The 116,938-nt window shown below is 42.0% G+C and overlaps 2 protein-coding genes across 10 annotated transcripts; one reads left to right on the forward strand and one right to left on the reverse strand.

Moving 5' to 3' along the window:
* Nucleotides 1-889: 889 nt before the first annotated feature.
* On the reverse strand, nt 890-76,625 carry LOC124111882 (rho-associated protein kinase 2-like). 9 transcript variants are annotated; one of them, XR_007222238.1, is made up of 38 exons: nt 75,995-76,625; nt 63,176-63,257; nt 62,124-62,224; nt 61,619-61,678; nt 45,950-46,027; nt 42,696-42,871; nt 40,558-40,642; nt 39,887-40,031; nt 38,274-38,412; nt 37,666-37,757; nt 34,345-34,504; nt 33,837-33,864; nt 33,601-33,612; nt 30,072-30,187; nt 29,770-29,878; nt 29,084-29,242; nt 28,687-28,767; nt 28,085-28,250; nt 26,319-26,425; nt 26,055-26,205; nt 25,556-25,716; nt 24,902-25,024; nt 24,363-24,424; nt 24,161-24,230; nt 23,738-23,841; nt 23,340-23,526; nt 20,545-20,638; nt 19,992-20,197; nt 19,677-19,902; nt 19,400-19,559; nt 18,759-18,837; nt 18,200-18,259; nt 17,960-18,092; nt 17,782-17,847; nt 17,139-17,271; nt 4,139-8,063; nt 3,813-3,842; nt 890-3,728 (listed from the first exon to the last, which is right to left on the reverse strand). XR_007222238.1 is itself a non-coding variant. In XM_046471756.2 (36 exons), exons 1-36 carry the CDS (start codon nt 76,088-76,090, stop codon nt 7,961-7,963), a joined length of 4,110 nt encoding a protein of 1,369 aa, XP_046327712.2. In that variant the 5' UTR covers nt 76,091-76,625; the 3' UTR covers nt 890-7,960. The 9 variants fall into 9 exon arrangements, 2 of the variants coding, with proteins under 2 accessions (XP_046327712.2, XP_046327713.2); XR_007222236.1 differs by having other exon boundaries at nt 890-3,842; XR_007222234.1 differs by having other exon boundaries at nt 890-3,842; nt 3,899-8,063.
* A 4,221-nt stretch (nt 76,626-80,846) lies between these two features.
* LOC124111883 (replication protein A 32 kDa subunit-like) lies at nt 80,847-103,418 on the forward strand. The gene is made up of 8 exons (XM_046471760.2): nt 80,847-80,979; nt 83,120-83,214; nt 86,772-86,876; nt 96,923-97,036; nt 100,494-100,688; nt 101,160-101,273; nt 102,153-102,247; nt 103,132-103,418. The coding sequence occupies exons 1-8, from the start codon at nt 80,958-80,960 to the stop codon at nt 103,211-103,213; spliced, it is 822 nt and encodes a 273-aa protein (XP_046327716.2). The 5' UTR covers nt 80,847-80,957; the 3' UTR covers nt 103,214-103,418.
* The last annotated feature ends 13,520 nt before the right edge of the window (nt 103,419-116,938 follow it).

Genomic DNA, 116,938 nt, shown 5'->3' on the forward strand with positions numbered 1-116,938 from the left:
TAATTGGAGCCATAACCCTGGTGAAGAGCCAAGGGGCTATTGCAGTCCTAATGGCAGGACACGGAACGTCTCACGTTGACAGTGATGAGGGTCTGGAATACCACCCTAACTATCATCATCAATATTGTAATCATTTCATATTTAATGTTTCTTTTTAATGATACATAACTTTATCGTTTGAGAGATACAGAGATAACTTTAAAATAATTTTGAAAATAAACGTTTTAGGCGTCACAAACATGTATCTGGTATTAATTTTGTGTCATTTTGAATGTTATTTAAGAGTTTTCTATATGACAATGATGTGAAAACATTTATATAGACAAGGATGCCGGAGACAAAATACATCTTTTAATTTAAAGGGACCAGTTGGGCAGTAAGAAACAGATCGCGATCGCCGTTACGTTGTGAGGAATGATGAAAGGTCCCCGATGAAGCAAACGTAAAATATTGCTTTCCCTGCATGTTGTGCAGCGTCTATGTGCTCACTTTATGCTGCCTTAATGAAAGTGCGCCCGACAGTGTCACTGTGGTACATTTATGATATCTCAAAACAATTTTAATTTCAAAGGACAGATTTCATAATTGTTACAGTCCATACGTAACAATTAAGTCTTGTTTCAGTCATAAAACTTTCGCTGATTCCTCCAAAACGGTGATCGACCATGTGGTCCTATTACCGGTAGCCTTCCCCAAAGAGAGATACTGCTTGTATGGTGTTTTGGGACAGAAACTGTCAATAACTGTATGTTTGTTTTACAAGTGTTTTAATTCAGTTGGGTTGAAGTATATTATTGTTCTGCTTCAGTGTGGATGTGTGTCCTTACACAGCTCTGGCATCAACACAAGTTTTCAAACACCACATGAAATGAAAAGAATGAAGACACAGTTATCTTTGATAATTTTATTATTACCATTGTGGGAGTTTGACATGCAACAGGAGGTGTCATCATGTTACACAAGGCTTTCCTGAACACATACATGAATTTAAAGTTTATGAAAAATAGCAAATGGAGCTAGTAGTTGAATACAGCCAACTAGGTTAGGATTAATGAAGCAGTGGGTTCCCCCTCCTGCTGCTAGCACAGAGTGATGAGGAGTCTGTACATCCTACATGTGTATACACAGCAGTCACACAGGCTGCTTCCCCCTGCTACAACATGCACACACACACAGACAGCCGCTGTGGCACCCAATGGTCAGCCCAAATCTGACTATAATACCATGATTCAATAATTCTAGCTTAGTGGTTCCTGGTTGGTATTGAAGATAGGGGCATACTCCACCCAGAGATGCAAGCTCAGGCAGTTATAGACTGCTCTACTATGCAGACAGCAGACAGCAGCAGCAGACTAACATACACAATACTAAACAAAATCACATGGTGAGATCCTGGCACTGTCACATTATGAGAGTTGCAAGTTGCGCTCTTGCTCCACTGATACATGAAGCTACACAACATATCCTGCAGCACTGAAGCAGCCATGGCTATAGAACTTGTTCATAAACATTGTATAACAAATAACAAACTGTCCATGCTACTATCACGGTGTTGTTCCACTTACCAGATTTCAGGGACTAAGGGTACTAAATCAATATTCAACAACAAATAAATGATTTTGATCATTAGTTTGCTCTAATACATGGAAGACCTTAACCAGTTCTAAAAATTCCTGGAAGTGAGTTCAGTAGGATTCAGTGTAGACGTATCTCCCAGACGTGTGGTAGAAGCACACAGCTGACAACAGTGCATGAGCCAGCCTGCCACACAGCTTGTATCTGAACACATTATTGCATATACACAAACTTCAATATTTACAATCAGTAATGCATGCAGATACACAACGAAGCAAAGTATTTACAATATATACCAATGTTGAAAATAAAATTTGTCAAATCTTTAAACACAGATTTACATATGATGTCTGTCCTTATGGAACGAATATAGAAGTGAGATTATTTGATATAATTTCAGAAATATACAGATCATATTGAAGGTAGAACCTGTTACATACTTATATTTGCCGGGTCAATAATATTCTGTTACTAGGGCTACTCACAACCACAGGTACCACTTATATATATATATATATATGTATGTATGTATGTATATGTATATGTATATGTTGGCTACAATGATTGGGCTATGTCTGATCTCACCAATAGCTAACAGCAGAAATTCTGAGTATTTCTGGATGCAGACTAATACTTATCTGGGCAGCTCAACGACAAAGGAGACTCCCATGTTACCAATCCAGTGAAGGCACGATGGCTACTATGTGTCATCTAGGAAGTGTACAAGCTCACAGCCTGTCACAGTGCTGGACCATTTCTATAGTTGACTAACAGGAGCACACCTGACATCCTCTATCAATGGAGCCTGCATGACTTGCTCTTTTGATTTATATAAGATGTTATAAAAACTCAGAATTGAACTAGTTAATAAACATGGCTGCAGTGCCTTCTGTGTGTAAGAGTGGACAGGCCACAGCACTCGACATGCCTGGAATGTCTCGCTAAACCACAGCTTACATAGCAATATTACCTTGTGTCACTGTGAACCCAGTAATATTACCTGTGTCACTGTGAACCCAGTAATATTACCATGTGTCACTGTGAACCCAGTAATATTACCCTGTGTCACTGTGAACCCAGTAATATTACCATGTGTCACTGTGAACCCAGTAATATGACCCTGTGTCACTGTGAACATGTAATATTACCTTGTGTCACTGTGAACATGTAATATTACCTTGTGTCACTGTGAACCCAGTAATATTACCTTGTGTCACTGTGAACCCAGTAATATTACCTTGTGTCACTGTGAACCAAGTAATATTACCTTGTGTCACTGTGAACCCAGTAATATTACCATGTGTCACTGTGAACCCAGTAATATTACCCTGTGTCACCGTGAACATGTAATATTACCTTGTGTCACTGTGAACATGTAATTTTGGCATGTGTCACTGTGAACCAAGTTATATTACCTTGTGTCACTGTGAACCCAGTAATATTACCATGTGTCACTGTGAACCCAGTAATATTACCATGTGTCACTGTGAACCCAGTAATATTACCTTGTGTCACTGTGAACCCAGTAATATTACCTTCTGTCACTGTGAACCCAGTCATATTACCGTGTCACTGTGAACCGCGTAATATTACCATGTGTCACTGTGAACCCAGTAATATTACCATGTGTCATTGTGAACATGTAATATTACCTTGTGTCTCTGTGAACATGTAATATTACCTTGTGTCACTGTGAACCAAGTAATATTACCATGTGTCACTATGAACATGTAATATTACTGTCACTGTGAACCCAGCAATATTACCATGTGTCACTGTGAACCCAGTAATATTACCTTGTGTCATTGTGAACCCAGTAATATTACCATGTGTCACTGTGAACCCAGTAATATTACCATTTGTCACTGTGAACACAATAATATTACCATGGGTCACTGTGAACATGTAATATTACCTTGTGTCACTGTGAACCCAGTAATATTACCATGTGTCACTGTGAACCCAGTAATATTACCTTGTATCACTGTGAACATGTAATATTACCATGTGTCACTGTGAACATGTAATATTACCATGTGTCACTGTGAACCCAGTAATATTACCTTGTGTCACTGTGAACCCAATAATATTGCCTTGTGTCACTGTGAACCTAGTAATATTACCTTTTGTCACTGTGAACCCAGTAATATTACCTTGTGTCACTGTGAACCCAGAAATATTACCATGTGTCACTGTGAACATGTAATATTACCATGTCACTAACCCAGTAATATTACCATGTGTCACTGTGAACCCAGTAATATTACCTTGTGTCACTGTGAACATGTAATATTACCATGTGTCACTAACCCAGTAATATTACCATGTGTCACTGTGAACCCAGTAATATTACCTTGTGTCACTGTGAACCCAATAATATTACCATGTGTCACTGTGAACCCAGTAATATTACCATGTGTCACTGTGAACCCAGTAATATTACCTTGTGTCACTGTGAACCCAGTAATATTACCATGTGTCACTGTGAACCCAGTAATATTACCTTGTGTCACTGTGAACCCAGTTATATTACCATGTGTCACTGTGAACCCAGTAATATTACCATGTGTCACTGTGAACATGTAATATTACCTTGTAAGTAAGGATAACATGTATGGATAACAACTTCTTTATTACCTTCTATCACCTCTTTTGTGTACATAACAGGCTTCTCGACTCCAGTGTAACCACATCCCAATCTACTCAACTGCATAAACACTGCCTCATACCTATACATATGCTTGTCAACCATACTTTGTACATCACTTGCTTGATAATGGTGTTAGAACCTACAACAGAAATGTCACTCCTAATTGTAATAAAGAAGTTGTTCATCCATATATCTTATCCTTACATAGAACTCCAACTTCTAATTGCGCCTCAGAGAAGAAAATATTACATTGTGTCAGTGGACCCAGGAATTTTACCAAGATCACTGAAACCGCACTGAACATTAATTTTTACTCTTATATAAAGTTATCTATTAATGCACTGGCCCCTTAACAGAACAAGACATTTCCAGGAGATAGAGGACATTGCATCCCTCCCAACTGATGTAAAGCTTCCCTCACAGACATGTTCCCTCCATAAGATCCAGGCAGCAGGTTAACGTGGTGGGAGGTGAAGCTTCCCTCACAGACATGTTCCCTCCATAAGAAGATCCAGGCGGCAGGTTAACATGGTGAGAGGTGAAGCTTCCCTCACAGACATGTTCCCTCCATATGAAGATCCAGGCAGCAGGTTAACGTGATGAGAGGTGAAGCTTCCCTCACAAACATGTTCCCTCCATAAGAAGATCCAGGCGGCAGGTTAACGTGGTGGGAGGTGAAGCTTCCCTCACAGACATGTTCCCTCCATAAGAAGATCCAGGCGGCAGGTTAACGTGGTGGGACGTGAAGCTTCCCTCACAGACATGTTCCCTCCATAAGAAGATCCAGGCAGCAGGTTAACGTGATGAGAGGTGAAGCTTCCCTCACAGACATGTTCCCTCCATAAGATGTTCCAGGCAGCAGGTTAACGTGGTGAAAGTGAAGCTTCCCTCACAGACATGTTCCCACCATAAGAAGATCCAGGCAGCAGGTTAACGTGATGAGAGGTGAAGCTTCCCTCACAAACATGTTCCCTCCATAAGAAGATCCAGGCGGCAGGTTAACGTGGTGGGAGGTGAAGCTTCCCTCACAGACATGTTCCCTCCATAAGAAGATCCAGGCGGCAGGTTAACGTGGTGGGGCGTGAAGCTTCCCTCACAGACATGTTCCCTCCATAAGAAGATCCAGGCGGCAGGTTAACGTGGTGGGGCGTGAAGCTTCCCTCACAGACATGTTCCCTCCATAAGATCCAGGCAGCAGGTTAACGTGATGAGAGGTGAAGCTTCCCTCACAGACATGTTCCCTCCATAAGATGTTCCAGGCAGCAGGTTAACGTGGTGAAAGTGAAGCTTCCCTCACAGACATGTTCCCACCATAAGAAGATCCAGGTGGCAGGTTAACGTGGTGAGAGGTGAAGCTTCCCTCACAGACATGTTCCCTCCATAAGATGTTCCAGGCGGCAGGTTAACATGGTGAGAGGTGAAGCTTCCCTCGCAGACATGTTCCCACCATAAGAAGATCCAGGCGGCAGGTTAACGTGGTGGGAAGTGAAGCTTCCCTCACAGACATGTTCCGTCCATAAGAAGATCCAGGCAGCAGGTTAACGTGGTGGGAGGTGAAGCTTCCCTCACAGACATGTTCCCTCCATAAGAAGATCCAGGCAGCAGGTTAACGTGGTGAGAAGCACAAGCAGGTGTACACAGGAAGAATGCCAGCTGTGTGGGTATTATGGTCATCATGAGGTGAAGGTGTGTGTGTCAACACTTCTCACAAACAACATGGCTGCACAAAGCTCAGTGGAGAAATAGTACATGCCAAACAGAGAAAAATAAGCTCTGACAGATAAAGATAACAATCACCAACAAATTATCAAAATATCACACTCAACTTGGATACCTTGAGAAGATATCTAGGTCTTTTCTAGATAAACAAAGTGATCATACCATATAATCCAGGTTATAGCACCAATAAGCTCTTCACTTTCCCTTTTTCTCCCATCTCAGGCCCCTCCTTCCCCTCATCCCGGTCCTCCCCACCCCACCCCCCTCACATCCCATCTCGACCAGCCTACCCACGCTCCCATGCCCAACTGTCCCTGTGTCATCCAACACAACCAGCCTGTGCCCACATAGACAGGATGACAAACTCAAAGCCAGTCAAACATTCAACATCAGCAGGATTGACAACATATTCATCACTGGAGACAACCCACAAGACCAAGGTGGATTTCATCATGGTTGGTATTCTGGGTATTTAGGAGGTACACTGTAAAAACTAGCCATCCTCCAGCACTAGGCATTTACATAATTAGGCACTTAATCCGATACATTGAGACCTGGAGAAGAATTCTTCAGTTTTATTGTCAAAAGCTGACATACACTAGGCATAGAGATGTTTGTGCAGCATACAAAGCTATTAAACACAATGTAGTTCCTGCAATGACCACTACATGCGAGTATTTTGATTCCAACAAGCTACCATTGCCAGACCTGCCAACCTGACACTACAGAAGAACTTACTATTTTGAACAAGGAGTCCATTAACTATCAACTTCCAAGGGTCCTGTATAAAAGCCACAGAAATGCTCATAAAATCTTTGGCTGTGTTGGTAAATGCTTTTACATAGCCTATTCTCACTCCAAGAGTGGAGAGCTATGTCTGTCCCGTGCCTCCCTCCAGATGGCAAACTCTGCTGCCCTGGTGCATACTGAACACCAATGGCTATGTTACTCTCATATTGCACTGAAAGAATCTTTTCAGAATTTGGCAATGAAGACAACACAATGCACCACTCCACACGCGTTTCTAACAGGAGCTAGAGGTGCCTCCGTGGTGTCCTCTGTCACATTTTGTGTTGTAGAACCACCATACTCAGCCCTGAACAAGTAAGATATGTATGAAACACAACATTTACAATCCCACATTGCATAATCATAGTAGCTGCACAAAGATCAGTTGCATATAAATAGTACGATTTCTTAAATATAAAAGCTTGGCAAAAGTGAAGTGTGATTGGGAATAATTATGAGAACTTCCATATTAATGGTTAATGTAGTCGGCAGCTGGTGTAGATTGTGTGTCACAGCCTGTCTGTTCTTGTATGCTGATAATCAATGCTACATTGATGCGTCCAACTTCCCAGCACGAAGCACAACTTTGCAGAGGTAGTGGACATTGTCCATTAAGACACACTGTACACCATGGTAGAGATTACATATTTCAACAAAAGAAATAAGCCATAAAAAGTCAAGTATTCGATCACAACAACATTGTGCCTCCATGTTTAAGTGGCAACTATCTAAGTAATCACCTGGTTTCATCATGCTGGGAGTGAAGCATGTGGATGTGGTTTTCTGTTGTCAGACCTTGTGTCAGTGCAGCAGATCTCCTTCATTGGTTAGTGTTGGCTTGAGATATGCATGAGAGTACAGGTGTTGGTCAGTGTAGGGTCTGCATGGTACATTCTCACCACTCTACTAACCAGCAGACCCCCCTCCCTAGTGCTAGTACCAACTAAGGACTATATATGTAGACTGCAATTGGGCTTCCTGTTCTGCCCCAAACTGAGATACTGAAGTTGCTCATGACGTAAGGTTGGTTCCATCCCTGGGGATCCTGTGGGTCAGGCAGGTTAGTGATATGATACGGTGCCAACAGCCACCAGGAGGCAAAAGTTGGCCGGGGTTAGACTTCTTTGATAAGACCCTGCATGACAGGGTTGGGACAAGCTAGGCAATGTTGGGTCGAGTCCTCATGACCGAGGGTTGGGACAAGCTAGACAATGTTGGGTCGAGTCCTCATGACCGAGGGTTGGCTGGTAGTGTGGCAGACTTGCTGGCCATGGCGTGGCCACGCTGCTGGGGTCCATAGGAGGAATACTGCTTTGTGCCTCGTAATGTCCTGCAAGAAAAAACACAATATGAGGACAGTGGAGAGCATGGTCTAGATTCTTAAAAACATCTTAGTTTGGCTGAAAAAAGAAAGAAAATTGGTTCTCAGGCAATAGCTTTTGAAAATATTGTGCGGGCGGGCGGCCATTTTGTTGTTGTTGTTGTTGTGTACACACTAGTAAGAATCCAAATCCGTATATTGCTGTGTATAAGGCGAGTTTTTCATAACTAGAATTAGGAGGCTTTCAAGGTATGTGTGTGTGTGTGGGGGGGGGGGGGGGGTCGTCTTATACACAGGGTTGAGTATTTTATGGGTTTTTTTCCGCAACACATAGACATTACTGTGGGCACGGAACACCGGAAATACCATGTCAACAAATCCGTACTTAAATGCTCAAATTAATCATGTAATTACACTGTCTGGTTGTAGAAAGAGTTTTGTAGAATTTTCCTATTCGGAATATTCTATAAGAAATACGTTACCACTGTTATACCGAGGCTGCTGTCTCCCACAACTGCTGCTATAGCGAAATCTACCACAGAGATCTCAATTACCTCATGCAGCACGTGCGTAGCCACCTAGCTGCCATGTGACACCCTTCACTCTTGTCTCTAGCAAGAGCAAGTGCTCAAGGGACGGTCGAGCGGGCATCAGCCTAGTGGTAACGTATTACTTATAGAATATTCTGAATAGGAAAATTCTACAAATTACATTAAGTAATATGTTACCACTGTTATACCGAGGCTGACTACCAGAGTAGGCGGTGGGGAGCACCTACAACCCGAACCTGACTGCTCGTGTTCCTTCCGACCAGCGGAAGTAAACAACAAGGCGGAAGCACTCGATGCGCATGCTCCTAGCTCGGTGTTACCCTACAGGAATACCAAAGCACTGTCAAGCGCATACCGTAAGGCTCAATTGTCTTTGCCAAACGGTTGGTGACTCCAAACGGCCCCACTGGATAGGTATTTCATCGCCACAGCGGATGAGAACACAGTATCCGTGTGAGCTAAATCTTAGATCAGGTTAAACAGTCGAAAAGCAAGCCTACTTAAAGTATGCATTAGGCGCGTGACCTAATTCCAGTATTTGTAAGCATGAATCACAAGGTTGGGATACACGACAGACAATTAAATACATAATTGTCAAAATACAAATAAGGACAAAACACACAAAAAGCTGCCCTCACCTGTGGTGTGAGTGCGCTTGTTTGTGGGACCCTCACTCCTGTACCCAAGGGTGGGAACATTGGAGAAGACCCAGATTGACCACCATGCAAGGTCTGAAGCCTGAGGAGTTCGGAATTGCACTGGGCACACCCCTTAGATGACCGCTTGGGTCGCGATCAGCGGCCCAAGACGGTGCACACCCTCCACGTCTTCATCAGAAACCTTTCTGAGGTAATGATTGGCAAATACCGAGTCAGAACGCCAGTAACAACCTCTTACTATTCTGTGAAGAGAGATATTAGAGTGTAGGGCAAATGTTGCCGCTAGCGCCCTGATCTCGTGCGGGTTTGACCCTGCAACCGGTAAGCCCCGAGACCAGTACGCCAGATTGATGACAGAACGAAGCCATAACGCAATCGAGTTGTGAGTTATGTCAGCAGTCCGATTAGGGTTACACAATATGAACAGACGGTCACGCCCTTGTCTGCGTTCATTTGAAGCCTTAAGATAATACTTAAGGGCCCTAACCGGACACAGTGATCTGTCCTCAGTATCAGCAGGATGTGAGATTTCTTTGAGTGATCTTACACTGAATTCTCCGTCCGTATGGCCAAATTTCTGATTCTTAGCGACGAAGCCCATGAGCAGGCCCAGACGGACCGTTCCTTCGTCGCCCCTATCGAATCGTACTTTAGTGACATCGAGTGCATGAATCTCAGACACACGTGCCGCCGTGGCAAAGGAGAGGAGAAATGCTGTTTTCTCCAAGTCACATGCCGAAACGAAGCACTACTCAAGGGTTCATACGGAGCTTCCGTAAGTGATTTCAACACTAAGGAAAGATCCCAGGCCGGTGCCCGAAGGCAGCCTTTCTTAAGATCTTTGGCTCTTTTGAGACAATAGCAACGTCCCGTACCATAGCAACGGAAGAGACATAGTTGGCAATGGAACCCCCAGAGAGTTTCCGGGTCTCTCGTAAGTGAGACATGAAACGAGCAATATGCTGCACAGATACCTTATCTGGCGAATGAATATGATGTTTACAACACCACTTCGTGAAAATAGCCCAACGTGCATTATACACCTTCTGGGTAGAATCACGATGCATACTAACGTATGCCTGAGACGCCCGACGAGAAAAACCTTTACACCTCAGCCGCTCGGTGACAACATCCACGCGTGCAGATTGAACTGCCCTGCGTTTGGATGAAGTTGACGGGTGTGAGGGTGGATCAGGAGATCCGGTCTCACAGGCAGTGGAAGTGGCATCTGTGTGGCCTGGGCCAGCAAGTCGGGGTACCACGATCTGTTCGGCCACATGGGCGTGATCAGCACCATTCGACAGCGCACTCCTCGGAGCCGGCTTAGAATGAGTGGTATTAACGCCGTCGGCGGGTAAGCATAAGCGTCCATGCCCGTCCAGTCTAACACGAGAGCATCGTGATCGATGGCCCTCGTGTCCGGGACTGGTGATACAAACAACGGGAGTTGATTGTTGAACCTGGTTGCGAACAGGTCGACCATCGGACGACCCAGACGTTCGCACAGTCACTGAAACAATACTGGGTTGAGCATCCACTCCCTGGGGCTCGGGACAGAGCGTCGGCAAGTACGTTCCTCACACCGGGGATGTGACAGGCGCGTACCTGGCACGGGACACTGTCCACCAGGGCGTAAAACTCGAACGTGAGATCAAGTAGCGAGTGACTGTGGGTTCCCCCCAGTTTGTCAACATAAGATTCTACCGTCGTGTCGTCGGTCTCCAGCATAAGCCGGGCGTAGACGAGGCAATGCTTCAAGTGATTGACTGCGTTGATCACTGCCTTGAACTCGAGGCAATTGATGTGAAGACCTAGTTCGTCTACACACCACAGCCTCGAGCTCACCTCCCCCTCTAGATGGGCGCCCCAGCCCACTAGAGAAGTGTATGTATACAGGTTCAACGTGGCCCGGAAGGGCCGCATAGAGACTCCTGATAAGACGTTGCAAGGGACCGTCCACCACTCCACATGCGGTTGGAGCCGATCCGGGAGGGTGACTGTCACACTGTTCTCCTCCTGTACTAACAACTGGATAAGAAACTGTTGCAGCGGTCAGAGTTGGAGACGACCCCGATCATTGCAGTCCGGGGCTGACACAAGCACCGCTATGACTTTGGCAATCATCACCTGAATCTTGTGCCACCAGTCTGGGGGGACAAAGAGGCGATGGGTCACCGTGTCGAACCGACCTCCGATGAACTTCAAGTTCTGTGAGGGGGTTAGCTTGCTCTTGGGGAGATTGACAATCCACCCAAAGTTCTCCAAGAGCCGAAGTGCGAAATCAAGCTGACGAGACAGCACGTCTGTCATTCGATTAGCAACTAGCGCGTCGTCCAGGTAGGCAAAGTACCTGACACCCCTCCTGTGGAGAGACCCCACTATGGGGGCGGTTAACCGGGTGAACAGACAGGGAGCGGACGATAAGCATCCTTCAGGTCGAAGAAGCGAGTCAGTCGGCGGGCATGATCAGCGCTTTCAGGTCCACCAAGGTCAACATTCTGAACTTGGGCGGCTTGTGCAGGTAAAACTCGTTGAACGATTTTAGATTGTGAATCATTCTGAGTTCGGCACTGTCCTTCTTGAGAACGAGAAATATCCTGGAGTAAAACCCCAGTGTTATTTCTGGTAGGGCTAACTCCCGTACCGCCATCTTCTCCACCAACCTGCCGATGGCATTGGCGAGGATGGGAATATCGGTTTCCGAATAGAAACCTGCTAACGGGGCAACGGTGAGTGTCAGATCCGCCTTGAGATCTAGCTGGTAGCCGTACCGGATCGTGTTGACCACCCACGGGTCGTCGAACACTTGTTCCCAATTCTCCCAGTAAGTCTGGAGTCTGGTTCCCACCGGGGAAGGGGAGGGGGGCCTGACAGGCTGCGGCAGGTGCAACTGTCCAGGGCTGAGTGACACGGGTTCGCCCACGGGCCAACCGAAGTTGGCGCTGTCGGCATACGAACCCCTCCAGTGAGAGTGGGCCCTTGCCATCCTTAGACGGCTTGGGCTTTCCCCAGTTCCCCTTCCTCCCTCAAAAGGGCTGCTGAGAGCACTTACCGGACTTAGACCTGCCCGTCGCAGCATCCTGGGGGGCAGACCGCTTAGGGGACCCAACAAGATCAAGTGTATGCCGAGAGGCCTTGGCAGACGAAGCAGCCTGTTGTTCCTTCAGAACCCCAAGGATCTTGTTATTGAAAAGGGTCCGCGCAGACCAAGGCTGCGAAAGGAGCACTTCCTGGTTGGCAGCGTCCAACCCCGAGGCAGCAAGATATGACTGGCGCCTCATAAAATGGCACGTGCCGGAAATAAAGGCATAAGCCCCGGCAACATACTCCAGGGAAGCAGTTAAACTGAGCAAGCAGTTATAAATGCGCTGGTCTTGGTCTGTGGGAGAACCTTCGACCAGATTGGCCACTGCAGCCAAGTAAGTGTCCCCATGAGACATGGCAGCCATGGAGTGCCGAGTGAGGGTGTCCAGCTGCTATAAGGTAGCCTGCGTTACTGTAGCAGCCGGTGCGGCACGGACACCCAACCACTCAACATGGACCTCCGAGGTAGGAACAGCCTCGGGAAAGGCAAGGTCATGTACCGGGAATGAACCCTTTCTCCATGATGGAGGAGGCAACGGGAGACCCTGACTGGAGGCCGCCGCGAGGCTTTCTCCAAAGAAGGCTTGATCCCACACAGCAAGGTTGATGCAGGGAAAGCCTTGTGGGAAGACTCATCGAATACCTCGGCGGAACCCACAGAGCCGTGGATTCCCTGCGGTACCAGCAGGGGCTTGGGCATGTCCTCAAAGAGATCATAAACCATGGCCACGCGGTCCTTAACCGATAGCGGGAGCAACGGTTCTGCGGAAGGAACGGTGACCACGGGAGCCGCCGGGGACGGAACAGCCAGCGGCCTATCCTGAGATAAGGCCGCCAGCTTGGAGTCCACAAGTTTTGCAAGTAATGCAGTGACGGAATCCCCAAGGGCCGCCAAGGGATCCGCTGCAGCCGTGGAGGTGGTACCCGCAAGGGGACCCCGACCGGAAGAGCTGGCCACCACAGGGATGGAAACGGACTGCGCATACAGCCTGTAGCGCTCGAACGCCGCAGGCCCCAGACCCTCGCACTGGGCGCACTGGGTGTCCCCGCAAGGAACCCTGCACCGCAGGCAATGATCGTGGGGATCCCGGGACGACAGAAACTTGCTGCACACCCCGCAACTCCTGGTAGCGGGGGCAGAGGGGGTGGAGCACAACAAAACATCCATGTCAGACATTTGTACTATGAACAAAGAGCAAAACATGGTTACAACACACGCACCACAAATATTCACAAACAAGCATTTTCACAAGGAAATAAACGAGCAATGCGAATATAGAACATACACATATAACATATAGAGGAATAAGTGATGTAAAAATAACCAAGATATACTAGAACAGGGGAATGTAAGATGCAATGTGCATACGAAACACCCCGCAAGTATATAGAAAAAAGGGCGGGAAACAAATTTCCTTTTGGCGGGAAAAATATTTCCAAGCACAGTTACAGCAAAGGCCCTGTAAAGCACAGTTCATTAGTAAAGAATAAACAGTAATAAATATCACCGAATGGTCGGAGAAACAGGAACGCTTGAGCAGTCTTATGTACGTCTTGCTTGAGCAAGCGAAGAGACAAGAGTGAAGGGTGTCACATGGCAGCTAGGTGGCTACGCACGTGCTGCATGAGGTAATTGAGATCTCTGTGGTAGATTTCACTATAGCAGCAGTTGTGGGAGACAGCAGCCTCGGTATAACAGTGGTAATGTATTACTTAATGTAATCATTATATATCTGGACTTATGTTGGTAATCTATTTAATAATTTTATTCAACATTTCATTCAATATTGTTCATTCGGCAAAATCGTTCGTGAAGTGATCGGAAGATCGCACAACTCACCGTTATTTACAGCAACCACGGTCATATTACCGCTATTGACGCCTTGAAACGAACTTTAGTGGATAGAGAATGGATATATATATCATAAATGCCATACATTGAATCGCTGAAAGTCATACTTGTTGTAGTTTGACTATTATATGTCAACATTAAGGTTTTGCAATCGCGGGCGCTTGAACGGTGATTCGTCATATTCTTCCATTCGAAAACATTTCCGGCAATGGCGATCAGCTGAACCAAAGTGCTACGCTTATGGTTATTAATTTATTTCACATATATATAATAAAGCTGCAACTACACATTATATTGGAATATATTATTCCTGACAAAATAATAGTTTCAGATACAATTCTTCCGCTCGTTGTATCAAAATTCTTTAAAGTTATATTATTGGCCGAATCACCGGTAGATTCCGAGAAAAGTGTATACAGCTGAATGCTACTTCCGGCTTAGTTTACGAGACAAGACGTACGGTAATCTTAATCTCTGCATATAAAACAATGCTAATCAGAACAGGAAATACAATTTAATCGGCTAATCATTATGTTTAGTGATGTTTTATTCAAATTTCAAATTTGTATTGACCAAGTTTAATTGATATCATCTGTTCCATTTCCCTGAATTCGCTGAAGGGCTACGATGTAATTTTTTTTTTTGCTGCGGAAGACAAACACATTTTTATTGCAAATGAATAGATTTTGTATGTACTAGTGATGTGCTATATTCTGATTCGCTTTATAGCCGGGGTATATAAATTAGCATCGATTTCCTGCTTATTTTACGAGACAAATAACCTCTGCATTGTCCCTCATACAGTACACAAATACCATTGAATTTGTATTTGAATACCATCATCATGTATGGTGATGTTGTATTGCAAATTTAATGTTTTCATTGACCAAATTTGCAAACAGCAAAGCAAGCACACAAACTCCTATTGCCGCCATGACCATAACACACTAGATGCGCAGTAAAGCAGTGCGCATGAAAAGGGAAGTAACTGCACGTTATATTGGATCGCATTGTTTTTAAGTATTGTAGCATTTCACAGTTGAGGTCGTGTGTTCGAGACGCGGAACATTAAAGGATTTTTTTCTTTTTTAAATGGAAATAAAAATGAAACGTGTGGCAGACTTTATGATGATGCGGCAGTGCCTGAGAACCAAGAATTATTTTTTTTAGCCTTAAGATTAATAATAATGAAAACGTCAAAAGACAAGATATCTTTATCTTACAAATCACTTCTAAATGCCTTTCAGAGAATTGATACAAACATATAATTTCAAAACTATCTTAAACTTATCAGAGAAGACTATCATAACTCTGACAGAGAACTCATTAGTGTTGGAGATTGAAAAAGCAGGGTGTTCCCCAATGACGTCATGGGAATTTCTCAGATGGAGATACCAGCAACATGGAGAAGTAATGTGAATTCATGACTGGCTGATGGTTGTCATCAGGTCACACTGTTTAACACACACTTATTTGAATGACTTTCTGCACAACAATACATATATCCGACATGTAAACGTTTTGTTCTTATGATAAAAGATGCCACAGTAGCTTGACACAATACAGAAAGACTGTGAACCGAGTTTGCTGAAGTTGTTATATGGTAAACCAGCAGATAAATCATACAATCAGCCCACTACAATATCATAATCTCTCTTGTGTCTTAAAGGCAGATCCTACAAAAAAAATTATGCATCTGAGCAACATATTTCATTTTCACAATGTAATCTCAAATACTGCTTGCAGACAGTTATAACCCTCCAGTAACATCGTCCTATTGTTCTCCAGTCAGGTTAAACCTCATAAACACGGACCTTGTAATGTCCCTGGGATTTTATAGGATATTCCAGCCATATTTACTATGTAATGTCTTATAATATCCCAGGTATAACATTAATACGACTTCCGTTCAGATTGTAACATGTAATGAAATGTAAAATCACATGACAAATGTTTTCTTTATATTCCCGAGGATCGAAAATGCAACGTTCGTATCTGCAGCCCAGTAAGTGTACCACTAGGCTACAGAGGCGTTGATAAATCACAATGCTCTTTAGAATGTCTTTTTCAAGAATTGTACACCAGCAACAGATATTTTACACCCGTTTCCTAAGGTTCATGGAGAAGTAAGTTTGAAACATAAAAATGGTGATCAATGGTGTTTTAAGTTTCTTTTTTCGGTCCATAAATTAGATAAAACACTTCCCCTCGTGCTTTTATGATATTTAAAACCCTTATCATTGGGATAAAACCTCAGGGGTAACTCCCCTCGGCTTAAGGTTTTAAATATCATAAATATCACTGAAGTGTATGAAGATTAGCTGCCCCTGAGTTATCCAAAAGGTCATGGTCATAACTACAGCAGCAGGCACCTTCCGTTTTTATCCGTCTCAAATTTTTGAAAAGGTGTGTTGTTTAAGCACAGACTAACACAGATAGAAATATAATCTAGGCTATCGACTTGATAGTTATTGGGATCGCTATTGCAATTAACAGCATTTCTGATATGACTCTGTGAGGCATTATTTGTATTTTCTGAAGAGTCAATTTGAATTGCACAGTTCAGTAAAATAAAAAGTCAATGTTTGAATGTAAATCATTATTTGTTTGAAACCAACTCTGTTATGAACATCTTCATACTTCATTTTGTTGATCAATGTGACCATACGCCTTTACACTATCAATAAAAGTGACAAATGCGCTTATGAACTGGGCAGCACAGGTCGCGAACTAGTCTAGGTTTCTGCTATATCATACGGGTACTCACAGGGAAAAAACAATAACACAGGTAACAACCTGTCCCGGGGAATTGCTTTACACCATGCCCCTAGCTTTAAGCTTTGAATAGACAGAGTGACCCAGTGACAACACAGGCATGATCAGTGGGTTTGTACCAGTATAATATCTCTACATTAAAAACAGACAACACTGAACTTACCCTAAATTTCCTGAACTGACAATACCCTTTTTGGAGACCTTTTTACTGAGGTGTTGCACCCAGAGTTTCTGCTTCTCTGAGGATTCTGCTAACAGTATCATCTCCTTTGCCTGTATACTGGAATCATACGTGACTGAAAACAGAGGGCATGTTACTCACACACTGTTTAACAATGCAGTCAATCATATTATGAGTTCAGTGAACGCAGCTTTAACCAGTACTTCAGTTACACCCCATTAGACTGGCGTTTCTAGGGATAAACATGGAACAGGCTTACGTTGCACCCTAGATCTCAGGGCCACCAATGTCCTCTGAATATGCTCCTGGAAAGAGTGATGGTGGATTGTTTGTTGTTTAACACTGCACTCAGCAATATTCCAGCTTCATGACAGCAGTCTGTCAATAATCGAGTCTGGACCAGACAATCCAGTGATTAATATGATGAGCATCGATCCACGCAATTGGGAGACGATGACATGCATCAACCAAGTCAGTGAGCATGCCCACCCGATCCCATTTGTTGCCTCTTACAACAAGCCTAATCGCCTTTTATGGCAAGCATGGGTTACTGTAGGCCTATTGTGAACACTGAGGGAAACATAATCAACAGTGTCAAGGAACACAGTCGGAACTATTATCTTACCTTTACAATATGCAATGAACTCTTCATTCTTGTCAAAATGATCCTTGTGGACTTTTACATGACATCCTGCAACAAGAAAGTACAAATACATTTTAGTTTATGTGGCTTGAGAATACCTACTGGCAATTTTCATACACACTCCTGAGGGAGTATGTGGCCCCGTGGACCTGGTACTCACTCTTGCACTCCAGCGCAGGGGGTGGGTGCAGCATATGCCACACCGGCTTGTTGCAGGAGTCACACGTTGTCGGCGTGCGGAAGTGTAGGGGGATGAAGTCATGGCCCTTGTAACAGAGAACACCAGCTCTGTCCTGTAAAATAAACATACACAGGCTTGAAGCGTGAGACTCCAACACTGGCAGTAGGTTGAGCAAGTCGGCAGAGGGGCCTTCACGTGAGATGTGGCCTGTGTACTGACCTGGCTCTGGTCCTCCTCCGGCTTCCTGATAGCACTCTCCCCCTCAGTTGCATACAGGATCTGTAACACACCAACACCACCCACTCAGCAGGGATTCAGTGGGGCTAGTATGCTGATAGCATTTGTAATCTTAAGACCCATTTATCTTTATCATCAGGGTAATGGCTCCTCAACACAGTATACATGACAAGAGTCTGTAAGTTCAACACGATCATAATAAAACCCACCTAATAAGGAGGTAGAATTTGGCCAATATGACTTCAAATAGAAGCACTCTAGGTGTCAGTCTTTGATAGCATAAAACCAAGGTATATTAGTTGCATAGCTGTTGGGGCTAACTGTGAGGCAGTAGTCTCTACAGTTTACAAACAATAGCACTCCTCAGTATTTTAGCTTTTCTAATATTATCCAGTTTGTGTTGCCTTGACATATATGACACACCAAAGCTGCAGAGAAAAAAGGACTGTCTTATCTCTAAAGTACAAGGTATGAATGCAGTTTCTCATCAGTGTATTGGGTGTAGCTGGTGCTGCCCATCCTTCATCATCAGAGGACTCACCTGGAATATTCTTGGAACATCTTTGGCATCGGCCCTATAAACATCGCCCTGGGTCACTGGCCGCACATGGAATAATTTGCTGAAACATCAGATAACATTCCATTACTGCTTCATGCACACACCTCCTGCAGTGCACACATTGTGCAACCAAATGAGTTCAGGGGTCGAAGTGGAAGTGACAATATTACTCAACATGCTGAAGAAAGCCAATAGGTATTTCAGCGATGTCATTGTCCCTGACGCCATGCATGCTGCCTATTCTGAATCACTATGCAAAACTCAATAATCATGAATAAACTATAAAGATCTTATTCCTGTTGGATTGTGGAGGTACTGGTTTTAGTCCAAGTAACGAGATGGTTGGTATTGCCCTGGTAGGCTTTCTTAAGCTTTTTGACTTTTCACCTGTATCTTCCATGTCTTTCTGAAAGTTTCACTGAGCAGCCGTATGTAGCTGAAAGGCTAGGTGCTATACAAGTGCATTTATTTTATTTTTTATTACCTAGTCACTTAAAATAATGCAAATATTTGTAATCTTGTTACAAACAACAGCCTAAACAAACATATTATCATTACTTTTCCCACCAGCCAAAAATATCTCAAAACATGACAATCCTTGAAAACTTGAATCCCTTACTTACTCTATATCTAATATTACAGATGGCGCGGAATTCATTTTGTCGGCTTCACTGTTATAGAAGAGGACTTTTCTGCTGCTGATGACAACGTAACTCTTCTTCCACCCATACTTCTTGATGTTGGAGCGACTTGGGACTGCCAACCAGCCCTCCATATGAGAGTCTGAAACAATGTGGGACATTCAACCGTAACTCCAAATCACATTCACTTCTTGCATACAACACCAAACAAGCAGCTATCATCTGACCCAGTTAATGATCAAATACTTTGCTGACCCACCTTGATTTTCCTCCAACACTGTATCTTCCATGCTACCACTGTTGACAGATGCGGAGTCCATGTTGGTAACGGAGAGTTTCTGCCGAAGCATTTCGATCTCTGAATCCTTGGCATCCATCTCCATGGTGAGTTTCTGGCGGATCTGGCTCTCCTCGTACACGATCTGCTGGGAGTCGGAGATGTCACGCTGCATCTTGGCCACCATCTGGTTGTACTTCTCCTTCTCCTGGACACAACAGCAGTAGAGTGTTAGTTGCAGTCAGTCTACATGGCCAACACATGGGAACCACCATGACCCATTCAGCGAGTACTTACCATGGTGAGCTCCTGCTGTAGTTTCCTCAGCTCCTTCTCCTTCTTCTTGAGGTCTGCCGCACTGGCCTTGCTGGACTTGTGGGGCTGGTACTCCTTGCGGTTCATGATTTCGGCCAGCTTGTTGACAGCCTGGATTTTCTTCATCCTTTCTTCATCCAGCTGTTTCTTCATCTTCTCCCATTCTGACTGCTTGGAATTTTGAGCCTCTGTGAACAGAAATATCACAGATCAGACACATAGCTTTTCACAAACACATCAAGGATGGGAGGCCCCGAAGATTGATTTGCATTTGACTGTACATGTGTTTTAATGTTTGGCAAACTATATGCATCAAAAGAACATAAAAGACCCATTATCACTGAGCAACTGATCCTATGATCCTAGCCTCAAAGTCACAACCATGGTCGGGTTTGGTTTGTGTGTTGTTAAACGCCACACTCAGCAACATTCCAGCTATATGACTTGGAATCTTGGAAACTCCTGCAAGAAGATCTCTTACAACAGAAGGTTAATCTGAAACAACTTTCTCAGACTGAGGTAAAGATCCACAAACCATCTGAAAGTTTCTTGATCCTCATGTTAAGATCATCATTTTCCTGCTTCAGCTTCTCAATGTTGTTAGCATAATCCCTCTTGGACTCCTCGATCTGAAACAGCACATAAATGTGGCATAACATCACCAGCACACTCAGCAAACCCGGTAAAGCAAACCCATGATATACAGTCGGAAATAATTGCTGGCAGTTTCATTACTGAGTCCAACTGTCCCAGCACTACATGGTGTGTCAAACGGTTCCAGCACTACATGGTGTGTCAAACTGTTCAAGCACTACATGGTGTGTCAAACTGTCCCAGCACTACATGGTGTGTCAAACGGTTCCAGCACTACATGGTGTGTCAAACTGTCCCAGCACTACATGGTGTGTCAAACGGTTCCAGCACTACATGGTGTGTCAAACTGTTCAAGCACTACATGGTGTGTCAAACTGTCCCAGCACTACATGGTGTGTCAAACAGTTCCAGCACTACATGGTGTGTCAAACTGTCAAAGCACTACATGGTGTGTCAAACTGTCAAAGCACTACATGGTGTGTCAAACTGTCCCAGCACTACATGGTGTGTCAAACGGTTCCAGCACTACATGGTGTGTCAAACTGTCAAAGCACTACATGGTGTGTCAAACTGTTCCAGCACTAGATGGTGTGTCAAACTGTCCCAGCACTACATGGTGTGTTAAACTGTCCCAGCACTACATGGTGTGTCAAACGGTTCCAGCACTACATGGTGTGTCAAACTGTCCCAGCACTACATGGTGTATGTACCTGGTGTATGTACCTGGTTGCCTCAGCACTATACTGTGTATGTACCTGGTTGCCCCTGCACTATACTGTGTATTTACCTGGTTGCCTCAGCACTATACTGTGTATGTACCTGGTTGCCCCTGCACTATACTGTGTATGTACCTGGTTGCCCCTGCACTATACTGTGTATGTACCTAGTTGCCTCAGCACTATACTGTGTATGTACCTGGTTGCCCCTGCACTATACTGTGTATGTACCTGGTTGCCCCTGCACTATACTGTGTATGTACCTGGTTGCCCCTGCACTATACTGTGTATATACCTGGTTGCCTCAGCACTATACTGTGTATGTACCTGGTTGCCCCTGCACTATACTGTGTATGTACCTGGTTGCCCCTGCACTATACTGTGTATGTACCTGGTTGCCCCTGCACTATACTGTGTATGTACCTGGTTGCCCCTGCACTATACTGTGTATGTACTTGGTTGCCCCTGCACTATACTGTGTATGTACCTGGTTGCCCCTGCACTATACTGTGTATGTACCTCTTGCCCCAGAACTATACTGTGTGTGTACCTGGTTGCCCCTGCACTATACAGCATGTACCTGGTTGCCCCTGCACTATACTGTGTATGTACCTGGTTGCCCCTGCACTATACTGTGTATGTACCTCTTGCCCCAGAACTATACTGTGTGTGTACCTGGTTGCCCCTGCACTATACAGCATGTACCTGGTTGCCCCTGCACTATACAGCGTGTGTACCTGGTTGCCCCTGCACTATACAGCGTGTGTACCTGGTTGCCCCAGGACTATACAGTGTGTGTACCTGGTTGCCCCTGCACTATACAGCGTGTACCTGGTTGCCCCTGCACTATACTGTGTGTGTATCTGGTTGCCCCTGCACTATTCAGTGTGTGTACCTGGTTGCCCCTGCACTATACAGTGTGTGTACCTGGTTGCCCCGGGACTATACAGTGTGTGTACCTGGTTGCCCCTGCACTATACAGTGTGTGTACCTGGTTGCCCCTGCACTATACAGCGTGTGTACCTGGTTGCCCCTGCACTATACAGTGTGTGTACCTGGTTGCCCCTGCACTATACAGTGTGTGTACCTGGTTGCCCCTGCACTATACAGTGTGTGTACCTGGTTGCCCCTGCACTATACAGTGTGTGTACCTGGTTGCCCCTGCACTATACAGTGTGTGTACCTGGTTGCCCCTGCACTATACAGTGTGTGTACCTGGTTGCCCCTGCACTATACAGCGTGTGTACCTGGTTGCCCCTGCACTATACAGCGTGTGTACCTGGTTGCCCCTGCACTATACAGTGTGTGTACCTGGCTGCCCCTGCACTATACACGTGTGTACCTGGTTGCCCCTGCACTATACAGTGTGTGTACCTGGTTGCCCCTGCACTATACACGTGTGTACCTGGTTGCCCCTGCACTATACAGCGTGTGTACCTGGTTGCCCCTGCACTATACAGTGTGTGTACCTGGCTGCCCCTGCACTATACACGTGTGTACCTGGTTGCCCCTGCACTATACAGTGTGTGAACCTGGTTGCCCCTGCACTATACAGCGTGTACCTGGTTGCCCCTGCACTATACAGTGTGTGTACCTGGTTGCCCCTGCACTATACAGCGTGTGTACCTGGTTGCCCCTGCACTATACAGCGTGTGTACCTGGTTGCCCCTGCACTATACAGCGTGTACCTGGTTGCCCCTGCACTATACAGCGTGTGTACCTGGTTGCCCCTGCACTATACAGCGTGTGTACCTGGTTGCCCCTGCACTATACAGCGTGTACCTGGTTTCCCTGGGACTATACTGTCTGTGTACCTGGTTGCCTCAGTACTATTCAGTGTGTGTACCTGGTTGCCCCTGCACTATACAGCGTGTGTACCTGGTTGCCCCTGCACTATACAGCGTGTACCTGGTTTCCCTGGGACTACACTGTCTGTGTACCTGGTTGCCTCAGTACTATTCAGTGTGTGTACCTGGTTGCCCCTGCACTACATACACCCTGCACTATACAGCATGTGTACCTGGTTGAGACTAAACTCCTTCTTGTTGAGCTCGGACTTGTGTCTGGACATAAGCTCCTTGATCTCCAGCTCCAACATGGTCTTCTCCTTCTCCACGTCTGACAGCTGCTCCTCCGCGATGGTCCGTGCCAGCTGCTCCGAGTCCGCCTTCGTCATGGCCAGCTGCAACTGTGCTAGGCAATGGTCCCTGTGCAGGAGACATTCAGGCCATTAGCTATAGCTATCTTAGCAGAGAGCCTACATGCTACAAGTACTTTCATTATTTACATTTCTTTACATTAATGTTCACACAAAACAAAGTACACGTCATTACCATTGAGGAGACCTGTTCAGGCTGTACATTGAGCTATTTGTCCATGAACCACCCACCAGATGACCCCTACTGTTGTGTGACTTACTTCTCTACAGTGAGTGTGTGGATGTCATTGTTGAGATCCTGTATCTGCTGTTTCTTCTCACTCAGGTCTTCCTTCAGCTCCTTCACCTGCGTCTTGTACAGCGACTGAAACACAAGCCAGACATCACACAACTACTTCCACAAAAACAAAAAACGCCAATCTTTTAAAATTTTAGTTTAACAACTTTCAATATCCATGATAAATAGGTCATGAAGCAAATATAGATAAATATAGATTAATATAGATTAATATAGATTAATATAGATTAATATAGATTAATATAGATTAATAATTAATTTAATTCATTCATTTTCACAGAATAGCTACAAGTACATACTGAATTATATTTTTACTTCAGAAATACTAAACATATGAACAATTAGTCCAGGAACTTCATATTTAATCTCTATATACAATACTTACAGAGAAGTAGCTTTCAGCCTCCAGCTGTTCGCTGATTTCCTTTAACTGAAGGTCGTTAACAGAGGCATCGCTGGAAGTAAAGATTAGATCGAGTAAATCCTGTGTCTCCACCTACTTCCTGTTTTGCCCACATATACCAACGTTACCCACTACTCCACAGTGTCATTACTTCCCATCTCTGCCATAACACCTTCATACTTACTCAGACTTCTTCCTCATATCTTCTTCCATGTTTCTCTTATCTTCCCGGTAGTCGGCAATTTCCTGGAAACATGAAGAATTTATCTAAGGTCATCACAAAATTATCTGCCTTCTGAATGTTGGTTGGTTGTTACAAAATCTTGTTCTACAGGGAATACAAGCCATAAGACATAGAGAACCAAACTCCATTGGACTGAAGTGAGGAACTGTCTTGTTTCAATCTGCTGCTGTCTACAAAACATCTGCTTTGTCAAGATGATACCTGTTGTCAAGAGAATGTCTGCTGGTGTCAAGAGAATGTCTGCTGGTGTCAAGAGAATGTCTGCTGTTGTCAAGAGAATGTCTGCTGTTGTTAAGAGAATATCTGCTGTTATCAAACAAATGTCTGCTTATGTCAAGAGAATGTATGCTGCTGCTGTTAAAAGAATGTCTGCTGCTGTCCAGAGAATGTCTGATCCAGTCTTCACACCGTCTGTTCCTATCTACAAAACATCTGATTCAGTGACTGAGTTCATAAGCCTAAAGTGACACCTCGTTTACCTTAAGCAGTTGTTTTTCTTTGGCCTTGGCTTTTGTAAGCTCCTGGTTCTGTGTCTTGAAATCTCCCTGCATGAGGTTCCTTCTCTGTACCTCCTGTTCAACCTGTAAGCCCAGGTTCCGGCACTGGAAAGACAACACAAGAGTGCCCATCAACAGGCCATACAAAGGTGGTCTCTTCTTCAGTAGAACTAATATGATCTGAGGCAAGATCTCTGCCGCTCATCGGAGTCATTGTGTACCTTACAGCTGGCTGCTTAGAATACAAACATTAAACATTATAGTTGAGAAATCTACATTTTCTCAAAACAATACATTCATCTCTCTCCCATAAAATGAACCCAATCCCAATCTCATGATATCACAGCTATATGACTGTGTTGAGTAGCTCAAAGTGTGGAACAGACTGAAATATACTTGATAGAATTGACACCATGGTACAAATGCAATCAGGCAGATCCCAAAATCTGACCCACTGATCCCCAGTTACTTAGTTCATACTGAACACAAGCTCCTAGTTTGCACTTTTCATTGGTGCTCCCCCACATGAGGTATTCCATGTACTATACATGCATTAGCAGTGGTCTAACATCATCCAATGTACAATACATGCTGGGCCCACACTGCTTTATAACATGGTTGAGACAAGATGCCCACCTTCTCTGTCTCTGCGCGGAGTTCGGCCTGTAATGATGTGATCCTCTGCTGCAGCTGTGTCAGGTCGACTGTCAGCTCACTGTTCCTCTTCTCACTGTCCAGGCAGCGCTGCTCCATGTTCTGTCGCACCACCCGCTCGTGGTCCAGCTTGCTCTGCATATCTGTAGTGCAACACACATGCCCCTGTCAGCCAGCGTCACCTTCCCCCTTCAGCACCCATACTAGTCTTAATAGCTTACAGAGTCTACCAGATCAACTTGGTCCCTTGGCATCATTCTCAGAATGAAATAATATTTGCTTTGACTTTGATAGATTAGAGGCTCTAGTCAAGAAAAGATAAAACAAAATATACCTGAAAAGTAAGTTCAATATGCAATACAGTTATCTCTCAAATAACACTCTCGTCCATAAAATCCCAAGGAGGATATAAGTATGATGTGACAGGAGATTTGTGAGTCAAAAGACCAATTCAGGCATGACAGTGTTGTGAGAGTCCCACCTTTCATAGCCTCCATGTTGGCTTCCTCTGTGGACATGAGGATATTCTTCTTGTCTGCATTGTAGCGAGCCACCGTCTCCTTGTGAGACTGGATCTCTCCCTCCAGTTTGCGGTAGAAGTTGTCTCTCTCAAGTTCCACATTGGCCACCCTCTGGCAATAGATTCACCAGTTGCATTACATCTCTACCTCTTCACAGTAAAAGACAAGGATGGAATGGATGCACTGGAAAAATAGTAATATTTGCATGCGGTGTTGGAACCTACCTTTTCTAATTGCACAACAATGCTCTGCTTTTTCTGCAGCTCTTGACCATTCATACGCTCCTTGTCCATCATCCTGTCCTTCTCGTTCTGCAGCCCTCGGATCCGATCTGCAAGGAAACAGGAACTGAGTATCTCCTGACACAGTTTAACTCTCACATCATAATCGGGCCCTTGCCATTGTGACCTCCTCCACCACATGTAAACATGGCTGCCACACATGATAGACCTATCACTGATACTGCTGAATATGTGATGCTTCATCACAGCAACCCCTCCAATGTGATTCTACATCACAGCAGCCCCCTCCAATCACAGCAGCCCCCTCCAATGTGATTCTACATCACAGCAGCCCCCTCCAATGTGATTCTACATCACAGCAGCCCCCTCCAATGTGATTCTACGTCACAGCAGCCCCCTCCAATGTGATTCTACATCACAGCAGCCCCCTTCAATGTGATTCTTCATCACAGCAGACCCCTCCAATGTGATTCTACATCACAGCAGCCCCCTTCAATGTGATTCTTCATCACAGCAGACCCCTCCAATGTGATTCTACATCACAGCAGCCCCCTTCAATGTGATTCTTCATCACAGCAGCCCCCTCCAATGTGATTCTACATCACAGCAGCCCCCTCCAATGTGATTCTACATCACAGCAGCCCCCTCCAATGTGATTCTACATCACAGCAGCCCCCTCCAATGTGATTCTACATCACAGCAGCCCCCTCCAATGTGATTCTACATCACAGCAGCCCCCTCCAATGTGATTCTACATCACAGCAGCCCCCTCCAATCACAGCAGCCCCCTTCAATGTGATTCTACATCACAGCAGCCCCCTCCAATGTGATTCTACATCACAGCAGCCCCCTCCAATGTGATTCTACATCACAGCAGCCCCCTTCAATGTGATTCTACATCACAGCAGCCCCCTTCAATGTGATTCCACATCACAGCAGCCCCCTCCAATGTGATTCTACATCACATCAGCCCCCTCCAATGTGATTCTACATTACAGCAGCCCCCTCCAATGTGATTCTACATCACAGCAGCCCCCTTCAATGTGATTCCACATCACAGCAGCCCCCTCCAATGTGATTCTACATCACAGCAGTCCCCTCCAATGTGATTCTACATCACAGCAGCCCCCTTCAATGTGATTCTTCATCACAGCAGCCCCCTCCAATCACAGCAGCCCCCTCCAATGTGATTCTACATCACAGCAGCCCCCTTCAATGTGATTCTACATCACAGCAGCCCCCTTCAATGTGATTCTTCATCACAGCAGCCCCCTCCAATCACAGCAGCCCCCTTCAATGTGATTCTACATCACAGCAGCCCCCTCCAATGTGATTCTACATCACAGCAGCCCCCTCCAATGTGATTCTACATCACAGCAGCCCCCTTCAATGTGATTCTACATCACAGCAGCCCCCTTCAATGTGATTCTTCATCACAGCAGCCCCCTCCAATCACAGCAGCCCCCTCCAATGTGATTCTACATCACAGCAGCCCCCTCCAATCACAGCAGCCCCCTTCAATGTGATTCTACATCACAGCAGCCCCCTTCAATGTGATTCTTCATCACAGCAGCCCCCTCCAATCACAGCAGCCCCCTCCAATGTGATTCTACATCACAGCAGCCCCCTCCAATGTGATTCTACATCACAGCAGCCCCCTCCAATGTGATTCCACATCACATCAGCCCCCTCCAATCACAGTAGCCCCCTTCAATGTGATTCTACATCACATCAGCTCCCCTGCTTACCATTGAGTTCCATGGTGTGTTCTGACTCGTGGTTGCGGTTGTTACGTTCCTGGTCCAAGGCTGCCTGGAGAGCCACCAGTTCCCGCTCCATGTTCTGCCTGGCATTGACCACCTCCATGTACTTGTTGTTGAGGTCTGTGTAGCCCTGCTCTGTCACCGTGTAGCGCTGCCACCAGACAACATGACAACATCTTAGTTCTTCATGCAACAAGGTAAGTCTCAGACAGCACCAACAATCAAATATCTTCTGCATAATAATTCAAGACCAATGGGGTGAGTGAGTTAATGTTTTTAACGCTGCAATCAAGTCTTGACCAGACCGAGCTGTGACTGAAACCATGAGCGGCAATCCATACTGGATGACATGTCATCAGAGGAGTCACTGTATCTGACCAACTCATCCCGTTAGCTCACTCCCTCGCCAAGCATAGGTTACTGCTGATCAATTCTAACCCAGAATCCAAGGTTGTGGGAACAAGAGTGTATAGCTTCTGTTTCAATGTGCCTGAAATATGGTTCACAAAGAGTTTGAAGATCAGTAGCAATCGAATCCTTCCAGAACTTCACAGTAATGACACATTGTACTGTGTGATGGGACTTACCTGTTGTAACTCGCTGTACGTTCTCTTGACCTTGTTTGTGTTTTCGGTTTCTGCTCGCAACTTATCACTCAGGTCTCCAACCTGCAACATAGCAAATATATGCATACATTGCCATCTTTCACGGGTTCATGTAGGCAGTTTGTTAAATAACATCACAACAAACAGGAAATACTGCATACTTTCTTTTTTTAAAGATATTAATTTGGGGATTACAATTTTGTTAACAATGTACTGCCCTGTCCGTAACATCTAATGATCAAATCACTAATTTCATGTAGAGCTACCAATATTAAACCTGGCCATATAAAGTACATCACACATTCTGCACACAAACAATGTGAGTTACCATCCTATTGTAAACTTCTGTTAAATATATGTAAAACAATGCTGTACTGACTGTTCTCTCCAGACTGGCCACTTTCTCGTTGTTCTGCATGCTGCTGGACGTCATCTGGGCACGGTAAGTCAGCTCATGCTCCAGCTTCTTGGATTGCTCCCTCATCAGATTCTCAGCCTTTAACTTCGCCTCGGCCTCCATTTCCAGTTTCCTCTGAAGCTGAAAACAGACAGACAATCTCTTGTTACAGGTACATATCTATTGCAACCTGCACATATGCAGTCTCTTGCAATGTGTGCATCAACACATCTTTTGTAACATTTACACAACTTCTTGTAACCCTTGCACAGATACAACTACTTGTCACATATACAAAGTCTCAAGTAGTGAGTGTATATTGTTTTCTGAAACATTCAATACTCCAGCTACATCACAGCAAAAAGCTTTCCAATCTAGCACACCAGTGGTTGATAGCATGAGCAACCCACCATGCCATCATGGTAAGACACCATTAGCCAGGATTCTCACTGGCCATCCGATCCTCACTTTAGGAGGCTCTTACGACAAGCAGGATGTGGACTCTTCCCAAAGGGCAATCAATTGTAACATGTACACAACTCAACCTTATGTTCTGTTTCCATTGCCTTTTCATAGCACAATGACAGTGTACAGCAGAGTTTGCAGCAGGTACATCATCTGATATCCAGCTGGCGTATCAACCAGTGCACCAGCAGTGACAAGCCTACCTCCTTCATGTCGTGTTTGACCATCGCCATCGCCCTCTCCATCTGCGTCAGATCCTTCTTGGCCATGGACTCCTCCTGAGACGCCCGGTTCAGATCCTCCACAGCATTCCTGCAACATGGCACACTCATCAACAAGCAGCAACAGAAGGCTTCTGTACATGAATCTCAAGGCCACAAAAGAACTTCTAGAATTCTCAAATGAAGAAAGGCTCAGTTAGGGATGACAAACTTACTGGCTCAACCATTTTGGCCAGAAAGGTTGATGACAATCTCAGATCCAAATAGTGAATTTTTTAAAATACCTATATTTTTTCTCAATGTCATCCTTGGACGCCACGAGCTGTTTAACTTGGTTCTCCAGGTGCCGAGAACTGTCATCTCCACCACCACTGCTGCTCCCCGGAACAATAGCGGCAGACTGTGGAGGGACATACATAATGTTACACTAACACCTCCATGTATCTGATCCACTGAATGAAGGGAAACATCACTTTCATAACGGGAGTCTTAATAAATTCCATAATGTTTACTCAAACACTAAATAATAATTGACACAACATTTCAATATTTCTACCAACAGAATGTTAGACAGAAAACACTAACTGTATCTCCTTCTGCTATTTCCCATCACGGGACAGCCAACTTTAAAGGTTGGATACTTTTGAAAATTGGGACTCTGAGATCAGACTGTTATACCAACTACCAATCATGTACTTATCACCATGACAACAACAATAACAGATCATCTGCCCCTTCACTCCCCTGAATGACACCATGCATGAGGGAACTACAACTAAGCTGCCCCGAGTACTGTGCGTACAGAGATGCATGCAGAGATGGATATACACATCCCACTTCCATCCAGTAGCTAGAGATACAGAATACATCACCTCTAAAGTGATCAAATCAACATTAGTAACTTTATCAAAGGATAAGACATTTGATCTCAGTATCATAACTTTAACTATATATGAAGCAAAACTATAATTGTTGTGAAAAAAAAGGCAAAAATGTCTGAGGTTCCCTTGTTCCCACAGATAATGTCGTGTGATGATGAAGGTAACAGCTATGTTATGAATAACTGCAAGTAAGTTGGTAATGCAGGTCTTGAAACCATACAAGAAGGCTACTAAGTGAGGCCATCAGGTCAAGAAACTATACAAGTTGGCTACTGAGTGAGGAATCTGGTCATAAAACTATACAAGTTGGCTACTGAGTGAGGCCATCAGGTCAAGAAACTATACAAGTTGGCTACTGAGTGAGGAATCTGGTCAAAAAACTATACAAGTTGGCTACTGAGTGAGGAATCTGGTCATAAAACTATACAAGTTGGCTACTGAGTGAGGCCATCAGGTCATGAAACTATACAAGTTGGCTCCTGTGTGAGGGATCTGGTCATAAAACTGTACAAGTTGGCTACTGAGTGAGGCAATCAGGTCATGAAACTATATAAGTTGACTACTATGTGAGGGATCTGGTCATAAAACTATACAAGTTGGCTACTGAGTGAGGCCATCAGGTCATAAAACTATACAAGTTGGCTACTGAGTGAGGAATCTGGTCATAAAACTATACAAGTTGGCTACTATACTGAGTGAGGCAATCAGGTCATGAAACTATACAAGTTGGCTACCGAGTGAGGGATCTGGTAATGAAACTGTACAAGTTGGCTACTGAATGAGGTCATCAGGTCCTGAAACTATACAAGTTGGCTACTGAGTGAGGTCATCAGGTCATGAAACTATACAAGTTGGCTACTGTGTAAAGGCAATCAGGTCATGAAACTATACAGTTGGCTACTGAGTGAGGCCATCAGGTCATGAAACTGTACAAGTTGGCTACTGAGTGAGGTCATCAGGTCATGAAACTATACAGGTTGGCTACTGAGAGGTATCAGGTCATGAAACTATACAAGTTGGCTACTGAGTGAGGCCATCAGGTCATGAAACTGTACAAGTTGGCTACTGTGTGAGGCCATCAGGTCATGAAACTATACAGTTGGCTACTGAGTGAGGCCATCAGGTCATGAAACTATACAAGTTGGCTACTGTGTGAGGGATCTGGTCATAAAACTATACAAGTCGGCTACTGTGTGAGGCCATCAGGTCATGAAGCTATACAAGTTGGCTACTGAGTGAGGCCATCAGGTCGTGAAGCTACCATATTACGGAGGCAAGGGAGTAAACTGACTTTAAAAGTCCAGTTTCCATCCTTGCCAAACTAGGCTGGAATTCCTGGTCTCTATCGTAGCGCCACCAGAAGCAATTACGAGTTATGTCCCTTCTTAGCCTCTCCTATAGACCAATCAGATTCCGCGTCTCGTATCACATGCATTTGCTTCAAACAAAAGAGTGGCTCCCAGTCAAGATGATCTGATAGATAATCAAGGTCTATATTGTTATAAAACGGGTCATACATCGTGAAATGCATCAAATCACGTGAGCACCTTGATTAAAAACATCAAAAGATTTGGAAAATATTTGTTGACAACAAGTTTGCGGTGCACATGTTTTGTAAATCCTGCAATCAACCGAAATCTGCAGGACAGTTTACAAACCGGATTTCGATTTCGGTGTGCGATTTTGATTGGACTATGCATAGACTTGTTAGTCCAGCCATAATACCTGCCTAGTTCGGCAAGGGTGGAAACTGGACATTTATAGTCAGTTAACTCTCTTACTTCGGGAAGATGTGAAACTACAAGTTGGCTACCACATGCGGCCATCAGGTCATGAAACATTACACATTGGCTACTATTTAAACATAGCCTCAATAGTTTTGAATATTGCTATAAGTAGTCATGAACAAGGAAAGAGCTACACATTTGCCACACACCACAAAACAATATCCCATGACACTGTGGGCCAGTAAATAGGCCCTATTATTCATAGTCTAATCATCTCGTGGGAAGTTCCACCCACCTGGCTCAGGTCAGTGATGACAGATTGTCATACCCTATCTGGCTAGTTCGGTGCAGGTTAGTTTGTAGATGACAATGAAATTACACGAAGAATCAGGATTTGACAGTGTCCATCTCATTTAAGTAAAATCTTTTAATCCAATACAATACCTATCTGCATGAAGATCTGAGGACATTTCCATAGAAGATCTCGTCTGATGAACCCTAAACAAACTTTGATGTGTGGCTTCTAATACGATTCGGCTTCATTTGTTTATGTTTGTCCCAATGCTTCATTCACGCGTGATGAAAATTTTGAAGCCTCAACACTAACTGTTAATATGTCATTTGACACTGTCTCCTGTGGATGCGTCCTCAGAGCTTGATGCATAGACATATCGTATCAGAGCAAATGATCTGATTTTGTTGAGATTGTGACAGTGTTGGTCTTCCACATGCATGGGATTTTAGTTTCTGAAGATTTGGTGTAAACGTGAGAGCCTAATGATTCTGGCAGATGAGAAAGAAAAGATGGTATGATATGATCAAGTTTCATGTAATACAAATGGAGTTAAACCCATACATATAATATGCAACCTCTATAGAGAGATAAGTTACAGAACTGACATTCAAATTCACGTACGCAGAACTACACCAACTTGTAGAAAGTGACGACATACATATACCATCAATAGAACATATTACAAAACAACTGGTTGGAATTTGAACTCATTGAAGCCAATATCAATGAGTTCACCTTCCTCATTTATCCATGCATGACAACAAAATGATATATCAAATTATCTGAAATGTTTTCTATTTGTCTTGGGTGTAGTAGTGCCAATTTGAATGCCATGTGAGGAGGGAGGACAGAATGCAGGGATGGATTATGAACAGTATACACCAGGCACTGTACAGCTGTGATAACTCACATCAACACAATCCTGGGGTAAAGAAAGAAATAATTCAACATGAATAATTTCACAAAACAGGTACATGTAAGTAAATAATGCACACAAGTTGATAGCAAATGTCATCTTAAACATTTCCACAAAAAATGGAGCTATTTCATTACATCATAACGATGTCCAATTACTGAACGCTTTGAGTACACACTTAGTTGGTAAAACTGTCAACTCTAAACTAAATCACAATAATTAATACTTACTGGAGGTGATGTTCCTGAGCACAGCAATCTGAAACATGACAGCAGACAGCATAAAGACAGCCACACATGAATGCGATCAGAAGTAACAAGTATACTGCCATAGCCAATATCAATAGCTGTGGACACAGATTTCTGGAGGGAACAAATAGTCCTTATAAGTGAACTTAAGTTGTGGTTATTTGAAATTAACAGAAGTGAATGAATGAGTTGGACTTAAGGCCGCTTTGAACAGTATTCCAGTCATATCATGGCATGTCAGCTTGACATGAAAGCCGCAAGTGATGCAGGTCTCAGACGCTTACCACTAGGTGAAATCAACGAGCACAGGTATGTTGCTGACAAACCTAGAAACATTATCAGGGAGAAGCAGGATTCCAACCCACGATCAAAGGTTTGGGGCGTGGCCAAGGGATGCAACTCTGCGAAATGCTGTGCCTTAGATGACTGGGCCACCCGTGAGAGAAACAAGCCTACACCTACAGGCCTGAACATGTGTCCGGTGACTTACTGGTATTCTTTGTTATATGTAAATCCTATAAAGGGCAGATGGTTGCCAGCAAATGCTTTTAGTGGCTGGAAGTTTTCTTGTGGTGTGTCCTCCTTCTCAATGTCATCAAAGTTGCTGGTGTCTATGTCACTTGACAGCTCCGGTACAACGGGCGGGGCACCTAGCAATAGAGAGAGAGGGTCAGTGATGTCTACACAGTTGTGTCATAGCCTGACAGGGGCACATACATCACAATAGCAGGGAATGTCAGATAACAATGTTATGTCACATTAGACAGTGGTATGTTAGGTCACATGTGACAGTTGTAGGTCAGGTCACATGAGACAGTGGTATGTTAGGTCACATGTGACAGTGGTAGGTCAGGTCACAGGTGACCATGGTATGTCAGCTCAAATGAGACAGTGGTATGTCAGGTCACAGGTGACCGTGGTATGTCAGGTCACTACAGACAGTGGTATAACAGGTCTCTACAGACAGTGGTATGACAGTTCACAGGTCACCGTGGTATGTCAGGTCACTTCAGACAGTGATATGTCAGGTCTCTACAGACAGTGGTATGACAGTTCACAGGTGACAGTTGTATGTCAGGTCACAGGTGACCGTGGTATGTCAGGTCACTTCAGACAGTGGTATGTCAGGTCACTTCAGACAGTGGTATGTCAGGTCACTTCAGTCAGTGGTATGTCAGGTCACAGGTGACCGTGGTATGTCAGGTCACAGGTGACCGTGGTATGTCAGGTCACTTCAGACAGTGGTATGTCAGGTCACTTCAGACAGTGGTATGTCAGGTCACTTCAGACAGTGGTATGTCAGGTCACTTCAGTCAGTGGTATGTCAGGTCACAGGTGACCGTGGTATGTCAGGTCACAGGTGACCGTGGTATGTCAGGTCACAGGTGACCGTGGTATGTCAGGTCACAGGTGACCGTGGTATGTCAGGTCACAGTGGTATGTCAGGTCACTTCAGACAGTGGTATGTCAGGTCACTTCAGACAGTGGTATGTCGGGACACTTCAGACAGTGGTATGTCAGGTCACAGGTGACAGTAGTATGTCAGGTCACAGGTGACCGTGGTATGTCAGGTCACTTCAGACAGTGGTATGTCGGGACACTTCAGACAGTGGTATGTCAGGTCACTTCAGACAGTGGTATGTCGGGACACTTCAGACTGTGGTATGTCAGGTCACAGTGGTATGTCAGGTCACTTCAGACAGTGGTATGTCAGGTCACTTCAGACAGTGGTATGTCGGGACACTTCAGAGAGTGGTATGTCAGGTCACTTCAGACAGTAGTATGTCAGGTCACAGGTGACCGTGGTATGTCAGGTCACTTCAGACTGTGGTATGTCGGGACACTTCATACTGTGGTATGTCAGGTCACAGTGGTATGTCAGGTCACTTCAGACAGTGGTATGTCAGGTCACTTCAGACAGTGGTATGTCGGGACACTTCAGACAGTGGTATGTCAGGTCACAGGTGACAGTGGTATGTCAGGTCACAGGTGACCGTGGTATGTCAGGTCACAGGTGACAGTGGTATGACAGGTCACAGGTGACAGTAGTATGACAGGTCACAGGTGACCGTGGTATGACAGGTCACAGGTGACAGTGGTATGACAGGTCACAGGTGACAGTGGTATGACAGGTCACAGGTGACCATGGTATGTCAGGTCACAGGTGACCGTGGTATGTCAGGTCACAGGTGACCGTGGTATGACAGGTCACAGGTGACCGTGGTATGTCAGGTCACAGGTGACCGTGGTATGTCAGGTCACTTCAGACAATGGTATGACAGGTCACAGGTGACCATGGTATGACAGGTCACAGGTGACCGTGGTATGTCAGGTCACTTCAGACAATGGTATGACAGGTCACAGGTGACCGTGGTATGTCAGGTCACAGGTGAATGGGTATGTCAGGTCACAGGTCACAGTGGTATGTCAGGTCACAGGTCACCGTGGTATGTCAGGTCACAGGTCACTGTGGTATGACAGGTCACAGGTGACCGTGGTATGACAGGTCACAGGTGACCGTGGTATGTCAGGTCACTTCAGACAGTGGTATGTCAGGTCACAGTGGTATGTCAGGTCACAGTGGTATGTCAGGTCACTTCAGACAGTGGTATGTCAGGTCACTTCAGACAGTGGTATGTCAGGTCACAGGTGACTGTGGTATGTTAGGTCACAGTGGTATGTCAGGTCACTTCAGACAGTGGTATGTCAGGTCACTTCAGACAGTGGTATGTCAGGTCACAGGTGACAGTGGTATGTCAGGTCACTTCAGACAGTGGTATGTCAGGTCACAGGTGACAGTGGTATGTCAGGTCACAGGTGACAGTGGTATGTCAGGTCACAGGTGACAGTGGTATGTCAGGTCACTTCAGACAGTGGTATGTCAGGTCACAGGTGACAGTAGTATGTCAGGTCACAGGTGACCGTGGAATGTCAGGTCACTTCAGACAGTGGTATGTCAGGTCACAGTGGTATGTCAGGTCACAGTGGTATGTCAGGTCACAGTGGTATGTCAGGTCACTTCAGACAGTGGTATGTCAGGTCACTTCAGACAGTGGTATTTCAGGTCACAGGTGACTGTGGTATGTCAGGTCACAGTGGTATGTCAGGTCACTTCAGACAGTGGTATGTCAGGTCACTTCAGACAGTGGTATGTCAGGTCACTTCAGACAGTGGTATGTCAGGTCACAGGTGACCGTGGTATGTCAGGTCACAGGTGACCGTGGTATGTCAGGTCACTTCAGACAGTGGTATGTCAGGTCACTTCAGACAGTGGTATGTCAGGTCACAGTGGTATGTCAGGTCACAGGTGACCGTGGTATGTCAGGTCACAGGTGACAGTGGTATGTCAGGTCACTTCAGACTGTGGTATGTCAGGTCACTTCAGACAGTGGTATGTCAGGTCACAGTGGTATGTCAGGTCACAGGTGACCGTGGTATGTCAGGTCACAGGTGACCGTGGTATGTCAGGTCACAGGTGACAGTGGTATGTCAGGTCACTTCAGACAGTGGTATGTCAGGTCACAGTGGTATGTCAGGTCACAGGTGACCGTGGTATGTCAGGTCACAGGTGACCGTGGTATGTCAGGTCACAGGTGACAGTGGTATGTTAGGTCACTTCAGACAGTGGTATGTCAGGTCACAGGTGACAGTGGTATGTCAGGTCATAAGTGACTGTGGTATCTCAGGCCATATGCATCATGTTAACTTCTACCATTGTAGTATTTTCATTGTCATGTAACTTTAATGTTGAACTATCTTGACAACAGTACAAGTTAGAAACAGCAGTACATTGGACATCAATGTTACTCACTTTTTCTCATACTGTCCCATGTGCAGTTCTCGTCTCTAAAGAAGGGGTGTCTTTTGATTTCATCTACACCATTTCGTCCTAGCCGCTCTGTTCTGTAAGCACATAAAACATATAAGTTGTTTTCCTGCATCATCAAGTGCAACACAGTCACATCACAGCAGTCAGAGATTGGTCTGACAGAAACACCTGTTTCAGATCAGAAGAAAATAGCACTGTTAACATCAGGGTATGAAACTCCCAAAATTTTCAGCCAGACCACAGGACTGGCTAGCTGAAATACTTGCCAGCCCTGACCAAAACCTGCCTGCCCACTATAATCATATGTTTCTCAGGATAAGCTAACGGGGTTTCTTTTTGGTTACATTTTATCATTCATCTTTACATGTGAATTAATGATTATCATCGGGAAATATTTAGAATATTGTCACATATGAAATATGACCCGACCGTCGGGCAGGGGGATTTGAAAATCTGGCAGCCCGAGTTGAAATCAACCCGTCTCGGACGGTCGGGCAGGCAGGTATTTTGAACACTGTTAACATACAATATTGGTGCTTCCTGGTTTTAAAGTCACCTATGAGGTTGAGGTTGCTGGGACAATGACTCACCTATCAGTTAGGAAGGCACATATAATACTCTTAGCTTGGTCTGACATGTCCACATCAGGGGGGAACTGCAGAGATCGGGCATGGTCCATGATCTTGCCATATGTGCCCACAAGGGAGTCAGCGTAGAAAGGTGTGTCACCTGATGAAAATAAGCCATCTCAGAAAAGCTCCATACTTAAAAACTGGTGATATCATAATTACATAAGGCTTTGTTTCCTTCTATTTCTTGTCTTTGTTTATTGTCACTGCTAATTAACACAGATGAACGAGTGAGTGAGTTGAACAAGTTATATAACAGCATCTCATAATGAGGTTGATTTGCAATGCTCATTGTGGGACTGAATTAAGATAATAAAAAGTAATGCAACATTGGGGCCAGTCTACATGTGTTTGACCCAGGGGTCCGGAAACCGTCATATGCGCCGGATATGTCCGATTGGGAATCTCAAATGTCCGGTTTAAAATATTGCTTACCGGACATTTAAATTTTCTGTCCGGACATTTTAAAAAGTATTGTCCGGACATTCTTAAATTTTGACCGGACGTGATCAACAGTTAGGACTGAGCAGTTTCTGTCTGCAGTTGTAACACAATGAAGATTATCTACACTGACAAGCTTTGTTTGTTATGATTGCTGTAAATACATCGTACCTACATGATAGTCCAATCGGTCAATCACTGTAATAGGCAACAAACTGAGTTGACACTGATTAATCGAGGATTTATTACTGAGAACATCTTGTTAATTTGAGTGAAAGGTGTTTACAACTGTACAAATACCTTGCATCATCGATGTACCTCATTATCCTCACAATGCTACGATACGTAACCTCAGACAAAAAGCGAATGCGTGACGACAGCCAGTCGACCGATGCAGATCAGTCGAGCCAAACCCTCAAAGTCTGGACGATCATTTTGTAAGTCGTGGCTAACGACTTTCACTTGGTTGACATACAATGAGGATTTGCAGATTTTATTGTTTTCAGTAGCTAGTCGTATATTGAATCTTGATTGACCACCATTTTACTTTCTGTGACGATCGATATCAAAAAATTTGATGGTCAATAATTAAGTACAGATGAAAAAAGTATTCAAATTACTATTGCTATCACTTATATTTTAGTATTTGTGATTATATTATCTGTCTTGTTTTTAAATAATCTTCAGTTTTAAAAAAACCTTTTCCCGTGAGGTCACGTGTTAAGCAACTATGGGATAATAGTCTCGATCCAAATGTTACAACGCGTACACTTGAGCAGACTCATGAATATAACTCATGAATATTAATAAGACCGTTCATACGTTAACAGATCGTTATTATAACAGAAACAAACGTATGTTTTCCATGTATATCTAAATTTATCAAATATTATTTGTTATTAATTGTCCGGTGAATAAAACAATTTAAATTGAAACAGTTCATAATTCATAATATTATGAATACGTAACAACTTGTAATGTGTGTGAAAAGTCGTACTAAAATACGCTATTTGAAGGGGGCGTGGCCTAAAATGCAAATGTCCGATTGGGATTTAAAATTTTCCGGAACCCCTGGTTTGACCATGTAAGTAATGAGAAAAAGTTATTCTGTGTGGCTTTCTGAGGCTACTGACCAACAAGCATCTCATAGAGGAAGACTCCGACTGACCACCAGTCACACTCGCGGCCGTACAGCCCCTCCCCACCCTGTGACTTGAGCACCTCCGGGGAGATGTAGTCCGGTGTCCCTACCGCTGTGTCCGACCGAACCAGACCGTCCTGCAACAAGTATGCCCAAGTAACAACAACTGGTAGCCTTGTGCATGGTACAGCACAGCACAACACACAGTACAATTTCTTTCAATGTTAATTACATCGCTAGCCATCACTTTGGGTACAATGTCTGGCACTAAAACAATACTGACAGAGCCTTATACTGATTGACACATGAATGAGAAATCTCAACTACCACTTAGTTACTAATGTAAACAGTGTTTAATACCACAGGGTCTGCTGTAGAAGTTGCCATTCTTTTAGTCAGTCAGTTTTATTATTTGGAATAATATTTGTTTGAAGCACAAGAAGAATGTTTGCACAGTTAATTCTGACTCTCATATCAGAATCCATTTTACACACTTCCTCTAAGACACACAACACCGTTGCCACACAATGGTGTACTGAGAACCTGGGGGCTCCGGTACATGACCACAGGGGTTGCATGAGCTGCAGGACATCGAGTAAGTTATTGGGACTGCACTTTAGAGGGCTACAAACTAATGTGGTATTAAATTATAGTGTCACTAACCGCATCCATCCTCATACAGGTGCCAAAGTCAGCCAGTTTGAGGTGACCAGCACCATCCAGCAACATGTTGTCTGGCTTCACATCCCTGCAACATAGGAACTGACAGTGAGCTACACATCTCTCTCACCTTCAATCCTATAATAATAAGGCTGTGTGTCTTCACCTGATGCAGAGCATTGAGAACTGGTCAGCTACTCTATTGTAAGTAACCATAAAAGTAAAACACACTCTACCCTATGGACCTGGTGAAGTCTTATACTAGTTAGAGACCGGTGGGGCTCTTTGGAAAGTGGGGCATTTGGACATGGGGCCTTAGGGACATGGTGGGGCCCTATGGACATAGTGGGGCCTTGTGGACATGATGGCGTCTTATGGAGATGGTGGGGCCTTATAGACTGGTGGGGACCTATGGACATAGTGGGGCCCTGTGGACATGATGGGGTCCTATGGAGATGGTGGGGCCTTATAGACTGGTGGGGACCTATGGACATAGTGGGGCCCTGTGGACATGATGGCGTCTTATGGAGATGGTGGGGCCTTAGGGACATGGTGGGGCCCTATGGACATAGTGGGGCCTTGTGGACATGATGGGGTCCTATGGAGATAGTGGGGCCTTATAGACTGGTGGGGACCTATGGACATAGTGGGGCCCTGTGGACATGATGGCGTCTTATGGAGATGGTGGGGCCTTAGGGACATGGTGGGGCCCTATGGACATAGTGGGGCCTTGTGGACATGATGGGGTCCTATGGAGATAGTGGGGCCTTATAGACTGCTGGGGCCAAATGGACATAGTGGGGCCCTGTGCACATGATGGGGTCCTATGGAGATGGTGGGGCCTTATAGACTGGTGGGGCCCTATGGACAAAGTGGGGCCCTGTGGACATGATGGCGTCTTATGGAGATAGTGGGGCCTTATAGACTGGTGGGGACCTATGGACATAGTGGGGCCCTGTGCACATGATGGGGTCCTATGGAGATAGTGGGGCCTTATAGACTGCTGGGGCCAAATGGACATAGTGGGGCCCTGTGGACATGATGGCGTCTTATGGAGATGGTGGGGCCTTACAGACTGGTGGGGCCCTATGGACATAGTGGGGCCTTGTGGACATGATGGGGTCCTATGGAGATGGCGGGGCCTTATAGACTGGTGGGGACCTATGAACATAGTGGGGCCCTGTGGACATGATGGGGTCCTATGGAGATAGTGGGGCCTTATAGACTGGTGGGGCCCTATGGACATAGTGGGGCCCTGTGGACATGATGGGGTCCTATGGAGATAGTGGGGCCTTATAGATTGGTGGGGACCTATGGACATAGCGGGCCTTTGGACATAGTGGGGCTTTATGGAAACGCTGGAGCCCTGTGGATGTGGCGGGGCCTTTGAGCATAATAGGGGCCTTATGGATATTAGGGCTGGGACGAAAAACCAACTGTGCGATCCAATATGTATCATGATACCTTACACACGATCCGATATGTATCACGATACTTGTATGCGATCTTTTTTATGCCAAATACCTGGCAAACCGATGATTTACAGTTGGCAGTCTCAAGTATGGCACAATGGATGAAAATATTTACGTTTTCACAATTAACTTTCACTACCAATTAGTGTTTGGTGTAACAGTTACTTAAAGCAAATTTTAAGGTCAGAATCGATTTTTTGTACTTAGTGTGCGATTGTGATCAACACTTGTATCAAGAAGTAAAAAATTGTGATCCACCAATGCACTGGGGTGTTGTCCCACCACTAATGGATATGTGTATCCCAATGTACCTGACAAGAGTCCTGTGGATGTGGTGGGACCCCATATACATGGTGGAGCCTAGTGGAAGGTGAGTTGTCGAGTGAAGGAAGGAAGAGGTGTGAGTGAGTGAGTGAGTGAGTGAGTGAGTGAGTGAGTGAGTGAGTGAGTGAGTGAGTGAGTGAGTGAGTGAGTGAGTGAGTGAGAGTGTGTGTGTGTCGGAATCAACCCAAACCCATGCAAGTCACCTCTTACCACAAGCATTAGTCACTAGGTATCAACTTTACCCATTGTTCAACACCTCAATTTCACACCAATTCTTTTGTCACTTAATAACATAAGTAGATTCTGAAAAGTGAAGCTGAACTTGATAAAGAACTTTGGCATTACCTGTGTACGAATCCCATGGAGTGGATAGCATCTAGGGACAGGACCACTTCAGCACAGTAGAACTTGGCCCACTTCTCGGGTACATCATAGTTACTCATGAGGTTGACCAGGTCACCCCCGGGCATGTAGTCCATCACCATGTACAGGAAGCGGCCATCTTGGAATGCATAGTGAAGCTGCAAAAGAGTATCAGGAGAAATGGTACACCCTGGCACTGCATCAAAGGCCTGATGACCAAATACTTTTCACTGTATACTATATGCAATTTCACTATGTACAATAAACATTTCACACTACTGATATAAGTGAAGGTAATTTGAAGGTAATCAATATCCCTTAGGACCCATAAAATATCATGTTTAGCCATTTCTTTGGCAAAGTTTCCAAAAAATATTACATTTGGGACCTCAAATTTAAAATTATTGATATTAAAGCAATGTCAGGTATTATCGAACAAAATTTCATTTCCAAATATATTTCTCAAATCACTGATCATGACAGCTGTTTCTATGCGCATGTCTTGAAAGAGAAACTTCCTCTTCCCCGAAGAACAATCATCTGCTTCAAAAACGTAAATCAAAACATGCACAAAACAAAACAGAAGAAAAGACCAAGAACAGGCATCACATCCTTACAAGTGGTGCGTATATGGGCAATGAAAAGGCTAAGTCGATAAGTCTAGCCAAACCTGGATACCCCTTTCTGAGAATACCATCATTTTAGTACATTATGGAAATCTAGACCATAATACAAGCCACTGTTGACCATATATGGACAGTACAACCCGATAAACGCTAACCCATCATTAGTTCGCCCCGTCGGCCTCAGCAAACAAGTCTCATTATACTTAACGACACGATGATTGATTGTGTGGTTTAAAAGGTTGGTCATATTGATAATGCAATGGAATCAGACCCTAAATTAGTCTCACCGAATTGCTTTTATATCAATATACGGTAGAACAAAGCCCTGTATTCAGGGAGCACTGCATATATCCGGTTGTCTTAAACAACAATCATCAACGTTGGAAACGTGTCGAGCTCTAAAAACATGATCATTATTTTATCAAGGAATGAGTCACACTGTCCCAGCTTTCTTAGAGACAACAACTCCAAGCATTAGTTTGCGGACAACTTACTTTTTCATCAGGAAAATGTCAGCTGGGGCATTTCTATAAACTCTCAAAATGTCCGACTGTGACCTTATATTAACATGATTGATGTCAAGGGCAGTTAATCTCACGGCTTTTATGAGAGTGCTCTCCCTTTCACCGTGCACACTGCTGACCGACGGGCACCTTGCACGTCATGTATCTGACACGACAATATTATTTAATTTCTAGTCTTTTAACAAACTATGTTTGCTTGGCCTTATTATATTGCAGATAAAATATGTTTAAAGGACAGCAATGTTCGATTATTATCACTAATGTCCATGTTGAAATAAGTAATTCCAAGAGTAATTGCTTGCACTCCCAGACAGTTATATTATACACCCAGTACATTGCATTTAATTAACGTTTAATTGCAGAATATAAACGATATTAGTAAAGTGTTGCAATTTTATAATCCGTTTTAATGCATAGACCCATCTCTTTATTATATTCTTGTCTGGTCTGACATTTTAAAGTTTGCCGATATATAACTTGAATTATTACTCATCTCATCCTTAACTACTTGAAAGAAATTAATCTGTATCATAATTTTTAAAGATGTATGTGAATAACTAATTGCTTGATTTTAAATTTGGTGTGTTGCTTTTATGGACAGAGATGATTGAAGGCTCTGCCCAGGAGGTTATAGTACCGTAAAATTATTGTCCTGTTAGTATCATCAACAAGCGTTTAAAAACATCTGGCTGCTGAGCAGGAAGCCGAAGCACTGTAAGTCGTCACGATTTAATACATGACACATCCCGATATACGTAAATCTGCGGAAACAAATCAACTATATCTGCATGATTTTCTGCATATGATGCATTCATGGCAGTATCTACAGGGTATAGATGTATCCTTTGCCTGGCTACACGTGAATCTGGATGCAGGAATAACTGGATATTAAGACAACTTGTCAATAATTTATCTGACATTGTTAGCTAAGAAATATATGCTGCAATACTCTTGTTGATGTTTACACCATGCATGTTTGTGAAGGGAAAGTTGCTTTCCTTCTGATGTTTGAATACAACACCATTAAAAGAGTGATGAATGTGGAATTGGTTTGAAATCATCACAAAACTGTTACATATTGAGTGAAAACATGTTAAGGTAATAATATCTCAATATAAACATGGGTGTTCAGCTGAGGTGACAACCAAGAGAAAAATATAAAAAGTTGACTATGTCAAATATCTGAATTATTGTTTCATGTAAAGACATACAGTACAAATGAAGTGAGGGGTATAGTGTTAGCTGTTCAGTAATACCTGACACCGCTCTGTCTGATTATCTTCCTCACTGTCACTTCATGGAATTCTGACATAATTTGCAATGTAGGTACGATGTGTGTGATGCAAGATAAAATGCTTGCATTTCAATACAACTGAAACTGGTTGTAATGGGGTATGGTGGGTGATTTCCAATGTAGTTTCAAGTTTCAATTTGTGAGCCAGAAAACTCATATGCACAATTTCATGTTCGAAAGACATCTTCAAGTAAATGCAAATTTGAAATTACATAGATGGCAAAACCTTTCCTCATTTGCATTTTAAGCATGAAATTGGAAAAATCTTCAGAAATATTTGTCACAGTAGCATGATTAGTAAATACTGATCATTAACACATTTTCACAAAATGTGGCATTATTTAACTGAAGATGATATAAACTGACCAAGTAGGACAGGGTACAAGTGTAAGACACTGGGATACCACAACTAGACCTGTAATTACAGCACTGTACCCAGTCACTAGGCCAGGGAAGCTTGTGTACAAGTGATGCAAATAGTCTCTAATTACCAATCTCATGTACCTATTTTCAAGGTGTACTGAGAATCTCACTACGCTGATGTAATACCTGGGTAAACACACTGTACCACTTTCACATAGCAAATATACCAGTGCATACCCCTCAACTAGTGACAGTCCAGAGGTGGGTTAACAAGCAGATATCTGCACACAGGCTCAACAGGAACATCAGTCACCTGCAGTCTACTGTATCAACCTCCATTATTTAATCAAATCCATACAATCTACAATAATACCTTCTATTGGCAAGCTGTATTCTATAACAAACCTCCCCTGACATGCTGTTACTTACCTGGACAATCCACTCGCTGTTGGCATTAGCCATAATTTCACGTTCCTCCCAAAAGAAAGCTGAGTCGGATCTCTTCAACTGCAATACAAACACAAAATCACATAAACTCAGGCAGACAACTCTCTTCAGACAATATGCCTGACACAACTCAACTCCTCAGTGAACATTCATGCAAGACCATCATAAATGTTGCCACCAATACTGTTTAACACTGATATAAATGGGGTGGCTGAAAAGTTCAGGGAGCCATTGTACAAAACAACCTCAGCTCTATGGCTGTCGTAGATCTGTGTTAAGGTATGAGAGTTACAATCACCTTATGTAATAATAGATGAGTCGTGAGTTCACCACTATCTGCCAGAAAGTAAACCACAATCAACATTGGTCAAAGCAGTGGACACATCTCCGAAGATGAAGGGAAAATCTCTCCATTCAGATGGCTGGGTGAAATCTTCAGTTTTCTGGGATTCCAAAGGAATCCTACTGGTAGACTACCTCCCAATCAGTCAGACCTTCAATGGCTAAAGGTGTGTTGTACCACCGGTTGACCCCATGGCCCCAAGCATGACTGGGGCAATGAACTCATTGAACATCCTCTGTATTCACCAGGTTTGGCACCGTCCGATTTCCATTTCTTCCTCAACTTGAAGAAAGAACAGTCTGGCAAGTATCAAGCAAATGATGATGGCATTATTGCTGCTGTGGAAGACTTTTTACACCATCCAAAAGAAGCCTTCTACGCCAGTGGGATCCACGAACTCCAGCATCATTGGCAGAAGTGTATGGAGCTTGGAGGTGATCATGTTGAAAAATAATCAGCAACCACCTCCATCAATGCAGTCCATCATAGGTAGGGTCCGAAACCTTTCAGCCACCCAATGCATATATACAGTAAACTACGGTTATAACGAACTCAAAGGGACCACTAATTTTAGTTCGTAATAACCGTAGTTCGTTATAGGCATATACACAGCAAAACTACAGCAAATAGTCGGGACTAAAAAGTAAGTTCGTTGTATCCTTCAGTTCGTTATAAGCGTGTTCGTTATAACCGTAGTTTACTGTACTTATATCCGTATCCATGACATGTAACATATATGACAAGAGCACAACAACATGAGGCAGAAAATATGAAACAAATGAACACTTGTATGACATATATATAGGAACAAGGCTTCAATCAATCCAGTTCACTTCAACAAACTGGCTTAACTACATGGCCAATCATTTTCCATGACAGTTTTAGCCTAATGTGACCCAGGCATAATCTGTACTAACATGATTACCTGTCTTAGTGTCAGACTCCAGATATGCCTATGTTTAATCTGTGTTGGAAAATTAGGGGGGTCCTGGGCCCCTATAGGTTGCTGGTATAGTCAGGTATACAATTTAAATCTAAGGTTATTTGAACACTGATTCATTGCCTCAAGTTTGGCGAGAATTGGAAACAAATCATGATAAGCAATACCTCACAAGTATTGTCATGTAACTATGCATGCACTTGTCAAAGTGAATAATGATAAAACAATCTGGTTTTATTTCAACTCTCTACTACTAGATTTCAAGGAAAGAACCAAATTCAATATCAAAACACAACAAGATGATCACAACATCAAAATGATCCTACATACTTATTCTGGTAAAAAATAAAAGGTTTTAGGAAATTGTAATAAAACAATTATTTTATTAGTGTAACTACAGTTCTTTTGTCTATGACTGAGAGATTCAAAAACCCTTCATTGTGCGTTCATGGTTTGCTCAATACCAAATGTCAATATTTAGCGTGGCATTACAACCATCTCAGTAATAGCCAAGTCAACAGCCATCGTCCGCTGAAACAATATCATCCTTATCCATGTGCGACATGAATCTGCCCGACACATCTCCACCATCCCAGGTCCAGACAAGGATGCGGAGGCACCATACTTCCATGAGCTGTGATTTAGCTGGGTTTAACTATCTATGAGTCCAGGCTGCATCTGGTACACCCTGCATGAGTGTCCTCCATGGAAATGACAGGAAATATGGAACTATTTCAATCAACAGAGCTTATGGCTTTTACTTTTTACTGTCAAGATGTGTTAGGGTGTTATTTAAAGGTGGGAAGTTCCAAGTGGCTGTGTGACAGGGGGCCCAGTCACTGCATAGATTTCACTATAGTATCAGATGATACATGGTGTAGATTGTCACGGGCTGGAGACAGGGGGCCACAAAGTGTACTGCCCTGGGAGGAATGTAACAGACTACCACAGCTTACAGGATTGACGTATAAGAAGCAATCAAGTACATTTACATCTAAATCTGTCCGCTCTATTGTGACATTCTGCAGCAGTATCGTATGCCGATTATTTCCTGTCAGTCAACACTGACACAAAATCAGCAATAACTTCCTCTCCATCATGGCTGACCCAACAGGCGCCCCTGAATCACATCAGGATATGACAACACACTGTAGTCCAGGTGACTCTCAAACAGATACTCGGGTTCAAGGAATGAACAGGGTGGTCAAAGACTGGATTACTTTTCACTTGATTTCAAAGCATTTTACTGATACTGCACATGCTCAGCAGGCATAAACGTATCACTAATGGGGATGTCCCACTGCACTCACAATGTAAATTATTTGTGTCCCTAAGTTTTATGTATATTGGACAAGCCGCTGGCTGCATCTGGTACACCCGACATGAGTAACCTCCATGAAGCCCGTGGCCAGTCTGCTTGACACAACGGTAGCCAGCAGTCAACAATCGCCTCCCTCTACACGCTTTAACCTCAAAGATTTCCAGACAAACACCAAACTCATGCTAAACCAAATATCAACAGATCAAGAGCTTTCAAGTCCAACAACTGCTGTGAGGTTTTCGTAAGTGCTTAGTTGTTTTCACAACAAACTCTCCAAACTAACGCTGGAAATTTGGACTGCTTCATATACAAATACCCGTCAACCTATTTGTTTCCTTCCTTTAATCAGGTAAAGGTTTTCATGAAAATATACAATGATGCATCAATGGCGGAGAGGTTGTCAAGGAAATATACAATGCTGTATCAATGGCTGAGAGTTTTTTTCTCAAAGAGTTATACCTAAAGTGAAACACGTTCTGCCAAAGCTAGTGTGTCAAACAGTAAAGGTTTCAACTACACTAAACCTGGGCACCTACATATTGAGCTGTACCATAAGCTATAAGTAGTTTCACAACTTTTCTATATGCTGAAATTTATAGTCAGTGATGTATTTATTTCTACAAAACATTCACAAGTTTTGCATCATAGTTCACATAGACAAAGAAACATAACTAACCCTACAAGTTGCTGTTTTCTATTTAAAATGCCTATGATAGAACTAAACAAAATGCAACAGACTTCTTCTGCTACAATGCAAAAATGACAGGAAGTATGGAACTATCTGTGTCAAACATTTCCATCAACAGAGCTTATGGCTTTTACTTTTTACTGTCAAGATGTGTAAGAGTGTTATTTAAAGGTGGGAAGTTCCAAGTGGCTGTGTGACAGGGGGCCCAGTCACTGCACAGATTTCACTATAGTATCAGATGATACATGGTGTAGATTGTCACGGGCTGGAGACAGGGGGCCACAAAGTGTACTGCCCTGGGAGGAATGTAACAGACTACCACAGCTTACAGGATTGACGTATAAGAAGCAATCAAGTACATTTACATCTAAATCTGTCCGCTCTATTGTGACATTCTGCAGCAGTATCGTATGCCGATTATTTCCTGTCAGTCAACACTGACACACAATCAGCAATAACTTCCTCTCCATCATGGCCGACCCAACAGGCGCCCCTGAATCACATCAGGATATGACACACGTGTGTCTGTAACACTACATGTAGCTGGGATATAATGACGTGTGTCTGTAACACCACATGTAGCTGGGATATAATGACGTGTGTCTGTAACACTACAAATGTAGCTGGGATATAATGACGTGTGTCTGTAACACTACACATAGCTGGGATATAATGACGTGTGTCTGTTACACTACATGTAGCGGGGATATAATGACGTGTGTGTCTGTAACACTACATATAGCTGGGACATAATGATGGTTGGGCTTGTAACACTACACATAGCTGGGATATAATGACGTGTGTGTCTGTAACACTACACATAGCTGGGATAAAATGACGTGTGTGTCTGTAACACTACATGTAGCTAAGATTTAATGATGTGTGTGTGTCTGTAACACTACATGTAGCTGGGATATAATGACACAAGTGTCTGTATCACTACATGTAGCTGGGATAAAATGACACGTGTGTCTGTAACACTACATGTAGCTGGGATATAATGACACATGTGTGTCTGTCACACTACATGTAGCTGGGATATAATGACACGTGTGTCTGTCACACTACATGTAGCTGGGATATAATGACACGTGTGTCTGTAACACTACATGTAGCTGGGATATAATGACACGTGTGTCTGTCACACTACACGTAGCTGGGATATAATGACATTTGTGTGTCTGTCACAATACACGTAGCTGGGATATAATGACATTTTTGTGTCTGTAACACTACATGTAGCTTGGATATAATGATGTGAGTCTTAACACTACATGTAGCTAGGATAAAATGACGTGTGTGTCTGTAACACTACATGTAGCTAGGAGATAATGATGTATGTGTTTGTACATTACACATAGCTGGGATATAATGACACACGTGTGTCTGTAACACTACAAGTAGCTAGGACATAATGATGTATGTGTTTGTAACACTACACGTAGCTGGGATATAATGACGTGTGTGTCTGTAACACTACATGTAGCTGGGATATAATGACGTGTGTGTCTGTAACACTACATGTAGCTGGGATATAATGATGTGTGTCTGTAACACTACATGTAGCTGGGATATAATGACATGTGTCTGTAACACTACATGCAGCTAAGACATAATGATGTGTGGGTCTGTAACACTACATGTAGCTGGGATATAATGACACGTGTGTCTGTAACACTACAAGTAGCTAGGACATAATGATGTATGTGCCTGAAACACTACATGTAGCTGGGATATAATGACACGTGTGTCTGTAACACTACATGTAGCTAAGATTTAATGATGTGTGTGTGTCTGTAACACTACATGTAGCTGGGATATAATGACACAAGTGTCTGTATCACTACATGTAGCTGGGATATAATGACACGTGTGTCTGTAACACTACATGTAGCTGGGATATAATGACACATGTGTGTCTGTCACACTACATGTAGCTGGGATATAATGACACGTGTGTCTGTCACACTACATGTAGCTGGGATATAATGACACGTGTGTCTGTAACACTACATGTAGCTGGGATATAATGACACGTGTGTCTGTCACACTACACGTAGCTGGGATATAATGACATTTGTGTGTCTGTCACAATACACGTAGCTGGGATATAATGACATTTTTGTGTCTGTAACACTACATGTAGCTGGGATATAATGACATTTGTGTGTCTGTCACACTACACGTAGCTGGGATATAATGACATTTGTGTGTCTGTCACACTACACGTAGCTGGGATATAATGACATTTGTGTGTCTGTAACACTACACGTAGCTGGGATAGAATGACATTTGTGTGTCTGTCACACTACACGTAGCTGGGATATAATGACATTTGTGTGTCTGTCACAATACACGTAGCTGGGATATAATGACATTTTTGTGTCTGTAACACTACATGTAGCTTGGATATAATGATGTGAGTCTTAACACTACATGTAGCTAGGATAAAATGACGTGTGTGTCTGTAACACTACATGTAGCTAGGAGATAATGATGTATGTGTTTGTACATTACACATAGCTGGGATATAATGACACACGTGTGTCTGTAACACTACAAGTAGCTAGGACATAATGATGTATGTGTTTGTAACACTACACGTAGCTGGGATATAATGACGTGTGTGTCTGTAACACTACATGTAGCTGGGATATAATGACGTGTGTGTCTGTAACACTACATGTAGCTGGGATATAATGATGTGTGTCTGTAACACTACATGTAGCTGGGATATAATGACATGTGTCTGTAACACTACATGCAGCTAAGACATAATGATGTGTGGGTCTGTAACACTACATGTAGCTGGGATATAATGACACGTGTGTCTGTAACACTACAAGTAGCTAGGACATAATGATGTATGTGCCTGAAACACTACATGTAGCTGGGATATAATGACACGTGTGTCTGTAACACTACATGTAGCTAAGATTTAATGATGTGTGTGTGTCTGTAACACTACATGTAGCTGGGATATAATGACACAAGTGTCTGTATCACTACATGTAGCTGGGATATAATGACACGTGTGTCTGTAACACTACATGTAGCTGGGATATAATGACACATGTGTGTCTGTCACACTACATGTAGCTGGGATATAATGACACGTGTGTCTGTCACACTACATGTAGCTGGGATATAATGACACGTGTGTCTGTAACACTACATGTAGCTGGGATATAATGACACGTGTGTCTGTCACACTACACGTAGCTGGGATATAATGACATTTGTGTGTCTGTCACAATACACGTAGCTGGGATATAATGACATTTTTGTGTCTGTAACACTACATGTAGCTGGGATATAATGACATTTGTGTGTCTGTAACACTACACGTAGCTGGGATAGAATGACATTTGTGTGTCTGTAACACTACATGTAGCTGGGATATAATGACATTTGTGTGTCTGTCACACTACACGTAGCTGGGATAGAATGACATTTGTGTGTCTGTAACACTACATGTAGCTGGGATATAATGACATTTGTGTGTCTGTAACACTACATGTAGCTGGGATATAATGACATTTGTGTGTCTGTCACAATACACGTAGCTCGGATATAATGACATTTGTGTGTCTGTAACACTACATGTAGCTGGGATATAATGACATTTGTGTGTCTGTAACACTACATGTAGCTGGGATATAATGACATTTGTGTGTCTGTCACACTACACATAGCTGGGATATAATGACATTTGTGTGTCTGTCACACTACACGTAGCTGGGATATAATGACATTTGTGTGTCTGTCACACTACACGTAGCTGGGATATAATGACACATGTGTGTCTGTCACACTACACGTAGCTGAGATATAATGACATTTGAGTGTCTGTAACACTACATGTAGCTGGGATATAATGACATTTGTGTGTCTGGCACACTACATGTAGCTGGGATATAATGACATTTGTGTGTCTGTCACACTACATGTAGCTGGGATATAATGACATTTGTGTGTCTGTCACACTACACGTAGCTGGGATATAATGACATTTGTGTGTCTGTCACACTACATGTAGCTGGGATATAATGACACAGCGGGAGGGTCATGTATTAAGGGGAAGACGAAGGGAGGAGTGAGTGAGGGAGAGTCAGTAAGGGTTCACAACCGAGGCCACCAAGAATAGGAACAGTGAGGGAACACTTAGTATCCAAGCTTTAACAAAGTATATAGATCACAGAATGTTCCCTTTATGATGAAGATTAGAAAATCAACAAATCATTCAGGAAACATTAATGTGACTTGAAGATATTCTGAAAATATATTTCATTGGTATGGTACTTGATTGGTAGTGCATCTACAAGGCCACAAAACCATATGCTTCTAATGATGTTTTCCCACATCTCACAACCAACAGAGGAGGAAAGCATAAGTCTGTAAGCACACTCCAAGACCTGACTCTGTATGTATATTAATAGCAGGACGCTCCATTCTGAACTATGATCTATCACCACATTTCCTAGCTACAATCCTCCCACAGTAGTAGGGAGAGGCTGTAGCTGCAGGCATATGCATGTTACCTGCCTTCCCAGGTGGGCTGACTGTAGGAAGGTGGCCTACACATGTGACTGGGGGGCGGTGGGAGATCCCCACAAGTATTTCCACCTTGTCATGTTGGACTGAATGAAATGACAAGCCTGCAGCTAAAACTGGATACAGATGGGTGCTATCCTGGGAACTTTCACACGTAGCTTGTCTTCCAGCAGGATCAATCACAGCCACCTCCGTGATATGTATGAGACCATGCTAAACTAAGCTTGTCCAAATAGATACTACAGTCTTTAATCCAGCTGAATGATGATCACAACCAAGCATTTACCAGAGTAGTTAAGACTGGAACTGAGTTGGAATCACTATTCACCTATGTGTGTTGTGTACAGTGATCTACAATACAAGTATTTAACAAGCAACATGACTACACAGACGTCACAAACCTCTAGTATACACTGAACACTGATATATAAAACAATAAATAAGACTTTTGACCAAACAAGAAAGCCCTTACTGCTGTCAGATGATATTTGTCAAACTATTCCCTCACAGGACGAGGTATGACTTGCAGGCCAGTTTGAGCTAATACCAAGTCTGATCCCCGGTGAGCAGAACCATCACCTGCAGCCTATGACTTCCCAACCTGCACATGCCTATATAGTAACAGAGTACATACGTACACACCCAGCTATGATGGCAGATGATCAAATACAGCAAGCAGAAGGAAATGGGATCAAGATACAATGAAATATGGACTAGGGGGCTGTGCAAATGGTGAGCTGCAGACTTCAATGACAACATTTGAATGGAAGAGGTACTATATCTAGTAATCAATCCGAAAACACAGGGCACAGAGCCCCCTGGTATACCACAACCCATCACAGGGCACAGAGATCCCTGGTATACCACAACCCATCACAGGGCACAGAGATCCCTGGTACACCACAACCCATCACAGGGCACAGAGATCCCTGGTACACCACAACCCCATCACAGGGCACAGAGACCCCTGGTACACCACAACCAATCACAGGGCACAGAGATCCCTGGTATACCACACCCCATCACAGGGCACAGAGACCCCTGGTACACCACAACCCCATCACAGGGCACAGAGATCCCTGGTACACCACAACCCTTCACAGGGCACAGAGATCCCTGGTACACCACACCCCATCACAGGGCACAGAGATCCCTGGTACACCACAACCCTTCACAGGGCACAGAGACCCCTGGTACACCACACCCCATCACAGGGCACAGAGATCCCTGGTACACCACAACCCTTCACAGGGCACAGAGATCCCTGGTACACCACAACACATCACAGGGCACAGAGATCCCTGGTACACCACAACCCTTCACAGGGCACAGAGATCCCTGGTACACCACAATCCATCACAGGGCACAGAGATCCCTGGTACACCACACCCCATCACAGGGCACAGAGATCCCTGGTACACCACAACCCTTCACAGGGCACAGAGATCCCTGGTACACCACACCCCATCACAGGGCACAGAGATCCCTGGTACACCACACCCCATCACAGGGCACAGAGACCCCTGGTACACCACAACCCATCACAGGGCACAGAGATCCCTGGTACACCACACCCCATCACAGGGCACAGAGATCCCTGGTACACCACATCCCATCACAGGGCACAGAGATCCCTGGTACACCACAACCAATCACAGGGTACAGAGATCCCGGGTACACCACAACCCTTCACAGGGCACAGAGAACCCTGGTACACAGCAACCAATCACATGGCACGGAAATCCCTGGTACACCACAACCCCATCACAGGGCACAAAGATCCCTAGTACACCACAACCCATCACAGGGCACAGAGCCCCCGGGTACACCACAACCCATCAGAGGGTACAGAGATCCCTGGTACACCACAACCCTTCACAGGGCACAGAGACCCCTGGTACATAACACCCCATCACAGGGCACAGAGATCCCTGGTACACCACAACCAATCACCGGGTACAGAGATCCCGGGTACACCACAACCCTTCAAAGGGCACAGAGAACCCTGGTACACAACAACCAATCACAGGGCACGGAAATCCCTGGTACACCACAACCCATCACAGGGCACAAAGATCCCTGGTACACCACAACCCATCACAGGGCACAGAGCCCCCGGGTACACCACAACCCATCACAGGGCACAGAGCCCCCGGGTACACCACAACCCATCACAGGGTACAGAGATCCCGGGTACACCACAACCCTTCACAGGGCACAGAGAACCCTGGTACACAACAACCAATCACAGGGCACAGAGATCCCTGGTACACCACACCCCATCACAGGGCACAGAGACCCCTGGTACACCACAACCCATCACAGGGCACAGTAATCCCTGGTACACCACAACCCATCACAGGGTACAGAGACCTCTGGTACACCACAACCCATCACAGGGCACAGAAATCCCTGGTACACCACAACCCATCACAGGGCACAGAGCCCCCGGGTACACCACAACCCATCACAGGGCACAGAGACCCCTGGTACACCACAACCCATTACAGGGCACAGAAATCCCTGGTTCACCACAACCCATCACAGGGCACAGAGATCCCTGGTAAACCACAACCCATCACAGGGCACTGAGCCCCCTGGTACACCACAGCCCATCACAGGGTACAGAGACCCCTGGTACATAACACCCCATCACAGAGCACAGAGCACAGAGACCCCTGGTACACCACAACCCATCACAGGGCACAGAGACCCCTGGTACACCACAACCCATCACAGGGCACAGAGATCCCTGGTACACTACATACACTGTGACACAGGGTGGCCCTGGTGTGTAGGCTATATACACTGTGACACAGGGTAGTTTTGGTGTGTAGGCTACATACACTGTGACACAGGGTAGTCCTGGTGTGTAGGCTACATACACTGTGACACAGGGTGGTCCTGGTGTGTAGGCTACATACACTGTGACACAGGGTAGTTCTGGTGTGTAGGCTACATACACTGTGACACAGGGTAGTCCTGGTGTGTAGGCTACATACACTGTGACACAGGGTAGTCCTGGTGTGTAGGCTACATACACTGTGACACAGGGTAGTCCTGGTGTGTAGGCTAAATACACTGTGACACAGGGTAGTCCTGGTGTGTAGGCTACATACACTGTGACACAGGGTGGTCCTGGTGTGTAGGCTACATACACTGTGACACAGGGTAGTCCTGGTGTGTAGGCTACATACACTGTGACACAGGGTGGTCCTGGTGTGTAGGCTACATACACTGTGTCACAGGGTAGTCCTGGTGTGTAGGCTCCATACACTGTGACACAGGGTAGTCCTGGTGTGTAGGCTACATACACTGTGACACAGGGTAGTCCTGGTGTGTAGGCTACATACACTGTGACACAGGGTAGTCCTGGTGTGTAGGCTACATACACTGTGACACAAGTAGTCCTGGTGTGTAGGCTATATACACTGTGACACCGGGTAATCCTGGTGCATAGGCTACATACACTGTGACCTTGGTAGGGGCTCTGGGGAACAAAGAGCCCAAAACATTGATCTTTTGTTGTTGCCTGCTGGGGAGAGATGGAATGTCACACATCCCGGTCCATAAAGTAATCTGGCCAACACAGGCAGCCCCCGAAGTCTGTCAGTGGCCAGTCCACTAGCAGCAGCGTCAGCATGGATCAGGGTGCCTGACGTCACAATGGTCAGGAAGTCGGTCACTTCGGGTCAGCTGGGCTGAGGCCAACCGCCATCATACACAGTGACACATATGTTCCTGGTGTGAGGCTAAGCCAACCATCACTGGTCAACAGTCAAAGCCCTCTCACATTAACACAAACTGTGTATTCACAGTGTAAAGTTTCAAGAATAAAATGTGACGAGACGAGACAATTCTCAACCAAAAATAAACATCAACATACCAAGAAAAAAATTTATACATCTGGAGTGTACATTGGTTTCACAAAGTTTTATATACAAAGAAGATGTATTTTACATACTGATCATTTATTTACAGCATCCATAAAGTTGTAAAATCTATAAAAGATTCATTTTTCAAAGAAATAACAAAAATGTTTTACAGTTTTAATAATATCTGATGTCATACTATCAGAGCTAAATGAACAAAAAAACTCAAGAAGTTCCATTCAGTTGATACAACTTTTGGCATCTCATTCAAGAAAAATTCAGATTGCTTATAGCAAGTACAGAAAAGCAATCATAATTTCCACCAATGTCAAGAAGGCTTACTATGGCTCACTAAAGCATTCCAGGCTGGGTATTTTTAACTCCCTGAACATCCTAAAGAAGAAAACAACATATCACTTCAAAAGTAGTAGATAAAAGCCAAGGAAAACTATTTGATTTCAATTTCTAATTTGTTTCCAATATTTTTATGCATGAAGTTGCTTGCCAATTATTGGCTCAAATTACTCTTTCTATCTACAATGTTTATCTTCTTCAAGCAACAATATTATCCAAGCAGGAAGGTTGATGCTGAATTCACACAGCAAACAAAATACTGTGCATTATCTCCTGGATTGGGAAAGTATTGACTGGGACTGCAGCAGAACTGCTTACAATTACACAATGATACGATGGGAGGAAGCTTGTAGGATGTACGAAGCCCCACTGCCTGCTGTTACAGGAGAAACACAGACAGGGAGAAGGCAACTGGAACTAGGGTCACACTTACCAAGCTGATCGATTTGATCATCAAATCGATCAGCTGGGTAAATGGACACTTGGAATGATCAAATCAATCAGCTTGGTAAGTGGAGACAACCTGGGATGATCAAATCGATCAGCTGGGTAAGTGGACACATGGGATGATCAAATTGATCAGCTTGGTAAGTGGACATGTGGGACGATCAAATTGATCAGCTTGGTAAGTGGACATGTGGGACGATCAAATTGATCAGCTTGGTAAGTGGACACATGGGATGATCAAATCGATCAGCTGGGTAAGTGGAGACAACCTGGGATGATCAAATCGATCAGCTGGGTAAGTGGAGACAACCTGGGATGATCAAATCGATCAGCTGGGTAAGTGGAGACAACCTGGGATGATCAAATCGATCAGCTGGGTAAGTGGAGACAACCTGGGATGATCAAATCGATCAGCTGGGTAAGTGGACACATGGGATGATCAAATCGATCAGCTGGGTAAGTGGACACATGGGATGATCAAATCGATCAGCTTGGTAAGTGGACACGTGGGATGACCAAATCGATCAGTTTGATGAATGAATTTTACAGTTAAATGGAAATTCTTTTCGCAGAAGCAACATGGTATGAATCAGGGTTTTTTAAAGTTGATTCCTTCTTTCAAATTATGTCAATGCAGTGCAAGTTCATGGCGGACAAATTAAAAAAAGTCATCTCTGAAGTAACTAGATGTACACGTCATTCACACAAAGTTCAATCACAACTTTCTCTCTTTTTTTAACATTTCACTATGGTTCAAGGCGAAGTCACTACAAATAGATATTTAACATCAACAGTGTAATGTTATTTCCTTGAACTGAAAATAGACAACAGGAAACCCTGATGATAACAGACAAGTTGATTTTGTTAAATAATATACTTTATTGATTATTGCCGATGTTTTGGTCAACAACAATGATTAATAAGGTACTTTACTTGCCAGTCCACAGGGACTGGCAGCCACATGAATTACCGGTCCAAGACTAATCTTACTGGTAAAAAATGGTAATTACCAGTAAACAGGAACGTTGTTACTCCATCATATTTCTTAATGTTCATATCTTTTCTTTGATCAAGAAACATTAAAACTTAAACATAAAAATCTGATCTTACTGCTTTTATCATTGTTTATGCAAATAAGCTACTTCAAGCAAAACTTCAAGTAGACAAAGCCACACCAGGCAAACATCTGTCCAGATGATATAGATATTGAATCATACAGCTTCTACAACCACACATTAAAGTGTACCCAGAGGTGATGAAATGACAAATGTCTGCATGTTGTTGATCCAGTTGCAAGGTGAGCCATCAAGAGGTTACAGCATCACCAGGCTTCATTCAGGGGAAGGGGGCACCTGTCACAGACAGACAATAGGCGAGCCATGACCCATCATACCCCTACCTACAGCCCACTGGTACTTCCACCACTTTCATCAACTATCTGTGGCTAGGCCAGTTTTCACTGTAGTTGCTATGGTTACCTTGTCAAAAGAAAGAATGTTGGAAGCTATATTCAGCTACTTCTAGCCATTTCTTAAAGTTATGAAAGTGACACACAGCATATCATCTCTAATGGAACAACATGTTGATAAGTGGCCAGACAAAGGCTATCAGAACGAGTCATGAAGAGGACATCTCACAAAAACAGAAATATAACATGAACTTGGCACAGCTTCCAGTCAATGAAACAAACTGCCAGTATACATATCACCCTGAATAATAATGATCTAAGAGTTAGACAATTTGCAGTAATTCAGCCTTAAAGGCAATTAGGCCCTCTACAGATGGCAAGGGGCCAGGTCGACTGATCAGCTATTCTACTCAAGCATTTCAAATACAGGCAGCAAAGGATATTGAGACAACACATCAACAGCAGGATAACCCTGTACACTGACAACACATCAACAGCAGGGTAACCCTGCAGACTGACAACACACCAACAGCAGGGTAACCCTGTACACTGACAACACATCAACAGCAGGGTAACCCTGCAGACTGACAACACATCAACAGCAGGGTAACCCTGTACACTGACAACACATCAACAGCAGGGTAACCCTGTACACTGACAACACATCAACAGCAGGGTAACCCTGCAGAATGACAACACACCAACAGCAGGGGAACCCTGTACACTGACAACACACCAACAGCAGGGTAACCCTGCAGAATGACAACACACCAACAGCAGGGGAACCCTGTACACTGACAACACACCAAAAGCAGGGTAACCCTGTACACTGACAACAAATCAACAGCAGGGTAACCCTGCAGACTGACAACACACCAACAGCAGGATAACCCTGCAGACTGACAAAACATCAACAGCAGGGTAACTCTGTACACTAACAACACATCAACAGCAGGGTAACCCTGTACACTGACAACACATCAACAGCAGGGTAACCCTGTACACTGACAACACATCAACAGCAGGAAAGGAAATTGTAGACTGAATCATGTGGATTGACTGACTATATAAATGAAATATATCCAAAGGCTAAGCATAGGGAAATATTCAGGTGGGGTGAGGAAATCTGCTTTAACATTGAGTTGAACAGTATTTCCGATATATGGTGGCACATCAGCTTGATGTGGGCGGAAAGCCTGGTGCAGGTCTTAGGTGTTTACTACTTTGGTGAAACCCATGAGCACCCGTGTGGTGCTGTCAATACTGGTATGGTTCGAACCAACTATCATAAGGTTCTGCCACCCCCAAAGGACGCAACTCTGGAAAGCCAACATATTCAGGCGGAGGTGCAGGTGCAAGTGTGCATTTCCTTAAAGTAGTCGATAACAAACTGGTAGGTCCTACCCACCTGATTCACACAATGTTTGCTTGTGTGTCTGGACCAGACAATCCAGTGATTGACATCATGAGCACTGATTTCCACAAGAGGGACATGACACACATCAACCAAGTCAGCGAGGATGAGCACCCGATCCTGTAAGTCGTCTCTCACGACAAGCAATGGTTGCTGAAGACCAATCCTGACCCGGATCTTCATGGGGTGATACACACAGTGAAGGGGTAACCTGTGATGTATGTTATACATCACCTAGGCTTGCCAATGGCTCGCATAATACACTTATTTTCCCTTATATTTGCAAAGTATAATCAGCAAAAGTACTCACCATTTCATATTTACTGAGCAACTTCATTGCATACACCTTCTTAGCCTTTTTATGTCGCACCTTTGGAGAAGAATTGAAACTGATCACAATATTGAAACAGAAAAAAATATTTTGGCTCACAGGTTTAATTAAAAAGATATCTGGTTTTGCAGCTGTAGCTGAAAATATATCTGGTCTCGATACAATATCCCTGGTCCCACCAAGATTATCAAGTGGTCGGTCCCTAAGAGACCTTCGATATGATACACGATACATATTTTTAGACAGTAATGAGAGGATTTTCTGCATCAAGATAAGTTACTTTCATGTAAGTGCTGTATTTTTTTCTTTAAAATTAAAGAACTTTTCAATTTCATGTCCTTTGTGATGTTAATTTGGCATATTGTGCCCAGACCAATATATGTATTTGGAGCGAGTATTTGTAGAAGTATGCCATGTAAGTTGACATTTATGCAGCATCAGGCATGCAACTTGGGGTGCTATCTGAAGAGACTACTTTACTTACCAACTGTACTTCGCCAAAGGCACCACGGCCTATAACCTTGATCACATCAAAATCGTCTGCTTTCATACGAAGTTTCTTTAGTAAGTCTACAGTTTTGGTATCTGAAAAAGAAAAGTTTCAAATCTTGTAATCTACTAATGAGAACCACTATGTTGGCTTCATTTTGAGAAGGCTTCAGTCTCAACTGAACGATTCCTGGAATGGTAAAGGAGGATATGCTATCATTCAAAGTCTAAACAGTGGTGACCCAAGGAGGCAGTGTTGTCACTGATGCAAAACCAGAAAGGCTTTATTATTTGCGTTCAGCCATGGGACACAATGGCCACTTAAGTTTGAAGCTTCTGATCAAGTGGCACACAACAAGCGGCAAAACAATGCATCTTAAACTAAAGAAAACAGCAGCACACATGACAAATATCATATGCTCATTGTCATGTGACTTTGAACTCATGTATATTGATTTAGGCTTGACTATTTCATAAACACAGATGTTAAATCATGCAGGCTTTCTATTTCAAATTTTCAATTGATCAAATCTATCAAATTCCACCAATAACTGTCAATAATACCAAGACTCTGGAAATCTGGCCAATTCAGGACGGGCCATGTGACCTTTGACCTACCTAATATTGACTAGTCAGTTATAAACCTGTCTTTTAGGATTCAAACACTAAAGTTGGTCAAAATCAACAATGTTTGGCTTCGGCAGCTGCGTGGAAGGGACAGATATCCCTGAATGTTCAATTCCCCATCTCAGGATGTGGAAGTTCCACATGGCCCAGACTGCCGACTGCCATCTGCCATCAGTGGCTGGGCACCAGCAAACGAGAGTTTGCATCTGTCTCTAAAATGCAAGAACTCTCGAGTGCTATTTTTGTACTGTCATGGGGCTTTGGGGTTCTTTTGTTTGGTTTTTAATTTCCCCCTTCTAGAGTGGTGGGTGAAAGTTGAGTGGCTCAAGTAATTGTGTAGACAAGAGCACATTCCAGAAGCATGTGCATGCTGTGTTTGTTGTGAGCCTGTCGTTATGCAATGAAATGAGATGTACTCACATCGGAGGAGGAAATGTTCCACATTCTTATTCCTCCTGATGGCTGTATGATCCAGATCGGCCACCAGAGCTGTTATACTGTCCTGAAATAAGAAGGGTAGAGATAACCAACCTGGAGTCACAGAGAAGCCCCACTGTGAAGTGTATGATAGATGGAAGAAGAAACTGCTGTCAATAATGATCAGTGCAAAGTGCACAGGAGGTGGCCACCACTGTCCAGTCATGTGTGGTCAGGTCCCGTTGGGCATTAGGATTAGCCATGCTGAGCTATAGAGAGTCAAGCTGGGCTTTATGTGTCGCAATGAAACATTGCACTTTCTGCTGGGGGTATGACGACACACTAAAACAGCCAGGTCATGCAGGGAAGCAGATGAGCACTCACCATGCACACTACCTCACCTGAAGCCATCTCCCCTAAGTTCGTGTTTTTAGCTATTCCTCAGGTAGCAGTTTCCTTTCTTAAACAGTCTGCCTTTATGTTTAATAATTATTTAATGTGCACAGAAATAATGCATTTTCTCTGATATGGTAACAAGTGACGGCAGCCCAGCCAAGAAGTGTCTGTACAAACTGTCAATTACTGAAAGCCTGATACCCCATTAGTCCCCTGTCCCCACCTTGGGCAGGGCTTGAAAAATGTCTTTAACCAAACTTGTCCTGCTGGGTTAGTAGACATTCTTTTGTACTCTTCCTGCAATATTTTCACTTGCCTATTATCATGATCAAATTTTGTACAGTTTTATGTTCTCAGTTATTGTCACTATTTTCTGTAACTAACCTTTGAGTTGAAGAGTATTTACAACAGACAATACAAAATAATTCACAGTCACTGCCATCTACATTGATCTCCGCCCATTCAAAGTCACTCAAACATGAACATTTGGGTGTGTTTTTTAGTCATACTGGTTTTTTTTAAATAAATAATTATTTTGCCTGTTTGGTTATCAAATCATGTCTTTTCTCATCAATCCCACCATAGGCATTCCTAATTAAAAACAGCCATTACCCTCACAAAATCATTCACTTTCACTTTGACATTTGAGAATCAGTAACAAGTCACTTACAACAAAAATAATAAATATATATATGTACCATATCGGTAAACAGAGTACCCTTCATTCACGACTTAAGGGCGGGCAACTCTATATTATGATATTATATATGATGAATGAGAGCTATACTATAATTGCATCCCTTAAAAATAGTTTCAAGACCAGCTGCGCAAACACACTTTTTGTTTATTTCTTCAACAGACAGTTGCCAAGAATGCCGTCTATTTATGATATAAGCAACATTTATTTCGTTATAATTACTTCGAACATACGAGAAATGAAAACATATTTTAGATTCAAAATTATCCTGCATATTTTATTGAAAATGATTAGAGATGAATTGATACAATTGAAACATATGTACGCGCCTAGTAGGACGAGTGTTTCTTCAATTCTTTCTCACCCTGCACATGCTTCCACTCATCAAATACAAGCGGACAAGTGGATTTTTCGAGCAACCAGTTTCCACTGTCAAAATTACTCATTTTAACTGGCACGGCCTGTTGCTTTCACACATTGAGTCAGACAAGGAAAAAATATTCTATCATACCTAAAACCAAAATACAAGTCTACATTATCATGATTACGAAAACAAGCCACATCACTTCATCTGTGCAAATACCGGTATTCGGCTTGCCCTGTCCATCAATGTGTGTGCACTCATGCTCATGGCTTATATTATTTAAGCACAACATGGACCAGTGACTTCTTTTACAGGGCACTCTGTATAATTCTGCTATCTGACAATAGCGGTACATCATGGATCTATTGCGCCCACTAGAAACATCCATATAAGGGCTGCACAACCTACATCCATCATCAGGGACTTATTAGTCTGTCTCTGTCCCTGAGCCGTGTTATTTTCCCTTCCACCCAGCCCCTACTGTACACCAATAGCCCTAAATGAAGCAAGACTAGATGTTCCGTAGGCTCCCTGAAACTTTATCTGGACCTGCTGAGAGGCAGATGTTCGGACCCGAGTTTGAAGCCAATGTCAAAAAACATTCTGAAACAGGAATTAAACTTTCCCAATTATGTCATAATAGTTAAAACTAATGGTATGGTCATGCAGAGATGACATTTATTTTATGGATAAGAAGACAAACAATGAGGATAGGTCTTAAAGTGTTGTTTGTTTGTTGTTTAACGCTGCACTCAGCAATATTCCAGCTATATGATGGCGGTCTGTCAATAATCAAGTCTGGACCAGACAATCCAGTGATTGATATCATGAGCATCGATCCACGCAATTGGGATACGATGACATGCATCAACCAAATCAGCGAGCCTGACCACCTGATCCCGTTAGTCTGCTCTTCTTAAAACTTAGTCTTACATTATTCAAAAACTTCTGAATATACTAAAATATGCAAGAAGACAAATCCCAATTATTAACAAACAACTTTTGTCCCAATTTGACCCTGGCAGGGGCACTTAGTCTGGAATCCCAGCTACATCACTGGTCATGCAGAGTTGAAGGGACATCCACAAACTAGACCTACTTTCAGTGTGATTCCTTAAATGGAAGGCTATTGTGGCTACTGTTCAAGGCAATTTCATACACAGCCCGAGTTTCCTGGTACACACTGCCCTTCAGTAGCAAAACAAACTTCCTGATTGATTAGCTTCATTTTTCACTGATTTTCTGTCATTTCAAAATCTAAATATATTAAAGTGAGAGATATGAACTAAGGTTTTGTCAGTCAAAATCATTACTTTCTTTACACATGACAACAAACCTGACACAGCATTCAAGGTGAAGGTGAAATGGGGTTTTACGTCGCATTCAAGATTATTGCACTCAGTCACACAGCGACGTGCTAGTTCGAACTAAAGCTGATTTGATAGTGCTAGCCCACTGAGATACTATGATGCAGTTTAACAATAATTAGTCCATTCAAACACAGTTTTCTGACTCCAAGCAGGCAAGTCCTTGTTTTGGCCCCTTAATGCTGAGCGCCAGCTAGGCTAACAACAAATACAATATTTTAACGTCTTTTGGTTTGATGCGGCCGGGGATTGAACCACGGACCTTCCACTCTCCAGGCAGACGCTCTACCATGAGACCACAGAACATTGCAGAAGCAGTCCCATAGCATCAAACAAGTAAACAGCTGTTGTTGACTTAGACATTTGGTAGAGTCATTGACTGAATCGGACTGAATTGAGACTCATGATCAATTAATGTTTAATAATCTATCTACATCCCATCCCAGATTTAGTTAACTTAAACATCACAAAATAGAGCCACAAGGCTCTATAGCTCACTTGACTCATGAAGTTAATTTATGAAGTAACAACTTCATGACACTTCAACCTAATATTGGTATAAATATTCAGTGAGCTCAAGAAAAAATTATGCAAAAGATTCTGAGGGAAAAGTTTCTTTTATATTTTGCTGAGGCGGCCAAGACTACATTCTGATCATAACTCTGTGAGCAATATTTTACCGACATTATAGCTGGGATCATTCATACAAGGTTCCCGAACCTTAGGCCTTGTAGTTTCAGAGGAGATGTTAAATGCAGTCACAGCTTAAAGAAATAATTACCTGACAATCTACTATTGCATAAAACCTAATCAAATACTCTGTGACACATATCTATTGTGTAATACCGTATTTGACGTAATAAGCACCCACGGCGACATTTGCTAATATATTGGCTAGTGAACAATCCCAATTAGCACCCCTTCCGATTGATCAATGTACACAAGACTTATTTATTCGCGTATAATACGCACTCGTGTGTTATATGCACCCTTAATTATGTGCAATTAAATTCTGGAAAAATATATCTGTTGTACATAAACACTTCAGGCTGTCAGCATAAACCACGAAATTTAAGGGAAGGCTGTCTGTTAAACCTACTCTCACAGCTACTGCAGGGAAGGCTGTCTGTTAAACCTACTCTCACATCTACTGCAGGGAAGGCTGTCTGTTAAACCTACTCTCACATCTACTGCAGGGAAGGCTGTCTGTTAAACCTACTCTCACATCTACTGCAGGGAAGGCTGTCTGTTAAACCTACTCTCACACCTACTGCAGGGAAGGCTGTCTGTTAAACCAAAATAATATTCTAATAAGAACCCCCTATTTCTAAATTTGAGAGCGCCCTGGGCGCTTATTACGTCGAATACGGTATATTAATATCTTTGTTTATTTCACTGCTGAGATTCTTCTCTTGCAAGAAAGATTTCATTCAGGATAATAAAGTCTATATTATCTTATCCCCTACAGTGTGTCACATTTAATAATATTTTACCCTCCTACATATTGACGTTGTTGACACTAGAACAATAAAATCAAATAATTTTGGTAGTCTGTCTTAAGCTGAGCAATGCGAAATACTGCTGGTATATTCCCCCACAAATGAGACTGGACCAAGTCAGCTCATGCAGGCCGTACAAATGAGTACAGCAGCTTGTTACTTGGGTTCCTTGTAGTTATGTATTACAGGCAACTGCAGGCTCCCAAACCATGTGGTTCATATCACAGTTAATCAAGTACAGTGTTATTACATTAAATTGTGTGTGTAGAATATTGGAAGACAGTTTACTTGTTGAAGGAACAGTTTCCAGATTTCTATATTTCACATGCAGACATGGTAAAATGATGATATACCTAGCTTGTACTCTACATGATTCACAATTTGTGAATGAAAAATTCAATTAGCAATGATAGGGTACACTGTTGGTTGAGAGCTCAATAAATCAGAATTCATAATTTAACTATGACAAATCTACAATACTTCCTGATTATCAAGTTTATAACACCCCTTAAACTGTTCAACTTAGCAGCTTTATGTAGTATTGTAAATCTACTTAAATAAAACTGAGACAAATACCAAACACCTGCCTGTTCACATGGTTCACTCTCTACTCTCTTCCTAGACAAGGAGATATAGTATTTGAATCTACATTATCTCGGGACCCTGAGAAATGTTCATATAAGGATTATGACAATGACTCTTTGAATTTCATGTACAAAAAGTATGATCCATGAGCTTCAGGGTTGGCAAGACTACAGTGATAAACATCGGTAGAAATACACTGTTCAAAACATAATCACAGAAACATCACTGGTCTCACATGAAATCTGCAAGACAGTTAAAACAATCTGACTAAGTTTTCACACCTTGATGTGATAATTTACTGAGGGAGGGTGTGTGTAGTTCAGTCCAATATGGGTGAATGAAATAAGGAGAGAGACATTTCATATATTCCAGAAACCAATCAGGCCACCTAAATGTTATAGCAACAGGTAATGGTTGTTCTCTGCCCTCTGTTGAGAGGGCCAGTCCAGTGGACCAGCATATTTGTTGAATGGACCAGTCTGGCTGACCAGCATATTTGTTGAATGGGCCAGTCTGGCTGACCAGCTTATTTGTTGGGTGGACCAGTCTAGTAGACCAGCTTATTTGTTGGGTGGACCAGTCTAGTAGACCAGCTTATTTGTTGGGTGGACCAGTCTAGTAGACCAGCTTATTTGTGGGGTGGGCCAGTCTAGTAGACCAGCTTATTTGTGGGGTGGGCTAGTCTAGTAGACCAGCTTATTTGTGGGGTGGGCCAGTCTAGTAGACCAGCTTATTTGTGGGGTGGGCCAGTCTAGTAGACCAGCTTATTTGTTGGGTGGACCAGTCTAGTAGACCAGCTTATTTGTGGGGTGGGCCAGTCTAGTAGACCAGCTTATTTGTGGGGTGGGCTAGTCTAGTAGACCAGCTTATTTGTGGGGTGGGCCAGTCTAGTAGACCAGCTTATTTGTGGGGTGGGCCAGTCTAGTAGACCAGCTTATTTGTGGGGTGGGCTAGTCTTCTGGACCAGCATATTTGTTGAGTGGACCTGTCCAGGTGACCAACATATTTGTTGAACATGAAATTACCTATTAGAAAGTTACAAGATTCTGTTGCACAACCTGCCCAGAATGGATAGCAGTTCCTTCATAAAGGTGTAGTTAGCTATACATTGAAGCATGACAAGTTTAACATCATCACACAAGCCTCCTTTGATCAAGATCTGAACTATAATGTTTATCATTATCAACTGACAAGGAATGATCCAACAATGTCTGTATTATTGCAGATCTCCACAACCCCTTCCACCTGTGTCCACACAATGGACACCCCCCAGATGTTCCCTCACAAGCTGCAGGACTCGAGTATCTCAATACTATGAAATGATATGCACTTCCGGAGTACATACTTGACCCCATTACAGTTGAAACAAGAGTCCCTCTGTCTGGAAGATTCAGTGTCTTCATCGTTTTCACTTTCAAATCTCAAGTTTATTCTGGACTTGACAAAGGTGGGCCACATGGCCCATTTAACCCGAAAATGTAGGCAATTCAGAAAATCTGCTGGCCATTGCTGATAATATACATGATACATCATTCCCAAATGCCAATCAAAACCACTGATAATCCAGTCAATCTGTAACTTGACCTCAAATTGCAATAGAAATAGTTTTTTGATAAACAAGCACAGTAGTATTCCCTTAATCATGTTAATGATATATCAAAGTCTAGAGTGCGGAAACTTTTTTAAAAACAAAATAAAATTGACTGATAACTCATGCGACTTATCAGAAATGTTTGTCCTGTGAGGGACACCAAATGGTAAAAGAGAAATAACTCTTGATGCCGACATCTCACATAACAAACCTAAATCCACTGTTTTCACAGCAGATACATAAATTATGCCTTCTGACATAATTCATTGCGCATGCATTGAAAGTGGCAGAAGTCAGATGTCAAATAGTTTTAAATCTAAGGATATTTGGTTTCCAAGCTATGCCAACGCAACATTAATAGTTTAGGACACACCAGTTATCATGAATATATCAAATTCATGTAAAAGTGATCAATTTATGAATGTCGGTTTACAAATTAAAAATCTGTGGAATATCATACTCGCGACAATCTTTATTTGTTGATGCAATAAGTATAATGTTTTTTTGGAACTTTTGACTTAAGGAATTACCCTGTTTAAACTGGGGTTTTTCAATAAAAAGCAAAGAATAAACATAAATAATTTCAACCTTATAAAAATCCCAACTAAATATATGTGCAATTAATTATATTCTATTTTCTTTCTAACAAGTCTGCCTAGCATGGAAAGTTACTGGGGGAAAAGGCTGTCTGTTAAACCTACTCTCACATCTACTGCAGGGAAGGGTGTCTGTTAAACCTACTCTCACATCTACTGCAGGGAAGGCTGTCTGTTAAACCTACTCTCACATCTACTGCAGGGAAGGCTGTCTGTTAAACCTACTCTCACAGCTACTGCAGGGAAGGCTGTCTGTTAAACCTACTCTCACATCTACTGCAGGGAAGGCTGTCTGTTAAACCTACTCTCACATCTACTGCAGGGAAGGCTGTCTGTTAGACCTACTCTCACAGCTACTGCAGGGAAGGCTGTCTGTTAAACCTACTCTCACACCTACTGCAGGGAAGGCTGTCTGTTAAACCTACTCTCACATCTACTGCAGGGAAGGCTGTCTGTTAAACCTACTCTCACACCTACTGCAGGGAAGGCTGTCTGTTAAACCTTCTCTCACACCTACTGCAGGGAAGGCTGTCTGTTAAACCTACTCTCACATCTACTGCAGGGAAGGCTGTCTGTTAAACCTACTCTCACATCTACTGCAGGGAAGGCTGTCTGTTAAACCTACTCTCACACCTACTGCAGGGAAGGATGTCTGTTAAACCTACTCTCACACCTACTGCAGGTAAGGCTGTCTGTTAAACCTACTCTCACATCTACTGCAGGGAAGGCTGTCTGTTAGACCTACTCTCACAGCTACTGCAGGGAAGGCTGTCTGTTAAACCTACTCTCACACCTACTGCAGGGAAGGCTGTCTGTTAAACCTACTCTCACATCTACTGCAGGGAAGGCTGTCTGTTAAACCTACTTTTACATCTACTGCAGGGAAGGCTGTCTGTTAAACCTACTCTCACACCTACTGCAGGGAAGGCTGTCTGTTAAACCTTCTCTCACACCTACTGCAGGGAAGGCTGTCTGTTAAACCTACTCTCACATCTACTGCAGGGAAGGCTGTCTGTTAAACCTACTCTCACATCTACTGCAGGGAAGGCTGTCTGTTAAACCTACTCTCACACCTACTGCAGGGAAGGATGTCTGTTAAACCTACTCTCACACCTACTGCAGGTAAGGCTGTCTGTTAAACCTACTCTAACATCTACTGCAGGGAAGGATGTCTGTTAAACCTACTCTCACACCTACTGCAGGGAAGGCTGTCTGTTAAACCTACTCTCATACCTACTGCATGGAAGGCTGTCTGTTAAACCTACTCTCACATCTACTGCAGGGAAGGCTGTCTGTTAAACCTACTCTCACATCTACTGCAGGGAAGGCTGTCTGTTAAACCTACTTTTACATCTACTGCAGGGAAGGCTCTCTGTTAAACCTACTCTCACACCTACTGCAGGGAAGGCTGTCTGTTAAACCTACTCTCACATCTACTGCAGGGAAGGATGTCTGTTAAACCTACTCTCACACCTACTGCAGGTAAGGCTGTCTGTTAAACCTACTCTAACATCTACTGCAGGGAAGGATGTCTGTTAAACCTACTCTCACACCTACTGCAGGGAAGGCTGTCTGTTAAACCTACTCTCATACCTACTGCATGGAAGGCTGTCTGTTAAACCTACTCTCACATCTACTGCAGGGAAGGCTGTCTGTTAAACCTACTCTCACACCTACTGCAGGGAAGGCTGTCTGTTAAACCTTCTCTCACACCTACTGCAGGGAAGGCTGTCTGTTAAACCTACTCTCACATCTACTGCAGGGAAGGCTGTCTGTTAAACCTACTCTCACATCTACTGCAGGGAAGGCTGTCTGTTAAACCTACTCTCACACCTACTGCAGGGAAGGATGTCTGTTAAACCTACTTTTACATCTACTGCAGGGAAGGCTGTCTGTTAAACCTACTCTCACACCTACTGCAGGGAAGGCTGTCTGTTAAACCTACTCTCACATCTACTGCAGGGAAGGCTGTCTGTTAAACCTACTCTCACATCTACTGCAGGGAAGGCTGTCTGTTAAACCTACTCTCACATCTACTGCAGGGAAGGATGTCTGTTAAACCTACTATCACATCTACTGCAGGGAAGGATGTCTGTTAAACCTACTCTCATACCTACTGCAGGGAAGGCTGTCTGTTAAACCTACTCTCACATCTACTGCAGGGAAGGATGTCTGTTAAACCTACTCTCACACCTACTGCAGGGAAGGCTGTCTGTTAAACCTACAACCACACAGGGCATTCAGAAAATTGATATAAAAGGGGGTACTTAACAAAACCACATATCACACAAGTTCCATTTGTTTATAGGTATTGGGCAGTACTGCACAAACTTAGTTCAAATGTCCATGTTACTAGGCAATTAGATAACCCTTCTACGCTTCTGTTTTCTGTTAAATGTGAAAGCAAATACAAACTGTCAGTAGTAGGGGGCGCCCAAAAATATTACTTAGAACATGGAACATCATTAAAACTGACAAACACTGATCATGCTGATTAACATGTTGAAGTTGAACATTTGAAATGAACATCCAACATTTCTTTTCGCAATACATGATGACTGCAGGTGTTTACAACAGATGATTTGATTGTACAGACATGATACAGGAACCAATCAACCATCTATATAAGATTATCACTAGCGTAGACACTACTATCATGCTACAGAAGATATGCAATCTAGGCTATGCTATTACATGATGCAGCAAGCACAAATATGATACATTCTGCCAGCATCTTATGAACCTTAAGTTGTACTTGTTTAGTAAGTAATGATCACCAAATGAAATGAATTTCTCATTATATGCTATATGTTCTACACTAAAGTATTAAGAATTTCTAGCAGACATGCCGGACAGTACAAGTTATATGGCCCAATCCATTAGCCAGAGCTCCAGATAAGCTTTTGGTGTTGTGGGTATTTTACCCATGCATTTTAAAATCATTGGGTATCAGTAATTCTATCTGGGTATTCAATTTTCTGTTACCCACTAGTTTTTACACATGTGGATATTTAAGTTAAATATTTAAAAACACTAGACCCTGCAAACTGGTGCCGTGTGGGTTTGAGAGCTTTATAGGACTCAAAAATACCACGATACTTCCACATGAAAGTGTGATGGCAAATGATCGTGATGTAACTGTCATCATGGAGTTTGGCAAGGTTGACAGAATGCCCGTTTATAATTTCAAAATAAGTTGCTGATTTGCTAATCGAGTGAGTGAGTGAGTGAGTATGGTTTTACGCCGCTTTTAGCAATATTCCAGCAATATCACGGCAGGGGACACCAGAAATGGGCTTCACACATTGTACCCATGTCGGGAATCGAACCCGGGTCTTCGGCGTGACGAGCCAACGCTTTAACCACTAGGCTACCCGACCGCCCCTTTGCAAATTGAATACGCAGGGTTACTTCACAATATTTTGACGATACACACAAGTTTTATTTTTGTAGCTTATCTGTAATGTTCGTTGCGTATTTGATAGGCTTGGATTTTATTTTACTGCATATTTCTGCATTTCTGATGCGTATTTTACGCAGATACCAGAGCTCCAGATAAGCTTTTGGTGTTGTGGGTATTTTACCCATGCATTTTAAAATCATTGGGTATCAGTTATTTTATCTCGGTATTCAAATTTCTGTTACCCACTAGTTTTTACACATGTGGGTATATAAGTTAAATATTTAAAAAACATTTTTTCATCAAGTCCCTGCAAACTGGTGTCGTCTGGGTTCGAGAGCTTTATAGGACTCAAAAATACCATGATACTTCCACAAGAAAGTGTGATGGCAAATGATCATGCTGTAACTGTCATCGTCGAGTTTGGCAAGGTTGACGAAATGCCTGTTTATAATTTCAAAATAAGTTGCTGATTTGCTAATCGCACAAGTTTTATTTTTGTAGCGTATCTGTAATGTTCGTTGCGTATTTGATACGCTTGGATTTTATTTTACTGCATATTTCTGCATTTCTAATGCGTATTTTACGCAGATACGCAGCTTATCTGGAGCTCTGATTAGCTATTATTCTGTACCTGGTACCATAAGGCATAAAGCCAACAAATATTCTTCTTATGAATTAAAATTTGTTTGCCCCCTTATATTGAGATTATTAAGGGAAAAAAATCCTTTATAATATACCTGTACACCATGGAAATATAGCAATCTCTACTACTATCACTGACAACTGTAACTGTAAGTGAACTGTAATATTTGTCATCAGTTGTTTACCTATTTGACATCTATCTTAAGTGTATCACTCATGAGCATTCTCCATCTTGTGGCCTGCCTACTTCCTACCATTGCCGACAGCATGCATACAATAGTGAGATTCAAAATTCATGATCATGTTCAGAATGCATATGAATATTCTATTTCAACATTAAATCTACATACATCAAGCGATGAGTTTCTGTCAGACAGCATGACAGTCTTTTTTACATTAATTGTAACTAGCAATGCAGTGTAGCATTGATGTCAACAACCAGGACGATGACAACTGGAGGGCATAAATAGTCCTTCTCTGATTCATAATTACATACCTCATTAAAACATTAGGTTGCACATAGATATGAAAAAAGACTAAGCAGAGTGGTAAACAATTACTCCAGACTTCATGTTCATAAAACCTGCACCAGGTACTGCATACTTCTGTTTGTTCAATCTGAAACATTTTTCAAGAAGGATTCCTCTTGACCCTACCCACCCAAAAGTGGAGATTGCTATGCCATCTATCATCAATCTTAGCAACATCATTTGGTAAGCAATATTCCAACCATTGCTAAACAATTAAATTCATGAAGTGTGTTGTTCAGTGTAAAAGCAGACTACCATAATTACAGCTGTTTATTTAAAAATCTGAGATTAAGTGAACACTTGAGATTCATAAACCATGATAAACATGATAAACAAAAATAATTTCAAATAGTAATAATCAGTTTCATTATCAATCACCTTTCTGTTGGCATGGTAAACACTGTGCAAATGGAAGTGTCATTGTTATATGGAAGTATATAATAATGAGCTCTGTACATACTGTTCAGCCATGTTGTTTATCACTGGCGAATTTTTCAAAATGCAAATAAATCCTGGGTCTGTTATATTGTAAATTTTGGTTGATTTTTTTGGCCAGCTAAACATGGGGTTGTCAGGGCACAGGATCATTTTAGTCTGATTCACACAATGAAAAAACACTCTCTAAACTAGCATTGATAATCATGACAATGACATGATACAGTAGTTAATTACATTTACTACGTCAACAGCAATTCCGTAATTAAAATGATTAATCTCCAGGCAAAGTAGTGACTGGTGACATCAGGAAAAAGAAAGATGGGATTTCAAATAAAATTATTTCTTAAACCCTTGGAGATAATGAGAACCTTACGTTCAGAAGCATTGTCAATACTTATACAACAAAACAACTTCTTTTTCATGTTTCAGGCTAACTGAACCTTGTGAGTCTTTGACTGTCATCGAACTTCACTTGCCATGCTTGCTGAAGACAATGATGTTTCGGAAAGACTCCCACTCATATCCCCCCTCCACAAGTTGTATATGTATGCATTGACGCTCAATCCTTTTAGTGATATATATTTTGTAGGGGGGAGCTGAAGTCTTACCTGTGTTCCTTGGGTAAGCATACTGTGATATTTGTACACATAATGCACAATTGTCAACAAAAATGAAAGAGACCCATCTATGTTAGGTCAGGGGGTGATAACTTACCAGCAAACCATCTACATTTATCTCTGAATTTGGATTTCTCATCTTTTCTTCAAGGCTGGCTAGCCGCCGCTTGTAATCTGTATCTGACATCACCATCTTGGGATCTTCACAAGTCTGATCCTACAGGCGATTAAAATTTAATTTCAACAGATGCACGTATATTCAGCTGAGGGACGGTAATCACTTGAGTTGAGATTAACTGTCAACTCTGTCAACATCAAACCGCCCCCAAATCACCGACACTTTCGTACTGTGTCTCATTTACACATTTCAGCTTTGATGATGTAATAAATGTCATTTAACCAAATGACATATTTCGCCATTTAACAACACATATTGGCAGCAACGCCAGGGCTAAAAGAAGTTCCACCATTTGACATTAATCGCAGCTCATCACATTTGGCGCTTGACTTGCGATGTGAAATTCCTGTCCAGCAACTCGAGACCCGGTCGCTTTGACCGAAGATGCAATCACATTATTGACACTTATCCATGAATTCCAGTGCGAGTGTATCATTCACCTCCTCTGTGTAAACAATAAAGGAAAATCTAAACACGATGTAGATATCTAACGTGACAATTCCGGTACTCCTTTCCTGTTTCAAGTTAGTTAGATCATGGCTGCCATGGATTAAATGTGTTCAACCACGACACATATTTTTATGTAAAATAAAAACATTGTAACTAAAAGGGAAAACTTTGGTAAATCATGGACATTTTGTAAACAGAATAGTTAAACGTCGAATTTAAATACACTTGATGTGATTTCTATCAATTGTAAAGGTAAGAAACGTTGATTTCACAATATCGGTCATCCTTATATTTATACAGTTGTAGGGAAAGTAGGATATTACCCGATTCCGTGTGGTACGCGCCCTCAACCGCAGTCAGAAGCCTAGCAGGTGCGCGTTTTGAGTGCTGATATAGTATTTTGTGTATCATGTTCTATTTTTGGCATTCCCTGCACATGAATGAAAACAAGTAAATATACCTTCAATTCACAAGAAAAGGATTTTGATTTACAATAATAACGCATACTCACCAGAAGAAGAAGAATATCATTCATCTTTTTTTGTGACATGATGGTTATACATCGGCTTTGAAACCGAAGACAGATACCTTTTAGGCATAATTTAAAAAAAGTAATTACACTATTAACATTTCAATAAAATTAATATGATTTTGATTAGGATAAACTTTTTTTTATCAAAGGGAGTGTGAGCTGCAAAATATTACTGACAAGCGTTTGGTAATAATACAAAAAGGCTACATGTATATATATGTTATAATTAAGAGGGTTAACATTATTGTTGTGCCATTTTTCGTCTCGCATGGTACCCTTCCTCAAGAACGAAGCAGATCGTGTAACCCCTCTAAGTTAGCCACTAAGTTAGCCTTGAATACTATTTAGAAATACGAAATAATGTTCCGAAGTTTCTTATTTTCAGGGTTACGAAGTATAATCATTTTTAGGGTTACGAATTTTCCAGGAGTACGATTATTTACTGGCTGATGTGATATAACTGGAATACGTTGACTATGACGTTAGAAATTATTTTCAGTAAATTAAATAATCAAAACACCGCCCATAGGCGCGTGCAGTCAATCAGTAGTTACAGTTGCGTTCTTGTGTTGTTTTCTTAAAAATATCTCTACGAACAGATGAATCACCGGATTACTTAGAAAATTGAAGAAGAAATGTTTATGAAGACGTTATATCTAGCCTGAATAACGGTATAAAAAAGTATCACACGTGTCATTTTAAATTGATAACCACTGTCCGATATGGCGAAGGTAGTTTCACCAGTTTAGTAATACGATTTGTTTTCAAAACTTTGTTTTTCTATAAGTATATATTCCAAATGTCTATATTCCCATCAATTTAAGTTTTACATTCTTTAACCATTTTATAACTATAATAACCATCTCTATCACTATTTTGTTTTCGGGAGACTTAATCAATTAGCAGTCTTTTAACAAATATTATTCTTTTCAATAATTAAATTTGGAATAAAACATCGAGAGCACACTCTTGTACACAAAGCACAGATATTGATGACCCCTATTTAACCCTTGTGGCCGGGTCAAAGGATGCTAACCAGCCAGTGCAACAACAAACTGGAACATATAGAATGTTTAACTGTAGGAGATACTTAATATTCATATTTGTTACTATTGTTTGGGAATGGTAAAAAGAAAGGCTTGTTGAACAAGAAGATATGCGCGGGGTATATCTATGTAATATACTTAACAAGTTATGAGGTGTCAAACTTTGTGATAAATCCAACAACACCTCGTTCATTCATCTTCCTGAGGCAAGGGAGTTAACTGACTAAAAAAGGTTAAGTTTCCATCCTTGCTGAGCTTGGCCGGAAATAAGGAGTTATTTTTGGGGGCTGATTTCATTTCGACTGCAGGATTTGCAGAGCATGTGTACCCGTCAACTGGACGTGGACAGATGTTTTCCAAATCTGTTCATGCTTCAATCAAGGTGCTCAAGTGATCTGATTTACTTCGCGAGATAAGACCCATTGTATCGCAAACAAAAACCTTGATCATCGATCAGATCGTCTTAACTGGGCGCCGCCATTTTGTTAGAAGCAAAATCCCCCCAAGTTCGGCAAGGGTGAAAACTGGACTTTTACAGAGAATTCCTGGTTCACAAGACGTCATCAGAATAGTTTATCATTATGTATTAAAGTATGGTAATCATAAACTACAAGACGGTTTTCTATTGTTTAGTGTTCAACGTCGCACTCAGCAAAAATTCCATCTAAGTGATGGAGGTCTGTAAATAATCGAGTCTGGAGCAGACAGTCCAGTGATTGACATCATGAGCATCGATCCACACAATTGGGATACGAGGACATGCGTCAACCGTGTCAGCGAGCCTGACCACCAGATCCCGTTAGTCGCCTTTTACGACAAGCATAGTCGCCTTTTACGGGAAGCATGGGTTTCTGAAGACCTATTCTACCCCGGATCTTCACGGAGGTGGATATACATCAAACACACTGAGTTGCCAGAATGCTCATTCAGATTTCTTCGGTATTTCTGAACACCATGTCGACTGTCAACTTTATTGATCAAAATGATGTCCATTTAAAACAACATTGCCTTTAGATTAAGTCAATTCGAAATGCCAGACAGTATATATATTTTATATTAACAGGAATTAAAAAATCAGAACTAAATCACTTATGTTACTTTGAAAGATGTTTTTTTGTGATATTTTCACAACAGCTACGCTGAAATACCCACAATTGTCAGGTGGGGCGCATTAGACGAAAGGACATCAACGGAACCATGACTTTGAGAAAACGGCGTAAATATACATTATTTAAGATTTGTTTTTTTTATATAAAAGGTGTGGTGAGTATGATACTATCATGTGATCTCGTCAATCATATTTATGATATGAGATGACTTTTGACATTATTTCTGTTGAGATTAATGAGAGATAAGTAATGAAAATAGGCGCAACGCTGTCGCGACACTGATGTTGATATGCACCATAAACATTTCATACCATTGAAAATACAAGTGCACAGGTAAGAAAGATAGTTGTGAGTAGAAGTATTATGTAACACATAACATACTAATCGACATTGTTCCTGGTCTTTGAAAGGCATTTGGAAATAATACACATAAGGAAGAGAATGTGTGGACGTCAACTTCTTTATTATGAGGAACACGACGTTTCGGAGTATATGCTTACTCCATCATCAGGTGAATGAATCCCCTGCAACTTTTGCCACCAAAACATTGGAGAAACCCTGAGACCCCTCAACACCAGACTCAAAGAGCATCTGACCTCTGTTAACAAATTCGACCTGAAATCCGCTATTTCCGAACACATCCCGAAGAACTAAAACCATAACATCATGTGGGAAGCCACAGTCCTGTCTACCAACAAGAACAACTGGCGACAAAGAGTACTACAAGAATTTTGACATTGACATCAGGAGACACGAGCCAGCCATGAACCGTGACCAGGGAACCGATCTGCCCAGTGCTTGGGACTTATTGCTTTGATCTTTGTCGGTGCTAATTACCTAGCTGGCTTCAATTTGCCCATTGTTATGTCCATCCTTTCACCTACCAGTGCTAGTTACCCCCGGCCTCCCGTTTGCCCAGGGTCCTTCACCTATCACTTATCTATAATAATTTAAGTACTGGTTTCCATACCATCAGCGCTAATTGCTGTAAAATATTGGCTTCAATTGTCTTATTGCTAATCACCTATCAGCGCCAATCCGTTGTTACTTTCTACGCTTTGTTATTTTCTACCTTTTGTTATCTTATTGATTTTGCTGTCCTTACATGTACATATATATGCTCTCCATTCACCTGATGAAGGAGTAAGCATATACTCCGAAACGTTGTTCCTCATAATAAAGAAGTTGACATCCATATATTCCTTCCTGACATTGTTCCTGTAACCTGTATGAACTCACCTACCAAATATAATATCTCTTGTTACTATATAAACATTTACGCGTCTCTTCCAGCGCTCTAAGAGAACAGGTAAATGTATTGTCTTACACCGAAGTTAAAACACATCAGAATATATTTGATTGTTGGGTGTGTAAAATTTGAGGCACAATGCATACGAAATAGTTTTAGAAAATTTGTATAAATTACAAATTATAATGTTTTGATGACGTGTCGGGTGGTGATGAAATGTGTGTGAATGAGGATGAATATTATAGCACTGTTATTGTTGCAGATTGAATGGGCTAGCGGTTGTCACAGTCAAGAGGTTCGAATAAGCGCCTTTAAAATCACTGCTTTAGGAATATTTTCTAACTCAAAGGGAAATAACTCTAAGTTACATTTTGCACTAATGTGATTGGTCAGCACAATGTGCAAGTTCCCGCCATCTTCTGAGTGAATTTTCTTCTAGTTTTGCTGACAGTGGAACATTATTATACAAGCCTTGCCCAGAGACATCTTATAAAAAATGTGGCAGAATCAAGGAGGAGGTAAATGACAACATTAGACAATACGAGATCGGTATTTTGTCCATGATAGATAATGTTATTCTCTTATACCACACATATGCGGACTGCACATATCAGGGTCAGATAAGAATAAGAGAAGTTATATTCTGATCGGATATATTGTCACAGCGTTAGAGATTGGCACTAGTCCTGTAGTCCTTACGAAACTGCCCAATAGTGAAGGTATCCAAGGACGAGTAGAAATTGGCCCATTTAAAGGGTTTTTCTACATGTTATCATTATAAGGACTAGTGGACAAAAACTGTTAGTTTCTAACCCTGTTGTCATATTTTACAAACTCGCAAGACCCAATCGTAAAGATATGTAGATGTTTAGATAAAGCAGATGAAGCGAACATACTGAAAAATGTTATTTGGGGGACCAGAGTTGATCTACTTGCAACCTATAGTATAGATATAACACAAAAGGATTTATTTCCCCAGAAATTTGAAATACGCTTGCCAGAGTTCACTAATCAGTGTGTCATTCTTTGCAAAGAGGTTGCACATTGCTAGTGAATGAAGGAAATCTTTCTGTTGACAAATGGATTTGGCAACATATATATATATGAATGTTGTAGTATATTTGTTAATTGTGTACCATTTTTTGGTTTGTTCGGTTTAACACTAAGTAATTAAGTTTTATGTACAGATTTCTAGATTAACATATTGTTTCAATATTGCCACCTGTGTATTTGTCGTCATTCTCTTGATGCTAGGTTTATTATTACAGGTATAATTAGCATGATTAGTGGTAGAACTACTCAGATTACCTGACGAAAACTGCAAAATATAGATAAAGATAAAATAATAGTTTCAGATACTATTCATCCGATCATTGCATCAAAATTCTTCAAAGACAAATTTACTTTTATTGTGCATTTTTAACTGAATCACTGGTAGATTGGTAGGAAATGAGCACACAGCTGATTGCTATTTCTGGCTTAGTTTACGGGAAAATACACATTGTAATCTTTATTCCTGCATGTAAAACAATGCCAGGCAAAACAGAAAATACAATTTAAATGGTAAATCATCATGTTCAGTGATAATTTTAATATTAATTTATCTGAATTTCACATTTTTGTTGATCAATTTTGTTATCACCTGTTTGTTTACCTTAATTCTCTGAGGGCATACTATGTAGGTTATTCTTAATTCTCTGAGGGGATACTATGTAGGTTATTCTTAATTCTCTGAGGGGATACTATGTAGGTTATTCTTAATTCTCTGAGGGGATACTATGTAGGTTATTTTTGTACAAAATATGATGTTGACAGACAGCTTCAGCTTTTCAAGTCGTACATGCATTAATCAACAACAAAACACATGTCAGTTTGGCTGCAGCTCTTTATCATTGTTTATTGTATACCTTTGTTATGATTTACAGCTTCTCATTCTTTGATACTCTGACAGGTGTCGCTTCGTGCAGTGACAATAGCGCCGAATACAAGTCAAACCACTTGAAATTATAGTCCATAATAACCCATCCATATTTCAATACTTTCAAACTTGGGAGTGTTGTTTCCCTTTAAGTTGACTATGAGTATACGGTAACCCAAATAAACTCTTCAGCTAGTTGCAGGCCAATGTAAAGTCTGCTACCTGGACCTGTGGATAGTCAATGTGATATCTTTTTTAATGACAAAAACTCATCATGACTTCATGGTTACACAAGTCATTAATGTTTGCATTTCTATATGACTATGCATGCATTCCTTCTGACTTTATATGTTTGAATAAGGAGGACGTTTTAGTCAAATTCAGTGTGTGCATCACAAGATTGTTTTATACGTGTATCTAAATATTTTTCCCATTCTGACATTTTGTACCCAACTCTTGAGACCTACAGCGGGTACCCGGGTAGGGTCGGATGAAAGGTAGGTAGGTACCCAGGTAGTAAATTTGGACTCAACCCAGCCTTACTGTGCTAGTGTCCAGCTTATGCCATTAGGTTAGTGTTTCAAAGTAGCATGTTGACAGTATGCTGCCACTGCCCTATCTGGAAGGAACCAGTGTTTACATTAGGCATGTGTTCAGAAAACATAAGCATTCCAGTGAAATGTGCAGGTAGAGTTATGTGGTTGTATAACTCTAATTATATCCTGTATATGTTGTTTCAGGCTTCAACCAAAGTGGCTATGGAGACCAAGGTGGGGGAGGGGGGTACATGTCCCCAGGGGGGTTTGGTACCCCTCAGCAGTCACAAGAGAGGAAGGTGAATAACTATCAAGATGCTCTTATGAACTAGAATATGCAAAAGAGGTTTTTTGTCCTGTCATTGTATTTAAACATTATATAAAATGAAAAGCAGGGATCAACTCAAGTCAATCATGTTTTCTGCTACTTTTTAATAAAATATTACAAAATATGGTGTTATAAACATGCTTAATGTGCTTAGGTTTCAAAACTTTGATAACATGGAGAACCTTGGCATATAAAACTGCAAATTTGAGCACTTGTTTGGTCCCTGTAAGAATTCAGGATTAGGTTTTTAGTATGATTGTTGCATGATTGGCTTATGTCTGTGACTTTGTTCATACTATTGATATCATCAGACCCCATCTAGTGCATCTAGTCCAGTCAATATACAGTTTTACCTCCAAACAATTGCAACGGAACAATTTCTGATGAAAATCAATCAGAATATGTGTAAGTTTTTACTTCTTAGAATCACTCGAGTTTTGAAAGAGAAAAGTATGTAAACGTAGTGATTTGAGTGCCATAAATACCACCTTATATGTATCATGTTTTGTGTGGTCAGTTTTGGTTGTTGCAATGGCTTTGCGTCGCTAACCTCAAAGCCTTACTCAACAGACCACTTTCAACTTTAATTTTTGATTCGTGCATGTCTAATAATGGTCACATTTAATTATAACCCCGACAAAATGTCCAAGGGTCCGTCCGTCCGTCCGAAAACTTTATCCGCAAGATTTCTCTTAAACTATTCAGGGGATTCATCTCAAACTTAGTACATATAATGTGTGTCATATGGAGGGTGCAGTCAAAAGAAAAGAATTGTTTTGATTAATTTTCCATTTTTTAATGAATTTTTCAAACCCTAACGTCCGTCCGAAAACTTTGTCCCCGCAATTTCTCTTAAACTATTCAGTGGATTCATCTCAAACTTAGTACATGTAATCTGTGTCATATGGAGGGGTGCAGTCAAAAGAAAAAAATTGTTTTTATTATCCCCCTCCCAACGAAGTTGGCGGGGGATATAGAAACAGGCTCCGTCCATCCTTCTGTCCGTCACGTTTCGTTTCCGGAGTATAACTCATAAACCGTTCAATATTTTTTCATCAAACTTTGCAGGTCTGTCAGGTACATGCTGAACTGGTGCCTTTTGCTATTTAGAAATTTAAGAAATTTTTATTTTTTACGTTTCCATGGCAACAAGATGGACATAGGTTCTGTGAGGGGAGGGTTAGTTTCCGGAGCATAACTCATAAACCATTCAATATTTTTTCATCAAACTTTGCAGATCTGTCAGGTACATGCTGAACTGGTGCCTTTTGCTATTTAGAAATTTTAGAAATTTTTATTTTTTTACGTTTCCATGGCAACAAGATGGACTGAGGTTCCAAACTCTTCTTTTTTTTACAATTTCCATGACAAGTTCAACCTCGGTTAAAAAAAGGTTATGGTTTGTTTAGATATAATTATGTCATAAATTCTGCAACAGGGGCGGGGGATATAGCCACGTTAGTGGCAAACTCTTGTTAATTTTCTATTTTTTAATGAATTTTTCAAACCCCAACGTCTGTCCGAAAACTTTGTACGCGTGATTTCTCTAAAACTATTCAGTGGATTCATCTCAAACTTAGTACACATAAAATATGTGTCATATGGAGGGGTGCAGTCAAAAGAATTTTTTTTTTATATTAATTTTCCATTTTTTTATGAATTTTTCAAACCCTAACCCTATCCTAGCTATTTAATTTGTAACTACCGACACACTAGGTGGGTCGGGGTATTAGTGAGCCACGCTCACTTTTGCACTTGTTTGAATTGGCATCAACATCTATATAGACACTGTTGTGAAACATTCAAATGGAAGTTACAACAAAACAGTGTGATTAATTATTTACTTCAGTTACTTTCGTCTAACTACACAGGATCAGAATCAATGCCAGTCTCATCGTCTTTCTTCAATCTTGCCAATCTCTTGGCATTGGCTACGGTAGCTCGAGTCAGGTCACTCTTGATGTCTCCCGAGCACAGTTTGAGCACAGAGTACATAGTGGTTTGGGCTGTGCTGGGATTCCATCACTAAGCATCAACTCCCAGGACTGCTGGACAGATCTTTCACTGTTCCTTCCTTATCAATCATGTCAATAGTGGGATCCGAAGATGAGGATGAACTACTTCTGTGCCCAGTTCGAACCTTCAGGGTTTTCCTCCATCGATCCAAGACACAACATGATCTTGGATTTTTTATTCTGGTCTCGCCTACTTCCAAAATGGAAGTTAGTCCTAAGACTATCTGACTATGGCTATGCTCCATTATACTGCAGGCGTACAGACTAGCACCTTGAACATGGCCCTCTACAGCAACTGTTCCATCCAATCCATCATGGAGGTTGTTTTTGGTGCTCGGATACTGTCTTCGCCAGTCATTATCTCAGTCATTAGGCTCTTGACGATGTACAAGGTGTTCATAGTTTCGGTCACTGGTGGTGGTGCAGCAAGTCACTCACCCCAGACGACCTTGATCCTTACACCTCGGAACTGACCCTGCGACCTGTCTGGTAGTATTTACCCCAGACAAGGGGTTTCATGTTTCCCCTTATTCCAACTGCATGAGCTTGGTCAAAGCTCTTTTCAATTTTTCCTGTTTTCCATGACTGGACTTAACACCTCCTACTCTACTTCATGTGGCTCTATTGGACAGGAAGGTCTGTTGTTTCCGTTTTTCCTGCACATGATGCTATTTGTGTACCCGGACTGGTTGGAGGGTCAATTCTAAATTTCATCTGAAAGGCATGCCCCCTTCCATTCCATCTGATAAAGATGCATTAAGGTAGTAATGCAGGATAAGATAATTTTTTTTTAGTAAAATCTCAATAGTTTCTATATTTGGATACTCTTCCTGCATTACTACATCTAAAGTGCTCTTCCATTGCTTTGCTATCTCCCCGTGAAGTTCTTTCAGAAGTCCATTTATATCAGTGATGTGGTTATACGTGACCTCGCCACTTCCGGACACATGGTGGCTGTGGGAGGAAGTAAGCCACAAAACTGGTTGGTACAACAACTTCTGTAGCCAGGACCTCTCACAGCTCCATCTTCCTAGGTCAAAATAACAGAAGTAGAAGCATTGAGGAACAAATGCAGGCTAAGTATCCAAATGTATAAAATATTTTGATTTTACTAAACTTTCCCCTATTGAGATATATATTCATTTCATATGCTATGTGCTGCATATTCACGTACAAGAAACACGAAGCATAAATTCTGTTGCAATTAGTAAGAGGTTTGCTACTATGTTGTCCTCGATTGACTGGACTAATCATACTCCTGCTTTCTGTCACTGGTGTGTCTGATCCAGACTTGATTCACAGAACAAAGTGATATTGCTGGAATATTGTTGACTTCTACAAATGAGCTTGTGAAAGCCAAAATGAGAATCAACCCGTGTAAGACCATGACTATGAGGCACCATTTAATGTTGAATAGTAAAAGCAGAACAGTAGACAATGTGAGCCTGTAAGGTAAGTGTGACTGCCTACTACTTGATGCTGATTGATGCTGATTGTCCTGTTTCCTGGTCAGAGTCGGACCCGAGCCCAGAACATCATGCCCAGCACCGTGGCCCAGGTCCTCAACGCTGACCAGACTGACGACAAGTTCTACCAGGGAGATGTGGAGCTGTCACAGGTGAGAGCAGACCTCCAGGTTTAGATTTTTAACAAGTAGCCATATGGCTACAAGTATTGTTTTCCAGGTACCATGTGGTAAAATCAAGAAGTCAAGCCAATATTGTAGGTAGCCAAATGCATTTGAAATTATCATTATCAAATAACTATTATAATATGTACAAATTACAGCACTAGTCTTGAAATTGTATCTTAATGGAAACTACTTTTTATCCCACCCGGCACATAATGCGGGATATAACGATCAGCCAGTCTGTCTTGTCCGTCCGTCTGTCCGTCTGTAATCATTTCCTTTTCCGGGGCAGAACTTGAAAATAATTCAGTGTATATGATCGAAACTTGGCATATCTATCAGTCACATACTGAACTGGTGCCTTTTGCTATTTAGGAATTTTAGAAATTTTTATTTTTTACGTTTCCATGGTAACAAGTTGGACTTAGGTTCTATAAGGGTGGTGTTCGTTTCCGGAGCGTAACTTAAAAACCATTAAATAATTTCTTACAAAACTTTGCATGTCTACCAGGCACAAACTGAACTGGTGCCTTTTGCTATTTAGGAATTTTTATTTTTTTTATTTTTTACGTTTCCATGGCAGCCAGTTGGACTTAGGTTCTATAGGGTAGAGTTTGTTTCCGGAGCATAACTCAAAACCCATTCAAAACTTTCTTACAAAACTTTGCATGTCTATCAGACTCATGCTGAACTGGTGCCTTTTGCTATTTAGGAATTTTAGAAATTTTAATTTTTAACGTTTACATAGCAACAAGTTGGACTTAGGTTCTATAAGGGTTGTGTTCGTTTCCGGAGCGTAACTCAAAAACCGTTAAATACTTTCTTACAAAACTTTGCATGTCTACCAGGCACATACTCAACTGGTGCCTTTTGCTATTTATTAATTTTTATTTTTTTATGTTTTACGTTTCCATGGCAACAAGTATGATTTAAGTTTTCATATAGGGTGGGTTCACATATGGAGTATAACAAATAAACTGTTAAATATTTCCTTGCCAAACATTGCATGTCCATATATAACGTACATACTGAACAGGTGCCATTTGATATTAAGGAGTTTTAATGTTTATTTTAGAATTTCCATTGCAGCTATTTTGACATGGGCTTAGAGAAATGTTGGGTCAGTTACCTGGTTTGGGACCATAACGTGTTAAAATGGGTGGGGGATATAGATGACTTCGTTGACTATACGCTTGTTTCTTGTAATTTTTCATTTGTTTGCATAAAAAAAAACTACAGAAACACACATGTTTTACTTTCCATTTCATATGGATGCGACCATTGTGGATCTTTTGTTGGTAAACAATGTATGCTTCTTAAAGAACATTCAACTTTTGACTCATTACATACAGAATTGCACATTTACTTGTGGTTACTTTACAGACAGCTGCCGGGGGGATATGTCATCTTTCTGATGACTCTTGTTTAATTTTGTTACTTATGACTTGAACAATGATGCAATTTATGTTACTACATGGTTAGAAACTAATCCACTAGTCCTTATAATGAAAACATATAGCAAAACCCTTAAAATGGGTCAATTTCTACTGGTCCATAGGATACCTTTACTATTGGGCAGTTTGGTAAGGACTACAGGACTAATGCCAATTTCTAAAGCTGTACTAGTTTATATAGGTATATCCTCGCTTATCCAATAAGCATTGTCAAATAAAATAAAGTACTAATTACATTAATTTTTATGTATTTTGGTTCATTGTTAACTTTAAGAGGAATTATTTGCGAGTACAATTATAAGCAGACATGTTTTCCGATATCAGCTGTTATTTTTGTGTGTGTCTACAGATGTGTAGCAATAGAATTTAGTCACCACAAGATATTTTTCTAGGTAGTCATTTGGTTAGCTCTGAATTTTAGACAGTTGACTAATTGAAATTTAGGTTGCATTGGCTACTGTTTTAGTCTCAACTTTGAGGCCTGGAGAGGGGCAAATGTTTGTGATAACAACAAAAGCAGCAGTTGAAATAATCAGGCTTTGATTTCGCTATGTCCAAGCTGCACCAGTGCAGGCAAAAGACACTTTCCTGATGCAACGTAGTTAATGACTAAAAAAATTCTGTTTTCACCCTGCCGAACTAAGTTGGAATTATGGAATTATATTTTGGCTGGAATAACGAGTCTGCATCATGGAATCAAAATTGCGTAACAAAGTCAACATCCAGTTCGAAAGTTCAGTTCAGTCAATTGCATGATCTGCAAAGCAGGTGTAAGGCCAACTCCACGTCAACAGATAAGCGAAGTAAGACCCGTTATATCACAATTGTCTTGACTGGGCACCACCTTTTCGTTAGAGGCAAAGTTTTATGAGAGGTGGAAATTTTATTGGTCAATAGGAAGGTGCTTTGATTGAGCCTAGAAATTCCAGCCTAGTTTGGCAGGAGTGGAAACTGGACTTTTACACTCGGTAAACTCCCTGGCCTCGGGAAGATGGTAAAACACTGCTAGTGCAGGTCAATTTTATTTTAAGGTCGCACCCTGTGCAGGTAACATTTCCCACCAAATGCATGGCAGCAGTTTTAGTTCTATAACTTTCCCATAAATAATGTCTACTCCTATCATGTGTATCAGGTTTAAATCAATATTTTTTACTTATCCTGCATTACTCCTTAATGCATTCACTGCTTACTTACGACAACTAGAAGGACAGCGCTGCGAAGGTCCTGGGTGAAGAAATAAAGTTGTTGTTCTCAAGTCCCAATCAGTGGCCGTCCGTCGCTGTCCTGTGACCTTGATGACACCTAAGGTCATCTTCACATCACTGCTTGTCGCAGCACAGCTAGGACGTGTCCAAGCGGAGCTCTCCTTTTGGATTAATTTTAGACCTTCAGTTTGTCTACAATCTTAAAAATTGATCTTCGATGGGTGATGTATTCTTTTCATATTACTTTCACCATGTTGTGTAGTTTTATGTGAATTAATTAGGCATGAAAAGACTCTCGTCTTTTTTCCCGCCAAAATATTGTTGTTCGCCGCCATTTTGAATTGTGTTACAATCGTTTGCCTGCCAAGGTAGTCATATTGTTTACAATTCTCAGCTACGTATGTATAACATTTTTTTATGTTTTTAAATACTACTAGCTTTGGCGTAACAGTGAGTTGCGTATACTAAAATTATTGTATACTTTTTCAACTCGTTAAAAATATGGTTGCCGATAGATTAATATCAAATCTACGGCTTTCTTCCAGTCCCGCTTCATCAACAATTCTTTTATTGCGTACCTATGTTTATGCGATTAAATAGTTTTTTGTTGGTATTTTTGGTTTTACATTGAGTTGCGTATATGAACTTTGTATACTCTTGCAACTCGTAGTTTTTGCCGATAGATTATTGTTCAATTCTATGGCATTCTTCAAGTACCGCCTCATCAACAATGGCGTAATTGTGTAACTTATGATTGAGCGTGGTACTAATTATCGTGGGAAAAATCTTACAAAGATTATCATCTACGTTGTTTGGTTTGCGCGCAGATGTGCTCTCCAAACCCTAAATGAAAATATAAATACCCTTGGTTTACATTGAGTTGCGCATACAAAAATATTGTATACCCTTGCAACTCATAAATTTGCCGATAGATTAGTGTTCAAATTCTTCGGCACTCTTCCAGTATTGTCTCATCAACAAGGGTTTAATTGCGTAACATACCATTGAGCATTGTACTAATTGTCGTGGAAAAAAAAAAAAAAACCTTACAAAGATTATCATCCACGTTGGTTGGTTTGCGCGCGGATGTGCTCTCCAATCTCTAAATGTAAATAGCTTTGGTTTACATTGAATTGCGTATATAAAAATATTGTATACCCTTGCAATTCGTATTTTTGCCGATAGATTACTGTTCAATTCTACGCCATTCTTTCAGTACCATTTCTTCAATGGGTTAATTGCGTAACTTATGTTTGCGTGGTGTACATATTGTCGTGGAATAATCGCCCAAAGCTCTTTATCCACGGTCATAGGCATGCACGTAGATGTGCTCGCCAAAATTCAAAATGTAATTTTTGTGTAAATCTCTAATCCAACGAGTTTACTATATAAAAGCAGATTACTCCAATCATATTTTGCAGTTATTCCGTCGTGAGACGAGAGGAATGTCATTATCGCAGAATAGCGAATTACATATGGTTCTGTCATTACCACCCAACCGTTATTATCGGCAGGTATTATGACGCCTGTGATTGCAGAAGTACACCATCCACCGAAATCAACAATACCGGAGGATTTTGTGAGTATCGTAACTGCTCCTATTTTTTCAGCCGCCGGACACTTCCAGATACATGTATGATAATCTGTGACGTCGGCGACAGCACCAGCACCAGCGTATCGAGATGCTATGATGGGGGTAGATTAGACGCAAGCCTTGATCCAGTCAATACTTTTGAGCTTTGTGTCTGATTTATCTGCGCCGAGCGCAGCACTTGACTACAACCCAAGCATTTCTATTACGCAAGCGGCGCACGATCAGCTTAGCGCTGTTCCAACATATCCAGCATAGACCTGCGCCGAGCGCAGCGTCTGACTGATACCCAAGCGCTCCTATCACGCAAGTGACGCACGATCAGCTTAGCGCTGTTCCAACATTCCAGACCTGCGCTGAGCGCAGCGTCTGCGTACCAATCAAGGTCTCTACAATGACGTTAGCCCAAGGCTTACAGTGTACTCGGTTACGTAACCGGCACATGATCAGCTTAGCACATGTACCCGATTGGGAAGCAGACCATCTCGTGTCAGTAACGCCTTCCCCTGATAACAGGGTAAATAAGAGGGACACCACGAGGTCATTGGAGGAAGACGTCTCCAAAACTCACATTTGCTCCGTGATTTAAGCGACCAATATCGTCAATGTTTGCAGTGGATCAGAATCTATTAGAGGATAACCCTATCTGATTAGATCACTTCCAAACTATGGTGTTTTTCCTACAGCGTCAGTTTGACCACAGGAAAATTCATCTTGAGACCGTTCTGACGGAGATTACTGTTACACCCAAGACTTTATAGCGTTTCCAACTGAGATGCTGGTTTCAAGGGCAGTCTATTACTTCAACCTTGGTCATCTACTCCCCTGTTCAACGAACAGATCGCAGACACGCACGTCAAATTCCCAAAAAGCTTGGAAAGTCCAAGCGGGCTGGCAAGTCAGGGAATTATAAGCCTAGACGCGCGTTTCTCAGGGAAGACCAGCATTCCCTTACTGAGAAAGGGAGTGGCAGAGACAAGTCTCAAGGACGATTTCGTACTTATCGCACTATATCATGGTGTCCGTATAAGGGTAGCGATAACCCCACCGTTGACCACAGTTTGATTGGGAAAATCCAACATAGTCATACTGTTGGTAAGAAGAGCTGTAGAGTGGGTTCACAACCCAGTCTTTACTCCGGGGTTTTATCCTCACACGTACCTGGTACTCATGAAGGACCCAGACAAGATGAGAATGATCCACAATCTCTGTGTTCAACGAACGTTTGATTCTTCATCAGTCTCGACTATCCATCCCAACCGTAGACTTTTCAGGTCCAGTTCATTGGGGTTCACTACCAGTGGTAGTATTTCCCATTTGACATGTCAGTGACACTTATGGCTATTTACAGGAGTAATGAAGCCAATAACTATCTACACGTGACGAACACTTGGTTCGAATCGTAGATGGAGGGCGATCTACTGTATCATCAACACATGTCAATAACTGGGATAGACAATCAACGAGGCGAAGTCGGGAGTATTCTCCTTCCTATCTGTACCGAGGGACAGATGGCACAAGTTTCTACTTCTTTTGTCATCTACTCTACACCAACCACACACACTTCGCCAGTGGCAAGTGTTGCTAGGGTTAATCACCTCGGCACAGGAGTTAACTAGCATGGGCCGCTTACAACTGCGACCAATTCAATTTTTTCCTGAACCCTTACATCAGGAGTCAGGATCCACTCAAGGCCATCACTCTACCGACTAAGCTAGAGCCTTGCCTCAATTTGTGGCGCTGAATGTCTGCGGAGTCTGTTTATTCGGGTTTTCCCCGAATACACACCTGTTTGTGGACGTCCCCTTTCAGGGGTGGAGTCTTCACTTACAAGACCAGATAAGCTCAGGGCTATGGCCCGGCGCACAATGGAAGTGGCACATAAACAACTTGGAGTTGGAAGCTTTAATTCTGGCTATATCACATTGGCAGAATCAACTACAGTTAGCCCGACTCGCTATATCCACAGACAACAGCACTGCGGTGTGGTGCCTGTGCAATCGGGGAACAACACACTCCCACTCTCCACTTCTAAGGACATTCAGATTTCTTCCATCTAGTGGATCGGCTGTGACTAAGGTTCATAGTTCAGCACATCCCCGGATGTAGAAACATACTGGCCGATACTTTATCACATCCAGACAGGGTGGCTCCCACCGAGTGGAAATTTCTCACAGAAGCATTCCAGTTACTGCTTCAGGAATTCAGGCAACCAAACATTGACTTGTTTATTACTTGCCTAGGCCACCAACTCATGACGTATATCTCCCCATTGCCGGATCCGCAGACTTGGGCGGTGGACGAGTTCAGTATCACTTGGGAAGGGCAAAGAACTAACACTCTTCTGCCACCACTTTTACTTCCCAAGGTGCTACAGGGGATCAAGGAGACAAGGTATCTCGATCTCTCCTTTGGTCGCACCCTGGTAACCGGCGAGAGGGTAGTTTGTCAAGCTCGGAAAAATCTAAAACGATTCACTTCCCCTCTCACAGTGGTCCAACCTACTCATCCACCCTCAACAGAAAATTGCCTCACCCAATGTCTGCACGCATGGTTCGTCTTTAAAAGGCGTTTAAGTGCGAAGGGTTATTTCGACACGGGCAGCAAAGCTATAGCTTTAGTTCATCGTTACTCTCCCAGAGACGACGATGACAAGTGGGGATCACTTGAGACTTTTTACAGGGAAGAAAAGAATCAAGACCCTACGATTGCGTCACAATTCCTAGAGGAATACTTCCTACATTGCGTACCCAAAACACTTCGAAGGTAGCATCATTACTACGTAATTGGCTGCAATTATCTTAGTGTTGGCCGTTTCTGGAAAATCACAGTGTGATTAAGGTCACGGAACTACAGGCCATATTATGCTCATTCAGGTTTGAGGATCAGAAGGCCAAGTTCCAGCCACCTGATTGGGACTTGAACATGGTACTTCGAGGTTTGCGAGGGCCCCCCTTCGAGCCCCTCATTGCATCCTCATTTTCAAGCTCCTTCCCAGCGCGTGACACCTTCGTTACACTCTCGGTATAGTAAAGAGAGCTCCGCGAACGTGCTAATTCTGTGAGGAGTTTGGACATCACCAAGGAAACAATGGTTTCTCTTGGCATTAGCAATGGCGGTACGGGTGAGCGAACTACATGTGATCGACTCAACCCGGATCCGTTTTGAGCATGGGACGCACGGAACGGGACATCTAGGGTTATGCTGGGATTTTATTGCTAAAATCTACTACCAGGCCAACCCGACCGTTCCTTCACCATCCCACCGATATCGACTATTGTGGGAATCGTACATGGTGAAGCTCTCCTGGGCTCGGTGCGAGCAGTTCGAGTTTTCATTCGACGCTCCAAGACTAGGCGTGGTTCGTCCACGACAGAAGTTAGTCGCATAATCGCAAACACCAAATCTCTATGGTTACGCGCAGTAATCCTTCAGGCCTACAAGATCATCAAACGGAACTCGCCGAGAGCGAATTACCCTCAAGATCTCAAGGTGTCAGCCTTACCAGGGCTCAACACGGCAATTGTGGTTTTGGAATAATCACGGAAGGATATTTCTGGAGATTCGACACATATTTTCGTTAGTCATAACCTTCGCGTTGGGGCTCTCGAGGATGTCGAAGACATTCGAAGTTTGGCCCTCTGGTTGTTATCCTGCAGATTGCCAACCCCTGACGCAAATAATGAATTCGCCCTATACAGAGCCAGTCAACTTCCATGTGCAGTCACTCAGTCGCCACCAGTGGAAGAATATTAGACAATCTTGTTTGTCAGCGACGGCTCTATGACCCAGTAAGTAAAGAATTAGCTGAATAGCTATTATTTTCTTTATTACTAAGCGTGTATAGGGAATTTCTCTTTAATTCCTATGTTCAATCTTTTTGATTTTTGAACAACCCGCTTCACGGTTAATCGACCAACTGGTGTCGTATTGCAGGGTGTGAATTATTGAGGTTTCTGTATTCTGAAGGTTTACCCACCTCCAAACCGTCCAATACAGATGCATTAAGGAGTAATGCAGGATAAGTAAAAAATTTAGTAAAATCTAAATATTTTTTACATTTGTATACTTATCCTGCATTACTACGCTTAAGGCCCACCCGTCGTTAGACTTGCCTCCCCACTTTGGCTTCAGAAACCTCAAAAGTATGTTTTTCTAAGAGCTTGGGCGACAGGCAGTGATGTGAAGATGACCTTAGGTGTCATCAAGGTCACAGGACAGCGACGGACGGCCACTGATTGGGACTTGAGAACAACAACTTTATATCTTCACCCAGGACCTTCGCAGTGCTGTCCTTCTAGTTGTCGTAAGTAAGCAGTGAATGCATTAAGGAGTAATGCAGGATAAGTATACAAATGTAAAAAATATTTAGATTTTACTAATACTCCAAGTAAAAATACATGAACTACCCTATATCGCCATCTATAAAGGGACCCCACGTATAGGACGACCCCCCCAAACCCTGTACAAGCCTGCAAAATTGATGCTAATTTATATACCCCGTCTATAAAGCATAGAGGAATGAAGCACATCACCAGCGCATACACAATCCCTACATTTGCAATAAAAACGTGTTTGTCTTCCGCAGAAAACAATCGTTTCCCTTCAGCGATCAGGTAAACAAACAGATCATAACAATTAAACCTGGTCAACACAAATTTGATAGTTGAGATAGCAAAAACACTAGACATGATCATTTACCGATTAAATTGTATTTCCTGTTCTGATTGGCATTCTTTTATATGCAGATTAAGATTAATGTGCATCTTGTCTCGTAAACTAAGCCGGATGAAGCAATCAGCTGTACACACCAGATTTGGTTAATAATTACCCAATAATATAATTTTAAAGAATCTTGATAAAATAATAGAAAAAAACTGAATCTGAAACTATTATTTTATTCGGAATAGTTTATTCCAATATCATGTTATTTTAGTAGTATTTTACTATATATATTTGATACATTAATAACCATATGTGTAGCACTTTGGTACAGCTGATCGCTATTGACGGATATTTTTTTCTTATGGAACAATTTGACCAATCACTGCCGATGCTTCCTGCTCGCACTTGTGAAAACTTTATGTTTACAAATTATAGTCAAACTACAACAAATACCACTTTCAGTGAGTCAAAGTATGGCATTTATGATACATATATCCATTCTCTATCCATCAAAGTTTACCTCAAGGCGTCAATAGCGGTAATATGACCGTGGTTGCTGTAAATAACGGTGAGTTGTGTGACCTTCTGATCGCTTCACATACGATTTTGCTGGAATGAAAATAACAATATTGAATGAAATTTTGAATAAAATTAATATAAGAGATAACAAAGGTAAGTCCAGATATATAATGAACTGTTTTTATAACCAGACAGTGTAATTACATGATTACTTTGCGTACTTCATTACAGATTTGTTGACATGGTGTTGTCCGGTGTTACCTGCTCACCGTTATGTCTGAGTTGGGGGGAAAAAACATCAAAACTCTTCAACCCTGTGTATAAGACAACCCCCCTTGAAAGCCTCCTAATTTGATGTATGAAAAACTCGCCTTATACACCGCGATATACAGTATTCTGTTCTCATGCCCATATATCAGACCACAAAATGGAAACATATGTCCCTTGATTAAAACACTATCAGCAAACAAAGACTGGCGAGGAAATTGTGTTGAAATATGAATTGCATAGAGAAAGTCCTAGCTATAGTCCTGAACTGAAAGGGGTTGTATTTCATGAAAAGGTTGATGGTTAATTATGGTGAATATGAACGTGTTTCAGGTAACGATCGTGGGCTTGGTGCGGACAGTGAAAGAGTCTCCGACACGAATTGATTATGAGATTGATGACATGACTGGCCCTCCTCTGGAAGTTAAACAGTTTGTGGACAATGATGTAGGTACTCTGTAAATAAACACTTGTATGTTCTGATTGTATTTGGGAAATTACTAGGGTGTGTCACAATTGACTGATGCTTCACAAGCACTGAACACAGTCCAACATTAAACACTAGTAGTGGGACGATACACTGATGCTTCACAAGCACTGAACACAGTCCAACACTATACACTAGTAGTGGGATGATACACTGATGCTTCACAAGCACTGAACACAGTCCAACACTATACACTAGTAGTGGGACGATACACTGATGCTTCACAAGCACTGAACACAGTCCAACACTATACACTAGTAGTGGGACGATACACTGATGCTTCACAAGCACTGAATACAGTCCAACACTATACACTAGTAGTGGGACGATACACTGATGCTTCACAAGCACTGAACACAGTCCAACACTATACACAAGTAGTGGGACGATACACTGATGCTTCACAAGCACTGAACACAGTCCAACACTATACACTAGTAGTGGGACGATACACTGATGCTTCACAAGCACTGAATACAGTCCAACACTATACACTAGTAGTGGGACGATACACTGATGCTTCACAAGTACTGAACACAGTCCAACACTATGCACAAGTAGTGGGACGATACACTGATGCTTCACAAGCACTGAACACAGTCCAACACTATACACTAGTAGTGGGACGATACACTGATGCTTCACAAGCACTGAATACAGTCCAACACTATACACTAGTAGTGGGACGATACACTGATGCTTCACAAGCACTGAACACAGTCCAACACTATACACAAGTAGTGGGACGATACACTGATGCTTCACAAGCACTGAATACAGTCCAACACTATACACTAGTAGTGGGACGATACACTGATGCTTCACAAGCACTGAATACAGTCCAACACTATACACTAGTAGTGGGACGATACACTGATGCTTCACAAGCACTGAACACAGTCCAACACTATACACTAGTAGTGGGACGATACACTGATGCTTCACAAGCACTGAATACAGTCCAACACTATACACTAGTAGTGGGACGATACACTGATGCTTCACAAGCACTGAACACAGTCCAACACTAAACACTAGTAGTGGGACGATACACTGATGCTTCACAAGCACTGAACACAGTCCAACACTATACACTAGTAGTGGGACGATACACTGATGCTTCACAAGCACTGAACACAGTCCAACACTATACACTAGTAGTGGGACGATACACTGATGCTTCACAAGCACTGAACACAGTCCAACACTATACACTAGTAGTGGGACGATACACTGATGCTTCACAAGCACTGAACACAGTCCAACACTATACACTAGTAGTGGGACGATACACTGATGCTTCACAAGCACTGAACACAGTCCAACACTATACACTAGTAGTGGGACGATACACTGATGCTTCACAAGTACTGAACACAGTCTAACACTAAACACAAGTAGTGTCCAACATTATACACTAGTAGTGGGAAGATGGTGATGTTTTACTTCTCGATACAAGCATCAATCACAGTCTCTAAGTAAAACTTCTTACCTTACATGTTTGCTTTTATAACTGTTACACCAAACACTAATTAGTAGTGAAAAAGTAAATATTTTCATCTATTGAGGCCATACTTGGCACTATCATCTGTAAAAAGTCAATGTGCCAGCTATTTGGCCATCCTGTCTTTGAAAAAGATGGCCTAGCCTGATAACTACTTTTAACTAGAAACAAAATACTAGATCTAACTGCAGTAATGTAGGATAAGTATAATAAATACAAATATATATAATAGAGGTGTAACGATACGGGGTGGTCGCGATACGATATGTATCAGTGTTTACTGGTACAAGCTAAGCCAAGTTGATGTCTTTCTGCTCTCTAAAAGATGTGACAAGTACAGTTGAAGAAGATATAAGGTGTTTATTTACTGTTGTAGCAAATTGTCAGCAATACAGTATGTTTTACTGAAACAACAAACTGGCTTTGAAACTGTTAAACGTATTTCATGTATTTTCTTGAGTATAGTGCACACCAATGTATAATGCGCACCCCCCTCTAGCGGGTTCAATATTTTGGAAAAAAAGAAATTTGAATATTATGCGCAGAAAAAAATTACACCGTACCCCTTTAGCGAAGTCCGGCAAACGAACGGGTGATGAGAAACTTTGTCAGTACAAATTTCGAAATTTGTGATAAAAAATCACCAGACATGTTGACTTACCGTTTAAACTGTATTTTTTGTTCAGCTAGGCATTGTTTTATATCCAGGGATTAAGATTACCTTGTGTATTTGCTCGTAAACTAAGCCGGACACAGCAATCAGCTGTACACAAGTTTTCTTGGAATCAACCTGTGATTCAGTCAAGACACACCCAATGATATAACTTTACAGAATTTTAATGCAAGGATCGGCAAAAGTTGTATCTGAAACTTTTTTTTTATCAGGAATAATATATTCCAATATCTTGTTAATTTAGATGCAGCTTTTACTAAACATATTTAAAATAATAATAATAACCCTAAGCGAAGCAGCTGATCGCTATTGCCGGGTATTATTTTTTACATGGAACCAGTCTGACCAGTCACCGTCAAGGCTCCCGTGCACGTGATCGCGAGAATTACGTGTTGACATAGAATCGTCCAACAAAAACAAATATGACTTTTAACGAATCAAAGTATGGCATTTATGATATATTTATCCATTCTCTGTCAACTAAAGTTCGTTTCAAGGCGCCAATAGCGGTAATCTGACTGTGGTTGCTGTTAATAGCGGTGAGTTGTGCGATCTTCCGATCGCTTCACACACGATTTCGCCGAAATTAATTAAAACAATATTAAAAAGGAATTTTGAATAAAATTAATGAAATGAGTTACAAACATAAGTCCAGATATACAAAGAACACTTTTTATAGCCAGACAGTGTAATTACATGAATAATTTTCGAACTTCAGTATGGATTTGTTGACATGGTATTTCCGGTGTTACGTGCTCACTTTAATGTCTTTCCATGGGGGAAAAAACATCAAAACTCATTAATTCGTGTATAATGCGCACCCCCTTGGAGGTCATCCACTCAAACGTCACTTTGTCCAGTGGTCAGGTCAGTAGAGCAGGACTCCGCAGTTACTCATTCCCCTCCACACTGCTTTTCACCTCCTCAGGGGTAATGCGCACCCCCTTCTGCAAAAAAGTGGGCACTATATTCAAGAAAATACGCTAAGTAAAACTGTGTTATGAAAATATCGTATGTATTGCGATACATGCTTTCCAAATCGATGCATCGTATCGTGGGCTGTGCATCGGGATACAATACTGTATCGCCGTATCGTTACACCACTAATATATAAATATCTCGGATTTGACTAGCACTGTAGTTTGCAGGGCATGTAACATGTGATTGAAGTGGTTGTGTAGGTGCATGTACAGCTGTTACTTCCATGTGTCCCTGGCTCATGTCCCCACTCTGTTACCAGGAGAACCTGCCTGAGGAAGAGCGGGTGCAGGCGATGAGGGAGAACACCTATGTCCGTGTGTACGGCCATCTCCGCTCCTTCGCTGGCAAACGCAGTGTCGTGACCTTCAAGATGACCCCCCTGACTGACATGAATGAGCTGAGCTGTCACATGCTGGAGGTCATCCACTCACACGTCACTTTGTCCAGTGGTCAGGTCAGTAGAGCAAGACTCCGCAGATACTCATTCCCCTCCACACTGCTTTTCACCTCCTCAGGGGTAATGATAAGTCTTTTAAGACAGATTAGGATCTTTGGCAAAAATCAACGAATGGAACAGCCTGCAGGATAGTTTCTGTGAATAAATTGACAATTAGACATCTATATGTTTTTGGAAACCTCTTTATGCAAGGTGATTGCAGATTTTCTGCATTGTACAGCAATTGTGAGCAGAACATTTGCAAATTGTATGTTTTTAATGGGCGAAAAAAGTGGTTCATGAATTTTGCATGACAATCAAAGTCTATCAGCTGAAATGTGGACATAGTCAATTAGATGACTATGGTTGTGCTTGGTTGTACATTCCTGCTATGTACTGTTACATTGGTAGAGGAAGTAGTTGTGCCATGGACTGCCAGACATTCCTGCTATGTACTGTAACATCAGTAGTCTATGCTGGATGTTACAGGGTGCTGGAGGTGGTGCGATGGCGTCGGTCAACAGTGGTGCTGGCTTCAGTGACGTGGGCAGCGGTGGCGGCGGCAGCAGCACTATTCCTGGACTTTCCCCACTACAGTCACAGGTACGAGGTGTTCCTTTCTCTCCATTATTTAGAGAGTTATAGCCCTTGCTCTGTGCTTTTCAACTGTGCATACTTCGTGAAATGGGGACAGGTTTCCACAGAAACTAATGAAGTTACATAAATAAAAGTTTACATGCCTATCTAAAAGATACTTGTCAAGACTGAGTTCGAAAATTGGTCCAGTAAGTTATTTATTTACAGAGTTATGGCCCTTGATCCATGTTATTTTACTTGGTGCATTGTGTGTGCGATGTTTCTCTGAAACTACTGAAGTTAGCTTATCTAAGAGATACTATACTAGAGGCCTATCATAAGTGTAGGCAGCTTTATAGATATAAATTGCAAAGGAATTTAGAGAGGACCATCTGGATATCAGTTCCCATACCTGTGTGTGAAGACCACTGAGGTTTCCCTTATTAAATAAACACAGTTGGATGTAGATGAAATATTTCTGACATTTTACCTTGTTTCATTTTGTCGCTGTGTGGGATGTCTGGCTGCATTTTGCAATACTGTTAGAAAACTTTGTGGCAGACCATGCAGTCTCTAAGCAAATGTGGTATTTCCTAGACAAGAAGAGCTTCTGTTTGGGTGCAGTTACTCTTGTGGCAGTCCAATGGATCCGGGAAAGGCAATCATTGACACTCACGTGATAGATAACCTCCATAACTATTGTTTGAAAATGCCCAGTGTTAGAATTGTCTTGAAGACTAGAAGTTTGTAGTTTCAATACTCGAACAACTCTATGAAGAATTATTCAGTGATTTAGAAAGCTTTGAGGAATAGCTTTTCATGGAACGTTGTGTTGTACAAGGATTATTACGTTCAGGTTTGCTGCCATCCATTCTCTCTGTGCACTTCTTTCTTTCCCTCCACTAGATTCAGCTGATCATAAAGAACCACCCATCTGACACTGGGGCCAGCATTGATGCCGTGTGCAAACAACTCCGCAATGTGCCAGAGCAGCAGATCAGGTCAGTGTTGCAGAAATGACAGATTGCATCCTTAGAACACATCACTTGTCATAGAGCAATTAATGAGGTGGTTAAAATTTGTGACTGGGCTGATGTTTGTCTTTGTTCATCAGCTTCTTGTGTGACTCCCAGACTTTTTTACAGGTATAATTCAGATATGATAAGATAGCTAGGATATCGCTGACTGTCGTGTGAAACAATACTCACTCACTCACTCGCGGAGAGGGTGTGTTAGATCATTGTGGATCGACAGTGAGGTGTGAAGACTCCAGCTCTACATCAGCTTCATCTTCATTCAGCTTCTACAATTCTGATTTTCTTGTGTTTGGGTGACTGATGTAAGGCAGCACCATGTCTCTATTAGGGTACACTGGTTCATATACCGGAGCCTGTCCCATTATACCCATGCTCCTACTTCACAAGAGTAATAAGCCAACCTGTCAGTACTGAATACTCTGACGATATGGCTGAAATATTGCCGATGTCATGTTAAATATTAACTTGTGCTCTCACAAATACTGTGAAATGACTGAAATACTGTAGCATTAAAACAAATCTTCCTGCTCAGTTTTATATGGTGTTGAGAAAAAAAGTAAAAGCTTTTGTTGGCTTTAGTGTTGAGACATGCTGGTCCTTCTCTATGATGAAGACCCTTGGTATACGACATTACAAGAAGGGCTGAACACCCCTTCAGATCCAAGATAAAACTTGATCAATTGCAAATTGCTGAAGTACATATATATATATATGGGGACTATATACACTCCCTGAATTGTGTATGAAAGGGATTACATTTGTGCAGTGGAATATTGAACTCTACAAAATAGGAACCTTGACATGTTTTTGTGACGGATCCAAAATAATTTGTTTGACGTTTATTGCAGAGAAGCGGTTGACTTCCTGAGTGGCGAGGGGCACATCTACTCCACAATAGACGAGGACCATTACAAGGCCACAGATGGTTGACCTCATTCAGTGCTGGATCTCACCATTGTGTAGCCTGTGACAAACAATGCTAGAAGGTCAGGTCTGGACATTGGAGGGAAGTTGTGAGCATGTGTTTACCTCCAGAAAAGAAGGGATGTATTGGTGTGGAACATCTACCCCTGTCCAGTACACCACAGCTGTAATTATGTATATACACTGACAACATTAAATGTAAAATAACTCATCTTGTGTTGGTGTTGTGTTGCAAATTATGTCTATGACACTATTGATTGGCATTTAGAAGTTTGTAGTTTATTCACCCTGATGAAAGGGCGACAAGTGTCTCCAAAAGTGTTGATTATCCAATATATAAGCAAATATTTATCATAATAAAAGTGCTTTGTTGACTTTATTTATTCAAAAGATATGATGTTATGTAATTGAGCTAGTTTCTATGGATGTCAGCACAACAGATAAAGGGGAAGCTTGTGGACAGCAATGGGTGCAGGTCCAGAATAATGGTAGGCCCACTTGAAAGGTTTGGGTTTTTGTGGTAACCATTGTACCCGATTTCCTGGTGGATACAATAGCAGCTAAATGTGAACATGGCCTCTATGTTTGACTAAAAGATGATATTTTCTTTGTGTCCATCAACATCTGAACATTATAGCATCCTCCACCCGTGTCATGCTGTATCTCACTTTCAGGTAGCAGGTGATGCATTATCACCAGCTCATTGGTGTGCCATTATTTTTATGAACTTCCTACATGTTTTTCTCACATGTGTAGATGTACATGACCCTAATCATCAGTTCTCAGTATTCCTTGAAATACGTGGGGGCAGGGATAGAGAGGTGAGGGCAGGGACAGGGATAGAGAGGTGAGGACAGGGATAGAGAGGTGAGGGCAGGGATAGAGAGGTGAGGGCAGGGACAGGGATAGAGAGGTGAGGGCAGGGATAGAGAGGTGAGGGCAGGGATAGAGAGGTGAGGGCAGGGACAGGGATAGAGAGGTGAGGGCAGGGCAGGGATAGAGAGGTGAGGGCAGGGCAGGGATAGAGAGGTGAGGGCAGGGATAGAGAGGGCAGGGCAGGGATAGAGAGGTGAGGGCAGGGATAGAGAGGTGAGGGCAGGGATAGAGAGGTGAGATAGAGGTTGGTAGGGATAGAGAGGCGGGGGCAGAGATAGAGAATGGGACAGGGATAGAGAGGTGAGATAGAGGTTGGGGTAGAGATAGAGAGGTGAGATAGAGGTTGGGGTAGAGATAGAGAGGTAAGATAGAGGTTGGGGTAGGGATAGAGAGGCGGGGGCAGGGATAGAGAGGTGAGGTGGAGGGGGGATAGGTAAGGACGGGAGGGACAGACGAGGGAGTAGAGTTCATGACACTAAAACTGTCCTTACTTTTCACTTGCAGTGAACTAATTGTTGTGTTGTACCAAATGTAGATACAGTTTTACAAAACTAGGCAGTGTAGAAACAAAACAGCCTCAGAATCAGCAGCAGCAGATTCCAAGGGAGATCAGTTCAGTTTCCTGATGTTGATACTCTTCATTATTTACTTGCCAATACTGGAAGCTTTATACTTTTTACCCCCCCCCCCCCCCAGCATATAATGTGCTGGGGGATATAGCGATCAGCCAGTCTGTTTGTCCGTCTGTAATCATTTCCTTTTTCGGGGCAGAACTCGAAAACAATTCAGTGTATTTGATCGAAACTTGGCATATCTATCAGTCACATACTGAAGTTGTGCCTTTTGCTATTTAGGAATTTTAGAAATTTTTATTTTTTACGTTTCCATGGTAACAAGTTGGACTTAAGGGTGGCATTCGTTTCCGGAGCGTAACTCAAAAACAGTTAAATACTTTTTTACAAAACTTTGCATGTCTACCAGGCACATATTGAACTGGTGCCTTTTGCTATTTAGGAATTTTTATTTGTTACGTTTCCATGGCAACCAGTTGGACTTAGGTTCTATAGGGTAGAGTTCGTTTCCAGAGCGTAACTCAAAACCCATTCAAAACTTTCTTACAAAACTTTGCATGTCTATCAGACTCATGCTGAACTGGTGCCTTTTGCTATTTAGGAATTTTAGAATTTTTTATTTTTTTTATGTTTACATGGTAACAAGTTGGACTTAGGTTCTATAAGGGTGGTGTTCGTTTCCGGAGCATAACTCAAAAACTGTTAAATACTTTCTTACAAAACTTTGCATGTCTACCAGGCACATACTGAACTGGTGCCTTTTGCTATTTAGGAATTTTAATTTTTTTATTTGTTACGTTTCCATGGCAACAAGTTGGATTTAAGTTTTCATCTGTGTATGTCATCTTTCCGATGACTCTTGTCTATCTGGCAAATAGCAGTGACACATGGGTGTTTTCAGTTCTGTACAAATGGGGTGTACAGGTGCCTCAATTTTCTAGAAACCTGATTGCTGGTTCAAATCCCAGATTCCCATAACTTTTACCATGTTGGTGAAACCCTTAATTAAATTAAGGGTTTACACCAACATCAAGCTGATATAACTGAGATGGTCTTCAAAGCAATGCTAAAACCCAACACACAAGGATCAAAGACTTCAGGGAGACTCTTTTTCAAATCGTTTATCCAAATCATACACAGAAAATACATTTGGTCTCTGATTGGTCATAAAATTTATTTCAAATCATAAAATCCTACAAAATGGTATAGATAAATGCTTTCACATCAGAATTACTGAGTGCACACTTCTAGTTCGCTGAGAGATGTAACAAGTCATCGACACTAGGGGTGACTGATGGCTCAGTTGTCGGTGATGCAAAGGGCCGTGCGGAGTTGCCAATGAATGTGGATATAGTGTCTTCCCTAAGGGCGGAAGGTTGGTGGTTCGAAACTGGGCCTCATACCAAAAGACATTTAAGATTACACTGTTGTTACCCTGCCTGGCGTCGGCATTAAGGAGCCTTAACAAGGACTGGTTGGATCAGAGTCAGTGTACTGTGTTTGAGGTATTCATGTTAAACTAGCATGGTGTCTCATTTGACTAGCACTATAAAACCGGACTAGTACAAATGCACTCCCACCCATCGCTGTTAAAGCGCAGTAATCTTGAAAACGATGTTGGCGACCATTCCACTCCAGTTAAATAATTATATTATGTTTTCAGATAGCGACAGTAATCCACTAAATACACAATAAATATATATATATTGCCAAACATTTAGATAAGACACGAAATAATACAGTGCCAGGCATATCAGACAGAGACAACCACAATGAAAGAGTACAATGTTGACAGCCTGCAACACAACTTGAACACTATGCTATCACCATCTACACCATGAAGGTGCCAAAGTTATTTGTCGATCTCTTTGTTATCCCAGACTCTTTGGATACGACATAGATAGTATCGCCTTCCTTCAGGAGAAAGATGCCCTCCAACAGGGAGGTCTGTTCTTGGCTGGACATGGTCTTGTACATCAGCTTCTTCTTCGCCCCGTTGGTCTCTTTGCGCATGAGCATGTGGTCAGTCTGTGGGGTCAGCAGGAGATGTGAGTAGATGTAGTAGAAGCCGGACACGGACACCCGCAGCTGCTGTTCATCCACCACCTCAATCTCAGCCTTTACCTCACAGCTCCAGTGCAAGGGGGATAATTCAGTATCTGTAACCGAGCGACAGGTTTTCTTAACTTCTGACTTGACTGTTATATGCCATACATGTATACCACAATCAGCCATAAAGCACTTCTATATCTGATCATATGAAAGGATGATGAGGCTGTCAACATGCGTAATCTCAATCCTTTGCTCTCATTACCACTGTATCATACACCTACACGTGAAAAGGGAGGTGTTTTGGTCAGTACATCTACTGTTAAGAAACCATGTCAATGAGGCTTGAAGTGGGGTGCAATATGAGTCAATCAATCAATCTTTATTTCTAAATACGGAGAAGGCCATAAGCCTATTGAACATGTATTCCAAGTCTTTATCAAAGTCTTGTGTCAAATAAAACTGTTTGCAATTCAGATAGAATTCTTCCCAAATATTCAAAATATTTCCAGTACACAGTTGATTGAAGATCATGACTTTTCTGAGGTGGTAAAATTGATGTATATGAAATGGCTTCCTTTTGAATATTTAAGAAGAGGAAACCTCTGTAGCCTGTGACACAAAGGCATTTGCGAAGAACAACTTGTTCACACGTAACAGGTGTTATATTTGGGATTAATTTTAGTCACAGGATTATTATGGGGTTTAAAGCCATTTTGTATTCATAACTTGTTACATCTGCAGTAGTAACTGATCATGTTTTTGTTCAGCATAGTGTGGTTTTGTAAGAGCATAGAACTCAAAAGTACTCTTTTAAAAGATCTCATGGGTGCGTTTGTTTAATATTTGTGCCGAAGGTGGCGGCAGTTTGAAAGGGAAATAAAGTGTGTCACTTTTGTTGCTGAGTGTGAAGAATAGTACTGTTAGCTGAAAGTCTGAGATGGACTCAAAGGAAACTGAGCACGTCTTTTGTAGACATTTTGGGTTTTTAGAAAAAATAGAGCTGCAGTTTGCTTATATACTCACTGACTGTAGTGATATAGCTGTAGTCAGTCTACATAACTACATACTGTCTGCAGTGAGCCTACATATCGATCCCCGACCGCGTCATACCAAAAGACGTTTAAAAATGGTACTTGTTGTTACCCTGTCTGGCGCTCGGCATTAAGGGGCTCAAACAAGCACTGGTCGGCTCGGAGTCAGTACACTGTGTCTAAGTGGGGTATTCATGTTAAACTGCGGCATGGTATCTCAGTGGACTAGCTCTATAAATCGGCATCAGTCCGGACTAGTACGTCGCCATAAGTGCAATAATCTTGGACTCGACGTTAAACCCCATTTCACCTCACCTACATACTGCCTGTAGTGAGTCTACATACCTACATACTGTCTTTTAGCGAGTCTACATATCTACATAATCCTTGTAGCGAGTCTACATATCTGCATACTGCCTGCAGCGAATCTACATTACTACACACTGTCTGTAGCGTGCCTACATATCTACACACTGTCTGTAGCGAGTCTACATATCTACATACTGCCTGTAGCGAGTCTACATATCTAAATACTGCCTGTAGCGAGCCTACATATCTACATACTGCCTTTATCGAGTCTACATATCTACATACTGCCTGTAGCGAGTTTACATATCTACATAATGCTTGTAGCGAGCCTACATATCGACATACTGTCTGTTAGGGAGTCTACATATCTACATAATGCTTGTAGCGAGCCTACATATCTACACACTGTCTGTAGCGAGCCTACATACCTACATACTGTCTGTTAGCGAGTCTACATATCTACATAATGCTTGTAGCGAGTCTACATATCTACATACTGTCTGTTAGCGAGTCTACATATCTACATAATGCCCGAAGCGAGTCTACATACCTACATACTGCCTGTAGCGAGTCTACATATCTACATACTGTCTGTAGCGTGCCTACATATCTACACACTGTCTGTAGCGAGTCTACATACCTACATACTGCCTGTAGCGAGTCTACATATCTACATACTGTCTGTAGCGTGCCTACATATCTACATACTGCCTGTAGCGAGTTTACATATCTACATACTGTCTGTAGCGTGCCTACATATCTACATACTGCCTGTAGCGAGTTTACATATCTACATACTGCCTGTAGCGAGTCTACATATCTACATACTGCCTGTAGTGAGTCTACATATCTACATACTGCCTGTAACGACTATACATATCTACATACTGTCTGTAGTGTGCCTACATATCTACATACTGTCTGGATCGAGTCTACATATCTACATACTGTCTGTAGCGAGGCTACATATCTACATACTGTCTGTAGTGAGTCTACATATCTACATACTGTCTGTAGTGGCACTTGGAATACCAGAGGTGCACTGTACAGTCGCCAGTACCTTGAAAACATAGCTAACAAATGTGATGTGTTAACTGTTTCTGAACACTGGTTGACCAAAAGAACTGAGACATTTTTCGACTCGCTGAGTTCATCATATGACGCCGTGGTAAAAATCAAAGAAGACCAGAGAGGATACAGAGGCGAAGGTGGAGTTGCTATTTTCGTTAAAAAGGACTCGTTCAGTGATATACAGACGCACGTCCCTGGGTATGACGGAGTAGTTGCTGTAAGGCTATCTAGACCCAACTATGTTGACCTATCTGTGGTCTGTACACTCCTTCCCTCTACCAATAAGAATGTGTGTGCCTATCAAGAACGATTGAAGGAAACATTCGACATTGTTGATGAACTCTCACAAACCACTATCCTGTGCGGCGACTTCAGCACAGACATAACCAATAATCAAACCTAGCATCGATCACGCCTACTCAAAGATTATCTGTCTGTGCGGAATATGGTATCTTCCTATGACAGCGGTAAAGTAGTAGACAACTAATGACATGGAGGAACAAGAACTTCACACAATCGTCCATAATTGACTATGTATTTGTACCTCAACGTCTACAACTATCTGTCGACAAGACACGTATATGATTCAACTCCTTTCGATGTGTCTGATCACTTCCCTGTTATAGTGTCCATACATGATGACAAGCTAAACAGCACTACATGTAAAGCGGACATGCCGTCGACTCCATACAAATGGACAAAAGCTAGTCACTTAGAACTAAGTATGTATGAAGCCGAGGTTCACAGATTGCTTGGTGATGTAATGCTTGACACTGGGAATATAGGAGCTGATGTAATAGAGAGTTATTTTGACTCGATTGTTAGCGCACTAAAGACGTCTGCTGCTAAGTTCATACCACGTGGACACTATAGAGCTCACCTGAAACCTTACTGGAAGAGTTCAAATCTTGACCTCTATCATTACAAGATGCGCCAGGCGAAAAGATTGTGGTCAGCAGAAGACAGGCCTCGGGGTGCCGGTAACGACTCGTATACCCTATACAAACAGGCTAAATGTGACTTCCGACGTTGCAAAAGACAGGCTGAGAGACAATGGAATAAAGAAAAATATATTGAAATAAACTCAGCATGTGAAGTAGATATTGCTGAATTCTACAGGATTGTAAAGAAACAAAGACAATCTAAGACTGTAAATACACACCTCAAGTACAAAGAACGCTGTTGCAATACACCATCAGAGGTGTGCAATTTGTGGGTGACTACTATGCAGATTTATTATCACCTCTTGACCGGCCGGAGTTTGACAACGACTTTCGTGTTGAGACGGACTCTAGAATAAACAACATCTCAAAGATACCACTTCTGGACGATGATCCTATACTGAAGAGAGACATAGAAATACACGAACTAAAACGACTGAAACAAAGCTTAAAAATGAGAAAATCACCAGGACCGGACCAAATCACAAATGAACATATCTATTTCGCTGGAGATATGCTTCTAAAACACTTAACCCTGCTGTTTAACATGATGATACGAACATGCTACAGCCCTTCACTGTTGAGATCTGGAACAATTATTCCAATATATAAAGGAAAACAATAAGGACAGATCGGATCCTGCAAATTACAGAGGTATCACTCTGACGTCCGTGGTGGGAAAACTGTTCGAAAAGATCCTATTAGAGAGAATTGAGAGATATGTCAAATATATGGAGCCCGGCTTCCCACATAGATTACAATGTGGCTTCAGGCGAGAACATGGTGCAAACATAGCTACCTACATACTCAAAGAAGTCATATATTTCTACACGGAAAGGTCTTCCAATGTATACACTGTGTTTCTTGATAATGAGAAAGCGTTTGATCGCATTTGGCACAATGGACTACTCCTAAAATTATTCATCCTTGGTGTGCAAGGGAAAGCCTGGCATATCATACGTCAGTCGTATCACGAATCTACTGCATGTGTCACATATGCCGGGGAGACAAGTCGAACGTTCCCAATCGGACAAGGTGTAGGACAAGGACGTGTCTTATCCGCCTGGATGTTCCTTGTGTATATTGACGAGCTTATAATCCGCCTTGACCATTTGAAACAAGGTGTTATGCTCGGACGTGAACACTTCCAAGTTGTCCTACTCGCGGATGACACAACTCTCATAAGCTCAACAAGTAGTGGCCTATGCATGTCCTTACAGACTGTACATCAATATGCTTGCCAATGGAGATTGACATATAATGCAAGCAAAAGCTGTGTTCTGGTGTTTAAAGGTGGAAACAAAATCAACCAACCATGTTTTTTTAGACTAGGTAACCATATACTGGAAATGAAATCGAACACAATATATGCAGGTTCTATTATCAGTACTCATTTAGAATCCGAAAGCACCAGGAGAGCTTGCGAAAAGGCGAGGAAGAATTTGAATTCCCTGAGAGATATTGGACTAAGAGCAGGTGGTCTGAACCCAGTCTGCTGTATGAACATATGGCGTAGAGTAATAATTCCAGGTGCAAATGTACAAAATTTTCATGTAAGATCTCCGACCGTTGCAACTATTCAGACGCTGGGATTGTGGACAATGACATCTGTGATTGACAAAATGAAGCTGATGTTCCTTGGGAGGATGTGTAGAAGCAGCCACAGATATGCCCCGAAAAAGGTGTTCAATTTCAAGTGTGCTCAATATATAACAGGCAGTGACAAAAGTAAATCTGTAACACATGATCTACTCAATGTGGCAAAGAAATATGAATTATGGACCATAATAGTTCACTTTATGAAAACTAACCAGTTTCCATCCAAGGATGTGTGGAACAAAACCGTACAGACTAAAATAACAGAACATGAAACTGCTTATTGGCACACGAGTCTGCGAGATCACCCTGAATTAAACAGATTTATTAAAATTCACAGTAAGCTTGTACCTCATAGACTGTGGAATATGTGTATTCTGTACAATATACCAACTAGACCTATGTAAGCACTTGTGAAGCTAGGAACACTACCAGTAACACCTGGACAGTGTTTAATGTGTGATGAGGAGTGCGATGACATAATAAAGCACCAACTGCTATGTTGTACAGCTTTAGCTGATGCAAGGAACACCCTCTATGAACATCTATTTGATACTTTAAACCTCGAACAATACATGCGTATTGAGGACTGTGCAGATGACGAAGTCAAACTTGTGACATTGCTAGGTGGTATAACCCCTATTGTAGAGGATATGAGCCTTGACAGATGGGCTGAATTCATATCACGAGACATAAGCTCCTGGAACAGATAGATAGATAGATCATCTTTATTTCCTCCTGTTGATGAAGATACATTGATATGAGATATAAATGTATATATATAACAGCTGATACATTGTATGTACAGACAGTTTCACATCGTTATCAAATAATGTTTCTTAGTAGGTTTTTCCACATTTTAACACTTTTACATACACGAAGCATGATATTTGCCCATAGATTGTATTCAATTGCCATAGTACTTTCTGTTGACAAACCGCCAAGTAAAAAGGACAGAAAGGTATCGTCATCATCGTTCCAGATACTAGAAAAAGTTGTCACATCTAGTAAATCAATAATAGACTCAACAAGAATATTTCTTTGTTGTTGAGTCTTTTTACAATACATAAATACATGTTTGATAATATCAAAAGCAAATGTGCCGCATAAACATTCATCAGATTGTATACTGTGGGTGCTAAGGCATAATAAATATGCTAAATCATAGAAGTGTTCCGGCCTTTCAATTGTTAGTAACCAAAGTCTGTGTACCTTAGGTGATCGTATAAGAGAGTATCGTTTTAGGTTTTCTCTTTAGTCTTCCCAGAAATATGAGAGCTCGTTGATCAATGTACATCTGGAGAGAAATTAAACCCAGACAATCTCTGGTGACGACGGAAGGAGTGCGTCTAGACAGTCCTTGAATCTTTTTATAAAAATAACGTTGAATAATTTCAAGCATTTCGTATTCCTTCGGTGACAGTTTACCTCATACACTACAAGCAAATAGTCCACATGGTAAAATTACCCTTTCCCATATACGAACAGCTGGGATAGGATTTAAGCCACCAAAGTATAGTCCATGATTATAATTTATACTGACTAACATTCTGAGTTTTTCACATATTAGATGGGTACGTTCTAAGGTTTTCTTTGATGTACTTAGAAGCAATCCAGCATAAGTTACATTTTCCTTTTTAGGAAGTACTTGTGAACCAATGTAGACACATTGACAGACAGATTTGCGAATATTCCCAAACAGTAGAAATGCACTTTTACTGGCATTATATTTCAAATGCCATCTATTAGCATAGGTGTATATATTATTCAGTAGACATTGCAGTCCGTCAGAGGAGCTGCTCAACAGCGTAGTATCGTCTGCTAATAGGATGCCGGGTGTATTACCCCATGGAAGACACAAGCCACGCCCTAAATCATCAAGTGAATACAACAAGTCGTTAATATATAGAGTAAAAAACCATGCCGATAAAACGCGACCTTGACCAACACCTTGCTTAACATGAAACACATTTGAGGTAAAACCTCCAATGCTTACACATGACTGCATTGAGGTATATATTGTGCGTAAAAGTCGCCATAATTTTCCATTAATACCAAAGTTATACAGTTTGAAGAAAAGACCATTAAGCCAGACTCTGTCAAAAGCTTTCTCGTTGTCGAGAAAAGCGTAGTAAACTGGAGACTGTCTTTCGTTATAATAAGCTTTGCTTTCCATTAATGTAAACAGGGCAGTTTCTGCCCCAGCCCCTCTCCTAAATCCAAATTGAAAGGGATGGGGGAAGCCTTTAGATTTGTTTGCCCACTCTTCAATTCTATTCAGCAGAAGTCTTTCGAACAGTTTACTTAATACTGGAGTGAGGGTAATACCTCTGTAGATAGTGGGGTCGTCTTTACGTTTACCATGGCCTTTATGGATAGGTAAAATCTTTCCAACGTTAAACATTTTAGGTACATATTCATGAGAAACAATTTTATTATAGAATATAACAAGGTGATGGATAATAGATCTACCAGAGTATTTGATATGTTCATTAACTATGCCATCGGGACCAGGCGATTTTCCACTTTTTAGACGTTTTATAGTTGCCAATAACTCATCAGATGTGAAAGGACAAATCAACGTGGAACTAACGTCACTGTTCCCTTGGTCATTATACGAGTTATTTTCAATCTGTTCCATGCGAATATACACATAATCAGTAAAATCTGAGTCAAAATTGATATCATGATTTGGCATTGATAAATCCTTGAAATATTTGGAAAACAGTGTATTACAGGACTCTTCATTATACACAAGCGTCTGGGTTTGTTCCTTCTTTCTTTTATATTTCTTGGTTACTCTAAAGTACTCTGTTATATCAACCTCAGTTGCTTCTAATCGAAGGTCTGATTCCCATAGCATGCTTAGATTTTGGGTGCCATTGTACCCATCTTACAAACTTAGTTCACCATGTTTAGCCTGCTTAAACTATTACCTAACATTATTTCTTGGTGTGCTCGTAAAAATTTACTGCGGTCACCCCGAAATCCAAAATGGCGTCCAAGATGGCCGCCAAAGTGGGAAAATTTCTCAATGCGCTCATTACTCTGTCAAAACAATAACAAGTCAGCTTTTTCAAAATCAGAAATGCATTTATAGGTGCACATATACATTTTTAATGCAAAATAATTCAGAATTCTGCAAAAATAGTACTTTTATAAAGTTAAATAATGAATTTTGTAGAAAAAAATGCAACATATTTAAAAATCTGAGATTAGACTCAAACTCAAAGGAAAATTATTTTTAAATCAAGGACATTTTCATGATGTCAAAATGTTTCACACTCACTAGTACTGTATTTGATTCAGTAAATGATGTTTGAAGAGCTTTAATGCATTCAGATGCATCATTTTCATTGGACAAAGTTGATTCAGATATCACTGTCTGTGTCTGAAGATGAGTTTGACTCCATGTCTGAATCATGGATATCGCCATCAGGTATTTCAACTGAAGAATCTTCTGAAGGAAGTATGTCCACTTCAGCACCAGTGTTTCTTGACTTGTTCTGGCATCCTGAGACACAAGAACAGTCCTGTAAATTTCAGACTGTTCTTTACACATCCACACCTCTTCGTTCGGCAATCAGTTTTGCAGCTGCAGCAGGTCATTCCTAGGACTGATGACGGTGCTGGTTGTACATCCTTCCATTTATTTTCCAACTTTTTATCTGCCACAAACCATCCATGTCCATTTGGAGAAGGTGGTTGCTGGTCCTGTTTCAGACAATTTCTGGAGAGGAATGCTTGGTAATTAGCACGCTGTACTTTCTTTCTCAGAACATTCTGGCATGGAGGCAGTTTCTCTGGATCTGATGTACCTGATCCAAACATGATTGTCCACAGTGTATTTACACTGTATGTCAAAACCGGATTCAGATGTTTGGTTCTGGAATTGAAGCTGTAGAAGATGCAAGTTGCTGCTTCACACGATTTCAATAGATTGTCAGTTACTTCTGAGCTTTTTCCAAGTGAAGCCATTGCATTGCAGAAGATTGCATCATTTTCAAGAAGCCAGTGTATGCCCATTTTTCCTCGTCCCTTGAAGGCACTAGTACTGTCGCAACCAGTGAAAGGATGAGCTCCTATAAGACCTTCACATGCATCTTCTCCAAGAGTCCTTCCAATTCTTTTAAGATCCAGATAACGTGATTTGGATCCAGAACCAGTGAAGAAAAGGCACTTCGTTTTAATCCATTCCAGTCCACACGCAGCTGTTGCTAACACCATGACATCTGTGTCCGGTGAGTGAATGATAACAACATCAGGTTCGGGAGTTTGATGTGATGCATAGTGTGCGTGGAGAATAAGCCTCTGATCAGCTTCTTCCATCCTGTATATCAACTCTGGAATGTCTTGGCTACAATCCGTCCAGAGGACACACTGAAGGCATAACATTTATTTGCTGTTGTTGCAAACAGGGTATGATCGCCAATTATGGATGCATACTTGTGACTCTTCCATTCTTCAACTAAAAACTGTGTCAAAGCTGTGTATCTACCTTCTGATCCCGACTGTTTATTGTAGTTGCAAAGCTTTCTTCTGCAGACAGCAAGCGAGACTCATGTTCAGTATTCTTAATTGACATTTCTGGATATGTATCTGCTACCCAATGCACAGATGCAGTACTGCTTGTTGAAACATGTCTCAGGATCATTTTCATTACAGCTTCAGCCAGGCCACCAAATGTGGCAATCTTAGCAAGTTTCAATTGCTGAATCTGTGCCATAGCATCTACAATGATGGATTGGTGTGTCCTTCGGCAGGGAGTCTCTTCTTGTTGAGTCATCTTTTCTAATTCTTGCATGAGTACAGACTTTGATGTCTTAGCCAATTTTCCTTCAGCAGTTGCTAGAGAATATGGCAATTGCCCGAGTGGAAATGCCATAACTTCATCTATTGAAAAACCTCTCTCCACAGCTGTCTCGAGTATTTCTGAGTCTTGTTGTTTGACTTTTTACTGTTGTTTTCTTTTTTTTGTCATTTGAAGAAGTGATATATTTATGGAGTGCTGATGTTTGTTCAACAGAGCTACGAAGACTCTTTTCTGTATTTTTGAATGCACAAATCTGTTGTGAACGATAACAAAGCAATGTACTTACCGACACGAAGATAATTTTGCAAAAATCAACAGATTTTGTCCTCCAGTGGAGTCTGTTTGTCCTTGGCAACATTCTCTGAGACAGCACTTCCTGTACTACTTGCAAGACAACTGTTTATAGTAGTGATTATAAGCATAACCACTTTAAATGTTTTTGTTTTTTTATTTGAGTTTTTAACTGTTCA

The sequence above is a fragment of the Haliotis rufescens genome, unplaced genomic scaffold (assembly GCF_023055435.1).
Source record: "Haliotis rufescens isolate VD_foot unplaced genomic scaffold, xgHalRufe1.0.p SCAF_2, whole genome shotgun sequence".
Taxonomy (NCBI): Eukaryota; Metazoa; Mollusca; class Gastropoda; order Lepetellida; family Haliotidae; genus Haliotis; species Haliotis rufescens.

Excerpts from the sequence above, each read along its gene's own strand:
- LOC124111883 (XM_046471760.2), top strand. The coding sequence starts at position 80,958 with ATGTGGCAGAATCAAGGAGGAG. Across the intron at positions 80,980-83,119 it reads GTGGCAGAATCAAGGAGGAG|GCTTCAACCAAAGTGGCTAT; the intron begins GTAAATGACAAC and ends ATGTTGTTTCAG. Across the intron at positions 102,248-103,131 it reads GTGCCAGAGCAGCAGATCAG|AGAAGCGGTTGACTTCCTGA; the intron begins GTCAGTGTTGCA and ends CGTTTATTGCAG.
- LOC124111882 (XM_046471756.2), bottom strand. The coding sequence starts at position 76,090 with ATGGTGATGTCAGATACAGATTACAAGCGGCGGCTAGCCAGCCTTGAA. Across the intron at positions 28,251-28,686 it reads CGTACAGCGAGTTACAACAG|CGCTACACGGTGACAGAGCA; the intron begins GTAAGTCCCATC and ends GTCTGGTGGCAG. Across the intron at positions 18,093-18,199 it reads CGGAGGAGGACCAGAGCCAG|GACAGAGCTGGTGTTCTCTG; the intron begins GTCAGTACACAG and ends TTTATTTTACAG.